The 144,179-nt window shown below is 43.0% G+C and overlaps 6 protein-coding genes across 7 annotated transcripts in view; 4 read left to right on the top strand and 2 right to left on the bottom strand.

Moving 5' to 3' along the window:
* The window catches only part of dnase1l4.1 (deoxyribonuclease 1 like 4, tandem duplicate 1), a gene marked incomplete at both ends in the record, with an annotated part of 4,565 nt that extends 692 nt beyond the window's left edge, over positions 1 to 3,873 (top strand). Inside the window, 7 exons of the mRNA XM_079265912.1 lie at positions 498 to 584; positions 910 to 1,022; positions 1,279 to 1,391; positions 1,994 to 2,151; positions 2,674 to 2,770; positions 2,969 to 3,037; positions 3,760 to 3,873. Coding sequence (XP_079122038.1) covers positions 498 to 584; positions 910 to 1,022; positions 1,279 to 1,391; positions 1,994 to 2,151; positions 2,674 to 2,770; positions 2,969 to 3,037; positions 3,760 to 3,873 — 751 coding nt within the window. The remainder of the gene's footprint in view (positions 1 to 497; positions 585 to 909; positions 1,023 to 1,278; positions 1,392 to 1,993; positions 2,152 to 2,673; positions 2,771 to 2,968; positions 3,038 to 3,759) is intronic.
* A 926-nt stretch (positions 3,874 to 4,799) lies between these two features.
* On the bottom strand, positions 4,800 to 7,371 carry tma7 (translation machinery associated 7 homolog). The gene is made up of 4 exons (XM_079297241.1): positions 7,241 to 7,371; positions 6,743 to 6,798; positions 5,721 to 5,808; positions 4,800 to 5,220 (listed from the first exon to the last, which is right to left on the bottom strand). The coding sequence occupies exons 1-4, from the start codon at positions 7,254 to 7,256 to the stop codon at positions 5,186 to 5,188; spliced, it is 195 nt and encodes a 64-aa protein (XP_079153367.1). The 5' UTR covers positions 7,257 to 7,371; the 3' UTR covers positions 4,800 to 5,185.
* A 42-nt stretch (positions 7,372 to 7,413) lies between these two features.
* ccdc51 (coiled-coil domain containing 51) lies at positions 7,414 to 12,650 on the top strand. The gene is made up of 7 exons (XM_079297031.1): positions 7,414 to 7,497; positions 8,489 to 8,579; positions 9,574 to 9,784; positions 9,907 to 10,044; positions 10,206 to 10,370; positions 10,650 to 10,856; positions 11,458 to 12,650. Exons 2-7 carry the CDS (start codon positions 8,575 to 8,577, stop codon positions 12,076 to 12,078), a joined length of 1,347 nt encoding a protein of 448 aa, XP_079153157.1. The 5' UTR covers positions 7,414 to 7,497; positions 8,489 to 8,574; the 3' UTR covers positions 12,079 to 12,650.
* Positions 12,651 to 26,161: 13,511 nt separating this feature from the next.
* Positions 26,162 to 35,192, top strand: osgn1 (oxidative stress induced growth inhibitor 1). Its single transcript, XM_079297285.1, has 8 exons — positions 26,162 to 26,313; positions 28,957 to 29,020; positions 29,925 to 30,061; positions 30,546 to 30,737; positions 31,279 to 31,370; positions 32,072 to 32,277; positions 32,373 to 32,716; positions 33,489 to 35,192. The coding sequence occupies exons 2-8, from the start codon at positions 28,963 to 28,965 to the stop codon at positions 34,050 to 34,052; spliced, it is 1,593 nt and encodes a 530-aa protein (XP_079153411.1). The 5' UTR covers positions 26,162 to 26,313; positions 28,957 to 28,962; the 3' UTR covers positions 34,053 to 35,192.
* A 4,368-nt stretch (positions 35,193 to 39,560) lies between these two features.
* mtss1 (MTSS I-BAR domain containing 1) lies at positions 39,561 to 79,612 on the top strand. The gene is given in 15 exon segments (XM_079266375.1): positions 39,561 to 39,647; positions 53,268 to 53,329; positions 54,588 to 54,661; positions 62,321 to 62,405; positions 63,480 to 63,571; positions 63,645 to 63,719; positions 70,131 to 70,288; positions 70,384 to 70,491; positions 70,813 to 70,910; positions 71,188 to 71,266; positions 73,113 to 73,229; positions 73,917 to 74,067; positions 75,154 to 75,180; positions 75,470 to 76,486; positions 76,489 to 79,612. Coding segments are annotated over 15 exon segments (2,286 nt in total). The 5' UTR covers positions 39,561 to 39,575; the 3' UTR covers positions 76,560 to 79,612.
* A 13,136-nt stretch (positions 79,613 to 92,748) lies between these two features.
* Positions 92,749 to 97,507, bottom strand: LOC306775944 (V-set and immunoglobulin domain-containing protein 1-like). 2 transcript variants are annotated; one of them, XM_079266516.1, is made up of 5 exons: positions 97,200 to 97,507; positions 95,179 to 95,529; positions 94,364 to 94,399; positions 93,081 to 93,359; positions 92,749 to 92,965 (listed from the first exon to the last, which is right to left on the bottom strand). In XM_079266516.1, the coding sequence occupies exons 1-5, from the start codon at positions 97,282 to 97,284 to the stop codon at positions 92,853 to 92,855; spliced, it is 864 nt and encodes a 287-aa protein (XP_079122642.1). In that variant the 5' UTR covers positions 97,285 to 97,507; the 3' UTR covers positions 92,749 to 92,852. The 2 variants fall into 2 exon arrangements, with proteins under 2 accessions (XP_079122642.1, XP_079122643.1); XM_079266517.1 differs by lacking the exon at positions 94,364 to 94,399.
* Positions 97,508 to 144,179: the final 46,672 nt, after the last annotated feature.

The raw sequence follows: 144,179 nt of genomic DNA on the forward strand, positions 1-144,179 counted from the left end.
GGAATGTCTATGTACTATGTGTCCATGTGTATGTACTATGTGTCCACTTCTTACAGTAGTAAGAAGTGGACACATAGTACAACACATAGTAAGCTATGTGTTAGATCAGAGATCAGGAAGTCATTTCCTCAGCCTTGCATTTTCCTGCGACTGCAAACATAAAAACATGAATAAGAGTCAAGATCAACAGAGTCAAGTGGCTCAATGAGGCGGATGATTGGCAAAATGGCCAAAAATCTGATTTTAGGATGCTAACATTTTCACAATGACGATGCAAAACCAGTTGAGTGTGAAGCATTAAACATATGGCGCACAGAGGCTGATGGGAATCTCATTCATTTTGGTCAAAACCCAAAGTATTGGTCAAATTAAAAATGTTGACGAACAATAAAGTGTGAGAAATTTGAATTGGATGTGGAATGGGGCCAAGCAGATGCAGAAAGGTAAAGCTGTTTGATGTAAGGGGAGATTATATTAACATCTGTGTGTCTGTCTAGAGCCAACAGGAAGCATCACTACACCCTGAAGATCAGCAGTCGCCTGGGCCGAACACGCTACAAGGAGCAGTTCATGTTCCTGTACAGGTGAGTGCTCGCCTGCAGCGGATTCCTGAGATGAGTGATGAACAGAGTTAGGAACCTCTACAGCAGTTCAGTCAAAGGCATTCCTGATCTTCATACATGGTTAACGCTCGATAAGCGTTACGTTAAGCCTCTGAACAGTAGCGATGAATATTGATCACTTGAGCCGCCGCACTTTTCATTATCCTGGTCTTTTTAATTCATTCCCAACAGAGCAGCATATCCCTCGTCTATTCATACCTCTGATTGCAGGGACAGAAACCTACTCGGCTGCATCATCAAAATACAATGTATTGATCAACGCGTGTGTGTGTGTGTGTGTGTGTAGGGATGACTTGGTTGACTTGGTGGGCTCCTATCAGTTTGATGACCAGGTGGCCGAGGGAGGAGACGTTTTCGCTAGAGATCCTTACATCCTGCGATTCAGATGCCACAATACAGGTAGCAAAGAGCAGTTCTACGTCCTTAAGTGTAGCTGGTGGTTCAGGGGCACAGCTACAATCATATAAAAGTCCTCTAAATTCAAAATAACTGAAAGCAAGATATGAAAAGGATGCTGGCCTCTCATCAGTGTGTTACTCGTGTGAGACAGACTTAACCCTGTTTAGGATTTGGACTTGGGTTTAGGTTTGGTGTAACTCTAATCGATGTGTAATGTGTGTGTGTGTGTGTGTGTGTGTGTGCGTGCCCACTACAGTGCTGAAGGACCTGGTAATGATCCCAGTTCACACCAAACCACATGACTCGGAGAAGGAGTTGGACGAGCTCTACGATGTCTTCCAGCACGTCAAGAAGAAGTGGAGGACCGACGTGAGGACACGACGGGATTAATGCGCTGACTGCTGCGATGCGCTGACGGATTTACCAATACCATACAAACAATATGCTCATTCAGTGATTCACAAACAGGGCTTCCAGTATCACAGGGGGTGGAGTAGCTGGACTTATTTGACAAAAATACATAAAATAAAAAGGTTTAAATCAGTCGCTAAAAGTGGTGGATAAACAATTAGTCGTTGGATTAAAATTAGATTTAGTTCGCTACATGTTGGATAAAAGTAATGAATAAAGAGTTGAAATAGTTAGTTGTTGAAATAGGTTAGTGTATAAGTCATTGAAATAGTTAAAATAATGGAAATATGGCAGCAGTGGGTGATTGGTTGAAATATTTTAAAGTAACGGATAAATGTCTGAAACAGTCAACTTCTGCAGCTGAACGCAAACTCGACCAAACTGACCTAAAAATTGACAGTATAATACAGTTTTCTATAAATAATGGCGTCTGTCGTCAAATTTCTGACGGCAAAGACGTGAAAATAATGTTAAAATGCTTTACCTGAAAATGTACAACTCTTTAACAATTCATCCAAAGAACAACGTACACAACTTGACATCGGGCCTCTGTTCTCCAGAACGTGATGATCCTGGGCGACTTCAACGCGGACGGCTTGTACGTCTCCAGGAGTGAGATGAAGGGCATCCGTATCCGTACGGACAAGAACTTCCACTGGCTGATTGGAGACGACGTCGACACCACGGCGAGCAACCGAAACGACCACACGTACGACAGGTACGCACACAAACGCACAGGTCAGAAGCGGTGGTCGTTTGAATGTTACTGTCTAAAGTGCTTCGTTATTATGAGCAGTTAACTTTAACAGTTTAACACAGCCAGGCTAGCTATTTCCTCCTGTTACCGGCCTTTATGCTAAGCTAACTGGCTGCTGGGTGTAGCTTCAAATAAAATTGACATTTGTATCTTTTCATTTAAGTTTCAGCAAAAGAGTGTTTCCCAAAACTGTCAAACTATTTCTTTAAATTGGCTGAAATAAAAAGTAACGGTTACTAAATTTTTTACTTTTCAATGTTGTGTTTTTAAATGTTTTCTTCTAAGTTTTGTTTGTTTAAATGTCAGTTTTGTGGGTCGAGATTAATTTGTTCATAGTTTTTGTATTTATGTATCTATATCGAACGGTTTTTGTTTTTTTAATGGCTGCTCCGCGACGAGTTTCCATTTAAGGGAGAATAAAGTATAACCTAAAGTATAACTTGGGTAATATGAGTAAAATACTCACTGTATGTCTCTCTGCAGGATAGTGGTTTACGGAGATGACATGGTCCAGGCTGTCGTACCGAACTCTGCCAAATCCTTCAACTTCCAGAAGGCATATCGACTCAGCGAAGAACAGGCAGGCCTGAAATGAGTTATTGTGTTGTTGTGAAGAGCCTGAAGGTTTTTATCACACCTGCAGTTTGTACTTCTTATTATTTTAATTGTGTTTATGTGGTTAATATACCAGTGCTGATAAAAACCATTTCTCTTCACATGGTGGAATGATCTTCTGGGGAGCATGAAAATGTTTGCGCTGAACAGAAATGTTTTTCAGACTCTGAAGGTGAGCGACCATTACCCTGTGGAGGTGGAGCTGAAGTCCACGACGAGCGGAGCACAGGAAGACGATGGTAACCAGCACAATTATACTCATACTTATTATGTACTACTACTCCTATTAACAATAAGTACACAGGCAATATTTAGTTCATGTAAAAGGATGCTAAACCAACACAAACGGACTCCCATCACAAAAATAAGGGGAGAATGTTTTTGTTTTTTTTACTACAAAACTATTATTTCTGTTTGTTTTTATTTTAGAGACAACTGACAAATTCATTGGACATCACATGGTTCAGTTTGGCCATGTTGAGAACCATGTTTCATATTTATTAGATAAATACCTTGTAGAGATGCTAAATAAAAAAATATAAGAGATCAAGCCTTTATTCAAATGTTGAGTTTCTGGTGCAGCACTATCTTATGGAATCCTCTTTTTCAGTTACTGATATCTGTGTTGAGATATAAAAATGTCAATTTGCCGTCTAACTGGGTTTTTTGTGTTCGGATTAATCAAAAAAAAATGTAATAAATTAGCTTTAGAGGTGCCAGAGCCAGGCTTCCCTGTGTCTTTATGCTATGCTAAGCTAAATGGCTGCAGCATTGTGTTTTACAAATTGAAAGAGTGGAATTGATCTCTGCCAGAAAGTAAATCATTTCCCCAGAATATATTCCTAACCTGTGCTTGCATGGCTGCAGGACTCAGTGGATTATGCGTTTTTTTTCCATGCAGATCTTGAACTGCCGAATGAATCGCCGCCGCGGCGGCTCGTGGACGTGGACGAGGATCTGCTGGAGCTGAAGAGAGGAAACCTGCTGCTGGAGAGGGAGAAGCTCGGCCTGGAGATCCAGATGCTCCGGCTGAAGATGGCCAGCATGAAACGCAGAGATGAACTTTAAAACTCAGGGAGCCAAAAACACCAACAGAACAATGAACTCCTACTTTAACCCCTTCACTACCTACAGAACCACTACAGAGCACTGTACCGCCTTACCTCACCGACAAGAACTCTTCTCAGTTCCTGTTTTGACTGAATCAAGCTATCAGGTTGTCTTGTTTGTTGAAATAAATTAAAACTGGCTCATTTGTTACGCATTCTTTGAGTGATTCTTCTACAGATTTGATTCTCAGCACCAACTGAGTGTGACCAGACAGGTTTGGGCGTTGAAAGATTTAGCATGTCCTAATAGTACGTTAGAAATACCAGGATGTTCTACAGCATCAGGACGCAGGATGTAAACCAGCATTCTGTTCTGGCTTGTTGGGTCTGGCTGGTGATGGTGAAAGGGATCCGGGTAGAAGGCCTGGCAGAGGATTAGAACTCTCACACCTGAAACTACTCTGCGTGCATCAGTGGGCTGGGTTCACTTCCATCTCATTCACGGTTCTTTCTGCTCATAAAACAATAGTCTGTCCTTGTGACCGAAGATAACATTGTGAAACGAAAAAGCGTTTCAGCTTTCTGCTCTTACGTTTGTTCATATCAGTGCTCAATGTGCCAGCTGGATGATATGAACACGAGTCAAGGGAAGTCTCACAATGTCATCAGGAACGAGTTCGTTTGGCCTCAAGGATACACGTTGAATGTACGACTACCTTTGAAGCCAAACTGTTTCATGACTGGACAGTAGTTCACAAAAATACATTTTTCTAAATTAAGATCTAAAATCCCTGATTTATATCTTTAGTCACTGAAAAAACTAAAAATACATTGTACCAAAGCAAACGATTGAATGTCTGAAACAGTTAACTTGATCACTTGTTATTTTAAACTGTTTTACATTCTTCAGATTTTTTTCCAATTACAGAAATAAAACAATAAGCAGTAAATACAAAACTTTATTAGTATCTCTCTCCCCTTACAATACAACAACAATTGTGGGAAAAAGAATTCGGGGTGATTTGTGTTTGTTAAAGTTCTACATCAACACACAACTAAACACGGTGAAATGTTAAACTGCAGACCTTCATTTCTAAAGTGGGTTTGAAGATGTTTGTTCAGTGTGAAACCTCTAATTATTGACGCTTGAACGAACAGATATATTCTCTGGCCAGAGGAGGTCAACGACAGGGCGGGTTTGATGGTTTGACGGGGTTCAGGTGTAACAGAGAGAAACGCACACCGGAGTCTTCTAAGCCAGAAACAAACATCTCAGACTCGGGGAGAGAAGCCGGGCAGCAGAGAAACATCGTCGGCACATTCTGCTCTTCTTACTTCTTGCCCGATTTCTTGATGCCGCTGCTCCCTGGAGAGAGAAAAACACAAACAGTTGTATTATTGTGTGCGTAAGAAAACCTCCAATACGAATATTAATAAATGTCGCAGGTTCGGTTCTTAGTTTGTATATTTCAGAGAGTCGTTTATAACTGAAACGCAGACTATGAATTAATATGAATAATCACATATTAGAGGTTTAATTGGTCAGCCCGGTAGCAACACCACGTAAAGGTACAAAGTAAAAGTTATGCATTGAAAGTTTTACTTTAGTAAAAGTACTAGTATTCAAATATATGTTAGAGTACCAACAGTAAAAGTACTCATTATGCAGAAGAATATGTATTTTAGGATTATAAATATTGACGCTTAATGTTGCAGCTGGAGGAGTTAATTTTAACAAAAAACATATATACATTTATACACTGCTGTGTTGCTTAATCTATAATAACGCATCATGATTAATATTATATTTAATGCTTGTGAGTATCGAGTCAGTCTGATACACCGCGACGTGTTCTCTGGTCTCACCTAGAGGTCCTTTCCCTGAAGCTTTGGTCTTCAGTGCGTCCAGCGCCTTCTGGTCGTCCTTTTGCTTCTGCTTGAAGGCGACCTCATCCTGCAGACACACAGTCGGTCACAATCCTTTGACTGAACTCCCGCCACGATAACACTTCCTGGTCATGTTGCTCTTTAGTTTGGGATGCAACTAACATTTCGTTATGAAAGGATTCAAAATCACAAAAAGCGCCAAAGAAGAATCCCACGTTTACAGAGTCGAAACAACAAAAAGCAGCGTTGCTTCATTTTTAAATTCTTCGTTTTCAAACAGATACTCTGCTAACATTGTAAGACCTGTCTGTCCGTGTGTCTCTTTCCTTTCTCACTGCATCTGTCTGTCTCTCTCTCTGCATCTGTCTGTGTCTCTCTCTCTCTCTCCCTCTCACTGCATCAGTCTGTGTCTCTCTCTCTCTCTCCCTCTCACTGCATCAGTCTGTGTCTCTCTGCCCCTCTCAATGCATCCGTCTGTCTCTCTCGCCCTCACTGAATCTGTCTGTGTCTCTCTCTCTGCATCCATCTCTCCTGTCTGCATGTCTCTCCCTCACTGAATCTGTCTGTGTCTCTCTCTATGCATCAATCTCTCCTCTCTGCATGTCTGTCTCTCTCTCCTGTCTGCATGTCTGTCTCTCCCTCACTGCATCTGTCTCTGTGTGTCTGCGTCTCCTCTGAAATCACCGTCACTAAATAGTGATTTCTCATTTTGTCGTGGAATAAACAATTAGAAATCATTAACGGATTTATCTTCTACAAGAAATTTGCCTTGACGTTGTGGTGCATAATGGTCAATATACAAAGTAAAATAGAGATAGATAGAAACACTGAAAACAGCTGTGCAGACTTTAAAATGAAGATTAAGGAATACAAACACTGACTCTGGGACATGCAGATGGTCATTGTTGAAAGACTACATTCAATGTGTAACGTAAACCGAATAAATTGTGTTTTAATTAGCTGATAATTAAAATAATGGTAGAGTCTGAGAGGACACTTACTTCATCCATTTCCTTGGACTGTTTCTTGGGCGCCTTCAGCGGTTTCTTTTTGCCTCCTTTGGACAAAAAGAGAATAAATTGTACATCAGCTCAAATAGAAATATAGACATGAACGCGTCTTTGTTTGCTCCTTTGATAAATCTGACAACAGCGTACTTATACGTAGAGAAGATCTACTTTAAGCCAAATGAAACCGCTCACACAGAAGCCTATTACCGCATTAGAATAAACGTCAGCTAAATAAATAGTATTAAGCAGAATGTCGCAGACGATCGCAATGATTCGTGTGATCTACAAACAGTGTCTTCTTTATGCGTGTATTTCACAAAAACAACAAAATGTGTCATATTTTGAGTGGTTTGGTGAAAGATCGTCACGTCTCAGCACGTTTTAGCTCGCGATAGCTAATCCCCCCCGTTAACACACGCTGCGGTGCGTTTAGTGACGTTTAGTCATAAATATTTAAAGATGATAACTGAGATACAAACGACGTCTCACCTTCTCTGCCCGACATCTTTCTAACTCGTCTCACTGGTTTGAAGGAAAGAAATAAACTGGTTGGTTTTTTTTTGCTGTATTTCTAATCCGCGCTGTCAGGACCCCAATGAACTCTCAACCGGAAGCAGTATGACCGTTATGTGCCTGAACGAAAAGTTAGCTGTATCTGTTTCGTTTGACATCAGGATGCTAACTAGTTAGCCGAGAAAAACTGCGTCCATGTAACATGTATGCGCCGACAACATTGAGGAAATCAGGTATATTTATTTCTCTAACTTATGTGAATTAAACTGTCACAGAGTTATCTTTTTATAACTAAAAACATCTGTTTACCGGTAAATGTTAGCACCGTGTTAGTGATGAAGCAGGGAAGTGAACAGAACAGTCAGATAACCTTGAAGTAAAATGTATTAGTAACGTTAAATTATACTTATTATTATTATGTTGATATTAAGCCCTTTAAACTTCATCCTCCTCCAGTCTGTCTGAGTATTACTTTGTTGTGTATTAGAAGTGTTGTTTGTTAACTGCAGAGGAGGAAGTAGTCAGACCCACATTGTGAATATATTCTGTCAGTGAAAGTATTTAAAATGTTACATAAGTAAAAGTATAATCAGCAGTATTTTACTTTTATAATTGGTTGACGTGGAGCTCATTTGGAACTCTTAAGTAATGATTATTTTTCATTTGGGATTCATCTGCTGATTGATTTCCATCACAATTACCCAGAATCCTCCACAATGTTTGTTTTGTCCAAACCAACAGTCCAAAAAATACATTAAAATGATTTCAGTTAAAGGAAAAACAAGGAATTCTTCACATTTGAGAAGCTGGAAACATGAAAAAATGAAATATTTTTCTCATAAAATGACTACACGATTGCTAAAATAGATAGCTGTACTTGTATACTTTAAGATGAAGAAAGTACAATATTTGCCTCTGACATCTAGTGGAGTAGCTGTAGAAAGTGTACTTAAGTACAGTACTTGAGTAAATCGAATTAGTCACTTTCCACGAAAGATTGATTGTAATGGATCGGTAGGTGTCATTGCATTAGCCTTAATATCTAAATAATAGTCAAACCAGCTGGACTTCTGAGATTGTATCTGAAATAAGAGAAGCTGGATCCGGATCAGGACTCGGACCCCTTCGTCACACAGACACCACGTCTCTGGCTGATGTGAACATTCGCACATGAAGGTTCATCAATCGTCTCATTTAAATGTTTGAACTGTGCTTTCCTCACAGACGTCCGTTCCAGCGTTGAATGTGCTGCTGCAGTGAAAGTGAAGCTTTGACAGTTCAAGCTGCTCTTCTGACTGCTTCCCTCCTCAATGAGGTATTTATGCTCAATGCTGCTCGAGAGAAAGCCCCACCCCACCAACCCTTATGTGTCTCATTAAATCAGTCACACGTGCAGTAACTCCCCTCTGTGGACATGTTGTTACGGTGTTTGTATGACCAAAACACGGCCGTAACGTGTTGTCATCAGCTGCTATTACTTAATAACAGCTGACCCGACTGGAGCAAACCCCCATTTAGTTTTCCAACTTGTTGTCCTGGAACGTTAATTCAGAAGGTAATGGAAGCGGCATTTGATCGACTGGTTTTAAATTGAAGAACAGAAGCTGATGATTGACAGTCGGAAGAAGTTCGACTTAAACTTTGTTTATACTGGTTGATGCTCTACTCGCTGCTCGTTGCATTATAACGCTAGAGGGCGTACAAACAAAATGAACTGTGAAGAATGAAAAAGACGACGAGTGTAACTCATAGATATGAACATAGACTGAAGGTGTAGCCGGCAAAACAGCATAAACCTCCACAATAACGAAGAGGGATTGTAATTATCTGTAAATCCATATCTCATATTCATAAACTACTTTTTTGCCTTTATACAAGTCCTGTAAATAAATAAGTCAAGTATTAAATGCATTATAAGCAAACAAAGGTTGAATATTCTGTAAACTATTTGATTTTGCAGCAAAATATTTACTCAAGACCTCCTGTTCTAAAGCTTCTAAAAGAGAATAGTCCTTCTTTGTATGATAGTGTTTTTATCAGTGAAGTATTTGTGTCACGTGATCGCGCTCCTCGTGCCGGCTTCACCACGCTGGGAATAAACTGAACTTAAACACTCATACGATTGTCTGGACTAATCGATGAGTTTATTTAATCGACAGATCTGTAAAACTGAGTTTCTCCACAAAGAATCTCACAAAAGAACCACTTTAAGTCTTGTGTTTACCAGAAATGTGTTCACAGGTTTGTTGGAAGTAAGAAAGAGACGAGTCGACTGAGAGGAGGCGGACCTAACCACCGTATCTTTACAGGTGCAGAGGAGCTCAGATTGTCGTCCGGGCTCGTGACTCCTGCCGTCTGTCCCGCCTCCCTCTTCATGGATCTCAGCCCGGCAGAGTCGCTCTGGTCCGGACCTACAGCGCTCAACCTCCGCCCGGGCCCCCCCCGCCCACTGACCCCACCCCTCCTGATGGGAAGGGCGGAGCCGAGGTGGTGAAGGAGCGCGCCCTGGCTGCCTTACAGGTGCAGGAAACAACAACCGCCGACTCATTGGAGCCGCAAACGATTTAGTAATAAACACATTCATCATCTGATGCTGTGAAGCTGGAATTAAAAACACGGCCCCGTTTCTCTCCCTCCTCCAGCATGCGGGTGAGTTTGGGCAGCAGTGGGGTCAGAGGTCGGCTCAGGCGGCCACCAACTCGGCCAACTACTGGTGGGGGAGGTACGAGGAGTTTGTCGGCCTCAACGAGGTCCGCGTGGCCCAGACCAAAGTCACAGAGGTCAGTGAGAAGCAGGAAACCTTGTGTGTGTGTGAGTGCGTGTATGTGAGTGTGTGTGTGTGTGCATGTGTGTTTATAGTCCGTGAAAATGATCTGCAGACTCTTGAGTTCTCCGTAGAGTCTCAGACGTGTGTGTTTATGCGTTTGTGTGTTTGTTCCAGGCCGAGGCGGCGTTCATGGTGGCCAGAGGGATGGTGCGCGAGGCTCACGGCAGCCTGGAGGTCCTGCAAGTCCGGCTGAAGGAGGTCAGAGACCGGCTGGACCGGGTGTCCAGGGAGGAGGCCCACTACCTGGAGCTGGCCACGCAGGAGCACAAACTGCTGCAGGTAAGCTGAGTTAAAAATGGAAATAATAAAAGTAAACCACTGAGGGCGATCGCACACCTGCAGTCTGATTCATTCGGGTGAAAATGAGACAAAAATACCTGAGCTTGTTCGAACCAAACCAGAAATGTTCGGTGTGAAAGCAGCTGAAGTACATTACAGTGATATTATTGGTGATTACTCCAGTCAGAGAGATCTGTTCAACAACGTACCTGTTCATGAAATAAAGGATCAGTTGAACTCATAATGAACCTCCCCCTCGTCCTTCCCTTCTATCTACAGGAGGAGCGTCGTCTCCGGACAGCGTACGAGAACTCCGAGGGTTCGGAGAGGGAGAAGTTCAACCTGTTCTCGGCGGGCGTCCGGGAGAGCCACGAGAAGGAGAGGACGAGAGCCGAGCGCACCAAGAACTGGTCCGTCATCGGCTCGGTGCTCGGGGCCCTGATCGGGGTCATGGGGTCCACGTACATCAACCGCGTCCGCCTGCAGGTGAGGGACACCACTGACTGTAACGTCTTCAACTACAACACTGAGACAAAATGTCTTGTTTGATACACGGATACATTTTTACGAGTTATTGACCTTTTGACAGGATTTTCTTTCTTTTTTCGCATACATTTTTACACTTTTTATAATGTTTTTGGGACGTCTGTCCGTCCGTATTTACGCCCTATCCTCGTGAATGCGATATCTCGGCAACATCTGGAGGGAATTTCTTCAAATTTGGCACAAACATCCACTTGGACTCGGGGATAAACGTATGATGAACAAAACACTATTTTGGGTCATAACTAGGCGGCAACCTCCGGTTCTGCCGAGTGAAAGTGTCTTAAAACCTGCATTCTCTCTGCTGACCAGCAGGGGGCAACGTCTGCTGGTTGTATAGAAGTCTCATTGTATGGAAGTCTATGAGAAAATGACTCTACTTCTTCTTTTGGGTGTAAACTGCAACTTGACTGGTTTGTGGAGGTACACAACCGCTTTCTCGTCGTCGTTTATAGATCGTTTGTCTGTATCAGCGCGTCACCAGGACACCACTGAGCACCGATCTTTGTTTCAGCTGATACACCCTCGTCTCTCTCATCTGTAGGAGCTGAAGAGTCTCCTGTTGGAGGCCCAGAAGGGTCCAGAGAGCCTGCAGGAAGCCCTGAGGGTCCAGGCCGGAAACCATCGCTCCCAGCATGACGCGCTCCGGACGCTCATCGACAGCCTCAGGGTCGCTCTGAACGACGTCTTCGCGCAGAGGGACGTCGTCGTCCTTCAGGACAAGCGGGCTCCCGCGCCGGACTCGCCCACGGTGCCTCTCTCGGCCCTGAAAGACCTCCCGATCGGCAGCCAAAAGACGGAGTCCATTCTGGAGTCCCTCCGGCCGCAACTGGGACAGCTGGAGCAAGGACTCGGTAGAGTCGAGGGGGAGTTAACGGCGGTGAGGAGGCTGCTGGAGACCAGAGAGCAGGCCCACTCGCAGGCTGCTCAGCTGCAGTTAGCGGCACCAGTGAGTCCAGAACCACCAGTGAGTCCAGAACCACCAGTTAGACCAGAGAGAGAGGACCAGTGGGAGTCGGAGGCGGCGGTGAGGCGTCTGGAGGAGACTCAGAGCACTCTGGAAGAACGAATCAGGACAAACACTCTTTATAACGCCGTGTTCACCTACACCGCCACCGCCATCACCATCTCTGCCGTCTACCTGCTGACCAAAGGAACCGGTTAGACTCTACAATACCTTCTCATGCACTGGGGAGAGATCATCTGAATGAATTACGTCAGAATACAACATTCACTTGTTAGGAAGTAACTCATCTTCTGTAATAAACTTCTACCGCTGCTGTTCACTGCATGACTGATATTTCTAATTCTGTGATCTCGAGATGAAACATGAACTAGAATGCGTCCTGTTGCTATCACGTAGCAAGTCTCAGTATCATTCGTTGTGCATCATTTGAACATGATTTTTATTCCCAATTTAAACACTGAAGTGCAGAATAGAAACACCGTGTTATGGAACTGTAGGCGGCACCTATTAAATACTTTACTTCATAAAACATCACGGTTTCCCGGAGACCAACGTCACCTCTTTAAACTTCTTGTTTTAATCGTCGGGTTAACCACCACAAACGAGCCCTGGACCCCTGTTGACTCCCATGTTTGTGGTGATTTGGTAAGAGAAAACCAGCAAATCATCACAGTTGACCAGCTGGAACCAGACGTGTTTTAGCCTTTTATTTTCTGGATAAATGACAAGAATTAATATACACTTTGTTTGTTTTTTGTTGACTTTTCTTTCATCGCTGAAAATATATTTTTATTTCTCACACTGCTGATTCTGGAGAGCATTAAGTCTCGTCACTGAATAAGAATATCAGATAAATACCTAAAAGGTTTAGTGCTCATTTAGAAGAATGAATAAATGTCACAGTTATCATGGTGACATGATGGTGAAGTTTGTTCCTGTGAGTTTTTAACCTGATTCAGCCTCTTCATCAGTAGTTGACCAGCTGATGATGACGAGGGACCACATCTGGAGTTCTGCCTCGAGGTTGAAACAGGTGTTCATACTGTTTGAACACGTTTGGGAGCAATAATGAGAGTAAATGAACTGTGACTGAAAGAAAATATTGTCATGTGATAAATGGCCAATTTAAAAAGTCCATTCACAATAAATAAATATGTAAAAGTAACTACACGTGAAAATGTGAATGACAGTTTGTAACCTGCAGTACTTGAATGTGTGTTTGTTTGTCATGTTGTTGACTGAGTTGGATGATGATCACGATTCAACTGTTTGTTCTGCTCAGCTTTATTGTTTACTGAAGGATTTTAAGAGCAAAATATGTAATTCTGAGAGTTCATACTGTTAAAGTATACTCGTAAAGATGTAGTGGAGTAATGTCCACATGAGCAGAGAATGAAGCCACTCTCCCTCTCTCTGTGTTGTAATCAGACGGCAACCTCTGGCAACCTCCGGTCCTGAAGTGTCTTAAAACCTGCATTCTCTCTAGTGTCCACCAGGGGGCGACTCCTCTGGTTGTATAGAAGTCTATGAGAAAATGACTCTACTTCTCTCTTGATTTATTACCTCAGTAAACATTGTAAACATGAGTTTATGTCTCAATCTCTAGTTTCAAGTCTTCTTCAATACAGCATGATGTTCATTTAGTACATTATGGTCCATTTAGAGTCACACAGACCATAAAGCAGGGGATGCTTTAGGGCGGGGCTTACTGTGATTGACAGGTCGCTGCAGCTACCAGAGACGTATACGCCGTAACTACGTCACTCCTCCAATGATCCAAATATGGTTGCTTCCTGGCCTATAGAAATGCATCTAAACTTGTATGTTGCACCTCTAATAACTTGTATGATAACTGACCAACATCTTCATGTTCATTATTGTACAAGAGAGCAAAATGTAGGGCTGCAAGTAACAATTATTTTCATGATCCATTCATCTGCTGAATATTTATTTTGCCCTTTAAGTGTTTGTTTTGTCTGAACGATTTTCAAACCCAAAGATTTTCATTTTACGATAATATAAGACAAAAAAACCCAGTAAATCTTCACATTTGAGAAGGATTGTGTGTTACACCAGCAGCCAGCAGAGAGCAGCAGCACAACATGTGACAAAAGTACAACTCTGTGTATCTCCTCGAAAAGTATTTGGACACAACATACGTGTACTTACGTGTACTTTTTCAGTGAAGGGAGATTTTAATGATTCAACATTAAACAATATAGAATAAGAAAAGCCTTTCTTGATCCTTAAAGGAGAAATTAAAATGTTGCAGCAGCACAACGATAAAAATAAGTACAGATAAATGTAAATAAACTATCAGGAATATATAGAATACGAATAGACATTGAAACAAGAGAAATTAAAGGAACAATTACAAGGCAAGCAATATATATGAACTTATTAACAATAGTGCAGGTGAAGTGAGTTATTAGTAGTGTTTAGTAGTAAAGTACTACTGTACTGTACACCAGAATAGTATATATTATGATGAAGTAATGATACTTTGTATTACTGTAGAAATATAATGTAGTGTATCATTTAAATGCAACAGTTAAAGACAGTATTTGAATGATTTTAAGTCTGTTTTAATTAAATCATGAAAATAACTTGTCGGTTTCATCAACAATAATAAAGTGTGTTGATGGATTGATGACTTTGAACGGCTCTGGAGTTGTTGGAAACCTGTGATGTCTAATTCTAAACATGTTAATACAAATACGGGTCTTTATCTGACATGCAGCACAAATGCCTTGTTTAAACAGAACGTGGACGAATAAAATATATCTTAAATATACATCTAAATATATCTTTATCTTCATACTTTTGTATAAATCGTCCAGTAAGTGTGTTATTATTAGTTGGACAATAATTATAATTCAATTTGACGACTTCAGAGCGGACAAATCGCAGCGAACCCTCTGTGATCCTAAGAGGACCCCTAAGAGGACCCGGACCCCAGGTTGGGAACCACTGACCTGATTCTCTTTGGTGTTTCTCTCTGAGTGTAAATCCACTACAACAGGTGGTGGGTCTTTACTTAGCACTATGACGAAGTGATGGCCGGGAAACCACACACTCACACACACACACACACACACACACACACACACACACACACACACACACACACACAATGTGCAGGAGAAGAAACAAAGAAAGTTTTGGATGGTGAATAGACTTGTATTAATGGAGACCTTTAGTCTCAAAGCGACACGGCTTCAGGAAGTCATGAGGGGATCAAACTGTTGATCTTCTGATGAGAGGACAACCAAGTCTACCTGTGAGGCTGAAAGAAGGACAGACAGACAGGAAGGAAGAAAGAAGGACAGACAGACAGACAGGAAGTGAACAGACAGACAGACAGGAAGGAAGGAAGAAAGAAGGACAGACAGACAGACAGACAGACAGACAGGAAGTGAACAGACAGACAGACAGACAGACAGACAGGAAGGAAGGAAGAAAGAAGGACAGACAGACAGACAGACAAACAAACAGACAGGAAGTGAACAGACAGACAGACAGACAGACAGGAAGGAAGGAAGAAAGAAGGACAGACAGACAGACAGACAAACAAACAGACAGGAAGTGAACAGACAGACAGACAAACAGACAGACAGGAAGTGAACAGACAGACAGACAGACAGACAGGAAGTGAACAGACAGACAGACAGACAGGCAGAAAGTGAAGTAACATTTTTTCGGTGTGATCCGGTACATTAAGGTATAAACACCTGGAGGACGACTGTTCTTAAAACAGAGAAAATCTGATTTCATCTACAACTAAAATGTCTTTAAAAAGTCCTGAATGATGACAATAACTCTCTGTAAGATTCAAAATCGTAAACAGCTCAAAATTTTGACTTTTGACACAGTCGTGTTTTCACGTGTCCAAATTCTCAGACATGAGTCAGCACTTCCTGTTCCCTCGTCCTAAAGTCAATGGGTATTTGAATGTTTGTCTGTTTTTTTATCGGTAAAATAATACATTTAAGCAACCGGTGTTCATTCATTTCACATTTTGACTTTATATGACTTGTGTATGGAATATTTTGATACTTGTATTCTGTTTTATGTTTATTCCAATGAAGCCTGTGTGTGTACGTGTGTATGTGTGTGTGTGCGTGTGTGCGTCTGTGTGTGTGTGTCTGTGTGTGTGTGTGTGGTCCGTTTGTAGTGGAAATGTATAGTTTTGTTTCAGCTGCCCAGGAACTGCAGATGGAAGTTAGCTAGTAGCTAAATCGGGTACAAAGCATCTCTTCTCTTTGAGATGAATGTATTTTTGAAAATGGTTGATGTAAATATATTAAATGAACTAAAGTAAAAGTCATCACTAGAACACTGCCTTTATCTTCGTGGTGGTGACTTGAAGTCATGTGACTGTGGTGTAGTTACTTTATTCAGTGTGGCTTTGTAGCACAAAGGCAGTAAAACTGCCTGTGCCAAAGCACAATGTATGCAATCCTTAATAATGATAATCATGATGTTTATCCAGAAATTTTGGCGCACTTCTCCTCACACAGCGTTGCCAACACCTGCGCAAAAAGGTGTAAGTATTTTTCAGAAAGATTCACCCAGTGGTTTTCCCGGAAATCCCCAAAACTGAGAAAACATTTTCCATTCACTTGAATGGGGTTTCGGCATGAAGAGAGCTAAACAAATGCTTAACTTTGGGCCCATATTGACTAGCCATACATTAACGTAGAAAAATGATTTGAAGTTTAAAATGTTGACAAAACGCTGGACTTTATTGAGCCAAAGGGACATTTTGATAGCGAGCACAGTTTTCATTAAGTCACAGATTAAGTTTCAGGAAAATTTTGGGGCCGTTTCAGAATTTATAATGGGTGTGTATTGCAAGAGCTTGCATGGCAAGAGCTAGAGTGAGCGCATAACTGTCTGAGTGGACCAGAGCATGAAAATATTCTGTGATTTTTCCAAACAAATTGCTCCAGGTCCCACAATTTCTACTCTTTATACACCATTTTTGGGCAAAGAACTTGGAAATGTTGTGCTGTCGCACACAGATGTCTAAGGAATCCGACAGATTTACACATTTGGATCAAAGAGCCGCAGAGCGACATGAACCAACCAACCAACTGCTCCATTAGACTCCATGTTAAATCTCACCACTCATTTCTCAAAGAAAGCAGACGGTACCAGTTTTGTATATTGCTCACATGTTTAACACCACAAACATAAAAACCACATCAACGCGTTCGGCAGAGTCTTATCTTTCTCACGGTATCCATATTTTGCCACTCAGACTCCTGCTTTTTGTTAAAAGGAGGCATTTGTAAATCACTGATCTTTCAGAAGATCATGGTACTGAACTACTGAATTTAGTTTTTATATTGTCTCATATATAGACCACCTCAGCATAATGTCTTCATCAGCATAATGGAGTTTAATCATCTTTTAATAAGATCGTAGATGTCTAAATTTGGTGATTCTGAGCGCTTTTGGGACTTCTTGATGATTTCGGCTTAAAAGCACAAACAGACAAAACACGATGTGTACATGTTAGTGAAAGGTGTGGCAACATAATCCTGTTCATTTTTTCCATATGCTGTTTAGGCGTCAGTGAATTTAGCACATTCAGCAGAAAGGTGAACAAGAGAGCCCTCAAATACTTGCTGATTTCAGGCCTGAGATCACGCGGACTTAGTGAGAGAAAGCATCAAACGTCTGTGAGTGTTTAAGGAAGTACATTGAAACTAGGTCATCGTGATTTATTTTTTCCATTTCATTTTTAGATGATTCAGCAGCTGACTGTCAAATCTAAAGTTTTAGATGCTTTGGCTGCAAATACAAATGTGTTTTTCCGGTCATGTTTTCTTTTATTACGTGTATCTTTTATGACCATTTCTATGATCTTTAAGTGCCCAGTTTTTTATTTCAGGTTGCGACCGTCGTTCAATTCAGTTACTTAAGTGCAAAACACTCACACTATAGATGACGGAGGCTTTATCCCACTTCTGCTTAGTCATGTCATGTGACGTTGTTCCTGTTGGATGAGGATATGAGGCTATAAAGGACCTGACAAACATCCATGTTGTGCAAACACAATATTTACACACACACACACACTCCAGTTTTTTATGAGATGAGGCTCATAAATCCACAGGTAGCAGCTTATTTTATTATCAGCTGGTACATTTCCAACTTGCTTTTCATTCACCGTTTGAAAGCTTCTGAACTCATATCGAACTTTACATTCCAATAACTTCTTGGATAAGCAGCCAAAAATATATGCAATCTGAATTATCAACAACAACTTCAATAAATGGGAGAATGTGAACATGTGTAAGGCTGTGCAGAATGAAATCTAGTGTAAAATGCTGTAAATGTAGGGATCTGGATCAAGAAAATTATGCAAAATAAGGTTTTTCATCCATCAGCCAAGTGTGAAAATACAATTCTTTCCCAAGGCACTAAATTCTTAAAGTCTTATTTAGCTAAAGAAATGTGCTGTTGTGTCTGCTGGTCCAGACTGATCCCTTAATTCCTCCTGAATCACAACAAGAGGTCTAAATCTGCAGGAAGTTTCCTCATTCATCGCTGTAAATATGTTAACGCTACGAAGCAGCTTAAACCGAGAAGAAACACAGACGAAAAACAAAACGAGCGATAAAAACCTGCAGAACAAGTTTCAGCGTTCATGGATAGGAAGTAAAGTCTTGTCCTGCCTTTCACAAAAAAAAGAATCCACTAAAAGGTAGAGGCACATTCAAGGAACATGAATTAAAATAGACTGAGCGGCAAAAATATAAAGACAAGCAAAGTCGATCCGCTGTACTCGATTAAAGTTACGTTGAATACAAACTCTGATCGAGTTCTGGGGTCAGCAACTTCAGCAGACTGAGGGATTAGAGAAGTAGCCTGTGTGTGTGTGTGTGTGTGTGTGTGTGTGTGTGTGTGTGTGTGTGTGTGTGTGTGTGTGTGTGTGTGTGTGTGTGTGTGTGTGTGTGTGTGTGTGTGTGTGTGTGAGTGAGTGAGTGAGTGTGTGTGTGTGTGTTTGACCTCTGCTCCATTTGAGGTCCGTTCATTGACGCAGGGTCACAGGGTCAAACACCACTGGTCCATATGTGCTGGCATGCTCTGTGTGTGTGTGTGTGTGTGTGTGTGTACTTATGTCTTTGTGAGGACCTGTGACGGTTGTGAATAAACGAGGACATCTTTTTTTTTTATGTCCTTACACTTCATCAAAGAGGTTGTTGAGGGTTTAAGCTGGTTTAAGCTGCGTTCAGACCGACTTAAGCTCTGCATGTAGAAAAAAGCAGCTCTCGCTTTAAATGCAAGTTCACATTCCTTGTGGATCAATATCATGAATTCCGCATTTTACGGTTTATCTCTTTAACGTTGAAGGAGGATGGGCAACATGCACGTGCAGCCGGCCCGGCTGTCACAACAAAGCAAGGTGGAGCTCAGATTATAGCACACACACAGACGGATATTACCGCACGTTAGCTTTACATAGCTATTTGTTATTTGCTGCTGTATTAATGTTCTGAATTGTGAAATACAGCTCTGACTGACAGATTTTTACCTGGAGCCCCACCAGCCTTGGCAACAGAGCTGCTTGTAAATATTTCCCTGAGCAACAACATTGGCTTTTCATCTGCATTTGGAGCAAACAAAGGTTCTAACAAGGCGATACAAAAAAGAGGCGGGCAGGTTCACTAGGTGGGGCTGAAACATACATGCAAAACAATGGATTTACACAATGCAAATTCAAGCAGCAATCATTCATCTGTCACCCTTCAAAGGAAAACAGCAAAGTCATTTGGAGTTTCAGTCCACCTGATGACATTTCTCGTCATTCCATAATGTGACCTGTGTGACATTTAGACAACAGCCAGCTGATTAGACAAGAGAGAGAAAATGTAAATAAATATAAAAAAATGTAGAACAACTTTTATGTTCACAGTTTTCGGTTGACTACGTTACATTTCCGTGTGTTTTGTAAATTCCACTTCCAGCAACTGTAAATGAGATTTCGTAATTTTTTTAACCCCTCACTTTTTAAAAATGGTTCTACAAATAATAAGCACAAGGCAAATGTTTGCTTGGGCAAATGTTTGTTTCCTGCACTGAACACACATGCTGCTGGTTTTACCGTCTATTTGAGGACAGCAGTTTGTTGATTGGCCACAGGTCTCTTTGGAAAAGGTGAGATAGCACTTAAGGTTTCTTGACTTTTCAAGCTGGAGTTCTGCAAATATACCTTCAAACCTCAGCGTGAACCAACAAAACTAATTTAAAGTGACGTTGGCAGTGAGCGTTAATCCAAATGTAGGATTTCGCGAAAAGAATGTTGAGCAGGTTGTGACACAAAAGTGTCCTTGAATGGAAGAATACCGGACCAAAGAAATGCCTCTTAATGACTAACTTCACACTGTCAGAGGAAAATAAACGGAGTGAAAAGAGTCCTTTGGACTCCAGCATTTTAATGACAAGAGTGGAGAGATAGACAGTTGAATGAAGAAGGGAATTTACAGCAGAGATAAGCGGGAACTGGGAGAGGGGAAATGTTTGTTAAAGACAAGATGAAACTAACAGAAACAAGAAGAAAATATGAATCGTCAGATGGACAGAAACACATCACGGTTAAAAAAACGAAAAACACAGAAAGTGTCTCTTTTCTACAATTCAGCAGAAATAATTAAATGTGTAAGAGGAGAAAGAAATAGTCGCATTTCTTTTACACCATATCGTTGTTTGTTTGACATTGTTGCCCTACTTAACCTCATCGTTTGGCACTTAACTATGTACACCTGCCTTTGTGACAGTGTGCACAACAACTGACTTTAACTGATGACGGAGGATTAAGTGACACAAACCCACTCTGGTTTGTTTAAGAGCCTGTCAGCCGTAGGCATGCAGGTAAGAGTTGACAACACACGACACTCATCGCTCATATGTGCAACATGATGCTACTGGACACAATGCATGTTTTATAATGTCTATGAATTAGCTTTCAAGTCCTTGTGATAATATAATCTTTATTGTATGAAGGTGGACGACTCAAATTTTCATGAGTAAAGACTTCTGGCATTTGGCCATTTCACGTCCTGAAGAAATTGCTGATTCATTGTGACACAACGCACACAAATGCACTCTGCAAAAAGGCTACAGTCGTTCACCCTTTTACGCAGAGACCCATACACATCTATTTGATCTAAAATATGAATCTAAAAATGACTTTGTGACATCCACAAGTGGGTGATGTCACAGAATATCCTTCGAAAAAATAGAAATAAGACGGAGACACAAAATGTCCAGACAGTCAGTGAAAATGTTTTATTCTCAAACTCTCCTCGTGGCTTACATGGTTTCATTCTGTAACTGCATTGTGGACATTGTTGACGAATGAATGACGTAATAATGAGAAATACTCGCCTGCAAATACTATGTCTAGGGGTTTTATTGTGAAAGGCGAGAGTGGAAGGATTTGATCTGCTTTGTGACAGCTTTTGTCGAGGTTGAAAGGAGTAATAAAGTTTTGCCGTCTTGGCTTGGACTGTTGTTTTAACATGTGTTGTCATGTTGTTTATATTTGAGTTATTGTAAAACACTTTGTAGATGTGTCTTTGAAACGTTTTCTTCAACTAAAGATTTAAATTATTACTATTATATATTTGTCTGCATTCCAAAAATGTTGGGAAAACCGTTATCTATATCATTTAATAACCAGCTTCACATAGAAATATATGAACAGAAATATACCTGCTGTTAGATTTCAAAGGTAGAAACAAATACACCAAATCCTGGATGTCTCTCGTAAGAAATTTGAGCATAGAACTGTGTGTTTAGTAGCTATAATAAAAGTGTTCAATGATTCATATTTAAGAATTCATAATTAGTCATTGTTATGATGTGGGGTGTTTCTTGTTGCAGCGTGTCGACTGTACAAAGCAGCCGGACACGCGCTCTGGCCTCCTCGCTGTGGAACAGACTCAAACTTCCACACTATGTGAAATCAAATTCTGCAGCCAGAGTGCCGGTGAGCAAGGCACTACGACACCGTGTCTGATAATCCCAGCGATCAGCATAATGCCGTTTCAGCCCCGACAGCAAAGTGTTACGCCAGTCAGCCTCTCTGCACAAAGACAAAGTATTACATAATCTTATTCATGTAATATTTTAATCCAATTTGCAACAAACACCCCCGACCACTCGTGTTCACACAGTGTGAGCAGCGAAACAGGATGACTCATATCTTAAAGGAACAGTTATGAAGGTATTATATATTTGTGTGTTAAGTGCACAGTTTACATCAGACGTGGTTAGCCTAGCTTAGCATGAAGACCGTTTGCAAGAGTTGGCGTCACATGCTGGAACTACTTCTTCAAATAACAATGCATCCAGTATTGTAGACCCTTCTGTCTGCTTCTCTGTGAAATCACATTTTAGTTTTTTCCATTAATTTAATATGAATGCAGGGAGTGCAGTTAGTGACAGTGTGGGCTCCATGGTAATGTAGCTCAGACAGCTTGAGGGAGTCGCAGAGGGAGGCGGGGCTTGTTGAAGAGTTAAATCGAGTGCTACAGTGTACATCACAGAATTATTAATAATTCAAACGTTCAATGCTGTCTCTTAAACTGCATGTGGCCTCTGACAGCATGTCCCCCGTCATGAACAGCTATAGAGAGACACATTCAGGTGAGAAATGTCTTACGCGGCACATCTCGCCCGTCGCTGTTTTCTTTGGGCCGTGTGAAGTCCGAAGCCCCCGAGCTCAGCGTCTGACCACCACTGTACCTCACTGTGTCTCTCTGTCTTGTTCAAATGTTCCCTCTGTTCCTGGAAAAACGACAGATGAGGAATGCTTTGTGTACTTTTAACCCCTCGCAGGCCCTTTTGTCTGGCTCTGATCTGTTCATCCTCTGCTTGTGATCTCGGCTGTTGAAAGCAGATCCCTGTGATGTCGCCACACACGGACAAAAGGAAAGCTTCATGGACGGGATTACGCGGTGACTCACATGCCGGTGCTGGGTTTCCCAACGGCATCTTTAGACTCGCGCCGCTCGGCTTTCACACCAAAAGCTATCATGGCCCTTTATTTGACACCCGAAGCATTTTTTCCTTTATGTATATGAGGTCACATTCAGTGCTGTTTCAGATACATTTCTTTACCAAATATTCCCAGAAATAGTGAAAGCATTTCCAATTCATCCACCACAAAGAATCTGCAGGTTTCCTTAGCACAACTTGTTTAACTGTGTTGATGCTACAAACAGAAAGAAAGAAAAAGTAAATGTTGAAAATCAAACATCTTCAAAGTAGTATGGGACATAAAGCAACAATGATGTCCCACCATTGTTCCCCAATCCTTGGCAACATGTTGAGCTTCCTCGGGTCTATTTTGGTCTTCCAGGTTTTCTCTTTGGTATATACAGTAATCGTCCTCCATTTGAAGTACATTTTTGTTTTTTTATGATCTTGTTCGGCCAGAAGACTGAACCAACTTCGAGCATTCATAACGTCCATTACCATGGACTTATAATTGTCTTTTTACAGATGGACTTTTGTTTTTAGCTTACAGATTTCAGAGGTTTTTCTTTCTGCTGTCCTTCCTGATAAGTCCGTCGACATAATCAACATACTTTGACTTTTCATCTTTTAGATATTGAACTAGAAATAAAAATGTTCTCCCACTTTAAAGTGCTTCAGTTGCCAAAACCTAATAACATGTCCTTCACTTTATGGCCTTAAAACCACATTATCAAACAAATACGAAGCCATGAACATAAAAAAGATTCATCCACCATTTCTCTCTACTTGTATTGGATGAGAAGACAACCTGGACTGGTTGGCTTGTCTGTTACATAAGCTTCCAGGTGATTGTTTTATGATCATACATCTCAACACGTTTGCATTCCAGCTCGTCACATGCTATCCCTTTGGAAAATGGTAAATGGACTTGTATTTGTCGAACACCTTTTTAGTTTTCCAACATGGCATCATGCACCCATTTACACCCACTCATACTGATGGCAGAGGCTTTCTTGCAAGGTGCCAGTTATAGACCCTGAACTAACTCACATTTATTAACTGGGAGCCTTTGGCAGCTTTTGGGGTTCGGTGTCTTGCTCAAGGACACTTCGTCATGCGGAATGGAGGAGCTCATGGGAGTTACCAGACGCAGTGTCGATATTCACTGCCATTGCAAAAACAAAATCCCCATTTTGTTTATGCCATCCGGCAATATATAGTGACTTAACAGAGATTTATTTCCCTTCATACACTGTTCTTGTGATGGGCTGCACATCTTTGTTTTGTGGGGAAGGAAGTGTTAAAATAATTTACTTCGGAGAACTACGGTGGCCTTAAGGTAAAACAGAAACACAAAAGGGTCTCGCTAGAGATAGTGTTTGGTTTGTCCATTCTGGGCTACTGTAGAAAAATGGCAGTACAACATGGCTCCATGAAGAGGACCCGCTCCCTCATGAAGGGCTCATTCTAGACGAACGAAAACACAACAATTCTTAGTTTCAGGTGATTTTACACTACTAGCAACATTATGATGACTGCTAATAGATCCAAAAAATACTACACAATTGTAGTAGAAATCAAAGTATCAAAAGTAATCCTAATCCATGAAATAGTCTGTCAAAAATGTAAACCTTCTGCACATTTAATGCTAAAGGGAAGACCGAGTTTACAATAACATCAAATGTCCGTATGAAGTTCAATAAATAAATAAATGATGACTTGACTGATTTCCATATACTGTCAGTTAAAAGGTTGTGCGTTAACAGCCAGATCAACCACACATGTACAAAAGATAATAGAACACAGATTAATAATAATTTCGGAGGTGATAATGGACCCGTAGAAAAGGGTTTGAACATTTTGTCCTCCAACAAAAACAAAAGTCATTTTAAAACTGTGCGTGAGCGATGCCTGTTGCTCTGCCTCACTAAACATACAACATTACAGAGATTTCTCTGTGAGATTTCTGGAACAAGATAAAAGGTGTGACTGCTGGAGACGTACAGTACAACTCTGTACAATTTAACTTCATCAGCTGCCTGTTTTACATGTGAACAGCTTGTCTGCAGGCCACAACACGTCTTATGCCAGTCTTATTTTATTTCATTCTCCCAGAGGCCTCCCTACATCTGCCTCTCTGATATAGACTGCTTGTGTTTCTCATAATGGCTCCCTTGTTTCATGCTGAGTCGACCTTTATATTTTCTGAAATATTTGAACAATTAATTGATTGTACACTGACATTCATGGTTCCCATGCAATGACTCGGACTTTTCCCCCTGCTTCAACATGAGGTTCACTTCTTTCTTTAAACCTCAGCTTCATAGTGACGTCACCCGTTGGTTTGTGGACTGTGGTTTTGAAGCCTTGAGTTCGGCATTTTGGCCGTTACCATCTTTGTTTGCAACCAGTGAACGGAAGTGACCATATGTGGACGGCGGAGGAGTGACGTAGAGACGCTTTATACAGCTCTGATAGGGTAGACACCTGTCAATCACTGTGTAGACCCGCCGTGAAGCATACTCTGCTTTATGGTCTCTTTGACTCTAAATGGACCATAATTTACTCAATGAACATCATGCTGTATTGCAGAAGACTTGAAACTAGAGATTGAGATCATAAACTCATGTTTACAATGTTTACTGAGGTAATAAATCAAGAGAGAAGTAGATTTTGTCATAGACTTCTGTGAATAGAAGCAAGTGCCAATCGACCAACAGTTAAAAAAAAAAATTCCACCCAAGTCTACTTCAGATTCAGCTTCATTTATTCCAAGAAGGGCAATTCACAGACAGAGCGCCCACTCTATTTAGATTTCCGCAAACCACCACCGCTACAAAAACTATATATATAAAATAATAAAATATATAATATTATAATATTATAATTAATACTATATAATAATATAAAACAAGAATATAATAATATATATATTAATTAAAAAATATACATTGAATTTACCGAAAAACAATTTCACATTTTTGTAGTATTTGTACATTTACGTAAGTAAAATATCTGAGAGAATATCTGAGTTCCACGTCTAGATATCTGTTACCGAACAGGAGCCCTTCGGCTACTTCCGTCGGCTATGTCATCCTTGTACTGTCCTCGTGCCTTCTCCTCGCACACATAGACGATCTTTCTTCTTCGTCTGACGACATCGCGCGTGAGGTACCAGAACCAGCAGCGGAAGGTCGCTTCTGATTGGTCGGTTGGGTGTCGGACTCGGCGGTGACCGAATATATATAATCTGTGAATGTGCAGCTCCGAGTCGGCAGCAGGACGTTTTAGTGTCGCACATGTAACGGAGGAAACCGAATAAAGAGCGTGGAAGGAATGAGAGACTGAGAAGAAGAATAAGAAGAAGAAGGCTGCAGTCATTTCTTCTTCTTGAGAGCTGAAGGAGAGCCGGCATCAGCGGGGAGGAAGAAAAGATATGTGAGTTAACGTTAGATTTCATCTTTGATTAAAGCTGCGCGTGGAAGGCGGATGTTATAAATGAGCCGTTAGCCGGTGCAATCAAAGACTCGTTCGTTCAAAGAAAATCGTACTTAATGGAGCTTTATGTCACATTCTGACCATTAATATAGCAGCAAACTAACTATTAGCTGTGAGAGGTTTGTGTGTGTTGTCATGGGAGCTTCTCTTTTCTTTGTTTACATAGCCAGCATAACCTCGCGTGCTTCTTAGTGCGTGTTAGTGCACGTGAGAGCGTGCCTCACTTGCTAGCGTATGTGCCCGCTGCGCTCATACGGAGGTTACAGTTGATGACGTCGCGGAAGACTTGTTGAGAGCCGTCAAGAGTCAATCGAATGCTCTCCGATCTCGATGCTAACACGCATGATGCTAAGCAGGTGTAACGTTCACCCCCTGTCACGATTTTAGGCTAGTTTATAAGAATGCTAGCATTACTGCTAAGCAGATTTGAACACAAAGTCACTGCAAGGTGGAAGAAGTACTCCAAAATTACCAAAATAGTAATATTACAAACATATTTTTCTTGAGTCAAAGTACAAAAGTATTAACTTCAAAATGTACTTCAAGCACAAAACAATAAAAGTATACAATATGCAGAATGGTCCATTTCATAATAATGTTTGTTTATATAATTGTTTGAATGCTGTTAAGCATTCCAACTATTGTTATCCTGTTTCTTTATTGTTGGAATGCTGTTAAGCATCCCAACATTTCTAACCTTTAAACTTTTTGAATTATTAAGCTTTTAGCAACTTTATTTTTGAATGGGATCTCTATGGAGAATATTTACAAATCCTCTTAAACTTCTTCAACTTTCAAATCCTTCAACTTCCTCATACTTTCAGCTACAGACACCATTTCAACTTTTAATGCTACTCATACTTATACTGCGAATAATACTTATACTACTACTACAACAAATATCACTACTGCTGGAATTCTTTTAAGCTACAGAAACCGTTCGAATATCAAAATGTTCAGCTCTTTCAGGAGAGGGGTGATATAACTTCATATTTGTAATCTTTCAACTTTTTGAATTATTCAGCTTTTTGCAATTTTTTTTAAATTGGATATCAATTTTCAGCAATGTTTTTGAGATTAATTTCAGCTTTCAGCATTCCAACGCATTTTCAGCAGGAAATGCATTTTCTAGTTGCAGTATAATGATCTATTTACTGATGCGATCATCACTGCTGGTAGATGTGAGGCTAATTTCATGGATATTTAAATCGATAAAAATGTATTCGTTCATTACATATCACAATAATAATCTCAATCTGCAAAGCACAGTTAAAAGTACAATACTTGGAAGTATAATGTAGCAGAAAAATGAACCTCTTCTGTTACATACGAGACCTTTTTGTTTTTAATAGACTTTTCAAACTCATTCACGACGTCATTATGTAATGACTTGTCAGATGAGTCTGAATCAACACAAACCACTTCAGTACGTTTACAACTGGACTCGTGTGTCTCCTTCGGTGGGCAGATAATTAAAATCTCATTAGAGATTGGCAGATGGTTGACTGCAGGAGGCCGTCAGTGCCGGTGAAAGATGGTGTCCGTGTATTCAAATGACACCACGAGCTGGATACGACTTTGGGCTTTGCTATATTTGCTGTAGAGGAATATGACTCCTGTGACAGCGAGGGGGCCGGATCTTTCTTTATTTAATGTTTTGCAAAAACACCGGTTCATTTAATGGATGAAAAAGTCTTTATCGCACAGGTTCAAACGTGAACCAAAATACTGTTGTGGAGGGCTAAACTGTGTGGTATGCAGGTTCTGCTTCAAGATAAACATTAAGATTAACAAACTCAAAACAGTGACTGTTGTCAGGCATTGGTCAACTCTTTTTCTTGGCAGACATTCTTTTCGTGTTTTTGCTGCCAAACTAATTAAGGAAAACCAATTATTATCCAGTCAAATCAGTTCAACAAGGAAACTGGGCCAGTAGTACAGTGTGTGTGTGTGTGTATGCCCAGTAAACCTGTTTGCTGTTAAACACCCTCTGGTCTGGGCTTGCTTCCAGCCTCTGCACTGCTCTTATCTAACATTCTTTATCTCTTCCTCAACGTGTCTGTCTCTGTCTGTCTCTCTGCCTGTCTGTCTGTACCTCTCCGTCGCACCTCTTCCTCCGCCTCTTATTTATTTATTCCTTCCTTTTTTCATTAGTTTCACTCATGTTATCTGTGTAAGCGTGACTCTGCAGATCCCCCCCCGCTTTATCTCTCCCTGAGGTCACACTGCTTCTCAAGTGTGTTTATCTGAGGTCACACTGCTTCCTTAAACTTATGAGGTCAGTGTGTTTGTTAGTACGGTGTTTGTTAGTACGGTGTTTGTTAGTACGGTGTTTGTTAGTACGGTGTTTGTTAGTACGGTGTGTGTGAGAGTACTGTGTGCGGTCTGTGTGACTGTGCGTGCGAGTACGGTGTGCGTGTGTCAGAGGTCAGTGGAAATGTACTGACTGACCATTGTAACTCATTGTAACTGGCCTTAATGATTAACTACTTCACCCTGCTTTCTCTCAGATAATGGAAGTTATCTTGACGTTGCATTGATAAAGAACTCATATTAATAATGATGTCTCTTTTCTCTCCTCAGATAAATATGGATCGTCACGATACAGAAATTATCCCCGGGGACATTTTACCCGTAGTGATCATCGGTAAGAAAACACACACACGGTTGATTTTATGCAGCAAGAAAAGAACCTTTTTTAAAGGAGAAAGCCGGTAGATGTGTGGAGAACTATGACGCAGCACAACTCCCCTTTTTCCTACCTTCTCCCAAGCACCCGAACGCACCAAAAAAAACAACCGTTCGCTCTCTCAGCAGCATTACAAGGTAACTATGAAGTAAAACCATCTCCAGTGCAACTGGATGGAAACAAAAATATATATATCTTACAAATAAGAGCAAATTTTGCCAAATGTCGTATTGATCTGCCAAAAATATTAAAGTGAAGAAGAAGTGGCAGAGTAGTGAGCGAGGAGTGTTTCAGTGCAAGTTATTTCAACATAAGCAGCAGGTTGCCGAACACACGGGTTGCTAAATACAATATCCTTAGAAAGTGTTGACATCGGCTGCATGCGGCGTTGCGCGAACGTTTCCCAGCAGAGCGATGATGAATGTTCCTCAAATATATCCTCAAATATTCTCAGTTTTTGTGCGATTGAGCTCAGAATTTGTTTAGTTAGTTGTGACTGACTGTGTGAAAACCATTAGTCATCATGAGCAGGCGAGTTACGGCGACTTTGCATTTTGGATTCTGCCGAGTCACCGGCTGCTCGTACGGGTTACTGTGTGGCATTCAAAACTTGCTGAGTCATGCTGCAGTTTTTATGACCGTGCAATAGTATTTTAGCCGTTTTGTCTTTTCTAAAGTAGCTGTTTTATTAAAATAATGCAGAAGACAGATCATAAACAACCCCCCCCCTCCCCCTCCCCCTCCCCCTAATTGCACACACTAACACAGCTAGCAGTTGCCAGTGCAACTGGAAACCAGTCACATTGCTTCCACTGCAGCGACCTGACGGTCTCGGTGACGCTCTCTCTCTGTTTTTCCAAAGGTAACGGCCCGTCGGGGATCTGTCTGTCGTACCTGCTGTCGGGTTACACACCGTACCTGTCTCCCGAGGCGTCTCACCCCAACCCGCTGCTGAACAGCAAGCTGAGGGAGCAGCCGCACCTGTCTCTGCTGGAGCAGGTACGTGCAGAGTAGATTATCATTTTCATTTCAATAATTGAACTGGATTGAATGCATATTAATTGCAAATAGAAGATAGGCCACAATTCCAACAGCTGTACAGTAACAGTGGAAGTTAATATGAAGCCGTACAGTAACGGTTCATTGAAACATTTTCACGACAAAAGGGAAAGCAATATGTGCACGAGCTGGATGCTACTACCTACTAAAGCTCTTCTTGATGTGTCAGTGTTATGAATGCCTGTCAACCAGAGTATATTTATAAATGTTTATTCTTTTAATCAAACTATTGTCTCTCATTCGTTTGTGTCATTTAAGGTATACTGTATGCTTTGGAATTCTCATTGTTAGTGTAAATACTACATTTTCTCACTTTTTCATGTGTACACCGAGATTTCACAAAATGTTTGGTCATGGAAATTTGGCTTAAAGTCATGGAAATCCATTGGCCAAAATGTGTATGAACCCTGCCTCCCTGTCCCAGGACCTGGAGTACCTGTGCGAGGGTCTGGAGGGCCGCTCGTCCAATCCCGTGGCCGTGCTCTTCGACTCGCTGCTGCTCCCCGACAGCGACTTCGGGCTGGACCACACGTCTCCGCTGGCGTGGCGGTACGAGCCGGAGCGGGCCGTACCGCACCTGGTGCTGGGAAAGGGTCCGCCTGGAGGGGCGTGGCATGTACGTATCGCTGCAATACGGGTTATTTAGATAAATAATAATATAGATAATAATAATTTAGATAAAAAATAATATGGATAATCATTTATAATATTGTATTATTTAAAAGAATATATATTATTATAATTATTATTATTTAGATGCATTTTGCACTTACATTTTAAGTGTTGTTTTAAGAATTTCATCAGAATATTTTACATTTAAAATGGGGAAAAATAAATGTGTTCAGAAGAAAGGATATGTTTAATGAGTTTAAAACAGCAGAAATCTTTTTCTTTTTTACTCAATTGTCTGTTTTTAAATGGTGGTTTTGATAATAATGTGTATTTACTCAGAAGTAGTATTAGATTTATCTTTCTGTAAATATGCTGACATGTTAATAAACCCATTAAACTAACGCTGCAGTCTGCTCATGATGCATTTAAATGAACAGAAGAACAGCAACTGAAACTTTTTAAAATGTTACCAGAATACCTTGAAAACAACACAGCAGATCAATCCAGCTGAGTGATTGTGTTGTTGTTGTTGTTGTTGTTCCCAGGCTATGGAGGGCTCCATGCTAACCCTCAGTCTGGCTAACTGGATGGAGCTTCCTGGACTCAAACTGAAGGACTGGATGAGAGAGAAACACAGGTTTGTCCTCAGTAAACATTACAGTTGACTCACATTACTGCTCGTGTGTTTAAATACACAACGGGGTTAATAAAACACTCTGGACTTACAGTCGTCACACGTTTCCTGGTGTTCTTTTAGTCCAGAGAGACTCGTTCACAGTTTTTAAAACGTATGTTTGTTTTCTCAGGTGAACAGAATTTAGTTTCTTTTTTAAATCATGAAAGTTCTCTTTCATTAAACCACCAGGAAGTACAACACAAAAACAAAGAGTGTGTTCATGCGTGACTCTTCCTTGCTTTGTTTGTAAAATGACTCCCGGGTGATTTACATCACATGCTGTCAAAACAAATGATTTGAAGAACCTTTAAACTTCCTGTTCAGCTCTTTCTATCTATCTATCTATCTGTCTGTCTGTCTGTCTGTCTGTCTGTGTGTGTGTGTATGTATGTGTATATATACTGTATATATTCTGTTCTTTTTAACAGCAGTATTTCCTTTACACAGTAGCAGTTAAAATACAGTTATGATGATTCTGATAATAGATATTCAGCCGGTGTTCACAACTTTATTCTCATGTGTGTAATGATGCAATTTGAAATATACACCTTAAAAACTAGTCAACATATGAGAAGAATTAGCATATTGTAATGTTGTATAATATATTTGTGTGTATATATAATATAATACAATATCATTTTTTATATATAATTGTTTTCCAGAAATGTCCGTAATGACCGCGCCACACCAGCAGAGATAGCCTCGTACTACCAACACTACGTTTCCCAGATGTCCCTCGAGCAGAACTTTGCCTGCGGCACCACCGTCACCTCGGTCAGCAGACAGCCCGGCGGTGACCGGGAGGGGGCGCCGCCGCCCTGCTGGAGAGTGACGGGACTGCAGCGCAGAGAGGGGGAGGAGCTAGGAGGTACAGCGAATAAATAAATAATTAAAATCAACACTCCTGATTATAGCGTGTTAACCTTCACTTCCCGTTTCCTCTCCTTCCTTCCTCCTCCCTAGATGGCTCCGCTGTGTCGGAGGAGGTGCCTTTCTCCATGTTGGCCCACAACGTGGTTCTGGCGACGGGCACCCACGACATCCCGGCCCGGCTCGGCGTGGAGGGCGAGTCGTTGCCGTACGTCTGCCACTCCTTCTGGGAGCTGGAGGCGGCCATCTCCCGCGGCGAGCTCGACAAATCGTCGGACCCCGTGCTGGTGGTGGGGGCGGGGCTTACGGCGGCCGACGCGGTGCTGGCCGCCCACCACCTGAACACGCCGGTGTACCACGCCTTCAGACGCTCGGTCAACGACCCCGGACTCATCTTCAACCAGCTGCCCAAGCTGCTCTACCCAGAGTACCACAAGGTGAGGAAGCCGACATTTAATGTCAAGTATTCAACGCGAACCAGTCATTATCCAGATTATTGGAGATTCATTTCAATCTTAAAATTCTTTTTTTCCTGTTTTTAAAAAACAAAAACTCGACTTTTTAAGGTCTTTATTAAAACTTTTCCATCCACTACAGAGTAAAAATTCAAAATATTTTCTTTTTACTTCAAATAACTATTTATTAAAGTGTCTCGCCAAAAATTAACTTTTACAAGATGACATTTGAACACATCATGATAATGTCACACAACGTTACCTTCGCCCAATACTCATTTTTTACGATTTGGAGCTTGAACACACCACAATGTAAGTGAATGGAACCTCCGTTGGCGTTAATTGTCGACTCCCGAGAGACGCCGTAGTCTGCAGAAGAGCATGTGAATGATTTACGATATAATATTTCTACGAGTCTGATTTTTTTTTTTTTTTTTTTTTTTTTTTTTTAATTTATTTATTTTTAATTATTTGTTTCCAAATGTTGCTACGCTGTTAGCTCCGTTATTTAGCGTTCGGCTTGCCGATTTCAACGGATGTTTTGTTCACAATGTGGCTTTATGAAGTAAAGCGGCTTGAGAGCATAAATGACGAATCTCCAAATCACATATTTTTACCCCTTAATAAAGGTCACATTTCATCTTTATTTAATTTAATTAATGAGGCATTCCACTTGCCTGACTACAGTTTACTTACGTTACTGTTGATCCCTGAAGTTGCATCAAACCCACTCTTCTTGATCTTCGGCGTCCAGATTCACCAGATGATGACTCAGCAGCAGTACCAGGCGGACCCTCCACCACAGGACCACGCCCAGAACCTCCACGACCCCTCTAGCTCTTCCTCCCTCCCTCCTCTCTCCTCTTCATCTCCTTCCTCCTACCCGGGTTACCTAAGCTTCCCGCGCTACAGGGTCGCCGCGTTCCGACCCGACCGGAAGTGCGTCCTGGAGTCTGACTCCGGCCAGCGGACCGTGGTCCAGATCTCCAAGGCGCTGGTTCTGATCGGCGCCCACCCGAACCTCTCCTTCCTGGGCGACGACAACGGCCGCACGCTCTGCGTCTACCCCGAGGAGCCGATCACGTGCCGGAGGAACCCGATCGAGGTGGACCCGTTCACCAACAAGGTGGTGGCGGCGGACGGGCCGGGCATGTACGCCATGGGGCCGCTGGTCGGCGAGAACTTCGTCAGGTTCCTGAAAGGCGGAGCGCTGGCGATCGCGAGCGACCTCGCCAAGTCTCTGAGGGAGGGGGGCGGGGGGGATCTGACCGCGGACGGGTTCGTGGACAGAAAGGAGGTCTGCGGTCTGGATTCGTAGCAGGAAGAGAAGCTAAAGACTCTGAGCACAAAGTAGGGAAACGAAAAACGCTGCTACGTTGTGAGACGGTTGTGAGAAAGTGACGGTGCGTTTGGGGTCCTCCCCGTTAAAAGGATACCTGGAAGGCCGTAAACTCAGCAATACTGGATTTTTAGAGGCTTGTACCAAAAGCTGCATTTGAATAATCAAAACTCTGTACAATCTATATCAATCTTTATATAACGTTTTTGGATGATGATGATTCCTTAAATATGGTTATGAAGAATCATATGTGCTTTTTGTTAAAGGGGCAAAACTACTTTCAGTGCCATCTGGTGGTCAAACGCTGTACTGCAGACTCTCTCTCTCTCTTTCATAATGACCTCAGATCTGCTGCAACATTTGGCGTCCATGTGCCAATGTGTCTTTTTAACATTTATTTATATCCATATTGTGTCACACAATAGCTGCTCGACATGGCCGGGCTCATACCACCAAACATACGAGTGTAGAACCTGTAAATGTGTACATTTCTTTTTAAACCTCACGAGGTGATGAGGACCGACAGGAGGAGATGTGGGAAAGAGGAAGACAGTGACTAGAAAAGAGACTGTCGAAGAAGAAGTCCTTTTTCAGTAATTCTGTTCTGTTTGTTTCCTGGTTAACCAATCGGCATCACACTTGACCAAAACAGCCTCTTTTATTTTTATTTAATGAATAATGTACGATGAGGATGATTTCACATGTTTCTGTGGTGAAACCTCAGACTCTCGCGACACTACTGTGATAGTTTTCCACGAAACGAACTCCTGCTCGTTTCTGTTGCATCATTCTCCGTGTGTGTCTTTTGTATATTATGGGTTTTGTGTGTGTGTGTGTGTGTGTGTGTGTATATGTGTGTGTGTGTGTATATTTTTTTGGTGCTTTATGTTTCTATGTTATGAGTTTTAAGCCACTGTACTGACCGGATATCTTTGTGGATCTGACTATCATGAAACTCTTTTATACTTGGTAGAAACTGAAGAGAAGCGTCTATATCTGTCTCTGATTCCTCGTCGTGGAACGATGAACGACTGATTCCAGCGGCGGTTTTTAAACGATGTTCTTTCTCTTGAATCTTCCACACGTGTGACTTTTATTATAACAAGAGGAGATCCTCTTCTGTGCTTCTGGTTTCAATCAAATCATGTTGAGTTCAACGATATAAAAACATTTTCTCAGTTTAGTTTACGTTCTTTTTTTCTTCTGCTACTTTCATGATGTACTTTTTAAAGTATTTTCACCACAAACTTTAAAGTTGTGGTTTTGTTTATCAGACGAGTTGATGCGTTCAGGAACAACAGTTTGACGGTAATTCATTATTTATGAATATTCCATTTCTCCTTCAGTTCAAACCACCACCACTTATTGTTTTTAATACCAGATTTGACAACAGGTTGTTTAAATGATGTGAGAATGGACGCCGGGTTAGCTAACGCTCATACTTCTCATGTGCTGAGTCTGAAAAGTGGATTTGATGCTGAAGTGACTTCATCTTGAGTTCTCTCCACTGACCAGCAGGGGGCGACTCCTCACTGACAGATACTGAGTGAAAAAGGTGAATCCTGGCCCGTTCATAGTGGAAGAAGTACTTTTAGTCAAAGTAGAAATACTACAGCGTAGAAATACTCTGTTACAAGTAAGAGTCCTGCATTTAAAAAAGTAAAGGTGCAAAATAATTTGTATTAGAAATATTTAGAGGCCCCTTTATTACATATAATACTCCATATAATACATGATTAAATAACTATGCTTTTTATTATTGATTTGAATCTGCAGAGTAACTAGTAACTATACGGCTGTCAAATAAATGTAGCGGAGTAAAAAGGAGGCTGGAATAATCACAGAATCACATCAGTGCTTGAGTAAATGTACTTAGTTACTTTCCACCACAGAGGGATGAATGACATTAATTCATTAACATGATTTTTACTGGTTTAACTGGTTTTGAGCGTTTTCTTTGTGATATGAAACACTTTGATCTGCAAGTCTTGCGTGTGTTTTTAAATATGAATTATATAATAATTATATAATATGACTGCAGCATGTCGTCAACCCACTGAGTGAACCAGGCCGCTGTTTAAAAATAGAACAAATAGGATTAATTGTATTTATTACATTTTACTGCTGTTATCATTTGCTGCCTGGAAACCAGCCTGGTGTTTGGTGGGTACGGCTATCGCGTGATTCAGCAAAACACACACACACGCACACATACACACGCACGCACACACACACACACACCACTGTGGCATGCTTGTTGCCATGGTAGTCAGAAAGGAAGGCTGCCGGTGCTGTGACTCAGCTTGTTGCCGGGTGAATCAGCTCGATACACCGTGACTCTGTTTTTATTATCAGCCGGTTGCTACAAAATAGAGTCATAAATATGAGCTGATGTGTTTGATGAAATAGAAGTCAGTTACAATGTATATTTAAATATAATGGCCTTCTTATATATAACATTATTATTGGGTCAATGAACAGTGGTTTCCTGTCACTTCCACTGGATTCTGTTGGTGCTTTTAACAGTTAAAGACAAAAGTTGTAATGCTGTAAAATAAATAAATCTCACAAATTAACTCACATAGAACGTTCGATGTAAAAAGTACAAATAACATAAGGATGTAAGACTGAGAGATGGAACTCGCTTACTCTATGATAGCACCCCCAAACCACAAAATGTTGCTTTAGGTTACGTACAATTTGACAATTGTCATAATTTCCAGGGAGGTTTTTCTTTCAGCCTAAATAATGTGCGAGGACATCTACAACAAATCTCTAGTCTCTTTAAATCGTCAAGAAATACCAACAATTAGCACATTTACAGTTAGGAGCCCATGTTGGCTGAGGGGCCCCAAAAGGAGCCTCTTAGTTCCCTCGTGTGTTCGTCTGACGAAAGTCCGACTACAGTCCGACTGCAGTCCGACTGCAGTCCGACTACAGTCCGACTGCAGTCCGACTGGTCTGGGGTTTGCTTGAAAACAGACTAGTTTACACAACGTATCGTTCAATGTCTGAACTCTGAAGGAACGAATGTTTAAAACTGTTTCGAATGACGGTGAAATACTGTCAAACAGAACGAGAAAAACTGTGCAGACTTTTCACCGTCTCTCCTCCAAAAAGTGACTCACAGTTGTGTGAATAATGAAAACGAGACATTGAGAGGAAGTTTAAACATCACCCACTTCCTCACCTTCACACACGGCTGACTGTCTGTTGAAGAAAGGTATAAAAACTGTCCTGAAAACAAGTCCTCCAGACCTGAACACCAACCAAGGCTGCAAAGTTAAGTAAATATTCTTCTTCTTTTTTTTGTCAGATTACATATATATTATTTTGGGCTTCATAGCAAATGTTCAGTGGGCCTGTAATGGTCCACAGGCCAGATGTTGGGAACCAACATGTATATATATACTGTATATATACATTATATATACATATACACTATACATTATATACATATACATATACAGTATACATACATATACAGTATGTGTGTGTGTCACCTCCAGCTAAAAGTGTAAAGTTTGTTAAACCTTAACTCCGCCCCACCGGACCGCCGCGTCCTCGTTCCACAACGAACCTCCTCCATCCAGAGACACGCAACAGCGTCAAGCGAAGCGAACTCAGCGCCAACCGGAAACTAGTAGGCCTTCAAAATAAAGGCATTGCTTTTTTCAGTTTATGAAAAGTAGGATTTGTTACATTTGTAGTTGAAAACAGCTAGAGAAACACAAAATAAAAATATATTGTCATTAGCTTAGTTATCATTTTCATTAAATGAATCGAACAATTATAAAAATGAGAATAACTGAGCCAGTAATGTAAAGTTAATGATTAACAGGTTTTTAAAATTTCTTAAACAAAACATAAAATAATAAATATCACAAAATATAAACACAACTCCTCCAACCTAAATTCCACAACTTGTCATCACTACATACACAATATAAATGTCAACATCGAAATTTGACTCCGTTGCTCCCGACATACATACACAGAAATAAAACAAAAAACAATGTAACAAAGGTAAGTATAAACATCTAACTTATACATATACATATATATAAATATATATATATATATACAAAAGTATATAAAACACAACAACAATGACAATAAAATGGAGAGAATAGTTTAAAATATATAAAATAAAAATAAACAAACATAACAGAGATAAATAATATTACAGTGCAGGAAGAGGCAAAAAGCCAACTGGGCTATGAAGCCTCCACCTATATAATATTAACATTTTACAATATTACAGAGAACATAACATGAATATGCATGATATATCACTGTATAGATCGATAGATAGTTACTTTATTAATACCGCAAGGCGACATTTTTTCGCTACAGCAGCATGTACAGGTAAAGCAATAAAATATAACAGAGTAAAAATATTGAATATAAAAATGCAAAATATATGCAATAAAAATAGCAGAGTAAAAATATTAAATGTAAAATTTCCCAATATTTAGAACGAAATAGAATCATATTAAAATTAACTAACTAAAAACAATAGTGCCAAGATTTAACCAAACAAAACAAACAAACAACCAACACGACGTAAAATATTATATATATACACTGTTGTATTGCTAACTTCATTTAAGTAAACATCTGAGACGTACTTCTTCCATCTCTGCTCAACCTCTATGAACGGAGCCACACATATTTTTTATCGCATGGAATAAAAGCTTTTATTGTGAAACTCTGGTTCCGGATGTGTGTTAGCGCCACTGTGGCTAACTGTGCTAACAGCGATACGCTCTCATTCACTCCATAGTCAGGACTCCCATTGGAGTAACTGGAGGCAAACGGCGGCTCCTCTCGTCGTTAAAAGAAGAAGAAGAAGAAAACTACGCAAGAAAAACAACGTGAATTCTCCCAGATACGCGTCAGGAAACAACGACTTTTTGGGGTGGATTTAAATCAGACACGAGCCGTATCGATTTTTATTTTTGTGGGCCAACTGATTGATCGCGCGGACCAATACGTGTTTTGGAATCACACACACACACACGCGCGTGCACACACAGGTTGCTAGCGGAGTTGACGCTAACCTAGCTAGCCAAGTTAGCTAGCTGCGGTTAGCTGTGTTTTTCCTTTTTCATTTTTTTTAGACTGGGCTAAAACTTAAAATACAAACAAACGGGCGGACATTTTTCCAGACAGGGTGCTGTATGGTTCGGGCATGATGTGATGTTTCTTCGGACGTTGTTTGTCAAGTTGTCCGGCTGTGGTAGCTGGCTGAAGCCTGACGTTTAAGTTAAGGTTTCTCTCGACCTGGATTTAACTCCTGGAGGTTTTTCCATGTCGTTTTTTTTAAAGGTGGACTTTACCCTCAGGGTGTTATAACCCCCCTCCTCCCTTAATTAAATAAAAGAACGGCTCTATTGATTCCTACTTTTTGGAGTATTTAAAAACTTTGGCTGGAAGTTTTTGTTTTTTTTTGGAGGTAAAAAAAGTTTTTGGGAAGTTTTTTCCGAGCTCGTGGAAAAAATGGATGCGGGTATAGAGAAGGAATGCAGCGCCTTGGGAGGGCTCTTCCAACTCATCATGAACGACATGAAGGTAAAGAAAATATAATTAAATTCACGTTTTACATTTGTAACATCTAGTTCTTTCCTTTGCATTTTATATGTAGGAGTTTGTCTGTTTTCTCTTGATATTTCTCTTTTTATTTTCTTCTGTGCTCTTTCATCATCTTTCTTTCACACAATGTAACTTTTAATTTCTCCCTTTGTTCTCTTGTAAAATACACACACTTACTTTACTTCCACCCATGAAGGCGACACCCAGCAGTTTTTAAATTACAAACATTGTTTACTTGAGTTTAATGAGTAGGTTTATGGCTGCTCAATTCATTCTGAATGGAGAGATTTATTCCTGCATTGCTTCACTTTTACATTTTTACTTCCTTAAAAAATATAAAAGCCATGTTTGCATTTCTTCCTTTTTATGATGGCTGTCACAACCATGTCACGCAGGTTTGAGTCACAAAGTGCTCCGAACACAATGGTATTATAATGATAAAACTGTGTAATTTTAGAATAAAGAGTCCCAGAAATGAATGAGTAAGCTTGAGATACAGGTTATTATTGTCTGTATTTAGAATGAGTGGATGTGACTGCTACTGATGTTGTTTGGGTAATGAATGAGCAGAGGTTAGAGCTGGTAGTGGGCCATCTGAGAGGGATTCTACCAGCTGTGTGCTCTTTGATGTTTGTGAAGCCGACTGCCCTTTGCTGCCTGTCTGCTCTCAGATGTTCATCGTTAGCAGCCTCTTACTTTTCCAGTCGGCCCTGAACACATCTTTTTTTGGTACCAAATATAGGCAGGAAGAGGCTCTGGTGATTGTGGAGTTGTTGGGTTTTCCTCCAACAAAGCAATGCTCACTCATGCAATTATTATTTTTTTGACGACTAAGCGATTAGTGGCTTTAAATCGACAGATTACATTACATTACAGTCATTTAGCAGACGCTTTTATCCAAAGCGACTTACAATTCAGTCTATCACATTTCTACACCGTAGGCACAGCTACGGGAGCAATTTTGGGGTTAAGTGTCTTGCTCAAGGACACATCGACATGCGACTAGCAGAGCCTGAGCCGGGGTTTGAACCGCCAACCCTCTGATGGAAAGACAGCCCTGCCACAGTCGCCTTCACAGATCTGTGAAGTTTCGCGTCAAAGAATTGCACAAAAGCACCACTTTCTTCTTTACCAGAGATGTGTTCATGAGTCATTCAGCATACAAAAAGGCATAAAAAGCGACTACACACGAACAAGTTTAATGTCTTTTCACAAACATGTGGCATCCGTGCATGTATTTGATAAGCAACAACGAACAGTTGACTCATGCCAGAAGAACGCTGGTAAACAAAAGATAATTAAATACATGAAGATGAATTCGTCACTTGTGATGAGCTAATTGTCAGCTCGTAGTATACTTCTGCCCACAAAGTACTTAATTTAAAGTCTGTAACGGTTCCGTGTGTATTTCCGATGTATTTCTAGATGTTTTTGTAGTAGTTTTTAAAACATTTACTGTTGTACTTGCTGTTAGTGTTGCATGTATTTTTCAGCTCGTAGTTCTTGTTCACAGTTCTTCAATAGACACATTTAAAAGGCCCTTATGTTTCTGAGTTGTTGTTAATCAATAAGCTTGTTATGATAAATGTTTTCCAGCTTCTCTCACGTGAACAGTTTCCTCAGTCTGACGTGATAGGAACTGAATATCTTTGGCTGAACACACGCAGCGGTTTAAAGGTTCTGCGAAACTCTGATGTTCATTTTTCAGTCACTCTTTGATGTTTTCAGACCAAACGGTGAGACGTTGTTTGTTGGTTTACTCTGATGTCTCTTATTGGACAGCTTGTAATGCTGGTTGGCTTGTTGTCTGAAGTACTGCACACACTCTCAAAATACCACAAAAACACGAGTCAATACTCGTGAAACTACTTCTGTGGTAGTACTCCTTCCCCACGTGGAGTCAGATTTACTGAGTAAACCATTTTTATAATAAAGTTAAAATCTCCACACCGTCACCAATGTTCCTCAATTATGATCTTTTATTGTTTAACACATTCGGCCTCATCCAATAACGTATTCATATTGTTATCCTAAACTTCTCTTTTCCGTCACACTAACTGGACAAACCCGTGCTCGTTCATAAGCGTTGATCATTAGCATGCTTCAGACTGACGGCCTGCTGTTGGCAGTCAGCAGACAAGAAGATAATCACGTTTAGCAGAGTCAGCAGTTAGCCGCCGCCGTCCCATGTCATGTTGCTTTTTTCATACGTCAGCGGACGACTTTGGTTAATCTCCTCGTGTCTTTAGCCCCTCTGTGGAAACGCAGACAACGGACTGAAGTAACCGTTTAGTCTCGGGACTAAAACTACCAGGAACTACTTTGGTGGAAATGTGGTTAATGTGTCACCAGAGCAGCCCTGTGCTGTTACAGTCTCAGACTACAGCTATAAAACATCTTTATTGAGGGGTCTGGCAAACACAATATTCATTTTGTAAATGTACACAGCAGTGTTTAGCTTTTTCATTTAACCCTTCCCAGTGTTAGGAGCAATTAAGCATTACGCTCTGCTTAGCTGTACATTTGATTTCAGTTAAAGCTACAACAAGGATCTTTCATTGGACTAAAGTGGTAGTGTTTCTGAGCACCAGAGTCCCTTTAGGAAACTTCTCATTTTACTGCAGCGGGGTCTGCCACTCTGCCACTCTCGGTCCTGGTTCTGGTTCTCCCGTGCCTCCCTTCCCTCCAGCGGATCCAGCAAGGAGGAGGAGGAGACGCTACTGCTGCCGGGAGCTGAGCTCTCCTCCCCCCGGAGCTCCGTATCTGGGTCTGTCCACGGTGGACCGGTCTCTGCTGGAGGATCTGGGTCTGTCCACGGTGGACCGGTCTCTGCTGGAGGATCTGGGTCTGTCCACGGTGGACCGGTCTCTGCTGGAGGATCTGGGTCTGTCCACGGTGGACCGGTCTCTGCTGGAGTCTGAGATGAAGAAGTTTCTGGTGAACCTGCATGAGTTCATCTGATTTCACCAGAATCCGACCCGGTGGCATCGATGACGAGCATCAAGAATAACTCTATAGAAATAGACTATCTTCTCTCTGATGGTCTCTTTGCTGATGGTCTTATAGATGATCAGGACTAAACTGAGACTGGTTCATATAGAGGATCAGGACTAAACTGAGACTGGTTCAGGACCAAATAAAAGTTCCTCACAGTAACATAAATTGAGGCAACCTTTCATTCATACCACAAATGCTCGTCAGTGTAACAGCAAATCTGTTTTGTCAGAGAGGTTCCACATTATGTGGAAATAAATATGTCGACTTGTCGAACCACAGTTGATGATTCAGCGATCATACACACGAACATTGTGTAAGAGTGGAGCTCCAGATGAATCATGGAGTTCATAGCAGCCCTGCTGGGTGCACAGGCGCTTATTCTAGATATATATATATATATAGTTCTCCATCCTACCGGAGAACGTTAGATCTCCGTGAGATGAAGAGTTTCGGGGCAACGTGAGGAAGTTCTCCTTTTCTTTGTGTGTTCTTGGACGTAATGTGATGGAACTTGCAGACTTCCTGTGAGGAGAACACATGAGTCACGTCCGTTGTCAGATAACAGGGAAGAGGTGTGTGTGTGTGTGTTAGTGATTCAGAGCTTGTGGCATCACATCCTGGTATTTTACCAACATGGCACAAAACCAACGGGGGCACTCCTTCCATCTGCCACACACCCACATACCACACACACACCAACATACGCACACACAGTCATGTCTAATTAAGCAGAGGGTTGCTTTAGATGAATCTCTCCTCAGGGCCTCGTAACACTCAAGAGCTCTGAATCCGTCCGTAGACGTGATGGTGAGACGATACACAGATCGCGCTCAGTTCAGTGTAGCGAACAAACAGAAAGAAAGCATGAAGATCGATTCTTTTATTGTGGACAGAAAGTAGTCAAGTGCCAAAGATCTCTGCTGTGTTGAGCTGTATGAACACGGAGCAGACCTGAATATATGAAGTACAGTTGCATGTATTTCCTGTCACATTCTCTACAACGGTGGAGCAAACACACACACACACTCGCGCTTGTGAACCCTAATTCTGCATCACGTGTTTCAATCAACGTACCGTGTGGCTGCATGTGTACCGATCTGTAGAATATGATGTGAAGGCCGGGGCATCTCTGCAGCACCACACTATTTTATTTATTTTATTTCATTTTGACACATTTCGCCTTCAACAAATATTGTGTCTCCTTTTGATTTAAAAAATCTCAGCGTTAATAATAACTTTATTTATTTAAGAAGTGCTTCCAATAGATCCGGCTCTACGCATTAACATGAATACCTGAACCACCCTAATAAACAAGCACTAAAGGTTATTTGGTTCGAGGAACACAGACTGTGGGGGTGCGTTGAAGTGAAGCATCATGGGACCTTTAGACAGACGGCTTATTGATTTCTGTCTCAGCGATATCAGGAGTGACATTATGAGCCATCGACCCTCCCTCACCCCTCTGACACTTTCTCTGACTCACGGATGTCTTTCTCTCTCTTCTCTCATTCGTCTCTTTTCTGTTCCTCCATTTCTAACTTTAGCTCCGCCTCCATGTTGGTGAGGATTTGACGAACGTTTGAGTTTTAAATTTATTCTCCTCGTTAACTCAACTTCAAAGGAAAAGTGTCGCTCAAAACAACCGTCGACCCGCCCTCCGTGTGTGTGTGTGTGTGTGTGTGTGTGTTTTATCCGTCCTGTACTGAAGGTGAACTGAGAATGACACGGCTTCAGTGGGTGTGTGTGTGGAATAGCAAATGGCTTTCAACACCGAGCTACAGCCGTGTTCAGTGTCTACACGGGGACACACACGCACACACTTGTATACAAAAACACACCCTGCAAATACAGGCCATCATTTGATGTGACGTCATCAAGGCTTAGTCCCAACAATGATCTACTTAATAGTTCCTGAGAGTTTGTGTGTGTGCGTGGGAGCACTTGATTTCAGGGAAGTCTCACTGCTGACAGGAAAATAGTTAGCCTCAGGTGAATATGGGTGTGGACACACACACACACACACACGGTGAATTCGGTCGCTTTGATGGTAAACTAACCAACAAACACATTATATAAATACACACACGTTAAGGTACGTCGTCGTGTGTGTTCACTGAGGGGGAAGAGGGGGAAGGAAATAAGGAAAAAGGAAAGAAATAACAAGACAGAAGGAAGAACAGGACGAAGGAGGGAGGAAACGATGGGGGAGGAGAAGAGAGAAAGGAGATCAAAATCAGATTTGGGTCAAATAGCTCGTGCTAAACAAGATGCTATTTCTATGTGTCTGATACATATTTAAATCAGTCAACGTTTATGTAAATAAGCATCAGATTGTACTTAATTGACCATGACATTTGTAATAATGTGAATTATTACACATCCATAGCCTTACTCGACAGTCTGTTGTGTAACAGACTCAGTTTGTATTGACAGGGATGGTTAATAATTACATTCAACATTTCGTCTAGCTGGAAAAACTGCACGAGCGTTAAAAGGCAAACAACAAATAGTCCTAAATTGTTTAACTTTGTTGAGATCATGCAGGTTTTTTTTAATGTCTGATAATCTTAGAATATACTGGAATATTCTTTTAACATCAGATAAAGATGGCGTTCTCTTTTTAACTTCATTTAAAGGGTCCTTGAATGGACTTTGAATGCATTAATCATCAGTATTACAATTGTAGAGATGCTTTTTTTTTTTTTATCAGTCTTAAAGTAATTGATGTTGGGTCGTTTTATAAGTTTGTAGTTTGTTTTAAAAACAGATTTTTATCACTCGGGCTTGAGGATTTGCAGCATTTTTCCAATGCTAATTGTATTAATTGACCCTTCTCTAAGTCCCGCCCCTCCACCATCCACAAGCCAATCACAGCGTAGCTTTAGCTCTGCTCCATGGACTCTCATGTAATCTTAACTGATGGCATTAATCGGTCAACATATGTATGTTCGGTTTAACGGTTAATTATTAACATATATGTCAACATATAAATATGTATTTATTTCAGGCTGGTTTAGAGGATTTGGAGCTCGTCATTGTTAAACTTTGCTACTCGTTACTCAGAGAGGTTGGAAGGAGACTAACGTTTCTAAAATGTTATGTTTCTACGTGGAGCTAACATTAGCAGAGTACGTTAGCGTATCGTGAACTTGCGTTAGCACGTCTATGCTACGCTAGCTACTGAAGGTGTATCTTCTATTGTTTTAACCTGTTTTCACTGCTGAATCAGTTTAACATCCTGGATTCATCCTTCAAACACATAATAAACTCTTCTGTCTGCTTCTCTCTCTGAAATCTCTTTTGTTTCGCCATGAATATTATAATGATGCAATAAAATTGGAGACACAGTTGCGTGATCAGTAGGAGACTTGAGCTACACGACTGGAGACAAGAGATACTCAAATGATATGCAAAGAAACAGAAATAGAAAAACAAAGTCACATGGAGATCAGCTGCCGTTCACTTCCTCTTCTCCAGAACAACGTGAACCCTCGGCAGGAAGACAAGCGAGAGGGAAGAAAGAAAAGTGGGTTTTAGAGTAGGATTTGGACATTAAACTACAAAAACAGACAATACTTACAATCAGATTCCTCCCACAGAACGAGAATGTGAGAAGAAACATGTGTTTCATAAACACAAACTTTTGGTGTCACAAAATGAGCAAATTAATAGTTTTACTCATCTGTCAGTGATGAGAATATAAATAGTTCAATAGACACAGACTTCTTTAGACTCTGGGTCTGAAGTGTTTCCTCCTCCACGTCTCTGCGACTCCAACATTTGGAACTTTTAAGAAGAGGGATGAAGGTGCAGAGAAATAAATGAGGACACTTTTAATATCCTCGTATCATGAGCGATGTACGAACAATAAAGAGGAATGGAAAGTCCATTTCCACTCAATATCCACCTCATTGTTTGACAGATAAAGGACCAGGTCCAGACTACACTGAACAAACCATTAACCTGATGTTGACGCACCCTACCTGTCTGTCTACTCCCCCCTCTCTCTCTCCTTTGTCTTCCTGTCTTTGAGTAAACCAGTGAAGCTCAAACACGCCGTCAAACAAACCATCAACCTGCTGTTTGAACATCCTCAGCCTCTCAGCGAAGCTGCTTTAATACGGGGACGCTCGGCAAACTTCACTGAAAAAGGCAGTTGGCAAAATTGCAGTTGCAGAAATGAAACTAAATGTTTGTGGGCCTGTTTTTAAAGAGTTATGTCTTCATTAGGAACCAAAGGGCTTCGGGTTGAGAGCCACAGAGTAGTGAAGTCATGAAGTATTAAGAGACGGTCCTGGGATTTATTGACAATACATAGAACAACCTGAGACAGACTGGAATGAAATGCATGTGCACAAAGCCCCAAACAGTGACTTCGTCTCGTAAAGTAAAACCAAAGTGATGACCGTCCTCTGTGGTGTGTAATCGGCAAGTTTCGCTCTCAAACTGGTTTCAGAGGAATTCACTCCGTCACATTCTTCTGACGAACGCCTCCCACCGCAGTGATTTACGATGAAGGTGGTCATCAATATTCCCAATACATCACAATCCGCCATACTTCTTTCCTCATGCAACCAGTAAGTCTGACTGAAATGGTTGAGTTTCCTTCTAGAAGGCTGTGGATGCAGAGCTGTAGTCGCCATTTGTGTTTCTAATGTGGAAGTGAACATTTAAACGGTCCCGGTATATTTCTTATTATCTGTTTGGCAGGTGACTTGTGAAGGATTTGTGCTCCACGTAATGTTTTACTGCAGTTTTAAAGCACAGCATGGTGTCGATTGTCCACTGAGGGGTCGCAGAAGCCGATTGGTTGATCCGACGTCCTGTCGGGAGGCAGGTCCAAAATTAAATACAAGTATAGATAAAAGTACGAATGTTTCTGAGCGACAGCCGTGCACGTTTCACCAAGACTCTGAAACCATTTTTTTTACTTATTCCACTGAAAAATACTTTCAGTTTATCTCTTCCTCAATAACTTCTCCAACACGGTTATCAGATGATCTGGAATTTAGAAAATAACACACAAACACACGCGGGTAGCAGATACTTGGCAGTCAGCTGGCTGCATGGCTGCAAATGCAAAAGTAAGACCGAAAGCTGCAGTGAACACACCCACTCACACGTTTCGTTCAGCAAGATCATTTTCACAAATGAACACCACTTTCATGATTTCTTTGAGCATGAATGCAATCGGCAGAAGCAAGAAGCTAACGTTAGCATATAAACAAACTATACTATGGTGGTGCGACCTTATACGACGACTGCGTATTCCAAAAAATTCCAAGATGGCCGATGGCCAAAAGACCGAACTCGAGGATTCTCGTCTGCAGCCCACGAACCCAAAGTGTGACATCACGACGGCTGCGTCCACTTCTCATATACAGGCTATGGCTAGCAACACGAAAAGCCACAAAAAGATTCACAAGAGGGGTGTTAACCGACGTATTTAATGTCGTAGAGATAAACCGTCATTAGCTTGTGTTAACCACAGACCTTATATCAGACATCTAACAATGAACCCGTTGACTTTGAGACGAGGGAACCAAATGCTGACTGGTTTCCTTGTTTTAGGACACTGTGTTTCCGACACACAGAGAAGGAAACACAGCTCCTGTTATAATTCACCAGCAGCATCGGGTTTCTTTCATCGTCCATAACTGGATTTTTGAGGCTTTTTAAGCTTCAACCTGTTTTCAGTCCTTTTTTCTCTGGAAACGTTGGTGTTTCTCTCTTAACGTTATCGGTTCTTTGTTTTGGTTCGTCCTGTTGTTCTCTGGCCTTCCAGTTGAACATGGTAAACGCACAGGTGTGTGTGGATCAGGTGACAGGATTTATATTTTGCATGAGCCAAAGTGATTTTAGCTTTTTTAATTACAGACGTTTATACCATTCGTCTTCTTTTGATGGATTCCTACTAGACGACTCACCAGAATCTGGGTGATTGTCACTATTTAAACGTTTTCAATGCCGAGAGGGTTTATTTACTCAACAGTCAGGTGTGTTGTCCAGATCGTGCGAAAATTATAAACATCATATCTCCCATGTTTATATTTAGCTGTGGATTGTGTCGAACAATGCATCCGTTCATTAGAACGTTTTAATTCTGTTTGAGGAAACACTATCTTTTGTTGTTTTTTAGGTTCTTTTAGTCTCAATAGATCAATGCATTTGCAGCTCTGAAGTTAAACAGAGATATGGCATGTTACTACAGCCAATAAAAAGGCGGGCCGAACCAATCACTGTCATTTTTCTTTATTTGATAGCGACAGAGCATATTGATGAACATCAGTATAAAATATAAGATGTAAACAGGCCGGAGTTAGCAAGAATGCTAATTTACATCTGTTGTCCCGAGGCAGGGAACAAAAACAGAGACATTACAGGAACAAATATGTAACACACAAGTAAACGGTTAAATATTGAATATTAAAACAAAATAAATTGTTTTACAAGTTGAGTTAAGTGTTCACAGCTCTGGTTTGCTGTAAGCCGTTGTTTGAGATGATGTCTTGATGCGTTACTGTGGAGATAGGCCTTAAACACATGATAAACTGTGGTAGTTTATAATGACACCATCAGCACACTGTTAGCTACCTTTTTCCTCATTGCTAATGGAATATCTTTTTGGTTTTGGTCGAACAAAACGAGCACATTGAAGAAGAAGAAGCTGGTCCACTCAGTGACTAAACGGTCTTTCTTTAGAAGTCCCGTCAGGTCGACAGCAGTACTCTCACTTTCCCTGGACGTCCCGTCTCTTCCTTTCTGCCGGTCAGTAGAGCGTGTCGGGATTATCAGAGGAGGATTATCCGCTGATAGACTCCGCCCTCAGACCAAAGTAACCGTAGACCTGTAAGCAGACAGAATGACGGCTCTGTAGGTGAACAGAGTTTACTGGGTCATCTTAAAACTACACTTTCATGCTGGTAGCAAAACCGTTCATGAATATATTACGTTTGTCTTCAGTTAATCTTCTTTAAGAAACCTTTCAGCACTACAGATGAAGATAGTATTAGATACAACCTGACTGATATCGGATTCTTTATGCTGATTGCTTTACCTTTAAAAACTATTTTCATATACTCTTTTTATTTTTTTATTTTTTTAAGACTATTAAATACCGTAAACATTCATCTTTCATAACGATCACTTACACTTGGTAACATTTGGTACTAAGATGGACATTTTACTAAAAACTAGTCAATCAATACCCTCTGTGGACAAACATGTAAACGGAGACACTTTCACTAAATTACCCCAAAAATATCTAATTTCTCCTTCGTCCTGTTACTTATCGACCAACATATGTTCTGAATTCTCCTTTTTCTTTTTCTTCTTATTCTATTCTGATGATTGTGTGAAAATTTAGCAACTTTAAGATGTCATTTTGGGCTTTTGTCATTACTTTCAACTGATAGTTCGTAGCTCAAGCCATCAGTTGAGAAGACCCAGAATCCTAATGTTTATATTTAACAATAAATGATGTTTATATGTATGTATTTATGGATATAAATGGATCTCCTTCCGAGCCGACAGCCTCTACTTCTGACATTTTCAACCATGAAACCCAGATTTAAATTCAACACAATCAAAGATCCGACTGGTTCTCATGTATTATGTAGTCCAGTCACCACCTTTGTCACTTCTTCTTCTGAGAGTCTGCAGCTGTTTTGTTTCCAGCTGTCTCAATGAACTCTTCTGGACTCAGTCTTTGACCCTCGTGGGGCCCCCGGGACCTTAATTTAGCCACAACCCGCTCTCAAGCTGCTGAATCTCAAGCGCTGGTACTCTTTGTCCGTCTGAGGCGTTTCTTTCAGCTCTTGCTCTCTGCAGAAAAACAACCTGCTGCTGAGATGTTACGTCTGCGACCGACTGTTACATTCCTGTTCGTCACAACAAACCTCGACAGAATTTAAGGTTCAGGCGAGAAGCGGCGGTGGGAACGAGGAGGCTGAGATACGAGAGGAGACATTTAGTGTTGTAGGTTCTGGATTTAAAGTGATAGCGTAAGTAGAATAGACTTCATTCTTTAGATGTCACATAAAGGTAATATTACAGTGCTGTGAAGCCCTGTAGTGGGCCTGTAGGCTCAGTCACCATTGTGTTACTTCCTTTTTAATGAGAATCTTCAAGATGGCCACTTTAAGGAAGTAGGAAATCATAACGTTCATCACATAGGATCTAAAGGAATCGACAGGTTGTTCCACGTCTGGTTGGTTTTTGCTAACGGACCAAAAACGAATGTCGTGCACATGAAGCTAAGATGTAAGCATAAGTGTATTTGGGCTAATTGTTTGATTACAGGTCTCACTGAACTAAAGGTCTTTGTACACGAATGCTACGCTATCACACCGAGAGAACTAAAATGTACATGAATGTGATGAGAAGCCGGTGGCAGAGCTACGAGCTACAAGAGATTTGATATCCGAACAAGTCCCGTGGGATTTATACACGAGACAATTTTACACACATGGATTTTGTGAAAGATTAAAATGTGGGTTTTGTTAAAAAAAAGAAAAACCCTCGCATGAGATGAGGTTTTGGAAAGATTACAATATGTTATAAATGCTTTCAATTCAAAAGAACATGCCACATTATCATATCTAGAACTTTACCAATCCCATAACACAAATGACTTCTGTACAAATGCTCAATTCTAGATTACCTTTTCATGTGCATCATCTTAAATTTCACTTATGAGTTTATGCTCTTTCCCCCTCTCTCTAAATCCCAGCATGCATTCTGTTCCAGCCACAACCCGTTGTGTCCCCCCCGCTGGCATCAATACAGTGAATTCACTTCCTCTTTTCCGTTCGTCCTGGCTTCACTGGTCACCTGCAGTATTTCACGTCGCAGCGCTAAACCCCCGTAGCTAGTAAAGCTGTCGGCCTCATGCCGTGTGCATGCCCGGCTAGCTGTGGAGCGTTGGAGGGTGGGTGGGTGGGCTGCTAACGGCTTTAGCGGTGTGGAGCTAAGAGGCTAATGCCGCGGTGTTGGGGGTTAAATCGGTATTATCTGAGGCAGAGGAGGACGGTCAGGGTGACCGGGTTCAGAACGGAGAGAGAAAGTGGTGATTCGGGCTCTGCGGTCCAACAGGGCTTCCCTGTATATTTTGTTTTAGTTGAATAACCAGAGCGCAGCTGTCGGCTGCAGATGTAACTCAGGGTCAAAGCTGCCCTCAAATGACGTAATCGATCAGCTGCTGGTACAGTCGGCCGACGTGGGAACAGCTCTTCAACGAAGACGTGTGAAATATTCTGCAGTTCAAAGATGAATATAATAGTCTTTCCTTCTGTAGAGCTTTGGAGCACCTCAGGGATGTTGGGCTGTGTTGGTGATGTAGAGAAGTTAGTTTAGTGAAGATATTCTTTAGTTTGTTTACATTCAAATGCTGCTGAAGTTATGGACAAAATACTGAAAGTTCATCAAAGTGAATCGGTGTGTGTTTCCATCAAATATGTGCACGGGTGTTTAAAGGATTAGTCGACTAATAAGTCAATTTCATGCATTAATCAGTTACTATTTTGATGAAGAATGAACTGTTCAATTCACAAGCGATGCTGCTGAAACTCACTCTTGTGATGATTTTCTTTTTTCTAACCGTCTTGAGTGGAAGAAGTTTAATGAAAACAAGACTCTCATCTCATTGGTGATAAAAGCCGAACGTTGAAATGCCACCGACTGTGTTCCTCACGTGAAACACCGAGGAGCCAAAAATAACACGAGTCGGTCAGCTGTCCATCTTTGAAACAGTTCAGAGCTGCTGCTGTTCACAGTAACTCAGAAGGAAAGCTGCGAAGCTACGACTGTTAGATCAACCCATTAGTTGACAGAAAAGAGTTGACGGCAACTTTAACTGGTATATAACGTGAGACCTTCTGTCTCCATCGTTCATCTTATTCATCGATATTCAGAATTAGTTTTTCCTTTTCTACCGAGCTGTCTCTTTTAATTTTGCAAACTCTCCTCTTCCTTCCAGTCCTGATCTTGATCTAATACCCCAGATTTAGATCCAATCTCTTATTAATTTCCTTTCAGGATAAAACATGTAATTTCTACTCTTAAAATCATATCGTAAATGCTCCTTTCAGGGTTCGTATGCTTGTGGAAAAGTCATGTTACGTGGATATGGCAATGTCCCGGCATGAGACGGGTTTAAAAATCGATGAGCCCAGAAAGTTTTGGAAAAGTCATCAATCTCCATTTTTTAAACAATCCTTTACTTGTTCCTGCAGATCAGTTCGGTCACTTCCTGTTCCGCTGTTCTCTCTGCTCGTGGAAACAGACCTTTTTATATTCTTCTTTATTCGTGTACACACAGACCTTTAGGAGAATGTAAAGTGTTGAAAATGATCCTCAAAGACATGAAAACGTCCTGAAAAAGTAGCGGGATAAATCCTGTGCAGAGAAACAGCTGACGGGTTAAACACTTTAATAACTGCTCTATCTCTCCCTCATTATGGTCATAAACTCTTTAAGGTTATTGGTATAAATAATACAGATTGAAAAGCTTTTGTGTTGAACGTCTCAGTTACACTCAGTGAATCCTGTTGTGGTCGGACTCGTGTGATGTTTAATGTCGTCGGTGTTCTCTGTTCGCTGCAGGCCAGTTATCCAACGTGGGAGGACTTTGTAACCAAAGGAGCCAAGCTACAGTCACAGCTCAGGTAACACACACACACACACACACACACACACACACTGTTACGCTAAATAACACACACTGATGCCGCTAAATAACGGAGCTAACGGCTAACGTTAAAGGAGGTTGCGTTACGATTCGGGGTGTAACGGTACGCGTATTCGTATTGAACCGTTCGGTACGAGGCTCAATACGAATTAAATTAAATAGAATTAAACAATAATGACCTGCAGTAAACTCTGTTATCCTAAAAAGAAGCATGATATCGCAGTTCAATGATTATTACAACCGTGGTCGTGAGCCCGTCAGCGCAGGTCTTCTTTCCCCCCGGGCTGTCAAATGGAAAGGGTATTTAAGGATGAGCCACGCCCCGGCACAGGTGAGACTCATCCTGGTAACAATCCTCCACTCCGCACCTGTAACAGATGGAAAAACCGGCCCAGAGTGTAGGACAGGAGGAGAGTCGTCACAATATATAAATAATAAACCGCAAGACACAAACACAACACTTATCTTATCATCACGGCCTCAAGCTGAAGATATAAAGTAGACTTATCAAACAGTAGAATTATTGTGTTTGAATATATTTAGTGCCTTGTGTCACTTTCAGGATGAGGCAGAACATTTATTTATCAGAAAACATTATTATTGTTTAGGCTGCTAATGATTAGTCAGAGATTTAAACCAACCGCCCTAAACTTTACCCCGTTTATAAAAAGAGTGTACCAGTGGAACAAAGCAGACACATTTAACGTGTGTGTGTGTGTGTGTGTGTGTGTGTGTGTGTGTGTGTGTGTGTGTGTGTGTGTGTGTGTGTGTGTGTGTGTGTGTGTGTGTGTGTGTGTGTGTGTGTGTGTGTGTCAAGTCTTTGGTGTTTTAACATGGAAGAGAGTTTTCCACTGAGATCAGACAGACACAAACTATTGACTGTCGTCTGATCATCTTAGTTAGGTTTGCAGGGCTAATGGGTGTGTGTCTGTGTGCACAGGTATAGCCACATAGACCTTGCTGGTAATGGGACACACAGACAATAGGTCCATTGATGATGATAATGTGCCTTTGAGGGCGACTGGCCTCTCATGTGGCTCCATTCCATCTCTCTTCCAAAATAAAAGTCCTTCATATTGTTTTGGTTCGCACTGCTTAGTTATAAGCAAACAAAAGTCACGTGACTCGCTTGGTAACCTGCCGTCCGTCCACGCGGGGGCTCAAAGGTCACTAAGAGTACTTCCTGTGTGTTTAATGGATTCAGTCGATACGTGTCTGTTTGTGTTTGACTCCAGGACGACCATCTTGGTGACCGGAGCCTTCCTGGATGCTTTTCAGAAGGTGGCAGACATGGCGACCGGGACTAGAGGTACACACACACACACACACACACACACATACATATAAAGTTGGATTTTGCGCTCTGCTGCCAAACACACCAAGAGGAAAATCATCCTGAGATCAGCGTTGTTTGCGTGGGTATTTATATTTATTTATTTATTTATTTATTTATATATATATATATGTGTGTGTGTGTGTGTGTGTGTGTGTTGACGTCTGACTAAACCAAGGGAAATGCTTTCCCTCCTGATCCGTCTGTTCCTTCCTTCTTACAGTGTGGTCGTTCACGGTGTCTTTTTTTAATTATAAATAATGAGCTCATGAGGGACCTAATTAGCTCCATTTACTCTCTGTAGAGCTGTGTGTGTGTGTGTGTGTGTGAGAGAGAGAGAGATAATATAATGTAGAAACCATGAAACATCGTGCTACTGGACGATGAAATGGATAAGGAAAATTGCCCCAGCCAATTTCCGTAACGTCGGTCTTTGGTTTTGTTCCTCTCGCTCTCTCCCCCCCCCCCCCCCCCCCCCCCCCCGCCGCCGCCCTTACCTACCGACGTGGGCCATCTTCAAACATTAAAATAGTTCCTTCTCGCCCATGAATACAGGAGTCGGTATTGAGGACGTGGACTGCCAGAGCTCTCACAGCGTGTTGGGGCTTTGTTAGGACAGTCAGCTGTCGGTGTGATTATGTGACTCAGAAGGCAGTTGGTATTTAAAGGAAATCCAGTTGCGTGTGTGTGTTCGTGTGGGAGTTGAATCACGATCACGACCGCTCCTCTTCATGGAAGCCTTCAGAAGACCTGCTCCGTCATGTCTCAAAGAGAGGCATGTGTGCGTGAGAGAGAGAGACTGCAGGTCACGGTCGCTAAAACCTACAAAAACCCCCGAAGACATCGTACATTTCACAGGATCAAAGTCAGCTAAAATGTCAGCCTCCCAACTGGCGAGCTAAACGCCGCCACACTGCACAGCGCACTGTTGCCATCGTTGGCGCTGTTAGCACCGTTAGCTGTCTGCTACAAATGGATAGATTGCCGGTGTCGTTGATTGGAGACATTTTGACGCAGCGGACAAACATGTAGTTGTGTACACATTTTAAGAGACAGGCAGGCGGTCGAGGTTCCTGCAAATAGATGACAAAATATACATCAAGTGGACCCTCACTGCTACAGTTCAGCCTTAATGAGTCCCAGGATGCAGGTAGGGGGTTACATTAAGGCTTTCCTACGACAAGTTGAGATGTTATTCTGGTAGCTGGTGATGGTGGTGAAACATTTAATTTAGTCAAAACTGCCTGTTTGGCTTTGAAGTCGCTACAAGTTTGATTTAAGATGCTGTTGACTCCATAAGAGTAGGTCGGCCATTTATTTGTTGTATTGGTGGTTCTAAATCTGGCTCCTCATATCAAAGTGTTTTTGGGAAAGACCCTGAATCCCAAATATCTGTATATGTGGGGACTCGCGTCTTCCCACTGGGCATTTCTTGCAACACGACAAACACTATTACATTTAAACCCAAACATTTTTTTATTATTGTCCTTGTGTCTTGTGTACGACGGTTTTGGTTCCCATTTAGCACCTGACGTAGTTCAGGGCTGATGCCATCTGTTAGCAGTTAGCTCAGCATGAAGCTAATGCTGCCTCTACCCACTGCAAGTTGACCGTGTGTGTGTGTGTGCGCGCGCTTGTTTCTGAGCCTCTCACACTTTTCTCCAGCTTGTTCCGGCAGCTTCTGAATTCTTCAGAAGTTCCAATCAATTTTGATTAGCAAGCCTCAACAGGACACACTCGCCATCAGTCTAAATCTGTACATGTAAATAACTTGAATATATGTTGTTCTTGTGTAAAGAGCGATTAGCAACCACATGAAGGAAAAGTGAATTGCTGCCTCCTGCCGGTTAAAAACAACGAATTTGGGATTTGCAAATGGAAAATGATGTTTGTGTTTAAAATACGATCACAAGTGGTCACGTAGAGACACATTCTATATTAATACACACACACTGCATCTGGTGGTTAGACAAAAAACTAGACTGTCCTAGCTTTTATTTTGAAGAACGGGTCAAATCACTTCCAGGTCAAATTAAACTGGTGACTCACACACACACACACCAACGCACACACCAACACACACACACACACACACTGTTAAACTCTTTGCGTCGACAAGTCTTTTCAGCATGCAAACACACGTAATTGTTTTCTCCCTGTCAGCGCCTTATAACACCAGCGGTGTGTGTCTCTCGCTCTCTGAGAACCGGTCTGGTGGGTTCGTGTGTGTGTGTGTGTGTGTGTGTGAATCTTGTGGTTGGTTTCTACGGTACTGTTCTCATCTCTCTGTGATCTGAGGACAGAGGGGACAGCTGGTGATGTAGCATGAAGGCGTCTCTCTCTCCTGATGTGGGAGTTTCTCTCACGTTGAGAACGAGCCGGAACACATTTTGCTTGTCTGATGACTTTAAAATGTATTTTCTGTCAGGGTGGACTTCGCCTCACAGGCAGCGACGTGGTGTCACGGCAGGTAACGTCAGAACTGGACGTACTCAGCCAGAGCCACGAAGACGCGTGAAACGCATCTCAAACTGTGTCTCCTAATGAAGCTTTCTATGCACCAGTACAGATGCAACAACTGAATATCTTTTGAATCACAACAACTGTTGGCAGGTAACTTCCAAATTACACATATTATCCCAGTCTTGATCGAATAACCACAGACTTTATAATCGAAGTAGACGTAGTCATCGTGACGTCACCCATCGGTTTGTGGACTGATGTTTTGAAGCCTCGAGTTCGGCGAATTTTGCCATCACCATCTTGGATTACGGCCGTCGCCATGTTGTTGTTTTTTCGCAACCAATGAACATAAGTTACCATATTTTTAATGCGGAGGAGTGACGTAGAGACGACTTATACGTCTCTGGTAGTGGTAGAGACCTGTCAATCACAGTAAGCCCCGCCCTAAAGCATCCCCTGCTTTATGGTCTGTTTGACTCTAAATGGACCATAATGTACGAAATGAACATCATGCTGTATTGAAGAAGACTTGAAACTAGAGATTGAGACATAAACTCATGTTTACAATGTTTACTGAGGTAATAAATCAAGAGAGAAGTAGAGTCATTCTCTATAGTCTTCTATACAACCAGAGGAGTCGCCCCCTGATGGACACTAGAGAGAATGCAAGTTTAAGACACTTCCTCATCGGCCTCGCTCCCTCTTGCACTCTTCCCCCCCCCCCCCCCGCCCTCTGACTGTGTCGTGTTTCACCAGATTGAGTTTACATCAAATTAAATCCCATGCGCCTCCATTTCAATCATATTCCGGTAAACACAGATGAAGGCTCTGCACTGTCTGGATCGCTCTCATCACATTTTCTTGGAAGGCGGGTTCCTCTCGTCTGGTTCTCCGGTGGTTCCACCTTACTGGTTTGTCGTCGTCTTTGGCATCATGGGTTCTTCTCAACGCACGCACACACACGGATCACAAGACGACCCACTAGAGTGCTGACGAGCTGTAACGGGATCTCAGGTCAATGCTTTAGATCAGACAGGTGATCGACTGGTCAGTTAATCAATACCTGGATCAATACTGCTGACCAGTCAGAGAGCAATACTTTTAAGTGTAGTATCTGCATACAAATGTCCCTTCACGTGCTTTAAAGATTCTGGCCCAGAATGGATTTCTTTTGGGGAGGGAGGGGGTATTTCCGTCACAAATCAATCACTTTTTGACCTTAAACCATTTTAATTTCCTACATGTCAACCGATATGAGAGTGTTAGAACGTGGTTCAGACAGACAGACAGACAGACAGACAGACAGACCTGTCAGGAGACAGCAGCTCTCAAAGTCGACCAGAAAACAAGGTTATCCGCTATTTCAGTATTAAAATGCACGTGCAAATAAAGGTTGTCTGACTGGTTGGCCGGTCTGCTTAATGTTCTAACACTGCCTTACACCGGTTAATATGTAGGCGAAAATAAATCCATTCAAATCTGAAGGTGTGAGGTCAGAAAATGATTGATTTCTGACATAAATACCTGTTTGTCAGAAGCTTGTCTGCCTGACGTCACATTCGGAGCGACACCAGAGGAACACCAGCCTCTGTGGAGTCTTTTTTGAGAAATCGAAAGGAATTAAAAGCCTCACGCGTCAGTGAAAGGGCCACATTATGAGGAGGGTGATGCTGGAAAATCTTAGGTTAGGTGTGGAGGGCGAACAGGTCTCTCTCTGTCTGCTGGAAAAAGGAGGGAAATTATAAACGACTGGAGCAGCTTTTTATTTTCCTCCTTTTTTTACCACCCAGAAGAGTCAATGACAGATTTTTAGTCGAGTCATGAATTCGCATTTCACATCAATAGCACATGTTACACAATAGCGTAAAGAATTTTTTCATTACATACTAATAATATATGGAAACAACACAGAACAAAGCCAATAAGAGAATGGCTTCTGCTTCATATTGATGAAAAAGGTTGAAGCCAGTTTTTATTTTACACGCTATGGTTACATGTTTTAGACAATGAGGTCCTTTCCTGTTTTCTTATACTGGTCCCCTGAGTATAAAGCCGGCTCCGTAAAGAAACCGTTCTCACTTCAGTGTAGAAGAACTTGACTGCCCTGACCTCGACCCCGTCAAACCTTTTGGGATTTGCGAGCCGGGCTGAATTGCCCAACATCCGCTAATGCTTTAGTGGGAGCAAATCCCTGCAGCCGGCTCCCAAAGCTTCCTGGGGAGGCTGTTATGGCAGCAGATTAAAGGTACCCTGCTAGTTTTCGGTTAGTTTTTTCCTGTTTTTTAAAAACATTTTTCCGCACAAGCTCGGGGAAGCCCTCGCGTGATCACGCAGCAATGTGACGCGATGTACTGCCGATGGTTTCACAATATTTCAGCCATCTACAGGCGCTAATGTGCCGAGAAAAAGTAGTGTTGCAGCAGAATGGAGGGTCGAAGAAGACTGGAACGATGCAGGTCTCGCATTCATATCCAGTTTGTGCTTCATGAGGAAGTAAAATGCAAATGTACAACATGTATTAGTTTAATGCCCACCAGAGTCGTGAATCAACAGCACGTCAAAACCAGAACAATAAATGTGCAAATCAAACACAAACTCACTCCCACACTCTGTCTCATCTTGTCAGGCTGCATTTTTCTCTGAAGTCGACCCTGAGCTCCATTAGACGTGTCTGAGCACAACGAAACGCCTATAGTGTGAAGACACCTGGCTACGACACACACACACACACACACGTGTTGTAATCCATGTGTTGCGAAATGAATATTTAGGGAATTAAAACAGGGCAGGGCAGTGTACTGTCATTCTTAAGGGTTTTTGAAAAAGAAAACATTTGAATGCAAGATACAGAACCGTGTTAGTGCAGCTTCAAAAGAAAACACCATCGATTAAAGGAACATTTTAGATTCATTACAAGTTGGATTTTATTGTTTTAATTGTAGTTCCAGTTCGACTGCATTTAAAAAGATAATAAGATAAAAGTAAAATATGATGCCTGTACCAATACTAGAACCTTTTAAAGTAGAGGTCTTCAACAGGGGGTCCGCGAAATGTTTGGTTGATTAGACAATTAAAAAAAATAATAATAATAACATATACATTTTTTCTCTAAACATGAATGTGTCCATTATTTTAATAGTTCAGTATTGTATGAAAGATAACGGGTATCTTTATGCATGGCAGTGGCATCGCTCATTTTCGTTTCCACATTTGTTTAAAATGAAAACATCTATTTGAATAGCTTGTTTGCATGATTATCATGCAATTGACAGACAATGCTGATGTTGGCATTGGTATCAGTTGACAAGGTGTGTTTATGAATGGCAGTGGCACGGCCTCCCTACTCACTGTACCTTCCACATGTTTAAAATAAAAACATGAATATATGAACCTGTGTATTATTGAATAGCTTAGTGTTGAATGCACAATAAAGAGGTATGTTTACACATGGTACTAGGCCCATTTAATATAAAACAATTTTATACAATATATATAGTCGAGGGTCCCTGCTCCACCTCTCTATCGGTTTGGGGGTCCTTGGCCTGAAAGACGTTGAAGACCTCCCTAAACATCACATGGCAGACGTTGTGAAACATCTACTTTAGCTGCATTAGGTTGATGTCGGTGTTCTGCGGTTCTCCGTTCTAGACTTAATGATGTTCTCTGAGCTCAAAGCTGCAACAGGGAGGGAACGGCAAATAAAGCAAGCGCACCTCACCACTCCTGGTGTGTGTGTGTGTGTGTGTGCGCCGCCCTCTGCCACGTTGTGTGGCCGATAATGGATGTTTTGGGAGGAAGGAAGGATGGAGAGGCAGAAGGACAGATAGAGGGAAGGAAGGGTGGCGGTATAGAGCAGAGGTCTTCAACAGGGGGTCCGAGGAAGTACTGCAAGGGGTCTGTGAAATATTTGGTTGATGAGACTATTTGTTTTTAATTGGGGGGGTGGGAGCAGCAGCAGCCAGTTGTCATGATCACCAAAACAACCTGCCTGGTTCAGGTTCAGACATTCTCGCTCTGGAGGACTTCTGGAGGACTTCAGCCTCTTTGTGGATCAGCTTGTCGGTGGTCTCGGTGAGCTTTTGATGGAGACACTCCTTCTCCTTTAAGAGTTCCACGATCTTAACGTCCCTCCGGTAGATCTTGTCCTCCTGCTGCTTCCACTCCCGGGTCACATTCTGCACAATCCTTAATATGAATACTTCCTGTCTGTGTGACATGTGATCATATGTTTAATACTTTGCGTGTCAGGCAGCACGTTGTCTGTGACGTCGGGTGGGTTGCCAGGTTGAGCGCAGTGGCTCCACCGAAAGAACATTAGCTTATATTTCCCACAATTTAAGCTTCTGCATTTTCCAAATGCACCAGTATTATTCAACGGTATTGTTCGGTTCGTAAGCCTCGTACCGAACGGTTTAATAACAATACGTGTTGTTACACCCCAAGAAACAGTTACTAACCGTAGCTGTGGCGTCATAATGAGCTTATTAGGAGGTGGTTCAACGAAGCACTGAAGGCCCATGTATAAAACACACGGCCCGCCACTGATGTGTGTGTATGTGTGTGTATATATGTATATATGTATGTGTATGTGTGTATATATGTATATACATACACATACATACATGACGTTCTCCATAAAGAGAAAAGTGATCAGTGTCTTTCGTGACACCAGAGTCTTTAACCAATAATAAATACTCTTACAGGTTAATCCTTCCCACGGACAGTTCAAATCCAGTATGTCTCAAATGTTCAAAGACTGTGTGTGTACACACAATGTATCACTCCCTCATTAAGTGGCATTATATCGTTATTATGTAAGGACGACTGTTGTAATGTTGTGTGAAACCTGATGTTACAGCCAACTAACGAGGCTGATTGTGAAATAAGTTGCTCTCTTTATTACATAATTCATGAACAAAATGAGACACAGATTATTTCAACACTCATCATACGATCTCAATCAGACTGATTCTCCTTAATACCACTTAATGAAGCAACGAACAATGACATTATGTTTCAACATGTTGAAATCATGAAGAGGAATAAATGTCTGAAATCCTAAAATTGTCACAAAGTGGGCGCTTTATTTTGAGACGTTATTGGTTTAAAAAAACAAATCCTTTTTTATTTTGGAAAAGGAACTGATGTGGTTGTTGTGGTGGTGTTTTCCAGGAGCCACCAAAGAGATCGGCTCAGCGCTGACCAGGATGTGTATGAGACACCGCAGCATCGAGTCCAAACTCAAGCTGTTCACCACGTAAGACACACGCACACACGCACACACGTACACGTTGCTTACTAGGGACAGGTGAAGGTGTGAATGACACCTCTCTGACAGTGTGGGAACTAGACTCTAATTACTCTCAACTGTAGTGTGTGTGTGTGTGTGTGTGTGTGTGTGTGTGTGTGTGTGTGTGTGTGTGTGTGTGTGCGCGCGCGCGCATTACAGCCTGCAGTAATCAGAGAAGCTGTCAGTCAGATGATTCTCACACACACACACACACACACACACACACACACACAATGTACAGCTCTCATGAAAAATGTTTAGGATGAAGAAGTCTTTACTTTTAAAGTCTGGTCTTCATTTTTTAGTTTGTCATAATTTAAATTAAGAAACACATGAGCACCACACAGCTTTATTATAATGATAAATTTATCATTTATTTATGATGAGGATAATGATAATAATACGCTTTATTTATACAGCACCTGTCATAACATAAAATGCAGCTCAAAGTGCTTCACAAGAGAAACAAATTTGACATAAAATCTGCTTAAATTGGGAAAGAATCGAGTACTAGAAACCCTAAAAAGCAAAAAAACTGCTTTTTATGCCTCATTGCCTTTAGAAAGCGTAACAGGAGGCATCAGGTATTCAGGTTATTCGTCTAACTTATGTATAAAGCAGAAATCTCAAATATCTGATCTCGTCTTCTCAAATGTGAGCGTCTGCTGCCTCTCTGTTTTTTTTATATTATTATAAATGTAATAACGGTGGCTGTATTGTACGTTTGGTCTGTTATTCAGACAAAGCAAAATTCGGAAGACGTCATCTTGGACTCTTCTCTTATTTTGAAAGGCATTTTTATGAGATTTATAGAATAAATAAATCAGTTATTGGGGGGAAAATTGTCGATAATTGATAATTCCAGCTCTACATAAATGAATAATACAATAATATTATCTGACCCAATCTACCAGAGAGTCACTGGTTTAAATCCAAGACTCACTGGAAAAGTACTTTTATATATTCTGTTAAAGGAGGAATTAAAAGAAAACGAGGTCAAACACGACGATTAATTCAGACTTTTATCTCTTTTTGTCTCAGAGCTCTCTCAGAAGGCCTCGTCACTCCGCTGGAGCTGAAGATGGAGGAGTGGAAGAAAGTGGCAAGTCAGCTGGACAAGGACCACGCTAAAGGTAAACACACACACACACACACACACACACACACACACACACGTGTCTGACGTCTGTTTTTTTTGTCGTTTAGAGTACAAGAAGGCCCGAGCGGACATCAAGAAGAAATCGTCAGATACCATCAAACTACAGAAAAAGATGAAGAAAGGTAAGAAGAACAACCAGCGCCGCCTTCGTCGCACATCCAGCAGATTTTCAGCCGCATTTAAACTTTCACGTTTTATATCGCTGCACGTTTAAAAGAAGATTACGAGTTTTTAAAAAGCTGCAGAGAGCAGATCTGGTTGTACTTCAGAGGAAGAAGCCACCTTCCTCAGACTGAGATAATCCTCCTCAGTTAACCCTCATTGTGCTGAGATCAGCGTTTTCAGATCTGCCGCCTGTCAGTCGGTACCGAGGGAAGAAAAATTCCCTCCGAAATATGTTCCTTTCAAAATAAATGCCACCCTCCATGTTTTATTTAGTCTGGTGTTGAAAGCCGGAGAGAGTTGGTGATTTAACTTTCAGCACATTAGAGATCATAATCTAAACTTACAACTAATATCATTTAAAAAAGTAATTCGTTGATCTTTACCTGGCTGCTGTTGATCTTCACTTGGGACTTGTTTGGCCTGACTCAGGACTTGAAGGTGACTTGACATCTTCAACAAGAGCCCAAAGATAATGTGAATATATCACATCTAATCTATTCATACTGGGAGCGATGTGAATTTGTAACAGCAGCAGCACTTTCTCAATAAAAGCTTTGAATAGATTCTCTCATGCAGAGGACCAACTAGAGCAGCGTCTGTGCGTCTGTCTTTGTTAAACTGCTGTATATTCTGAGGTACTTTAAGGTGTTTTATTGAGTTTGCTCTGAGTGAACTTGAGTTCCCTCTGGTAAACGGTTATTGTATCTGTCTATGGCTTTTATTGTGAAAGGTAAGAACGGAAGGAGTTGATCTGGATTTTGAGCTGCCTTTGTCAAGGTTGATGGGAGTAATAAAGTTTGTTGTTTAGGTTTGGACCACGGAGCCTTCGTGGTGTTGTCATAGACTATAAGACGTGGACGTAGGCGCCGCGTTGAAGCCTTGAGTTTGGCATTTTGGCCGTCGCCATCTTGTTTTTTGCAACCAGTGAACGTCTTTGGTAGACACCTGTCAATCACAGTAAGCCCCGCCCTAAAGCATCCCCTGCTTTATGGTCTGTGTGACTCTAAATGGACCATAATGTACTAAATGAACATCATGCTGTATTGAAGAAGACTTGAAACTAGAGATTGAGACCATAAACTCATGTTTACAATGTTTACTGAGGTAATAAATCAAGAGAGAAGTAGTCATTTTCTCATAGACTTCTATACAACCAGTGGAGTCGCCCCCTGGTGGACAGGAGAATAGCTTCCAGATGGTCGTAGTGTTCATCTCCCACTCAAACCATCAAAAAGAACATCAAAGAATAAATATCAATTGAAGCTGATTTCTGGTCATTTGTCACCTTTAATGTCATTAAAGTTGTTATAAATCATTACTTAGTTCTGTGAGGCTCGTACTGACTCAGTTTGGCATGTTGCCATAGCAACCCAGAAACTCTGCCAGGCAGTCACCTGGGCTGCTCCCCCCCCCCCCCCCCGCCATTAAAGAGACACACACACACACCCTGTGGTTGCCATGGCTACACCCTGTACTCGACACCACCGTCCCGTAATCAAATAGACGGAAAGATGTGTACACGTGAGTGAACACTCACTCACGCACGCAAACACTCACACACACGCATGCATGCATGCAAACACGCACAAACACACTCTCACTCACACACTCGCATGCAAGCACACTCACTCACCTACACTCATGCATGCTAACACACACAATCACTCTCTCACACACACACACACAAGCATTCATGCAAACACACACACACACACGCCACAATCAAAATGAAACCTCGAGGCCTTTTATACAAATATCTTCTCCGTCCTCACGCTCAACTAATCCAATACGCAAATGGTCAGACACAGAAGTAGCCAGTACACACACACACACACATAGTCTCAGTGCAGACCCGCCCATGGTAAACACAGCGATGTCTGATGTGGGTTTAAGGTCTCAACATGTTTTCTGCCACGTGTCTTGTTTTTTCTCTCCTCTTTCTGTCTCATTAACTTTCTTTTCTCTCTCAGTTCAATCGATCATCGAGAGTTTTTAATCACGACAGATTTAAGCAGCGTGCATGAACGTGAACATTTTGGTGTTAATTGATCTTAAACATCCGCTCTTTGCCTCGGCTGCTGCTGTGTGAAACACCTTTTATTTAATAGTGTGTAGAAAGTAAAAAAGATGTCCGACACGTCAACAAAGACAGTTTATCCAGATGATCTACGTAATGATACACACACACACACACCCACCCATAAGAACACCACTTTTTCATCCAGAGTGTACCCAAACCGTTTCTGTACACTCTCCAATCAGTGGTGTGTGTGTGTGTGTGTGTGTGTGTGTGTGTGTGTGTGTGTGTGTGTGTGTGTGTGTGTGTGTGTGTGTGTGTGTGTGTGTGTGTGTGTGTGTGTGTGTGTGTGTGTGTGTGTGTGTGTGTGTGTGTGTGTGTGTGTGTGTGTGTGTGGTAATGAGGGCTAAACTGCTGTAGCTGTTCTAACTACTCGTAACAACAGTCTCTTTATTTCGAGGGACTTTTTCGTGGATTAACTGTTGAAATGATTGTTTTCTCTGCAGTGAGCAAATTACACTCCACAAGTTTCTCAGTTAACTTTCAGATCCTGAAACGCTCACAAAGCTCCGATTTTACGACGAGACTTCAATGATTTTGTATTTCTCCTGTAGTCTCTTCTCAGTTCACTTCAGTTCATCTGTCGGACAAAAACATAGCATAATATAGATAATGTTTGAATGAAAGGAAACACTTAACCAGTAAACATCTGGTGTGTGTGTGTGTGTGTGTGTGTGTGTGTGTGTGTGTGTGTGTGTGTGTGTGTGTGTGTGTGTGTGTGTGTGTGTGTGTGTGTGTGTGTGTGTGTGTGTGTGTGTGTGTGTGTGTGTGTGCGCGCTCTGTCATTATGTGGTGCGTAACCACTTCAGATAGGGAATCTCCAAATGCTCAGAGAGAGATGATGGGAGGAGAGTCCAGGGAATAAAAAAGACAAACATGCTATTCGTTGTCTTCTCCTTCTTTCTTCATCCTCTTCTTCTTCTTCTACAAATGAACTGAAAGCAACACTTTCCCATTTCTTAAAGTGATTATTTCATTCCTGTTTAAACAGGTATGTTTGTACACAATCACATCTAATTATAAACAAAGTACAAACATATTCAGTATATTTCATTTTCCCCCTAAAATGTTAACATAAATACTTGTGACGGTGAAGAGCAACTGCATGGCATCATTTTAACCATCCTTATCTTTTTACTTTGGTTTTGTCATCGTGGTTATTTGCAGAAAACTTGCAATTCAAATGATTAGTAAATATACCTTCCACCCCTAATTTCAACTTCACGAGTCAGCTGTTTCATTCGATATTTCAGCGTGAGCGACAGGAATGAATAGAAACTGCTCAAAACGACTCCGCGCTGAGAAAGACAGGAGGAGGAAGACTGAGTGAGAGGAAGAGGAGGAGGAAGACTGAGTGAGAGGAAGAGGAGAGCGAATGTGTGTCATGATACAGACATTAACCTTCTTCTACACCAACTTTGTTTCCTCTCTCAAACCTTCTCTCTCTTCCTCCACTGGAGAAGCCACATGACATCATCCCTCTCCTCCATCCTCCCCTCCTTAATGTAACCACTTGAGAAAGAGATAATGACATCATCCATCCATCTTTGTCCTCTTCTTTTTCCTTTGGTTGCAGTTGGGAATTCCCATTTTTATTTAAGAAGAGGAGGAAAAACAAAGGAGTGAACCACCTGGCCCACCGGTCTGTCCCTGATGATGTCATCAGTGTGTGACGCAGACGGTGTAGACTGCTGCATGAGTTGTGAGAACAGAGAGCGAGCTGCTGTTTGGGGGGGGGGGGGGTCTTAGTCATCACGATTAAAAACACACTGTGTATCGCTGAAGCACGTTAAATATCTCTGCAGCAGCAGTTATCTGTGTTGACTGTTCACCGTCATCTGTGACCTCATCGAGACCACCAACAGACATCCAAACACACTCGTCGTGTTTCGCACTGAGAGAATTTGATTGTTTTGATTTTAACGTCATATATTTTCTTTTTGAAGCTGCACAAACACACTTTGTGTGTCTGTATTCATTCACCTTAATATATATGGTCAAAATCAACCAAAGAATTCTACATTTTCTCCCAGATGTGTGAGAACAAAAGACACCTGGAACAACATTTAGATCATCACAGACTAAAACTCTTCTGTTACTTCTGTTTGCAATAACACATTTAGTAATGTGTATATATTTAACAGATATGGGCCTGTTTAAAATCGAATCCTCTTCAAAGTGTTCACAGCTGTATAAGTTATCCAGACGTAGTTCTGCTTTAGTTTGACCGAGTTGTAAGTTACATCTGCTCTTATAAAGAAACATAAGAAAAAATATACAAATAAAGGGCTGTGTGAAATATAGATAAAAGACTTTAAAATAAAAGGAAAATGATGTACATAATGCTACGATATATAACACAAGTATGAATATAAAAGTATAAATGCTGTATTAATGGAAGTATTTCATTCGTATTTTGAATGAATTAATTTATTGTAGCGATTAGTCGTATTAACTGGATTGCTCCTGCAGTCTGGCCATCGTAAAGATAAAAACGCTCCATGAAAAGAACCCTCTCACAATAAACTTTAGGATGAAGTTACTTTAGACTTTGTCTGACGTCACGCATCACTTCTGTAACATTTACTGCCAAGTCAGACTCCTCAGAGCTCTGAAAGTTCTGATCCTGTTTGGAGACAAACGCCAGCTGTTATCCAACGCAGCCGCTCGTCTGAACTGCGGTTCACCTTTTTCTAACGGAGTGGAGCGAGTCGACCCCGAGCAGCTTCTGAGTTCAGAGCCTTTCTGTGTTCCTGTGGGTGGCGAGCAGCCAGAGTCTCGTAGAAAGAGGCCAGACGTCAGGCCGAGGCACAGACACTGAGCTTCTGTTAGCGACGTGGAAATTATCCTCTGTGCTCTCTCTCTCTCTCACACACACACACACACACACACACACACACACACACACACACACACACACACACCTGAGTGAACAGCTTAGGTTGAGCTTTATGACACAAAGTCTGCAGTGTGTGTGTGTTTGGATTTTAAAAACCGCCTCGCGCTGTTTTCCACAGGATTTACTGTCTCTTTTTTTTCTGCTTCTTGAAGTTAAAAAAAGCCATTTTTGTTTCACCGTGTTCGTGGAAAAAGATCTTAAAATATAGAGAAATGTGCCTGAGAAGGTCTGAGAATAAGACGGTTCAATTAAATCTCACAGTGCATTCATGTGTCAGAGAGGTGGAAGAAGTATTCAGATCCTTTTCTAGAAGTACAAGTAGCAATACTACAATGTAAATGTACTACCTTTACAAGTAAAACACATGCAATCAAAATTGTTCTCTTGTAAATTGATAAAATAAGTGAAAGTACACATTATGCAGCAGATCAGCTCCCACCAGTGTGATGTAATCACCATTACTCATGCATTAAGCAGCTGATCAAACAGGAGCACATTTTACATAATCCATATACATATGGGTAGTTTATCCTGAAACACTGCATCTCATTTTATAAACTGGTTGTTGATAAAAAAAAAATACAGTAGAACTAGCTTTCAACTAAATGTATTGTAGTAAAACGTACATTATTTCCCTTTGAGATGCGGTGACGTGAAAGTATAAAGTTGTTCATTAAATGATTAGAAACCCTGGGGGTGAAACCACGGCGGAGGCTGCAGCCCTGCGAGCTTATTTTTACATCCAGTGGGAGTTTCCTCAGCCGGGAGGTCCTCAGGTCCTCATGTCCTCAGGTCTGAGTCTGTCTCCTCCACCCACCGGGGTCAGACCCGATCCAGCAGACCAGACCGCTACAGTTCAGCTACTGTTTGTGTCTCATTTCTGATTATTTAAGGGAAGATAACTCCGGAGAAAATGTTGTTTTTCATGCACTGCTCCCATTTATGCTTCTATAACACGTCTTCTTTCAGACTATTAGAAAGAAAACACGTCCTAAATACACACAAAGGAGTTTATTGTACTACTTTGTGTATTTGTGTCTGTCGATTTCTCTTACATTTGCCATAAGCTACCATTAGATAGTGCCTCATTTGCATATTTAAAGTTAAGAGAGAGACTCAGCCGTGTGACGCTGACCCCTGCTGGTAGGATCTGAGTATTACAGCCGTGAGTGTGTTCCTCACCTCATCCCTTCTCCTCACACTTCTTCTGTGTGCTCTCAGATTCCTCCTCTGCTCTTGGATTGTGTTTGTGCAATAACCAATAGAATGACCAGGTGCAGCGTTCTGCCTCGCTGCAGGTGCGGTCGCTTCACTAGAGCGTCCTTGACGAGTGGTTGCTCTTTACTCTCCCTCTCTCTCTCCCTCTCTCTCCCTCTCTCTCTCTCTCTGTAGGGAAGGACGAGGTGCGCGGCCAGCTGGACAGCGCGCTGCAGGATGTCAACGTGCGCTACGCCGTCCTGGAGGAGACGGAGAAGAGGGCCGTGTGCAGAGCGCTGATAGAGGAAAGAGCGCGCTACTGCAGCTTCGTCAGCATGCTGAAGCCCGTACTGGTCAGTGTGTGTGTGTGTGTGTGTGTGTGTGTGTGTGTGTGGCCTTTAAAGCCTGTTTAACCAGAATAATGATGAATGTGTGTTTGTGTGTGTAGGACCATGAGATCAACATGCTGGGTGAGGTTACTCACCTGCAGACCATTCTGGAAGATCTGACTAACCTGACAGCTGAGCCCAATAAACTCCCACCAGCCAGCGAGCAGGTACCTTCCTCTTCCTCCACCCTCTGGCCAAATATTACAACTTTAGTACCACCACTGGTACATATTTTATCTCGCATACAAATATTTTCTTAGTTTGTCCAAAAACTATTAAAAAAAAAAAAAAATGTGGATTAATCCGCCGCTGAAAATAGTCCCTCAACAAACGCACTACCTCCTCCTGTTTGATTAAAAACTAGATAAATGAAACTGTTCTGAAGAGTAAAGTCTTCAGTGGGAATCTTTGGGTTTTAGGAACAGGAAGTATTGAGGGGCAGAGAAACATTTATTCACGTTATTTGTGTTTTATTTCTTGTTTCTCAGGTGATTTTGGACCTGAAGGGTTCTGATTTCAACTACAGCTATCAGACTCCTCCAGCTTCTCCCAGTAACACTCTGTCTAGGAAGAGCAGCATCAGCAGGTAACGCACACACACACACACACCACAGCTGGCTACTCATGACACTTCATTTCTTCTTTTATTCAACGTTTTGCAGCCAAATGTCTTTGTTTCTTAACACGACTGTCGTGAAAAAGTTGTTGCTCGTAAAACTCAGTGCGTCTCTAAAAGCTGTAAACGTGAAACTTAAAAGTTAAGAATACTTCGTGATCTTTGTGCACAGTTTTAACAGATCACCTGTGTGTATTTTAATTACAACATTTTTAGTGAGCTATTTTTTTTGTCTATGTTTTTCCAGTATGTACCAGTCTGGATCAGTGAGACACGTTCCCTCCTTGGACTCCATCAGCTGTGCTGTCGATGGAGTACACATCCAGGTATCACACTCACCCACACACACACACTCTCACACACACACACACACACACACACACACACACACACACTCACACACACACCTTTTCTGATAATACTATATATATATATATAACAAAACACACTCTGACGCACCACCCCCCCCCCCCTTATAATATGACACTGTCAGCTGTGAGGATCTAAATCAAAATAAAAGCTTTTCACCGTGACACCTCTCCTGTGTGTAGCGCTGCTCCTCCCCCTATCTACTGATTGGCTGTGATGAAGCCGGGCGCTCCCTCAGCGAGGGGAACTCCCCCTCTCGCCTCAGTCGCCAGGGCAGCCGCTACGGTTACGCCGCCGGCCACGGCCTCCACCCCCCCGCGCAGAGCCGCCGCGTTAGCCGCAGGGATCTGACCACCGTGAGGAAACCCCCCCCCCCCCCCCCCCCCCCCAAAATCGATTACATTCCTCCCAAACAGAGTGCCGTCCTGTGTTTTTACCGTTGTGTCCTCCATCGGTTTAAAGTCTCCATCTCACGTTATCTCTCCTCATGTTCCACCGTTTTTATTCCTCGTGTTTCTTCCACTCGTTTCCTTCCTCGTGTTTCTTCCACTCGTTTCCTTCCTCGTGTTTCTTCCACTCGTTCTAAATCCAGCTCTGGTTTCATCCCATTCAAGTTATTTTAATTCTTGGTCCTTTTCCATAAAACTCTGTATGTTTGTGTTTTGTGTGATGATGTTTTGTCTGTTTGCCTGGTTGTTGGTGTGTTTATGGTGAATTTTCTGTTTTATTCGTGTTTTTACATCCGTTTGAATCTTTATGAATCTGTCGCTTTGTGTCTTTGACTCTTCTGATACTTTGTGTTTGTCTCTAAGTGCGGATATGAGTATAAATGTGATGGATTGATTCATGTTTGGTAACACTTATAGCGCCGTCTTTACAGTCATTCAATAGATCGTCACTAATTGATTAATAGTTGATTTCCTTACTTCACGCTGTGATCTGCATCTTTGTTTTCAAAGTCTTTCTACACATAAATAAATATTAAACACCACTGTGTGAAGCTCTTAGAAGTATTATCACTGTATTTATGAGAATAATATTGATATTTAGAAATCTCATGACACGCACAACATTATCATACATGTTTGATGAGAACCCTAAAACATTTTAAAGTGTGAAAATGAACTTGAGGGCAAAAGATGTAACGGTTTCTACACGACAGGATTTAGCCCGTTAACACTCGTCTGTCTGTCTCGTCTTTATCTGATCCCTGATCAGTTCAACCACCGAATGATCTGCAGTCATAAGGGACTTAGATTTTGGGCGTTCACCAACAGTTTCAGATGAATCACCGCCCCCTCGTGGACCGGAGGAGGACTGACCGCCATTAACATATAAAATAAAAGTCTTAAATCTCATCCGGGTACAAAACACTGGAAACGACGAGTTTAAACGAGGCCTAAATGACCTCAAACGCATCTTTATTTATGTTATTTTCAATAGCAAACTACTTCCTCGATTGATCTGTAAAATGTCTAAAGAAGCCCATAAGCATTTCTGTAATTTGCTCGTTTGGTTTAGAATCCAAAGATATTCAGTTTAGAATGATAGAACACTGTCGGTGTCGTCGTGTTGATGAAGCGATGAACTCAACCAGTGGCTCAATTCAATGTGGCTTTATTGGAATGATATAATAATCAGTACACAATCATTTCATTATTATTACCATAAATAATTTGGTCAACTGAGTGGTTTTAATAATATGATTTAATAATAATGTGTAATACAGAAGTCTTATTTATTGTAATCTACTTTATGTTGACGTTTACACTCGAGTGACTCTGATTGGTTCCTTCTTGACAGGAAGTCGTCGGCTCCGGCGCTCAGCTGGCTGCTGGGGGGCGCGGGGGGGCAGAGAACGGCCTGTTGGCCCCCCCCCACCACGGAGAGAGAGCTCGAGCCATGTCTGCGTCTGGGAAGGTAACACACACACACACACACACACACACACACACACACACGGAGAGAATTATTTTAAGTTTCACGAAATAACTGAAGCCGGAGTTCAAATAACTGAGAAAACAAGACCAGAGGAGGAAACATCCTCTCTCCTTGTTTGCCGTCCTGATCTCCTTCTTTCCTTGTCCTGTCTCCTTGTTTCCCCTCATCTCATTCTTTCCTTGTGTTGTCTCCTTTCCTTTCCTTGTCTTGTCTCCTCTCCTTGTTTCCCCTCATCTCCTTCTTTCCTTGTCTTGTCTCCTCTCCTTGCTTTCCCTCATCATCTCCCTATTTCCTAGTCTTGTCTCCTCTCCTTGTTTCCCCTCATCTCCTTCTTTCCTTGTCTTGTCTCCTCTCCTTGTTTCCCTCATCATCTCCTTCTTTCCTTGTCTCGTCTCCTCTCCTTGCTTCCCCTCCTGGTTTTGTTTCCCTTTGTCCTGTTCTTGTTTTCTTTCAATGTTTCCTTTAATCTCTTCTCTTCTCATCCTCTCATCTCCTTGTTGTCACTCCCCTTTTCCTCTCCTCTCCTTCTCTCCTTGTTTCCTCACATCTTCTCTCCTCTCTGTTTTATTCTGTAAAAACGTGTCATGTTATTTCTAAATGAAACTTCACTGTAATAATCTTTATAACCTCACCTCCTCTGTCTCTCCCCCCCCCCCCCCCCCCCAGTCTTGCTCAGCCCGGGATCAGCTGGCGTTGACGTTGGGTGCGTTGAATTCGGACGCCCCGAGGAGCAGCAGGGACTCTCTGCACTGTTCCAGTGGATACAGCACCCAGACCACCACCCCGTCCTGCTCTGAGGACACCATACACACACACAGTGAGCACAAAACACACACACACACACAGTGAGCACAAAACACACACACACACACAGTGAGCACAAAACACACACACAAACACACACACAGTGAGCACAAAACACACACACACACACAGTGAGCACAAAACATACACACACACAGTGAGCACAAAACACATACACACACAGTGAGCACAAAACACACACACACACACAGTGAGCACAAAACACACACACACACACAGTGAGCACAAAACATACACACACACAGTGAGCACAAAACACACACACACACACAGTGAGCACAAAACACACACACACACACAGTGAGCACAAAACACACACACACACAGTGAGCACAAAACACACACACACACACACACAGTGAGCACAAAACACACACACACACACACACACAGTGAGCACAAAACACACACGCACACAGTGAGCACAAAACACACACACACACAGTGAGCACAAAACACACACGCACACACACAGTGAGCACAAAACACACACACACAGTGAGCACAAAACACACACACACACACACACAGTGAGCACAAAACACACACACACAGTGAGCACAAAACACACACACACACACACAGTGAGCACAAAACACACACGCACAGTGAGCACAAAACACACACACAGTGAGCACAAAACACACACACACAGTGAGCACAAAACACACACACACACACACAGTGAGCACAAAACACACACACACACACACAGTGAGCACAAAACACACACACACACACACACAGTGAGCACAAAACACACACACAGTGAGCACAAAACACACACACACACACAGTGAGCACAAAACACACACACACACACACAGTGAGCAGAAAACACACACACACAGTGAGCACAAATGTTGTGAATGTTTATTTTGGAGTAAATCATCTGTATGACTGAACCTCTGGGCTCTCCTCTTGTTTCTGCTGTTTTTGTTTGGATGATAATTGACTCTGTTGACCTCTCCGTCACTCGTTCTGTGTTCTTCAGTGTCTCTGGGTTCTCCTCTCCGGTTCTCCGTTGTGTTCTCTCAGTAGTTTTGTGTTTTTCTAAACTTCCTTCCTTCTCTTCCAGCTGTCAGGAGAGAGCCTCCCCTCTATGGTAGGTCTCTGACCAGCTGTCTGTTTGAGTGTCTGTCTGTCTGTCTGAACTTAACTTCCTTTATTTAAATCATCCTTTTGCTACTGTTGACAGCTAACACAATAAATCAATGTTAAATAATGAAAGAGACTTTGGAATCAAAATAAACTGAAAAGCAAAAACATTAATTGTCTATTTCATCTTCCTCATCGCGTGTGTGTGTGTGTGTGTGTTGCTTCTGAAATCACTTATCAAACGTCATCAGGATCAGAAATAGAAGTCTTAATATTTTCCTGTCGTCTCTCCCCAGTCGACTACGAGTCCATCTCTCTCCACGGAGACGCCGACTCCTTCTCCCTGCACCACGTCTCTCACGGCGGCGGCCAGTCGGACTTCGACAAGTCCTCCACCATCCCGAGGAACTCCGACCTCAGCTTCCAGTACAGGAAGTTCGCCCAGTCCAAGCGGCCCTCCTCCACCGTCAGCCTGCTGGCCGAGCCCGAGTTCTCCGGCAGGTCGGCCTACCAGCCGCCGTCGCACACGGCGACCATCCGTCGCAAGCCGTCGTCCAAGCCGGCGTACCGCAGGGGCACGATCAGCGGGGGGGTTCCCATCCCCATCTGCACGCCGCAGGTTCCCCTCAAAGCGCTCGCAGGAAACGGCGGCAGCGACGAGAACGTGTTCGCGGTGCCGGCCGCCGTAGGAGCCGGAGGTTTAGGTCACAGTAAACTGTGCACCTCCACGCAGAGCCTCAGCGCTCTGCCTCCCTCCTCTTCACCGTACTACCAGCTGGTCCCGGGTCAGATGCCCATCCCGGTGCCTGTGCCCACCGTGCCCACCCTGCCGCCAGAGGGCGGCAACGCCAAGCAGCAACAGCAGAGACAGTACCACCAACAGCAACAGCAGCAACTACAGCAACAGCAGCACATCAACCAACATCTTAATCATCATCAGCAACGCAATCAGCTGCAGCAGCACAATCAGCAACTCCAGATTCAGCAGCAATACCAGCAGCAGCAGCAACTGCACCTGCAGCAACAGTTGCAACATCAACAGTCGCTGCTTCAGCTGCAACACCAACAAGAGCAGCTGAACCAGCAGCAGAAACAGAGGCTGTACCAGCAGCAGCAGCAGCAGGCCCAGCTCCAGGCCTCCGCCCCCCAGGCAGAGCCCTCCGGTCTGGGCCACAGCGCTCAGTACCAGCCCCAGGCTCCTCCGCCCTCCGACCAGGACCAGTACCCCGAGCCGCCGACCCAGGAAGGTGGGGGGGACATGCTGAACCAGATCAGAGCGGTGAGGCTCAAAAGGACCCTCACCAACGATCGCTCCGCCCCTCTCCTGCCGGCTCCAGCCAATCACAAATGAGGCCGCCGTGGTCGTCGGCACAGACTTCCTGTTAAACACGAACTGTGGAGCTCACTCATCGCTGGAACTCCACGTGTCTTATTTTATTTTCTAAAGATCTGCTTCCCTTTTAGCCCGTTTAGTTTGTTTTGAATCAATTCTTTGAGACTTTGTTGTCATTTCATTTTCCTTTTGGGTCATGTTTTCATTTAGACTGTTTGTTTGTGTGACCCAGTCTTACCGATAGAGCCGTCGATCGTTTGGAGGCTTCTTAACGAGCCGGACAGGAAGCTGTTCGTGTCCCGCGTCCTCTTTTTCGGTCCCGGGTGTGTTTGATTTGCCTTTTTGCCTCGACTCCCAGGAGGGTGGCGTTTAGTCATTAGTCCTGTAGCTCCGCTGTGTCACCTGGTTGAGCCACGGTGTGTGTGTGTGTGTGTGGGGGGGGGGGGGGTTTGGTCATCTCTGGAGTAAAACTGTCTTTAGTTTGTAAATATGTTGGAACAGAAACAGCGTTGAAAGCACCTGAGAGGTTGCTCACTTCCTGTGCCCCGTACGGACGTTTGAACTGAAGACGAGTCACAGCGCCCCCCCCCCCCCCCCCGCCCCAGGGATGCCAAATGGTGCCGCCGAGGGCTTCAGTTTGTGGAACGGGATTAGAAATGTCTGGTTTACTGTGTAAGTAATGAGCTGGTTCACAAGAGGAATAATAACGAAGAAGCAGGCGGCGATTTTGTTGGCAACTTTTAGAGGCAACTTTGTTGTTTAAGACATGGTTGCTGAGAGCATAGCGGGCTATGAGAAGCAGCTGGTGACGTCCAGATGTGTGACGGTTATTGTCGGTAACATCGGACACTACGACGTGTTGGAAGACGTAGAGGAACTCTCTGATACCACAGAACTATAGATATTGATATTTGCTTTAAAGCACAAACATTTATTTTAATAAAGAACCGTTCATCTTAGAATTGTGACCGAGAGTTATTGGACAAACTGTACGAGAGCCACTGATGCATCGGTACGAACACGTTAAGATGACAATAAATAACCAGAGCCGTCGGTACAGAATGTTTAAATTAACTTACATCAGAGAGCAACGACACATTTATTTTTGTAACGTTTCCAGTTCAGAACTTTCTTTAATAAACACATTAAAGGGCTTGTTTGTTCTGGCCCGAAAACTGATCAAAATAATCCTCACAAGTCTTTCACAGAAACACGTAATAATAATAATAAACACATTCCCTGACGGATTTAATTTGATATTTAAGAACATCAGGGAGCTGACGTGATTTTAAGGCTTCAACCATCGATCATTTTCTTTATCGATTCATTTTTTAGAAGGTTGTGAAAGTTTCTGAGTGATTGTTTCAGCTGTGATTATTTATTGCAGCAGTTTAAACTGCACAGTTGCACATGTGGCCCAACATCTGCTGGAGGAGCTTTGATTCTGTCGTCTCTGAGTTACTTTGAAAGAGCTGCGATGTCTTTCTGCTTCTACAGAGACGTGTTCAATAAAGACACTGCTGGAAATTGACTTTGTTCGAGTGTTTAAATTCAGCTGAAGAATCACTGAAAATCTGCTTAGTCAGCATTTGAACTGAGAAAAAACAAACTGCTTACAGCCAATCAGAGTCCAGGACGGTGAGTTTATGTTTGACTTTAAATGAAACTATTTATCTACGGGAGGGTTTGGTTCAGGCTCCAGCAGCTGGTTCTATTTTGGGTCCTGTTCCAAGTTGGTCAACTATTTAGATTTGTTTATTTGTTAATTCTCATGAATCTCTTTGATGTTTTAGCTCCTCTCCTCCTTTTCCTCGCTGACGTCACACGTTTACATATTTAGTGCCGTGAAGTCGGATATCATCAGTGATTGATTCGTTCTGTTGCTCATTGCTGACAACGCGCGTTAATTAAGTCAACGCAGCTTTAAAGGTTCTTATAAGTCCACTTAAAGAAGGAAATATTAATTTGAATGTTTCTTAAATCATCCTGATTATAAATAATCAGCGTCTCCCAAACCTTTCACGCTGACTAAGGACGTTTGAGATCCGGAAGAAGACGTGTTGCCTCTCAAAGTTGCCTCCGAGTGTCGACCTCAACGACAGGAGCTCACCACAGCTGCAACTAATCATTATTTTTATTATATATTAACTATTTTATTCTATAAAATATCAGAGAATAGTTAAAAAACCATCCCAGAGCCCAAAAGATGTACGTCTCGTTTTGACCGAACCGGCCAAAATCAAAATATATTTTATATTTGAAAAGCTAAAGAACGTACTTTTTGTTAAATTTAGCTACAATTAATTTAAACTTAAGTTTGAAAACCCCTGAATGTGTAAAGAAGACATTCAAAGAAAGTGTTTTCAGCTAAAACACTAAATATAATTTAGTGTTTTTCTTAAATACTCTCATCGAACATGTGTTCGGTCTCTACTGAAGCTGAGCTCAGGACCTGCTTACGGCCCTGCTGGTTCTGGATGAGTTGCCAGCTGCATTCTGGGAAATGCAGTCCGGTCTCTGGTCAACTCTCCTGGTCTGTTCTCAGAGAAACTTTTCTGTGTATTTAGAGATTTCCTGATTCAAGTGTTAATATTGTTGACGCAGAAAATATGCCTTCTGATATTCGATTGATTGGACCCCACAGTGTGTGTGTGTGTATATATTAGTGCTTCTATTCCTGGGAGAGATCTAAATCTATATAAAAGATGTATACATATCCTGATTGTATTTTTGTTGATTTATTGATCAGATGTGACACGATTGTCGTCACTCGTCATATTTTTGTAGAAAAACTTCAACGGAGGAAACGCAGTGAACTTCCTGTTTGAGGATCTGAACCGTGATTGGATGAGAAGCGTACGAAGGACGTTTGGACGACATGAACCAACAGAATGTACAAATGTCTTGTTCATCTTTTGACGTTCTCTGTGGGATCAATAATAATGATTCATTGATTCTGGTGGTTCTGTGTTTTTGTGTCCTGCATTTACTCTCACTACACATCTGGAATAACTTTTAGTGATTTCTGGGATGAACTTTTCTTTCTTTGAGCTTTAGAGAATTTTAAGCAAATGAACGTTTCCTGCTGAGCAACATGAAGCACAATTAGTCAGTCAAACATTTTCATGAAAAGTCAGTTAAGAATGTTGAGAAGTTTATTGAGAAAAGTAATGCAGGAGTGAAAAAAAGGACAAACATGAATAAAATAAACTCGATTGACAATACTGAAAGAAATGTTTATTTACGAAACGTTATTTACAATATCTTTTATAAAGGAAGGCCGTAACAGCTGCGCAGGTATTTCAAGGTTGTGTCCATGGAATGTGCATAAAGTTCCAGGTCTCACTTCTGCAGTAGCTGCAGTAGCTGCAGTACATCCCCTGCTTGTGAGGTCTTTGGCAATGATTGAGCCCAGGAAGCGAAAGGCAGTCGGGATGGGTTCATGAAAGGGTCAGCTTGAAAACTTCATAGTGTAATGAAGTTTAGTGTGTAAAAAACGGTTATAGTAAAGAATGCTAAAAGGAAGTCATTCACCAGGTGAATGATTTAAAGTGTTCAGAAGTGTTAGTAGCTTAAATATATTTGAATTGAAATTGTTCGCAACACTATGGACAACTTCAGGTTCTCAATAACAACATTGGCACGGTTACCCATCAGCACTAACAGAAGGCCCAACATTCACAAAGCGTAGGCTGCGGGCTTCTTCCCACGGACACGCGTGGGATGTACCCACTGACCAGGTGAACCCGGGATCGTACCGCCGACACTCTGAAGGACGACCCGCTCTCCACTGAGCCACAGTCGCTATGCTGGCTCAGGAGCCGGACCTGGAGGCTCTTTACATGGACTGGGTTCCTTGTTAAGCAGAGCTTGTTCCAGCCGAGGATGCCCTGCAGCACAGAGATGATTGTATATGTTACATGAAGTTTACTTAAACTTGAATTACTTTGGTGATCCACACAAAGATATTTTAATTCTTTGTACCTTTTAAAAGTCTGCTTTCAAACAGGTACCGGTACTAGTGGACATTGATTGAACAGTTCATCATAAAGTCATTTCATCTTAACCCGGTGAAAACGTGTGCAGCTGACTTCTCGGTGAACGTACTTTTATACGTTCGTATTTACGTGTCAAACGTCTCTGCTGTGCTGGTTAACTAGTCCTTTAACTGTAGAACAGCAGAAGCTCTACATCTGTTCATACTGATATTCATATTGTGTGTTGTGGATGAATTCACTTATTGTAGGTCTCTTTAGATGAAAGCTAAATGAATCATGTTCAAACATATGACGATCTCAGCATCTCCAGAATCATGATAAACATCTGATTAAAACCTACTGTTCCATCAAATGAAGCTATTTGACTCTTAAAACGAAGACAAACGTGTGTTCAACTATAAAACATGATTAAATAGTTTGTTAGTTGTTGCCAATATTTTAGCTGCTATATTGAGACCTGAAACATTAGCAGAAGCATTGAGCCGACACACTATCTGAGCATCTGTTGTGCTGATGTCGGCACATTATGGATAGAATATTTTATATAAACTTACTGTTCTTGCGGCGTGTTGTGTTCACAAATACAAGCACAGCAAGAACAATGAAAACTCCTGAAGCAACTCCTAAAGCAACTCCTGAAGCCAACCATCCGATGGGCGACGAGTCTTCACACACTTTCTCTGGAACGCATCACAAAAAGAAAATGTAACTGCATCTCATGTTCAGCACACAGACGACACAAAGCAACAGTTAAACTCCTTTGAAGCTAATAAGACGTGAACAACGACGTCTCACCACTGATGTGCACAAAGACGTCAGAGGAAACCCGGTGCTCGATGTCTTCCTGCTCGACGACGCAGCGATAGCGGCCCGTCTTGGTCACGGTGATGTTCAGAGCGATGTCGTAGCCGCCTCCTCTCTCTGAGGCCTGTGCTTCCTCAGCAGGAAGTTTGTTTCCATCACCGTCCTGCCATTCTACGTCAGGTTTGGGAGAAGCACCTCGAACCTCACACTCCAACAGCGCCCAGTCCTCTGCGGCATCAAGTGTTGTGACGAATGGCTTCGGAGTTGCAACTGTGAACAAAGTATGAACTGAAGATTATTAAAGACAACTGTAGACATTGTGTTTAAGAGAGTGAAAGAACAGAGAAGCGAGAAGTCTTTATCGCCGCGCAGCTTGAAGCTCCGGACCCTCGGAGAACCACATGGACAGGGATAGGTCATCGTGTGTTTACTGGATTGTTGACGTGCTATTGTGTGTGTTCATGGACCGCCGAGTGCCGTTAGCGCTGTGAAGAAACTACTGGTGTGTTCCATGCTGCTGCAATAGTGTTGTGTTAGATCAGTCGCAGCGAGTGAAGTTGGTTATTGTGACTTTATCAGTTAAAAGACCAGAACTGGACGAATCTGAGTTTTTCAGTCGGGTTTGATAAAGTAAAGTTCTTTCAGGTTTTGCTCCCCATCTTAGACACAGCTGGTACCTGATCTTGTAGATGTAAATAATTGTATGAATCCTCCTGACGGATCCCAACACGACGGATCTCCACCGTGACAAACGATCCCGCCGTCAAACGTTGAGGTTTTTAAATCTCCTTCACGTCTTTAAACAAACATTCTGTTGGACGGTTCCAGCCAGAGTCTCACCGTAAAAGACAGATCAGGAGAAAATCATTGTGATAGACGACGTCACTGAGCAGTGTGTGCCACTCCATTAATATTAATATTATGACTCAAAGCTTTAGACGCAACACCTTCCCTCGAACACGACGTCCTTTAAACACTGTAGACGTAGAAATCAGTGACATCACAATCTCACCTCGTCCGTCCTTTAAGACAGATCACTGTTTAAAAGTGATGTATTTAATATATTCACTCTCCGGGGGTTCTGGGTATTCTGTGCAGGCTCCTCTGTTATTATGATTCATAAATGGTGTCAGTGGTGATTCTTGACCAGACTTCTGGAAGAATAGTTGCTTCAAATGTGACCAATGAAACAACAGAGAAGATGGAGGTTCTGAATGAGACGGAGGTCTACAGCACACACTTCATGATGCTCAGTGACATCATCGCTCACCTGAGCTTCCTCCTGACCGGTCCTTGAAGAGGAGCTCTGAAAGACAAACGGGAACATCGGTGATGGTTGGTGATCCATGTTGGCCGATACGCATCGTTTTCTTAGCTTTGCTTTGTTATAGCAGCTGATCTACAAGAGTCCAGACTATTCAACCGCTCTGAAGTCAGGAAACCATCAAATATTCTTCATATTTATCTTTTCACTTTACGTCTTCTATGGTCGCGATTTGTATAAAAACACTATTAGTTTTACTGATGTATTATAATGTGCTTAGAGCTTGTGTTAGGAAGTTAAACAGCTCATAATTCATCTCTAATATCTATTTTATATTCATGTGAAAACATCTTCAAACTACTGGATTTATTGCAAGTTCTCCAATTTGGCCGTCACCATCTTGTCTTTTTACAACCAGTGAACAGGAAGTGACCATATCTGGACTGAGGAGGTGTGACATGGGGTACATCCCAAGTCTCTTAATTGCATCCCCGTTTCCCTCACTTGTGTCCTCACTGGGTCGGCATCTGGTGCCACACCGGCGCCTGCCATGTATAGTAGGGTAGTACACTGGGTTGGGTCCAGACAGCGGGAGAGAAGTGCTCTCAGGTCGCCCACTGCCAGCTGGCGGCCAGCAGTCAAAGATTCCATGAGCTCAATCCATGGATTGGCTCCCGCGTGGAGGGATGGGAGCTGGTGTACCATGCTGGTCATGTCTGCAAACCCAAAAGGCACAAATTGATCACGCAGTGGGTCCGCGAGAGTGGGGGCTGCTCTCAGGGGATATTCACCGGCATCAATCTCTTCTGTTTCTCCTTTGAGGGGCGGGCCATGGGGCCGAAGGTGATACTGGGGGGGAGGAACCGGAGGAAGTGCTGGAGACAGGCCAGTTGAGGGCGGGGGAGGGGCCGAGGCCAGAGATGCCTGGCCCGGTTCCTGTGCAGTCTTTTCCAGACCTACCGGGGCTTGAGTGGTAGGGGTGATGTCGAAGGGGGTGATGTCGAAGGGGGTGATGTCGAGTAACTGATGGGGCCTGGTTTGTTCTTTTTCGGTCAGCATGTCCACCTGTATCCGATCTGTCATGGCCAATTCTAATGCTATCATCGCCACTCGATGTTCCTCTTCTCTGTCTTTGCGGGCTTGCTTCAGGGGGTTAATGAACACACGTCGTTTGGTTTGATTATTCTCTGCTGTCTGTGCGTAGGCCACTCGTTTTGTCGAATCTTTGTCAAAGAATCGGAGGTTGTTGGCTGATGGAGGCAGTGGACTAGCCGCCCTCCACCATCCCTCCTTTGTCCATCGTTTCATGCAGTTATCCCAATGAATCTTGTCTCTCTTCCATGCAGTCTTGCCTCTTGTGTCTGTTACAGCTTCTTTCAGTTTTGCACGCAGTGCTCCTGAGTAGCCACCAGATGGAGCCACAGCTCCAGCCATGTCTTCTTGTGTTGTTCTTTTCTTTTTCAGTTCAAGTTTTTTTTTTTTCTCAATCAATCTTTTTCAATTCCAATCCTCTTTTCCAGTTCCAATCCTCTTTTTCTTTTCAAAATGTTTTTTTTTTTTTTCCCAATTCCAATCCTTTTTTCAATTCAAAATGTTTTAGGTGCTGTACTCCCGAATGTCCAACAGAGGGAGCCAAAGCTCCTGTGAAATGTTCTTGTGCCCTCTGTCCTAGTTGTTATCTCTCCCTGTTTTGGCTGCAGCTGTCTTTCTTATCTAAGATGTTCACTCCCTTGCCTCTGTGCCTTTGCCTGCTGTGTCTTCGCTCCTAACTCTGTTCACGGTCCCTATGGAACACAATTTCCAATAAATCTGTATTCTTTGTAACTCTACCAGTAAAACTCACACATATATTAACCCTCAGCTTTCCTCTTCTATCCTAGTGTTTTGTGGTTCTGTGTTTGAGTGCAAAGTTTGTGTCTTATGCGTGTGCTCTGCTCCACTGACCGTCAATCTCTGAGAAGCACACCAACCTGGTGAAAAACACTACAACTTTACAACTACACATGTACTCTCTAACACCTGTACGCTTCACACAGTCACTCACATCCATACCAGATTGACACCATACACTGCCGTCGCTGAAATACGCACAAATCACATATAGATCTGCTCTTATAGCGTTTTCACGAGCACGGTCCCCTAAGGAAATGGATACCTCCCTGAGGCATTACTCAACACTCAACCGACCATACACTGCCGTGATTCCACAAATAATCGCACACAGACCTCGTCAGGAAAGGTCTATTGACCTTTTTGTTTACAGTGTACGCCTTGTGCGAACACGGTCCCTAAGGAAATGGCGGATTCTTGTGCATTCTCTGAATTCCGACCTGTGTCTCCCTGAGACATTACCCAGCACTCAATCGACCGCACACAGCCGTGATTCCACAAATAATCGCACACAGACCTCGTCAGGAAAGGCGGCAGTGGGCAGTACAGCATTGAGCCTACTCAATGCTGTACTCTTCCAGAAAAAGGGGGGTGAGAGACAGGTACTGATGTATCACACATCAGTGCTTGCATGCTGCTCTGTTTCAGCTGTATCGCCCCGTGGGTGTTCGCGTGATGCTGGTCGGTCTGGATATCTGGTCGTACAAAGATCAGGTGGAGGTCAGCACTAACCCTGAGCTCACCCTCAGTCGCTTCCTCGAGTGGCGTCAGCGGAGCCTGCTGCCGAGGACCAAACACGACAACGCACAGTTCATCACGTAAGACGCAGCTGTTTCCAACTCGCCACTAAAAAGACAATGCCAAGATGGTGTGTTAAATTGTTCCTCTTCCTCACTCAGAGGTGTGGATTTCGAGGGTTCCACTGTCGGCTTAGCCAACACCAATGCAATGTTTTCTGTTTAGGTTGTAATCGTCGCGGAATAACGACGTCATCTAATGTGTTTTTTGGCGGTTGTCAAAAACTAACAAAACGGTGCGTTATCGCCACCAACTGGCCAGATTCAACATCCACACCAGGATGTTAGTTAATGAGCAAATGTAGTTAAATTTCTTTGGTATTTATACACAAGATACAAAATAAACTTGACCACAGAAGGTATTACATGACATTAGCTATGTGTGGAAATTGTACATCCTTAATATAGTTTTAAATTAATTGAATTATATATGTAGGCTGCTGATATGAAATGTGATTTTTCCAATGTGCAACAAACATTTAATTGTCAGTTGTTAACTCTACTGTAGCATACAATTACCTTTCCTCTCACAAGTAGCGGACAGCAAAAACATTTACAACTCAAATTTATTTTGTCTTACGGTGGCAACTCACATTAGTATTGCCTGCAAAAAAGTCACTCAGGAATATGTTTCAATTGAAATGGAGTTCTGTAGGTATTGTGCAGGACAATTAACTGTCCTGCGGGCAGGGGCGGACTGGGGGGAAAAAGTGGCCCGGGAGTTTACTGTCAGACCGGCCCCCTCAATACACGGCGCGTTGCCCACTCAATGCATCGCACGTATCGACCAGTCAGTGGCCTAAAGTGGCCTGGAAAAATACCCATACACTGAACATTATTTTGGATGATTCCAAAGAAATTACATCATATGTTTTTTCTTAATAACATTTGGATCCACCAATTTGCCTGGATGGACACATTGAATGAAATAATAGTCGCTATTGTAACACTCAAAGGTATAGTTTGCTAGATGCAGTAAATAACACATCAGGACATCTTATTATAGTCTCAGTATCATATAATAATATATATATATATATCATATAATAATATATATCATATAATAATATATATCGTATAATAATATTCACTTTAATATACAACACACACACACACATATATATAATGATGTATTTATAACTATATATCATGTCTTAGCAGGTGCTTCATGTCTCTCACTCCCTAACTGTCCGTGCTGGATCCGTCCCCGTTGTTTTAAAAAGCTAAATAAGTTATTAGCATGACGTCATCCAGCTAGCCAAACCTGTCTGGTGTTCAGCTGGAGAAGCTTCGCATGTACTGCTTCCATTTCCTGCTAGTCTGCTGTCTGATTGTGCAGTTTCTCCGCCAAAGTTCTCCTCTCAAGCGGCTGGCGCTCGCATGTGGAGACTAATCCGGACGGAAACGCGCAGCTTGGGGCAGAATCCAGTTTATTTCGATTTGAAGTTGTAAATAACATTATTATTGTGTTTAAATGATAACTGTCATAAAGTCATGATGTTACACACTCCGGTCCAGAAGGTGGCGCCTTAAACATTGGTTTGTAGTCCGCAATTAAAGTGAAAGAAGAAGAAGAAGGAGAAAAAGAAGAAGAAGAAGAAGACTAATCTCCTGGTAGCCTATAACGTTAAAGCTATTGAAGTTAGCTTAGCACGTAGGTTTCGTGAAAATGTCGAGTAGAAAATGTCACGTAGAAATGTTGAGATCTTTAATCAACCAGCGATTAACTGCGGCTGATGAAGAGATATTTGGTCTGTTTGAAAGAACGATAGCAGAGTACGAGGAGGAAGTCTCTCGTTCAAAAGAGGCGAATAAGCGACAACGGGAACTTCTGGACGCTGTTCTCAACCCGGAAATCCGGATACAAAGAGCACGTAGGTTCACTTTATTTAACACTGTTCATGCTCCGGCTGATAACTTTGAATGTAGTTTGGAGTGAGACTCTGTTGCAGTTCGTCGTTTTCTTCTTCTCCTGATTTAATACCTGCAAACGTGTCGCTTTTCGGCGAAATAAGCCGTTTTGAATTAAAATATATCATCCACGTGAGTGTAGATCCGTATAGTTTTTATTTTTTTGGGGGGGGGGGGGTCAACTGGTCAGCCAGCGTTTCTCAGATTGGATTGAGACAGGGAGAAAATGTGATGTCGTGATCTTCGCAATAAAACATATTTGATGCGACGTGTCGAGTCTTGGCCAATCAGCGTTAAGATGTCTACACCGTCTTCATTTCCCTCCGTTAACGTTTAAGTTCCGTTACCGTTCAGACTTGTTGGGTTAAGTTAACGTCCACTGCATGCGGAACTTTGTCAACGGCTAACGCTCATCATTATCAAGATTTAAGAGGATAACGTGATGAAACATGAATCTCCCTCCGTGTTCCGGTTCAGTCCACGTGGTCACTCATTAACGTTAAACCGGAACACCGGCGGTTCTGGGTGCAGTTTTTTTTGTTTAACTCAAAGTAGAATGAGGCGATTTCGTGGTGATAATAACTTGAAACATGAGGCCCAGATACTGATGAGATAAAGAGGATGTTGTGTGTGTAGCGCAGCTTGACGCAGGGCTGAGATGTGAGTGGAGCTGGGCCTGGATAACGGTGGAGGTCTAAACAGACGTGAAGAGAGAGCAGTACAGCTTCCCGCTCTCAGTGTTTTAAATGCATTGATAAGGCAGGGTATGCTAACTGCAGCCTCTGCTCCAATGAGACGAAGTACAGCAACAAGGGCTCACGTGCCCTCTCATCACACTGTTCACTGTAATGACTACAGCCAGTGTACTTCCGGTCCCAACTGTCCCACGTGCAGTTGCTCCCAAAGGCCCTGAAGTAATCATGATTACATGATATGAGTAAGTAAGCCTGAACCTTCATGATTTCAATAATTGAACCGGATTGAATGCATATTAATTGTAAATAGAAGATAGGCCACAATTCTAACGGCTTGACAGTAACAGTGGAAGTTAATATTAAGCCATACAGTAACGGGGTAAAATGAATACGAATCACTTTCTTTTGTATAGGCGATGGTTCTCGCTACTGTAGAAATATGCTTGCGGTATTTACAGGCATTAAACGTATACGTATTGTGAGGAATTTAAGTTTTAAAGCGCTCCTAGCGATGGATAGTATGTGTTTCAATATGTTTACTTATAGAAGGTTTAAACTAAAGGGAGAGTTACTGAATTTGTTGTGCACTGTGAGAGAAACCAGAGAATTTATGACACTGCCATGAAGTCAGAGAGAGGGGGATGTTGCTGAAGAGTTTCTGAGCACAGCCTTCAAGAAGGGGGGTGAATTGGTGAAGGAAGTGGCCGACTGAAGTCCGACGGGTTCAGCCAATCACTGAGCTGATCGATGGGCTAAGGAATGTGTAATATGAGACATTTCAGAGACTTTGGAGGGACAAAGAAACTGTGAATCCCCGGAGATAATCAGACCTCATCTGGACCATGAGGCGGACACACCAGTCTGTCGTGTGGTGTGGATGGGGCCTCTATTTCATGAAATATTACTGCTGATCGTGTAATTCAGTTTGTAACTGCATTTTCTTTTGTTAGTATATTAAATTCCTTTTGATTTAAACTTCAACCAGCTGATTCGGCCCTGCTTAATGATGGAAGAAAGAGAGCAGGGCAGGGGGGAGCTGCCTCTTCTCCTCTGCATGCTTCTTCTCCTCTGGAACAAGGAGGGGGGCTTTTTCCTTTACCTTTTGTTTGAGACATTTTGAACATAACAGCACTATGTGTGTGTGTGTGTGTGTGTGTGTGTGTGTGTGCTCATTTGCAATAGTGTTGCGTGTGTCATAGAGCAAAGGTTTGAATCTCCGGGTGAGGCGCTCCCCGTACAAAGAGGGAGCTCTGACACTCAGGTGGTAGCTTAAAACTTATAACTAGTTGTGTTGTGAATCGGGTTAGTCGGTGGGATATTGTGCAGCAACCTGCAGGAACAGCAGCTTCCCCATCCCTGAGACTCCAGGACTCCCACACACAATGTGGCCCAACCCTGGCTTGTGTGTGGGTGAAGATAATGCGTCCCTGTGCTGGACAAGTTCAAATAAAGTATAAAGATACAGGGCTCACAAAACACTGAGAGGAGAGGTGCGTATACGGGCACCTCCTTCACCTCTTATGAGTTTGCAGGTATGCTGATTTGTTCTCTCAGCTTCTAGATGACAGGAAATATTTCAACTTAAAGTACACGTTTGTTCTCTTTGACAACACCACATGGAGTTGGCAGCTTAAAATGGTTCATGTGTTCATGGTCACATAAGTTGATTACATTATTGTATTATCTGGTTCTGGTGATACTCTGGAAGTGTATGTCCAGGAGACTCTTTGCTCAATTCTAAAATGTCTTTGTAACACCTCTGTGTGTGTTTACTGTTTTCCTGCAGACGTCCAGCAGCTGTTGTTGGTTAAAGAAGAGGTTCCCTCTGAGCAGCAGGAGAGGAGCTCCAGTCTGGACCAGGAGGACCCAGAGCCCCCACACATTAAAGAAGAACAGGAGGAACTCTGCACCAGTCAGGAAGGAGAGCAGCTTCAAGGTCTGGAGGAGGCTGATGTCAAGTTCTCATTCACTCCTGTGAAGAGTGAAGATGAAGAAGAGGAAGCTCAGTCCTCACAGCTTCATCAAAGACAAACTAAACAGATGGGAACAGAAGCTGATGGAGAAGACTGTGGAGGACCAGAACCAGACAGGAACTTGGATCCAGATAGACATACAGAACCAGCTACTGATGAGAAGACTGGAGACTCTTCTGACACTGATGAGGGTGGTGATGGGAAGAAGACCAGAGAACCTCAGTCAGGTTTAAACTATGTGAAACCTGATGAAGTCCGTGTCAGTGATTCAAGATGTAGCGCTGGTGAAAAACATTTTAGATGCTCCGAGTGTGAGAAAACATTTGGCGAGAGTGGAAGTCTGAACAGACACATGAGAACCCACACAGGAGAAAAACCTTTCAGCTGCTCAGTCTGTAAGAAATCTTTTAACAGGCGTGGAACTTTACAGAGACACATGAGAACCCACACAGGAGAAAAACCTTTCAGCTGCTCAGTCTGTAAGAAATCTTTTAACGATCGTTCAACTTTACAGATACACATGAGAACCCACACAGGAGAAAATCCTTTCAGCTGCTCAGTCTGTAAGAAATCTTTTAACAGGCGTGGAACTTTACAGAGACACATGAGAACCCACACAGGAGAAAAACCTTTCAGCTGCTCAGTCTGTAAGAAATCTTTTAACCAGAGTTCAACTTTACAGACACACATGAGAACCCACACAGGAGAAAATCCTTTCAGCTGCTCAGTCTGTGAGAAATCTTTTAACAGGCGTGGAACTTTACAGAGACACATGAGAACCCACACAGGAGAAAAACCTTTCAGCTGCTCAGTCTGTAAGAAATCTTTTAACCAGAGTTCAACTTTACAGACACACATGAGAACCCACACAGGAGAAAATCCTTTCAGCTGCTCAGTCTGTGAGAAATCTTTTAACGATCGTTCAGCTTTACAGAGACACATGAGAACCCACACAGGAGAAAATCCTTTCAGCTGCTCAGTCTGTAAGAAATCTTTTAACAGGCGTGGAACTTTACAGAGACACATGAGAACCCACACAGGAGAAACCCCTTTCAGCTGCTCAGTCTGTAAGAAATATTTTAACCAGAGTTCAACTTTACAGACACACATGAGAACCCACACAGGAGAAAATCCTTTCAGCTGCTCAGTCTGTGAGAAATCTTTTAACGATCGTTCAGCTTTACAGACACACATGAGAACCCACACAGGAGAAAATCCTTTCAGCTGCTCAGTCTGTAAGAAATCTTTTAACAGGCGTGGAACTTTACAGAGACACATGAGAACCCACACAGGAGAAACCCCTTTCAGCTGCTCAGTCTGTAAGAAATATTTTAACCAGAGTTCAACTTTACAGACACACATGAGAACCCACACAGGAGAAACCCCTTTCAGCTGCTCAGTCTGTAAGAAATCTTTTAGCCAGCGTTCACATTTACAGAACCACATGAGAACCCACACAGGAGAAAAACCTTTCAGCTGCTCAGTCTGTAAGAAATCTTTTAACAGGCGTTCAACTTTACAGGACCACATGAGAACCCACACAGGAGAAAATCCTTTCAGCTGCTCAGTCTGTAAGAAATCTTTTAACAGGCGTGGAACTTTACAGAACCACATGAGAACCCACACAGGAGAAAAGCCTTTCAGCTGATCAGTTTGCTGTAATAGATTTGTGCGCAACAGAGATCTGAAGGTACACATGAATACCCACACAGGAAACGATCCCCTTTAGCTGTTCTGGTTGCAGTAAAGTTTCCGTTTGTGATAAAAGCTTTCAGCACGAGTCACCTCTGAAGTTACACATGATTAACCGCGGTTCAACTCCACTGATTTCAATTCAAAAAGTTATTCACTGAATGAGCGCCAACTGTACAGTTTGAAATAGTTTTGATGATTATATTGATTGATTTGATGGTAATGTAAGTTTAAGACGATGGTTTTACCTGCATCTGTGCACAGTATATTGTATTCAAATGATTTCATCAATAAAAAGTAAAAGGTTTGTGTATTTCACTGGTTCATACAGTTGTACATGGCACACTTTATTCATCAGCATTAAATCCATCAGTGACTGGAGTGTGACTCAATAGTTCTTTATCTTACTTGGCAGTTTGCACTCTTTGCTGCTGCCATTGCTGGTATAGAATTGTCATCTTGTCTGACACAAACTCAAATAGGATGAAAAAGGTCCTGAGATAAAGCAATCTACACATTCTTTGGAGTCACAAACCAACAACATCCTCATCTCGATCTATAGTTCCTTCCAGTTGATCAACATTCCTGAATGTGTTCACAACTTGTCGATACTTTTTCAGATTGCCGGTGGCTTTTCTTGATCGTACCATCATCTTATCCTAATCATTGTGCTCTTGTTCATGTGTATGAGCACTTTTACCAGCTCAGCTTTAGGGAACCATGAAACAGGCCCCACCTTTGACTTTATCACACAGCTCCAACACAATATATCAGGATTGGTGCGGCAGCAAAGGGGTTGGACCTGATCACACCCGGCCCTCATACATTGTGTTACATAATGCTGTTTGGAAAATACTAAATGCTAAAAATAGTGCGGAATGAAAGAAATCTATAGAGATTAAAACAACAAATAAAATGTCAGTGAATCAAAAGACATCATGAATACTTGTGTTTTTAGTTGTAATATAACTCTTACTCTGCACTGTGTGTTATGATAGTATTTGTTATATACAATATGTGTACATAATTATTAAATTCCATGCATCAACTGGTGTTTTGCCAGTGATTGACATGAGTGAGGAATAAGTTAAAAAATAAGTTAAAAAATATATATATAAATAAGATAATCCTTTATTAGTCCCTCAGTGGGGAAATTACAGCAGCATTGCTCACAAGTAAAAAAGATAAAAATCAAGTAATATAAACTAAACAGTAATAAAATAAGACAGTAAAGAAGAATATTAAATATACCAGTATATACAGAATATACAGACGGAATAAAAAATAAGATAAATACTTAAACGTATTGGATATTGCACGGATTAGATATTGCACCAGGTGAATGATTTAAAGTCAAGCACAGCTTGAACAGCAAGAACAATGAAAACTCCTAAAGCCAACCATCCGATGGGCGACGAGTCTTCACACACTTTCTCTGGAACGCATCACAAAAAGAAAATGTAACTGCATCTCATGTTCAGCATACAGACGACACAAAGCAACAGTTAAACTCCTTTGAAGCTAATAAGACGTGAAGAACGACGTCTCACCACTGATGTGCACAAAGACGTCAGAGGAAACCCGGTGCTTGATGTCTTCCTGCTCGACGACGCAGCGATAGCGGCCCGTCTTGGTCACGGTGATGTTCAGAGCGATGTCGTAGCCGCCTCCTCTCTCTGAGGCCTGTGCTTCCTCAGCAGGAAGTGTGTTTCCATCACCGTCCTGCCATTCTACGTCAGGTTTGGGAGAAGCACCTCGAACCTCACACTCCAACAGCGCCCAGTCCTCTGCGGCATCAAGTGTTGTGACGAATGGCTTCGGAGTTGCAACTGTGAACAAAGTATGAACTGAAGATTATTAAAGACAACTGTAGACATTGTGTTTAAGAGAGTGAAAGAACAGAGAAGCGAGAAGTCTTTATCGCCGCGCAGCTTGAAGCTCCGGACCCTCGGAGAACCACATGGACAGGGATAGGTCATCGTGTGTTTACTGGATTGTTGACGTGCTATTGTGTGTGTTCATGGACCGCCGAGTGCCGTTAGCGCTGTGAAGAAACTACTGGTGTGTTCCATGCTGCTGCAATAGTGTTGTGTTAGATCAGTCGCAGCGAGTGAAGTTGGTTATTGTGACTTTATCAGTTAAAAGACCAGAACTGGACGAATCTGAGTTTTCCAGTCGGGTTTGATAAAGTAAAGTTCTTTCAGGTTTTGCTCCCCATCTTAGACACAGCTGGTACCTGATCTTGTAGATGTAAATAATTGTATGAATCCTCCTGACGGATCCCAACACGACGGATCTCCACCGTGACAAACGATCCCGCCGTCAAACGTTGAGGTTTTTAAATCTCCTTCACGTCTTTAAACAAACATTCTGTTGGACGGTTCCAGCCAGAGTCTCACCGTAAAAGACAGATCAGGAGAAAATCATTGTGATAGACGACGTCACTGAGCAGTGTGTGCCACTCCATTAATATTAATATTATGACTCAAAGCTTTAGACACAACACCTTCCCTCGAACACGACGTCCTTTAAACACTGTAGACGTAGAAATCAGTGACATCACAATCTCACCTCGTCCGTCCTTTAAGACAGATCACTGTTTAAAAGTGATGTATTTAATATATTCACTCTCCGGGGGTTCTGGGTATTCTGTGCAGGCTCCTCTGTTATTATGATTCATAAATGGTGTCAGTGGTGATTCTTGACCAGACTTCTGGAAGAATAGTTGCTTCAAATGTGACCAATGAAACAACAGAGAAGATGGAGGTTCTGAATGAGACGGAGGTCTACAGCACACACTTCACACATGATGCTCAGTGACATCATCGCTCACCTGAGCTTCCTCCTGACCGGTCCTTGAAGAGGAGCTCTGAAAGACAAACGGGAACATCGGTGATGGTTGGTGATCCATGTTGGCCGATACGCATCGTTTTCTTAGCTTTGCTTTGTTATAGCAGCTGATCTACAAGAGTCCAGACTATTCAACCGCTCTGAAGTCAGGAAACCATCAAATATTCTTCATATTTATCTTTTCACTTTACGTCTTCTATGGTCGCGATTTGTATAAAAACACTATTAGTTTTACTGATGTATTATAATGTGCTTAGAGCTTGTGTTAGGAAGTTAAACAGCTCATAATTCATCTCTAATATCTATTTTATATTCATGTGAAAACATCTTCAAACTACTGGATTTATTGCAAGTTCTCCAATTTGGCCGTCACCATCTTGTCTTTTTACAACCAGTGAACAGGAAGTGACCATATCTGGACTGAGGAGGTGTGACATGGGGTACATCCCAAGTCTCTTAATTGCATCCCCGTTTCCCTCACTTGTGTCCTTTCCTTGCGTCTTAGTCCCTCCCACCAGGGATGCATGGAGAGACGCAAGGAAACCATGCGAGGAGAGGAAACGAGGAAATGTGTTTTAAGAGGCATGAGACGTCCTTTCCTCTGAAGCATCGCGTGAAGCCTACGTCTGTGTCTGATGACGGAGGATCTGATCACAGCTGTATGTAACTCATCAAACCCGACTCTCATAGACTTCTGTAAAACCAGAGGAGTCGTCAATTTGTGGGGCTCAAACCTTGAACGGCAGCTGGAGAAACCAAACGTACATTTAAGATTAACGGTTCGATTAAAGTACTCACCAACAACAAGCTGAATGGAGAAAGTGCGAGGTGGCTGAAGAAGTGGAAAGGCACAGGTGTAGTTTCCGCCGTCAGTCTTCTTGGTATTTGTGATGATTACGGAGGCGTTGCCGTGTTTCAGTTGATCTTGGAAATGTGAGACTCGTCCTTTGAACTGCTCACTCTGACCAGCTTTGCCGTTGTCGTAACGAACACCTGCATTGTAAAAGAAAACCTCCTTCTGATCTTTCGCAGCAGCTTTCGTCCAGTCGAAGAAAGCTGCTGTGATGTTCTGCTTGATGTTCTGCTTGTCGAGGGAACATGGCAGAATGGCATCACTCCCTTCTTTGACCAACACTTTCACACCCGTCCCTGAAAGACAAAGCACATTTGAATCATCACGTTTAAATACGAGAAAGTCAGGTTAAAGAAAAATGAGAACCAGAACCATCTTTAAAATGCTAGAATGAACTGCACTCAATGTCTCAATAGAGTGGTCTCGTGTGACGTCACAGTTTTAGCTGTCGGCCATGTTGGAGTACACACAAAGCCACTGGCATGCACGGCTGAGTCGCATAACCTATCGGTGGTGAACTTTTGTGCTGTCTTTGGTTGTGGCAGCAGAGCTGATAGAGACAAGAAATCATTCTTTCGTTTGCCAGCGGTCATTACACATCAAGGAAATGACACGAAGGAGCTATCCAAGCGACGTCGCGAGAAATGGCTGTCACGCATCTCTCGAGATATAAAGGAATGGAATTTGGCGTACACTAGAGTATGTGCGGATCACTTTATAAGTGGTACGTGATTTTATTTACTAATTCGTTTGTGAACAGTATTTAATAAAGGAAATATAAATTAAACTTGGACATGAGAAGGTTACCGAAGCTTCATCGGCCGTGACAGCAGTCGGTACCAGAGACGTGTCGAGCGTGTACAACAGGCGAAACACATAGCTGCAGCCTCAGCTTTGCTTGATATGAGTTTAACGTCGGATCATGCATATGACAGCCCACCAGCAGCAGAGGATGAGGACGAGGATAAGAATAACCAAGCCAACCAGACAGACCTCGGTGGGGCCACGATTGCAGCAATGCAAGCTGAGATGCAGCGCCGACTCTCGGAAAATCAGAATTTGAAAAAGGAACTTTCCGATGAACGATCCATGTTTGATTCAGAATTTTCGAAAAATAATGATGAAAAAGTGAGATATTATACTGGACTGCCGGACTTCTCAACCCTGCAAATTATATACCATTTTATAGAACCACACATCCCATATTCTACTTGTGTAAGGACTGGGGGTGTTCACGAGATACGTGTAGATGTTGGCGTAGTTTACCGATGGAAGATAAGTAGGATCGGCACTGAAACGATCTGCACTCATCGTATAGGGATCCAAGTTACCAATAACCTTCAATTTGGCCAGGTAACGAACCTTTGATGCACTATCCAGTGATTCAAAGTATGGTATTTTCGCTGCACTTCCTTGTTTACTCGCCGCCATGTAGGATCTGTATGTACTCCAACATGGCGGACAGACCTCGTAACTAAGGAGATCGTGACGTCGGCGAGACCACTCTATAGCACTCAATCAGAAGAAAAACATGACAACAAAGAGTGAAAGCAGCTGTGATGAGAGGGTGTGAAGGGTCAACAGTTGTCCAACATTGATACCCGGTTCTAAACTTAATACGTCAGTGTGTTTTGAGTTGCTTAATACTTAGTTATTATTAATAAGGGGAGCAGCTGTGTGGTTGAACTTTATTTTGCCCTTTGCTGCTAATACTATTGTTTATTTTATACATTTGTCTGATTTAGCCATTTCACAAAGTCAGAATAATAATAGTCTTAAAGTGAGATGTAAAGACATTCAGTTATCTTTATTATATTGACTTTAAAACAGTCTGATGAGCATCAAATGAAGCAGAGAATCTGATGGTCGCTAGCTAAACCGGAAGCTAGCTAGTTAGCTAACGTTAGCGTGTGACTCGATATGTTTTATAGAACTAACGTCACTACTGATACATTAACTTTCTCACCGTGTATTATTCCAGACAACGTCAGCAGACAGCAGCACCAACACAGAAGCTCCAGAGGAGTGGAGGAAAGTTTAAAGCCCGACATGCTGTCAGGAAAAACCGCTAACAAGTAAGTTAACAGGTGAGCTTCCACTCAGCTCAGCTAACGTTCCAATAGAATTCACTTCATTTATCAAAAATGATCGTGTAATGTTTTCAGTTGATTTAATGGTGTTAAACTAAAGTTGAACTTCGTACCTTTCGAACTAAATATTGTTGTAATTATTAAAGTTAGCTTTGCCTTCACCCGAGTCGTTAAAACGATGCTAACCCCGGTGAATTAGCCGTGCGATGATTTACGAGATGTGCCGACGCTTCGAAGCGTGTGTCGAGTAATGGCGGGGGGCGTTTCCTCGAAGCGCGTATCGAGGCTTGCGTCATTTAGGGGAGGAGCCAAAAATGATGACGCCGAAGCCTCGCTGCACGGCTGTACCACGTGACTGCTTCGGGAAGTGGTACAGATTTTGCCTCTGGAGTACTGGGAGAGGCAAAAAGTCCTGTATCAAAATTGATATAGACTTGCTCTTGCGTTTTTGTGCACGCCAGCATCTTCTGTACCCTGTGAAAGGGTGTTTTCAAAGGCCGGAGAGGTTGTGTCAAAAAAAAGGAATCGTTTAAAACCAAAAACTGTTGAGAAACTGTTATTTCTGAATAAAAATGAATACAATGTCCCCTGTCCTGTACATCACTGTCCAAGTTACACAAGCATATTCAGTCCCCTCTTCCTAGTTCCACAAGCACTTTCACTGTCCTCTGCCTGCTTAAGCCCATGCCATTTTCCTAAAGTGACATAATAACATTATTACACAACCTGCCATATCATATGATACTACCATTTTGGGAAAATTTACACACACAGAATACATTCAAAAAATATTTTATTATGCACATGTGTGATAATTTATGTACAGAAATTATTTGGTCACACATTTTTGTAATTCATAGTCATTCCCAACAGCCATAACAGACACAAAATTTCAATGCATCACATTATGTGGTTCCGATACAGCTGCCTGTGATTATACACTTGGCCAGTAGGTGGTGTCGTGTGCACATGAAGCTTCGAGAAATGAACCCTTTCTCGAACCAATTGGCTGAAGTGGTTCGATGCCTCATGAGGCTTCATCTCACCATCACTACCTAATCCGTCTAAACTTCTATCCTCGTTGTAAACTCTGGGTGCTGATGGTTTTTCGGGGATATTCTCTTGTTACAGGATCGCCAAAGTTACAATCAATGCTGTCAACACATCTGGGAACGTAGTTCTGTCCTTCACAATAAGATATCACGCTTCAACAACTCCAAATTGTGCAATAAAAGCTCCCGTTTGAGTGTATACCACCACCTGCTGGATGTTTTGTTAAACTCTTCTCATGTCAATCACTGGCAAAACACCAGTTGATGCATGGAATTTAATAATTATGTACACATATTGTATATAACAAATACTATCATAACACACAGTGCAGAGTAAGAGTTATATTACAACTAAAAACACAAGTATTCATGATGTCTTTTGATTCACTGACATTTTATTTGTTGTTTTAATCTCTATAGATTTCTTTCATTCCGCACTATTTTTAGCATTTAGTATTTTCCAAACAGCATTATGTAACACAATGTATGAGGGCCGGGTGTGATCAGGTCCAACCCCTTTGCTGCCGCACCAATCCTGATATATTGTGTTGGAGCTGTGTGATAAAGTCAAAGGTGGGGCCTGTTTCATGGTTACCTAAAGCTGAGCTGGTAAAAGTGCTCATACACATGAACAAGAGCACAATGATTAGGATAAGATGATGGTACGATCAAGAAAAGCCACCGGCAATCTAAAAAAGTATCGACAAGTTGTGAACACATTCAGGAATGTTGATCAACTGGAAGGAACTATAGATCGAGATGAGGATGTTGTTGGTTTGTGACTCCAAAGAATGTGTAGATTGCTTTATCTCAGGACCTTTTTCATCCTATTTGAGTTTGTGTCAGACAAGATGACAATTCTATACCAGCAATGGCAGCAGCAAAGAGTGCAAACTGCCAAGTAAGATAAAGAAGTATTGAGTCACACTCCAGTCACTGATGGATTTAATGCTGATGAATAAAGTGTGCCATGTACAACTGTATGAACCAGTGAAATACACAAACCTTTTACTTTTTATTGATGAAATCATTTGAATACAATATACTGTGCACAGATGCAGGTAAAACCATCGTCTTAAACTTACATTACCATCAAATCAATCAATATAATCATCAAAACTATTTCAAACTGTACAGTTGGCGCTCATTCAGTGAATAACTTTTTGAATTGAAATCAGTGGAGTTGAACCGCGGTTAATCATGTGTAACTTCAGAGGTGACTCGTGCTGAAAGCTTTTATCACAAACGGAAACTTTACTGCAACCAGAACAGCTAAAGGGGATCGTTTCCTGTGTGGGTATTCATGTGTACCTTCAGATCTCTGTTGCGCACAAATCTATTACAGCAAACTGATCAGCTGAAAGGCTTTTCTCCTGTGTGGGTTCTCATGTGGTTCTGTAAAGTTCCACGCCTGTTAAAAGATTTCTTACAGACTGAGCAGCTGAAAGGATTTTCTCCTGTGTGGGTTCTCATGTGGTCCTGTAAAGTTGAACGCCTGTTAAAAGATTTCTTACAGACTGAGCAGCTGAAAGGTTTTTCTCCTGTGTGGGTTCTCATGTGGTTCTGTAAAGTTCCACGCCTGTTAAAAGATTTCTTACAGACTGAGCAGCTGAAAGGCTTTTCTCCTGTGTGGGTTCTCATGTGGTTCTGTAAATGTGAACGCTGGCTAAAAGATTTCTTACAGACTGAGCAGCTGAAAGGCTTTTCTCCTGTGTGGGTTCTCATGTGTGTCTGTAAAGCTGAACGATCGTTAAAAGATTTCTCACAGACTGAGCAGCTGAAAGGATTTTCTCCTGTGTGGGTTCTCATGTGTGTCTGTAAAGTTGAACTCTGGTTAAAATATTTCTTACAGACTGAGCAGCTGAAAGGGGTTTCTCCTGTGTGGGTTCTCATGTGTCTCTGTAAAGTTCCACGCCTGTTAAAAGATTTCTTACAGACTGAGCAGCTGAAAGGATTTTCTCCTGTGTGGGTTCTCATGTGTCTCTGTAAAGTTGAACGATCGTTAAAAGATTTCTCACAGACTGAGCAGCTGAAAGGATTTTCTCCTGTGTGGGTTCTCATGTGTGTCTGTAAAGTTGAACTCTGGTTAAAAGATTTCTTACAGACTGAGCAGCTGAAAGGTTTTTCTCCTGTGTGGGTTCTCATGTGTCTCTGTAAAGTTCCACGCCTGTTAAAAGATTTCTCACAGACTGAGCAGCTGAAAGGATTTTCTCCTGTGTGGGTTCTCATGTGTGTCTGTAAAGTTGAACTCTGGTTAAAAGATTTCTTACAGACTGAGCAGCTGAAAGGTTTTTCTCCTGTGTGGGTTCTCATGTGTCTCTGTAAAGTTCCACGCCTGTTAAAAGATTTCTTACAGACTGAGCAGCTGAAAGGATTTTCTCCTGTGTGGGTTCTCATGTGTCTCTGTAAAGCTGAACGCTGGTTAAAAGATTTCTTACAGACTGAGCAGCTGAAAGGTTTTTCTCCTGTGTGGGTTCTCATGTGTCTCTGTAAAGTTCCACGCCTGTTAAAAGATTTCTTACAGACTGAGCAGCTGAAAGGTTTTTCTCCTGTGTGGGTTCTCATGTGGTTCTGTAAATGTGAACGCTGGCTAAAAGATTTCTTACAGACTGAGCAGCTGAAAGGTTTTTCTGTGTGGGTTCTCATGTGTCTGTTCAGACTTCCACTCTCGCCAAATGTTTTCTCACACTCGGAGCATCTAAAATGTTTTTCACCAGCGCTACATCTTGAATCACTGACACGGACTTCATCAGGTTTCACATAGTTTAAACCTGACTGAGGTTCTCTGGTCTTCTTCCCATCACCACCCTCATCAGTGTCAGAAGAGTCTCCAGTCTTCTCATCAGTATCTGGTTCTGGATGTCTATCTGGATCCAAGTTCCTGTCTGGTTCTGGTCCTCCACAGTCTTCTCCATCAGCTTCTGTTCTCATCTGTTTCGTTTGTCTTTGATGAAGCTGTGAGGACTGAGCTTCCTCTTCTTCATCTTCACTCTTCACAGGAGTGAATGAGAACTTGACATCAGCCTCCTCCAGACCTTGAAGCTGCTCTCCTTCCTGACTGGTGCAGAGTTCCTCCTGTTCTTCTTTAATGTGTGGGGGCTCTGGGTCCTCCTGGTCCAGACTGGAGCTCCTCTCCTGCTGCTCAGAGGGAACCTCTTCTTTAACCAACAACAGCTGCTGGACGTCTGCAGGAAAACAGTAAACACACACAGAGGTGTTACAAAGACATTTTAGAATTGAGCAAAGAGTCTCCTGGACATACACTTCCAGAGTATCACTAGAACCAGATAATACAATAATGTAATCAACTTATGTGACCATGAACACATGAACCATTTTAAGCTGCCAACTCCATGTGGTGTTGTCAAAGAGAACAAACGTGTACTTTAAGTTGAAATATTTCCTGTCATCTAGAAGCTGAGAGAACAAATCAGCATACCTGCAAACTCATAAGAGGTGAAGGAGGTGCCCGTATACGCACCTCTCCTCTCAGTGTTTTGTGAGCCCTGTATCTTTATACTTTATTTGAACTTGTCCAGCACAGGGACGCATTATCTTCACCCACACACAAGCCAGGGTTGGGCCACATTGTGTGTGGGAGTCCTGGAGTCTCAGGGATGGGGAAGCTGCTGTTCCTGCAGGTTGCTGCACAATATCCCACCGACTAACCCGATTCACAACACAACTAGTTATAAGTTTTAAGCTACCACCTGAGTGTCAGAGCTCCCTCTTTGTACGGGGAGCGCCTCACCCGGAGATTCAAACCTTTGCTCTATGACACACGCAACACTATTGCAAATGAGCACACACACACACACACACACACACACACACACACACACACACACACACACACATAGTGCTGTTATGTTCAAAATGTCTCAAACAAAAGGTAAAGGAAAAAGCCCCCCTCCTTGTTCCAGAGGAGAAGAAGCATGCAGAGGAGAAGAGGCAGCTCCCCCCTGCCCTGCTCTCTTTCTTCCATCATTAAGCAGGGCCGAATCAGCTGGTTGAAGTTTAAATCAAAAGGAATTTAATATACTAACAAAAGAAAATGCAGTTACAAACTGAATTACACGATCAGCAGTAATATTTCATGAAATAGAGGCCCCATCCACACCACACGACAGACTGGTGTGTCCGCCTCATGGTCCAGATGAGGTCTGATTATCTCCGGGGATTCACAGTTTCTTTGTCCCTCCAAAGTCTCTGAAATGTCTCATATTACACATTCCTTAGCCCATCGATCAGCTCAGTGATTGGCTGAACCCGTCGGACTTCAGTCGGCCACTTCCTTCACCAATTCACCCCCCTTCTTGAAGGCTGTGCTCAGAAACTCTTCAGCAACATCCCCCTCTCTCTGACTTCATGGCAGTGTCATAAATTCTCTGGTTTCTCTCACAGTGCACAACAAATTCAGTAACTCTCCCTTTAGTTTAAACCTTCTATAAGTAAACATATTGAAACACATACTATCCATCGCTAGGAGCGCTTTAAAACTTAAATTCCTCACAATACGTATACGTTTAATGCCTGTAAATACCGCAAGCATATTTCTACAGTAGCGAGAACCATCGCCTATACAAAAGAAAGTGATTCGTATTCATTTTACCCCGTTACTGTATGGCTTAATATTAACTTCCACTGTTACTGTCAAGCCGTTAGAATTGTGGCCTATCTTCTATTTACAATTAATATGCATTCAATCCGGTTCAATTATTGAAATCATGAAGGTTCAGGCTTACTTACTCATATCATGTAATCATGATTACTTCAGGGCCTTTGGGAGCAACTGCACGTGGGACAGTTGGGACCGGAAGTACACTGGCTGTAGTCATTACAGTGAACAGTGTGATGAGAGGGCACGTGAGCCCTTGTTGCTGTACTTCGTCTCATTGGAGCAGAGGCTGCAGTTAGCATACCCTGCCTTATCAATGCATTTAAAACACTGAGAGCGGGAAGCTGTACTGCTCTCTCTTCACGTCTGTTTAGACCTCCACCGTTATCCAGGCCCAGCTCCACTCACATCTCAGCCCTGCGTCAAGCTGCGCTACACACACAACATCCTCTTTATCTCATCAGTATCTGGGCCTCATGTTTCAAGTTATTATCACCACGAAATCGCCTCATTCTACTTTGAGTTAAACAAAAAAAACTGCACCCAGAACCGCCGGTGTTCCGGTTTAACGTTAATGAGTGACCACGTGGACTGAACCGGAACACGGAGGGAGATTCATGTTTCATCACGTTATCCTCTTAAATCTTGATAATGATGAGCGTTAGCCGTTGACAAAGTTCCGCATGCAGTGGACGTTAACTTAACCCAACAAGTCTGAACGGTAACGGAACTTAAACGTTAACGGAGGGAAATGAAGACGGTGTAGACATCTTAACGCTGATTGGCCAAGACTCGACACGTCGCATCAAATATGTTTTATTGCGAAGATCACGACATCACATTTTCTCCCTGTCTCAATCCAATCTGAGAAACGCTGGCTGACCAGTTGACCCCCCCCCCCCCAAAAAAAATAAAAACTATACGGATCTACACTCACGTGGATGATATATTTTAATTCAAAACGGCTTATTTCGCCGAAAAGCGACACGTTTGCAGGTATTAAATCAGGAGAAGAAGAAAACGACGAACTGCAACAGAGTCTCACTCCAAACTACATTCAAAGTTATCAGCCGGAGCATGAACAGTGTTAAATAAAGTGAACCTACGTGCTCTTTGTATCCGGATTTCCGGGTTGAGAACAGCGTCCAGAAGTTCCCGTTGTCGCTTATTCGCCTCTTTTGAACGAGAGAGTTCCTCCTCGTACTCTGCTATCGTTCTTTCAAACAGACCAAATATCTCTTCATCAGCCGCAGTTAATCGCTGGTTGATTAAAGATCTCAACATTTCTACGTGACATTTTCTACTCGACATTTTCACGAAACCTACATGCTAAGCTAACTTCAATAGCTTTAACGTTATAGGCTACCAGGAGATTAGTCTTCTTCTTCTTCTTCTCCTTCTCCTTCTTTTTCTCCTTCTTCTTCTTTCACTTTAATTGCGGACTACAAACCAATGTTTAAGGCGCCACCTTCTGGACCGGAGTGTGTAACATCATGACTTTATGACAGTTATCATTTAAACACAATAATAATGTTATTTACAACTTCAAATCGAAATAAACTGGATTCTGCCCCAAGCTGCGCGTTTCCGTCCGGATTAGTCTCCACATGCGAGCGCCAGCCGCTTGAGAGGAGAACTTTGGCGGAGAAACTGCACAATCAGACAGCAGACTAGCAGGAAATGGAAGCAGTACATGCGAAGCTTCTCCAGCTGAACACCAGACAGGTTTGGCTAGCTGGATGACGTCATGCTAATAACTTATTTAGCTTTTTAAAACAACGGGGACGGATCCAGCACGGACAGTTAGGGAGTGAGAGACATGAAGCACCTGCTAAGACATGATATATAGTTATAAATACATCATTATATATATGTGTGTGTGTGTGTTGTATATTAAAGTGAATATTATTATACGATATATATTATTATATGATATATATTATTATATGATATATATATATATATATTATTATATGATACTGAGACTATAATAAGATGTCCTGATGTGTTATTTACTGCATCTAGCAAACTATACCTTTGAGTGTTACAATAGCGACTATTATTTCATTCAATGTGTCCATCCAGGCAAATTGGTGGATCCAAATGTTATTAAGAAAAAACATATGATGTAATTTCTTTGGAATCATCCAAAATAATGTTCAGTGTATGGGTATTTTTCCAGGCCACTTTAGGCCACTGACTGGTCGATACGTGCGATGCATTGAGTGGGCAACGCGCCGTGTATTGAGGGGGCCGGTCTGACAGTAAACTCCCGGGCCACTTTTTCCCCCCAGTCCGCCCCTGCCCGCAGGACAGTTAATTGTCCTGCACAATACCTACAGAACTCCATTTCAATTGAAACATATTCCTGAGTGACTTTTTTGCAGGCAATACTAATGTGAGTTGCCACCGTAAGACAAAATAAATAGACTGAGTTGTAAATGTTTTTGCTGTCCGCTACTTGTGAGAGGAAAGGTAATTGTATGCTACAGTAGAGTTAACAACTGACAATTAAATGTTTGTTGCACATTGGAAAAATCACATTTCATATCAGCAGCCTACATATATAATTCAATTAATTTAAAACTATATTAAGGATGTACAATTTCCACACATAGCTAATGTCATGTAATACCTTCTGTGGTCAAGTTTATTTTGTATCTTGTGTATAAATACCAAAGAAATTTAACTACATTTGCTCATTAACTAACATCCTGGTGTGGATGTTGAATCTGGCCAGTTGGTGGCGATAACGCACCGTTTTGTTAGTTTTTGACAACCGCCAAAAAACACATTATATGACGTCGTTATTCCGCGACGATTACAACCTAAACAGAAAACATTGCATTGGTGTTGGCTAAGCCGACAGTGGAACCCTCGAAATCCACACCTCTGAGTGAGGAAGAGGAACAATTTAACACACCATCTTGGCATTGTCTTTTTAGTGGCGAGTTGGAAACAGCTGCGTCTTACGTGATGAACTGTGCGTTGTCGTGTTTGGTCCTCGGCAGCAGGCTCCGCTGACGCCACTCGAGGAAGCGACTGAGGGTGAGCTCAGGGTTAGTGCTGACCTCCACCTGATCTTTGTACGACCAGATATCCAGACCGACCAGCATCACGCGAACACCCACGGGGCGATACAGCTGAAACAGAGCAGCATGCAAGCACTGATGTGTGATACATCAGTACCTGTCTCTCACCCCCCTTTTTCTGGAAGAGTACAGCATTGAGTAGGCTCAATGCTGTACTGCCCACTGCCGCCTTTCCTGACGAGGTCTGTGTGCGATTATTTGTGGAATCACGGCTGTGTGTGGTCGATTGAGTGCTGGGTAATGTCTCAGGGAGACACAGGTCGGAATTCAGAGAATGCACAAGAATCCGCCATTTCCTTAGGGACCGTGTTCGCACAAGGCGTACACTGTAAACAAAAAGGTCAATAGACCTTTCCTGACGAGGTCTGTGTGTGATTATTTGTGGAATCACGGCAGTGTATGGTCGGTTGAGTGTTGAGTAATGCCTCAGGGAGGTATCCATTTCCTTAGGGGACCGTGCTCGTGAAAACGCTATAAGAGCAGATCTATATGTGATTTGTGCGTATTTCAGCGACGGCAGTGTATGGTGTCAATCTGGTATGGATGTGAGTGACTGTGTGAAGCGTACAGGTGTTAGAGAGTACATGTGTAGTTGTAAAGTTGTAGTGTTTTTCACCAGGTTGGTGTGCTTCTCAGAGATTGACGGTCAGTGGAGCAGAGCACACGCATAAGACACAAACTTTGCACTCAAACACAGAACCACAAAACACTAGGATAGAAGAGGAAAGCTGAGGGTTAATATATGTGTGAGTTTTACTGGTAGAGTTACAAAGAATACAGATTTATTGGAAATTGTGTTCCATAGGGACCGTGAACAGAGTTAGGAGCGAAGACACAGCAGGCAAAGGCACAGAGGCAAGGGAGTGAACATCTTAGATAAGAAAGACAGCTGCAGCCAAAACAGGGAGAGATAACAACTAGGACAGAGGGCACAAGAACATTTCACAGCGAATCGGACCAGCGAATCGAGATGAGGATGTTGTTGGTTTGTGACTCCAAAGAATGTGTAGATTGCTTTATCTCAGGACCTTTTTCATCCTATTTGAGTTTGTGTCAGACAAGATGACAATTCTATACCAGCAATGGCAGCAGCAAAGAGTGCAAACTGCCAAGTAAGATAAAGAACTATTGAGTCACACTCCAGTCACTGATGGATTTAATGCTGATGAATAAAGTGTGCCATGTACAACTGTATGAACCAGTGAAATACACAAACCTTTTACTTTTTATTGATGAAATCATTTGAATACAATATACTGTGCACAGATGCAGGTAAAACCATCGTCTTAAACTTACATTACCATCAAATCAATCAATATAATCATCAAAACTATTTCAAACTGTACAGTTGGCGCTCATTCAGTGAATAACTTTTTGAATTGAAATCAGTGGAGTTGAACCGCGGTTAATCATGTGTAACTTCAGAGGTGACTCGTGCTGAAAGCTTTTATCACAAACGGAAACTTTACTGCAACCAGAACAGCTAAAGGGGATCGTTTCCTGTGTGGGTATTCATGTGTACCTTCAGATCTCTGTTGCGCACAAATCTATTACAGCAAACTGATCAGCTGAAAGGCTTTTCTCCTGTGTGGGTTCTCATGTGGTTCTGTAAAGTTCCACGCCTGTTAAAAGATTTCTTACAGACTGAGCAGCTGAAAGGATTTTCTCCTGTGTGGGTTCTCATGTGGTCCTGTAAAGTTGAACGCCTGTTAAAAGATTTCTTACAGACTGAGCAGCTGAAAGGTTTTTCTCCTGTGTGGGTTCTCATGTGGTTCTGTAAATGTGAACGCTGGCTAAAAGATTTCTTACAGACTGAGCAGCTGAAAGGGGTTTCTCCTGTGTGGGTTCTCATGTGTGTCTGTAAAGCTGAACGATCGTTAAAAGATTTCTCACAGACTGAGCAGCTGAAAGGATTTTCTCCTGTGTGGGTTCTCATGTGTGTCTGTAAAGTTGAACTCTGGTTAAAATATTTCTTACAGACTGAGCAGCTGAAAGGGGTTTCTCCTGTGTGGGTTCTCATGTGTCTCTGTAAAGTTCCACGCCTGTTAAAAGATTTCTTACAGACTGAGCAGCTGAAAGGATTTTCTCCTGTGTGGGTTCTCATGTGTCTCTGTAAAGCTGAACGATCGTTAAAAGATTTCTCACAGACTGAGCAGCTGAAAGGATTTTCTCCTGTGTGGGTTCTCATGTGTGTCTGTAAAGTTGAACTCTGGTTAAAAGATTTCTTACAGACTGAGCAGCTGAAAGGTTTTTCTCCTGTGTGGGTTCTCATGTGTCTCTGTAAAGTTCCACGCCTGTTAAAAGATTTCTCACAGACTGAGCAGCTGAAAGGATTTTCTCCTGTGTGGGTTCTCATGTGTGTCTGTAAAGTTGAACTCTGGTTAAAAGATTTCTTACAGACTGAGCAGCTGAAAGGTTTTTCTCCTGTGTGGGTTCTCATGTGTCTCTGTAAAGTTCCACGCCTGTTAAAAGATTTCTTACAGACTGAGCAGCTGAAAGGATTTTCTCCTGTGTGGGTTCTCATGTGTATCTGTAAAGTTGAACGATCGTTAAAAGATTTCTTACAGACTGAGCAGCTGAAAGGATTTTCTCCTGTGTGGGTTCTCATGTGTCTCTGTAAAGCTGAACGCTGGTTAAAAGATTTCTTACAGACTGAGCAGCTGAAAGGTTTTTCTCCTGTGTGGGTTCTCATGTGTCTCTGTAAAGTTCCACGCCTGTTAAAAGATTTCTTACAGACTGAGCAGCTGAAAGGTTTTTCTCCTGTGTGGGTTCTCATGTGTCTGTTCAGACTTCCACTCTCGCCAAATGTTTTCTCACACTCGGAGCATCTAAAATGTTTTTCACCAGCGCTACATCTTGAATCACTGACACGGACTTCATCAGGTTTCACATAGTTTAAACCTGACTGAGGTTCTCTGGTCTTCTTCCCATCACCACCCTCATCAGTGTCAGAAGAGTCTCCAGTCTTCTCATCAGTAGCTGGTTCTGTATGTCTATCTGGATCCAAGTTCCTGTCTGGTTCTGGTCCTCCACAGTCTTCTCCATCAGCTTCTGTTCCCATCTGTTTAGTTTGTCTTTGATGAAGCTGTGAGGACTGAGCTTCCTCTTCTTCATCTTCACTCTTCACAGGAGTGAATGAGAACTTGACATCAGCCTCCTCCAGACCTTGAAGCTGCTCTCCTTCCTGACTGGTGCAGAGTTCCTCCTGTTCTTCTTTAATGTGTGGGGGCTCTGGGTCCTCCTGGTCCAGACTGGAGCTCCTCTCCTGCTGCTCAGAGGGAACCTCTTCTTTAACCAACAACAGCTGCTGGACGTCTGCAGGAAAACAGTAAACACACACAGAGGTGTTACAAAGACATTTTAGAATTGAGCAAAGAGTCTCCTGGACATACACTTCCAGAGTATCACCAGAACCAGATAATACAATAATGTAATCAACTTATGTGACCATGAACACATGAACCATTTTAAGCTGCCAACTCCATGTGGTGTTGTCAAAGAGAACAAACGTGTACTTTAAGTTGAAATATTTCCTGTCATCTAGAAGCTGAGAGAACAAATCAGCATACCTGCAAACTCATAAGAGGTGAAGGAGGTGCCCGTATACGCACCTCTCCTCTCAGTGTTTTGTGAGCCCTGTATCTTTATACTTTATTTGAACTTGTCCAGCACAGGGACGCATTATCTTCACCCACACACAAGCCAGGGTTGGGCCACATTGTGTGTGGGAGTCCTGGAGTCTCAGGGATGGGGAAGCTGCTGTTCCTGCAGGTTGCTGCACAATATCCCACCGACTAACCCGATTCACAACACAACTAGTTATAAGTTTTAAGCTACCACCTGAGTGTCAGAGCTCCCTCTTTGTACGGGGAGCGCCTCACCCGGAGATTCAAACCTTTGCTCTATGACACACGCAACACTATTGCAAATGAGCACACACACACACACACACACACACACACACACATAGTGCTGTTATGTTCAAAATGTCTCAAACAAAAGGTAAAGGAAAAAGCCCCCCTCCTTGTTCCAGAGGAGAAGAAGCATGCAGAGGAGAAGAGGCAGCTCCCCCCTGCCCTGCTCTCTTTCTTCCATCATTAAGCAGGGCCGAATCAGCTGGTTGAAGTTTAAATCAAAAGGAATTTAATATACTAACAAAAGAAAATGCAGTTACAAACTGAATTACACGATCAGCAGTAATATTTCATGAAATAGAGGCCCCATCCACACCACACGACAGACTGGTGTGTCCGCCTCATGGTCCAGATGAGGTCTGATTATCTCCGGGGATTCACAGTTTCTTTGTCCCTCCAAAGTCTCTGAAATGTCTCATATTACACATTCCTTAGCCCATCGATCAGCTCAGTGATTGGCTGAACCCGTCGGACTTCAGTCGGCCACTTCCTTCACCAATTCACCCCCCTTCTTGAAGGCTGTGCTCAGAAACTCTTCAGCAACATCCCCCTCTCTCTGACTTCATGGCAGTGTCATAAATTCTCTGGTTTCTCTCACAGTGCACAACAAATTCAGTAACTCTCCCTTTAGTTTAAACCTTCTATAAGTAAACATATTGAAACACATACTATCCATCGCTAGGAGCGCTTTAAAACTTAAATTCCTCACAATACGTATACGTTTAATGCCTGTAAATACCGCAAGCATATTTCTACAGTAGCGAGAACCATCGCCTATACAAAAGAAAGTGATTCGTATTCATTTTACCCCGTTACTGTATGGCTTAATATTAACTTCCACTGTTACTGTCAAGCCGTTAGAATTGTGGCCTATCTTCTATTTACAATTAATATGCATTCAATCCGGTTCAATTATTGAAATCATGAAGGTTCAGGCTTACTTACTCATATCATGTAATCATGATTACTTCAGGGCCTTTGGGAGCAACTGCACGTGGGACAGTTGGGACCGGAAGTACACTGGCTGTAGTCATTACAGTGAACAGTGTGATGAGAGGGCACGTGAGCCCTTGTTGCTGTACTTCGTCTCATTGGAGCAGAGGCTGCAGTTAGCATACCCTGCCTTATCAATGCATTTAAAACACTGAGAGCGGGAAGCTGTACTGCTCTCTCTTCACGTCTGTTTAGACCTCCACCGTTATCCAGGCCCAGCTCCACTCACATCTCAGCCCTGCGTCAAGCTGCGCTACACACACAACATCCTCTTTATCTCATCAGTATCTGGGCCTCATGTTTCAAGTTATTATCACCACGAAATCGCCTCATTCTACTTTGAGTTAAACAAAAAAAACTGCACCCAGAACCGCCGGTGTTCCGGTTTAACGTTAATGAGTGACCACGTGGACTGAACCGGAACACGGAGGGAGATTCATGTTTCATCACGTTATCCTCTTAAATCTTGATAATGATGAGCGTTAGCCGTTGACAAAGTTCCGCATGCAGTGGACGTTAACTTAACCCAACAAGTCTGAACGGTAACGGAACTTAAACGTTAACGGAGGGAAATGAAGACGGTGTAGACATCTTAACGCTGATTGGCCAAGACTCGACACGTCGCATCAAATATGTTTTATTGCGAAGATCACGACATCACATTTTCTCCCTGTCTCAATCCAATCTGAGAAACGCTGGCTGACCAGTTGACCCCCCCCCCCCCAAAAAAAATAAAAACTATACGGATCTACACTCACGTGGATGATATATTTTAATTCAAAACGGCTTATTTCGCCGAAAAGCGACACGTTTGCAGGTATTAAATCAGGAGAAGAAGAAAACGACGAACTGCAACAGAGTCTCACTCCAAACTACATTCAAAGTTATCAGCCGGAGCATGAACAGTGTTAAATAAAGTGAACCTACGTGCTCTTTGTATCCGGATTTCCGGGTTGAGAACAGCGTCCAGAAGTTCCCGTTGTCGCTTATTCGCCTCTTTTGAACGAGAGAGTTCCTCCTCGTACTCTGCTATCGTTCTTTCAAACAGACCAAATATCTCTTCATCAGCCGCAGTTAATCGCTGGTTGATTAAAGATCTCAACATTTCTACGTGACATTTTCTACTCGACATTTTCACGAAACCTACATGCTAAGCTAACTTCAATAGCTTTAACGTTATAGGCTACCAGGAGATTAGTCTTCTTCTTCTTCTTCTCCTTCTCCTTCTTTTTCTCCTTCTTCTTCTTTCACTTTAATTGCGGACTACAAACCAATGTTTAAGGCGCCACCTTCTGGACCGGAGTGTGTAACATCATGACTTTATGACAGTTATCATTTAAACACAATAATAATGTTATTTACAACTTCAAATCGAAATAAACTGGATTCTGCCCCAAGCTGCGCGTTTCCGTCCGGATTAGTCTCCACATGCGAGCGCCAGCCGCGCGAGAGGAGAACTTTGGCGGAGAAACTGCACAATCAGACAGCAGACTAGCAGGAAATGGAAGCAGTACATGCGAAGCTTCTCCAGCTGAACACCAGACAGGTTTGGCTAGCTGGATGACGTCATGCTAATAACTTATTTAGCTTTTTAAAACAACGGGGACGGATCCAGCACGGACAGTTAGGGAGTGAGAGACATGAAGCACCTGCTAAGACATGATATATAGTTATAAATACATCATTATATATATGTGTGTGTGTGTGTTGTATATTAAAGTGAATATTATTATACGATATATATTATTATATGATATATATTATTATATGATATATATATATATATATTATTATATGATACTGAGACTATAATAAGATGTCCTGATGTGTTATTTACTGCATCTAGCAAACTATACCTTTGAGTGTTACAATAGCGACTATTATTTCATTCAATGTGTCCATCCAGGCAAATTGGTGGATCCAAATGTTATTAAGAAAAAACATATGATGTAATTTCTTTGGAATCATCCAAAATAATGTTCAGTGTATGGGTATTTTTCCAGGCCACTTTAGGCCACTGACTGGTCGATACGTGCGATGCATTGAGTGGGCAACGCGCCGTGTATTGAGGGGGCCGGTCTGACAGTAAACTCCCGGGCCACTTTTTCCCCCCAGTCCGCCCCTGCCCGCAGGACAGTTAATTGTCCTGCACAATACCTACAGAACTCCATTTCAATTGAAACATATTCCTGAGTGACTTTTTTGCAGGCAATACTAATGTGAGTTGCCACCGTAAGACAAAATAAATAGACTGAGTTGTAAATGTTTTTGCTGTCCGCTACTTGTGAGAGGAAAGGTAATTGTATGCTACAGTAGAGTTAACAACTGACAATTAAATGTTTGTTGCACATTGGAAAAATCACATTTCATATCAGCAGCCTACATATATAATTCAATTAATTTAAAACTATATTAAGGATGTACAATTTCCACACATAGCTAATGTCATGTAATACCTTCTGTGGTCAAGTTTATTTTGTATCTTGTGTATAAATACCAAAGAAATTTAACTACATTTGCTCATTAACTAACATCCTGGTGTGGATGTTGAATCTGGCCAGTTGGTGGCGATAACGCACCGTTTTGTTAGTTTTTGACAACCGCCAAAAAACACATTATATGACGTCGTTATTCCGCGACGATTACAACCTAAACAGAAAACATTGCATTGGTGTTGGCTAAGCCGACAGTGGAACCCTCGAAATCCACACCTCTGAGTGAGGAAGAGGAACAATTTAACACACCATCTTGGCATTGTCTTTTTAGTGGCGAGTTGGAAACAGCTGCGTCTTACGTGATGAACTGTGCGTTGTCGTGTTTGGTCCTCGGCAGCAGGCTCCGCTGACGCCACTCGAGGAAGCGACTGAGGGTGAGCTCAGGGTTAGTGCTGACCTCCACCTGATCTTTGTACGACCAGATATCCAGACCGACCAGCATCACGCGAACACCCACGGGGCGATACAGCTGAAACAGAGCAGCATGCAAGCACTGATGTGTGATACATCAGTACCTGTCTCTCACCCCCCTTTTTCTGGAAGAGTACAGCATTGAGTAGGCTCAATGCTGTACTGCCCACTGCCGCCTTTCCTGACGAGGTCTGTGTGCGATTATTTGTGGAATCACGGCTGTGTGTGGTCGATTGAGTGCTGGGTAATGTCTCAGGGAGACACAGGTCGGAATTCAGAGAATGCACAAGAATCCGCCATTTCCTTAGGGACCGTGTTCGCACAAGGCGTACACTGTAAACAAAAAGGTCAATAGACCTTTCCTGACGAGGTCTGTGTGTGATTATTTGTGGAATCACGGCAGTGTATGGTCGGTTGAGTGTTGAGTAATGCCTCAGGGAGGTATCCATTTCCTTAGGGGACCGTGCTCGTGAAAACGCTATAAGAGCAGATCTATATGTGATTTGTGCGTATTTCAGCGACGGCAGTGTATGGTGTCAATCTGGTATGGATGTGAGTGACTGTGTGAAGCGTACAGGTGTTAGAGAGTACATGTGTAGTTGTAAAGTTGTAGTGTTTTTCACCAGGTTGGTGTGCTTCTCAGAGATTGACGGTCAGTGGAGCAGAGCACACGCATAAGACACAAACTTTGCACTCAAACACAGAACCACAAAACACTAGGATAGAAGAGGAAAGCTGAGGGTTAATATATGTGTGAGTTTTACTGGTAGAGTTACAAAGAATACAGATTTATTGGAAATTGTGTTCCATAGGGACCGTGAACAGAGTTAGGAGCGAAGACACAGCAGGCAAAGGCACAGAGGCAAGGGAGTGAACATCTTAGATAAGAAAGACAGCTGCAGCCAAAACAGGGAGAGATAACAACTAGGACAGAGGGCACAAGAACATTTCACAGGAGCTTTGGCTCCCTCTGTTGGACATTCGGGAGTACAGCACCTAAAACATTTTGAATTGAAAAAAGGATTGGAATTGGGAAAAAAAAAAAAAACATTTTGAAAAGAAAAAGAGGATTGGAACTGGAAAAGAGGATTGGAATTGAAAAAGATTGATTGAGAAAAAAAAAAAACTTGAACTGAAAAAGAAAAGAACAACACAAGAAGACATGGCTGGAGCTGTGGCTCCATCTGGTGGCTACTCAGGAGCACTGCGTGCAAAACTGAAAGAAGCTGTAACAGACACAAGAGGCAAGACTGCATGGAAGAGAGACAAGATTCATTGGGATAACTGCATGAAATGATGGACAAAGGAGGGATGGTGGAGGGCGGCTAGTCCACTGCCTCCATCAGCCAACAACCTCCGATTCTTTGCCAAAGATTCGACAAAACGAGTGGCCTACGCACAGACAGCAGAGAATAATCAAACCAAACGACGTGTGTTCATTAACCCCCTGAAGCAAGCCCGCAAAGACAGAGAAGAGGAACATCGAGTGGCGATGATAGCATTAGAATTGGCCATGACAGATCGGATACAGGTGGACATGCTGACCGAAAAAGAACAAACCAGGCCCCATCAGTTACTCGACATCACCCCCTTCGACATCACCCCCTTCGACATCACCCCTACCACTCAAGCCCCGGTAGGTCTGGAAAAGACTGCACAGGAACCGGGCCAGGCATCTCTGGCCTCGGCCCCTCCCCCGCCCTCAACTGGCCTGTCTCCAGCACTTCCTCCGGTTCCTCCCCCCCCAGTATCACCTTCGGCCCCATGGCCCGCCCCTCAAAGGAGAAACAGAAGAGATTGATGCCGGTGAATATCCCCTGAGAGCAGCCCCCACTCTCGCGGACCCACTGCGTGATCAATTTGTGCCTTTTGGGTTTGCAGACATGACCAGCATGGTACACCAGCTCCCATCCCTCCACGCGGGAGCCAATCCATGGATTGAGCTCATGGAATCTTTGACTGCTGGCCGCCAGCTGGCAGTGGGCGACCTGAGAGCACTTCTCTCCCGCTGTCTGGACCCAACCCAGTGTACTACCCTACTATACATGGCAGGCGCCGGTGTGGCACCAGATGCCGACCCCTTTGATCGATATCGTACAGCGTTGTGGCAGGAGCTCAGAACTAAGTTCCCCACTCCAGTGAACCAAGGCGCAGTGGCAGCATTCATCTGGGCCCCGGCAGAGCCCCCGCCCCTGTACTTGGCCAGAGCAGAACGGGTGTGGCGCAAGGCCTTCAGAGAACCACATGATGCAAGCATTACCACAGTGGCACTATGGCGCACAATGGTAAAACGAGGCCTACCTGATGGACCTCGCCAGAGCATGGACGCAGTGGTTGGCCTAGAAGAAATGACACAAGACATGTGGAACGCCCAGCTCCGACATTACCTCTCCAAGCACATTCAAACTGAGGCGGGTAGTGACACAGAAATTAAGGCCCTGCAGAAGGCCCTACTCAAGAAACAACTCAAAGAACAAGACGCGGCTAAGGCAACCAAGAAATCTAAGGCTAAACAGCAACAACAGCTGGTAGTCCAACCTGCACCGGCTCCACCTCCAACGGCACCTACTCCCTCTGTCCCACTGGAGGTCTTGATAGCTATGATGTCAGCAGGCGGTGAACAGTCACGCCCATGGGTCCCTCAGGGCCAATGGGGTGGAAGAAGAGGAGCCAGAAGAAGAGGAGAGCCTGGAGGCAGAGGAGCATCCTATTTCTGCTACAACTGTGGGAAACCGGGACACTTCGCAAGACACTGCAGGTCAGCACGGCAGAAGTTTTCTGGCTACGCTGTCTTCAAACTGGCCCCCAGACCCCTGCCATCCAATATTGGTTCAACATTCTCAAACCAAAAATCACTCAGCTTTTCCCATACAGAACTCCCCTGGACCACGTCCACTGCACTCATGTCCCCAGACTACTCCCTACCGTTCCACCTTGATGTTTCCGAAAGAGACAGCCTACTCAATGCTGTACTCTTCCAGAAAAAGGGGGGTGAGAGACAGGTACTGATGTATCACACATCAAAACTTGACACTGTGGAAAATCTCATATTGTCATGGGCCATCCACTGGAAGCCAACATCCGCCCTGAGCTCACAATCGAGCACATCAAAGAACATCAAAAGAAAGCAGGACCTTAGGAATGGTCCGAATGGACACGAAAAGGAGCCTCAAAAGACAAAGAAGGTCTGTGGAGAGCCCACGACGGCAGAGTGGTTGCCTCAGCAGAACTGTGTGCAGCACTCCTACCAGGGGCCCACGGACCTACACACGAGGGAAAGAAACGGACATTGGACAATTTAAAACAACTATGGTGGCATCCGCACATGGAAGCGATATCTTTCCTCTTCTGCGATGAATGTCAAATTTGTGGAAATCACAACCCAAGAAAACCTTTCAAGACACCGATGGGATCCTATCCCGTGCCCTCTGCCTGTTTCCAAGACATCAGCATAGATTATACAGATATGGGACTAGAGAACAGAGTGCAGGGAAAGAGGTACATCTTGGTAATGGTAGACAGATTTTCAAGATGGGTGGAAGCAATTCCCACCAAGAGAGAAGACGCGCAGACAGTTGTAAGGTGGCTGCAGACAGAACTGATTCCCCGTTACGGAGTGCCGAGATGCATCCGCTCTGATAACGGATCACACTTTAGCAACACCATGCTCGCACAGGTAGAGCAATTTCTGGGAATCACACACCGATTCGGGTCAGTCTATCACCCGCAATCTCAGGGCCTGGTGGAACGAGCGAATCAGACCCTTAAGGCCAAAATTGCCAAAGTTTGCGCGGGCTCCAAATTAACATGGGTTGAGGCCCTGCCCCTGGCCCTTATGGCCATGAGGTCCGGAAAAGGGGGAGAAACACATCTCTCCCCACACGAGATCATGACTGGCCGGCCGATGCCAGGTCCACCCAGAGATGGAGGTCATATGCCACCTCTGGATGTACAGCAGATTGAAATGTCTGACTATATGAGTGCCCTAACTTCTCTTGCTGAAGCTCTCTCCAAACAGATCGAGAGGACTCGAGCAGTACCTGAAGCAGCGGCAGCTGGAAAGCAGATACAAGTAGGTGATTGGGTCAGGGTCAAGGTTCACAAGCGCAAGTGGACTGACCCCAGGTGGACTGGGCCGTACGAGGTGAAGGAGGTTACTTCACACTCGGTCCAGGTCAAGGGCAAATCAGGCGCCCCTTGGCACCACCTGACACATTGTGTCCCAGCACCGGTACCAACCAGAACACTAGGAGAAATTCGCACTAATTTGGAAAATGCATCAGGAACTTAGATTATGCAATCTTATGCAAACCCCGCCGACCGAGGTCGGCAGCGCTTCACCTGGGAAAGGGTGGGATGTGGGATGTGTGTGTGTGTGTGCGTGTGTGTCAGCTGTGTCGCACTCGTGTTGCACCAGCTGCACCTCCACTCTGCGCCACCAGAGGACGCAGCAGACCACTCTGCGCACATTCTTTGGGGGGTTTCTCTAAATGTGGACTGGAGAGCTTCACATGAGCAGAGTGTAGTGCGTCATGTGGTCTGACTGTCTGACTGCAGATTCTTTGCTTCAGTACCAATATATATGTCAAAATACTCAAATTACAAGTACAACATTTAAAATAACATAAATACATTTAAAATATGCAAGAGTACAGAAGTAGTATCAGCTAAATACACTTAAATTATCAAACATAAAAGTACTCAACAGCAGGATACTGATATGACATTATTCAGATGTTTAATACTGATGTATTAATGTGTAAGCAGCATTTTACTGTTGTAGCTGCTCGGGGTCGGCGCTGGTTTCACATTTTGAATAAACTGTACAGTTCAAATGGAGGGCAGGCAGAGGCTTCCTGTCTCGGGGTCGGGCCCCTCTAAGGGGTCGTTAGATAGTTAATAGGAGCGCCATGAAGAAGAAGAAGAAACAACAGAGTTTTCACTTAAAAAAAACTGATCTAATCTTTGGGGGTTCTCTTCATTCATACTGGTGACTCACAACCATCCCAGGACGTACACACAAAGCGAGATGAAACTTAAATACATCTACCCAAAGTTAAATAACTATCCGAATTGAAGAGTAGAGTGTGTTACCTGATGTGTAGCTGCATCATTGATGAGAGATGGATCTCTCAGCCTCTGAGGGATCACTATTTGGTACTTCATCACGTGAGGTAGAGTCCTCACACTGCCCGCAATTATTCCTGCAAGTATCGGGGATATTGTATGAGATAAAAAGAAAGAAAGAAAAAGAAAGGAAAAGAAAGAACAAAAGATAAGTCGTACCCCATGTGGAGAGTAAAAGCCAAACAAAAGATCCAGAACATGGCATGTTGCTCTACCGGACGGACTCTGTCATTGTGAGCTTGGCAGTCTGAAGGAAAAAGGCTCTTCAGCACTCCGCCCTCTTTGCTGTGCAATATCCTGAAAATTACCATTTGAGGTTGACAAACCACATGAGCCACAACCAGAGCCGGTAAAAAAGTTTCACGGTGTCCCCCCCTCCCCCCTTTTTTTGTTACAAAATTAGCGTGAGTTGCTGAGTCCGCCTATAGATTGAGTCACATGATTTCACGGGGATTAAAACGCTCTGATGAACCTTGTTTAGAAAACGTGCACAATTTTGCAGTTTCTTGAAAAAGAAAGTGGGCTGTCCACTCAATTACCCCTCAATCGTTGTTATGAGACTTTAGGTTTATTTGAACGTGTTTGTCTCTGAGACATTGCTTTTTGTATTTACCACCACACAGACACACATTTCTATGACAAATGGAAACTAGAGTAATACTCACGTACAGCTTTATGTAGACAGATTTTACAGGGCAGATTTCTTGTATTCAATTATGGGACTCTCCTTATTGATATAAAAAAAAACACCCAGTACCCAATATCAGATGACAGAGACCCACTAAAGCCCGTTCGTGGCATTTGTTGCCACCTACTGGTAAAATGGGAGAATGTATCAGACTCGTTTAAAGGATGTACAGTCTCACATCATAAAGAAAGGCCCGCAGCCCAGCATGACAAGGGTAGAGTGATGAACCCCCGCTGGATCATCGTCCTCGGTGTGTGCACCCATCTGGGTTGTGTGCCCATCGCCAACGCCGGAGACTTCGGAGGCTACTACTGTCCGTGCCATGGCTCCCACTACGATGCTTCAGGAAGGATAAGAAAGGGACCTGCTCCTCTAAAGCTGGAGGTTCCCTTCTATGAGTTCACTGAGGAGGACGTAGTCATAGTGGGATAAACACTGGAGCTCTGTCTCAGTTCCTCCCTGTAATATGTATTTTTTAGATGGCTCCGTGTGAGAGTGACATAAAACGTGTATTTACTGTTAAAGACATATTTCCAACTCTATGATTGAGCTATTGTCTTTTCCCTCGTAAAAAAGTGAGTTGTTTTTCTTTGATTGATCTGCATCACTTAGCTTGATGTCTTTTGATTCACTGACATTTTATTTGTTGTTTTAATCTCTATAGATTTCTTTCATTCCGCACGATTTGTAGCATTTAGTATTTTCCAAACAGCATTATGTAACACAATGTATGAGGGCCGGGTGTGATCAGGTCCAACCCCTTTGCTGCCGCACCAATCCTGATATATTGTGTTGGAGCTGTGTGATAAAGTCAAAGGTGGGGCCTGTTTCATGGTTCCCTAAAGCTGAGCTGGTAAAAGTGCTCATACACATGAACAAGAGCACAATGATTAGGATAAGATGATGGTACGATCAAGAAAAGCCACCGGCAATCTAAAAAAGTATCGACAAGTTGTGAATACATTCAGGAATGTTGATCAACTGGAAGGAACTATAGATCGAGATGAGGATGTTGTTGGTTTGTGACTCCAAAGAATGTGTAGATTGCTTTATCTCAGGACCTTTTTCATCCTATTTGAGTTTGTGTCAGACAAGATGACAATTCTATACCAGCAATGGCAGCAGCAAAGAGTGCAAACTGCCAAGTAAGATAAAGAACTATTGAGTCACACTCCAGTCACTGATGGATTTAATGCTGATGAATAAAGTGTGCCATGTACAACTGTATGAACCAGTGAAATACACAACCTTTTACTTTTTATTGATGAAATCATTTGAATACAATATACTGTGCACAGGTGCAGGTAAAACCATTGTCTTAAACTTACATTACCATCAAATCAATCAATATAATCATCAAAACTATTTCAAACTGTACAGTTGGCGCCAATTCAGCGAATAACTTTTTGAATTGAAATCAGTGGAGTTGAACCGCGGTTAATCATGTGTAACTTCAGAGGTGACTCGTGCTGAAAGCTTTTATCACAAACGGAAACTTTACTGCAACCAGAACAGCTAAAGGGGATCGTTTCCTGTGTGGGTATTCATGTGTACCCTCAGATCTCTGTTGCGCACAAATCTATTACAGCAAACTGATCAGCTGAAAGGCTTTTCTCCTGTGTGGGTTCTCATGTGGTCCTGTAAAGTTGAACCATGGTTAAAAGATTTCTTACAGACTGAGCAGCTGAAAGGCTTTTCTCCTGTGTGGGTTCTCATGTGGTTCTGTAAAGTTGAACGATCGTTAAAAGATTTCTCACAGACTGAGCAGCTGAAAGGCTTTTCTCCTGTGTGGGTTCTCATATGGGTCTGTAAATTTGAACTCTGGCGATAAGATTTCTTACAGACTGAGCAGCTGAAAGGTTTTTCTCCTGTGTGGGTTCTCATGTGGGTCTGTAAATTTGAACTCTGGCGATAAGATTTCTTACAGACTGAGCAGCTGAAAGGTTTTTCTCCTGTGTGGGTTCTCATGTGGTTCTGTAAAGTTGAACGATCGTTAAAAGATTTCTTACAGACTGAGCAGCTGAAAGGTTTTTCTCCTGTGTGGGTTCTCATGTGGTTCTGTAAAGTTGAACGATCGTTAAAAGATTTCTTACAGACTGAGCAGCTGAAAGGCTTTTCTCCTGTGTGGGTGCTCATGTGTATCTGTAAACGTGACCGCCGGTTAAAAGATTTCTCACAGACTGAGCAGCTGAAAGGTTTTTCTCCTGTGTGGGTGCTCATGTGGTCCTGTAAAGTTGAACCATGGTTAAAAGATTTCTTACAGACTGAGCAGCTGAAAGGCTTTTCTCCTGTGTGGGTTCTCATGTGTCTGTTCAGATTTCCACTCTGGCCAAATGTTTTCTCACACTCGGAGCATCTAAAATGTTTTTCACCAGCGCTACATCTTGAATCACTGACACGGACTTCATCAGGTTTCACATAGTTTAAACCTGACTGAGGTTCTCTGGTCTTCTTCCCATCACCACCCTCATCAGTGTCAGAAGACTCTCCAGTCTTCTCATCAGTATCTGGTTCTGGATGTCTATCTGGATCCAAGTTCCTGTCTGGTTCTGGTCCTCCACAGTCTTCTCCATCAGCTTCTGTTCTCATCTGTTTAGTTTGTCTTTGATGAAGCTGTGAGGACTGAGCTTCCTCTTCTTCATCTTCACTCTTCACAGGAGTGAATGAGAACTTGACATCAGCCTCCTCCAGACCTTGAAGCTGCTCTCCTTCCTGACTGGTGCAGAGTTCCTCCTGTTCTTCTTTTATGTGTGGGGGCTCTGGGTCCTCCTGGTCCAGACTGGAGCTCCTCTCCTGCTGCTCAGAGGGAACCTCTTCTTTAACCAACAACAGCTGCTGGACGTCTGCAGGAAAACAGTAAACACACACAGAGGTGTTACAAAGACATTTTAGAATTGAGCAAAGAGTCTCCTGGACATACACTTCCAGAGTATCACTAGAACCAGATAATACAATAATGTAATCAACTTATGTGACCATGAACACATGAACCATTTTAAGCTGCCAACTCCATGTGGTGTTATCAAAGAGAACAAACTTGTACTTTAAGTTGAAATATTTCCTGTCATCTAGAAGCTGAGAGAACAAATCAGCATACCTGCAAACTCATAAGAGGTGAAGGAGGTGCCCGTATACGCACCTCTCCTCTCAGTGTTTTGTGAGCCCTGTATCTTTATACTTTATTTGAACTTGTCCAGCACAGGGACGCATTATCTTCACCCACACACAAGCCAGGGTTGGGCCACATTGTGTGTGGGAGTCCTGGAGTCTCAGGGATGGGGAAGCTGCTGTTCCTGCAGGTTGCTGCACAATATCCCACCGACTAACCCGATTCACAACACAACTAGTTATAAGTTTTAAGCTACCACCTGAGTGTCAGAGCTCCCTCTTTGTACGGGGAGCGCCTCACCCGGAGATTCAAACCTTTGCTCTATGACACACGCAACACTATTGCAAATGAGCACACACACACACACACACACACACACACACACACACATAGTGCTGTTATGTTCAAAATGTCTCAAACAAAAGGTAAAGGAAAAAGCCCCCCTCCTTGTTCCAGAGGAGAAGAAGCATGCAGAGGAGAAGAGGCAGCTCCCCCCTGCCCTGCTCTCTTTCTTCCATCATTAAGCAGGGCCGAATCAGCTGGTTGAAGTTTAAATCAAAAGGAATTTAATATACTAACAAAAGAAAATGCAGTTACAAACTGAATTACACGATCAGCAGTAATATTTCATGAAATAGAGGCCCCATCCACACCACACGACAGACTGGTGTGTCCGCCTCATGGTCCAGATGAGGTCTGATTATCTCCGGGGATTCACAGTTTCTTTGTCCCTCCAAAGTCTCTGAAATGTCTCATATTACACATTCCTTAGCCCATCGATCAGCTCAGTGATTGGCTGAACCCGTCGGACTTCAGTCGGCCACTTCCTTCACCAATTCACCGCCCTTCTTGAAGGCTGTGCTCAGAAACTCTTCAGCAACATCCCCCTCTCTCTGACTTCATGGCAGTGTCATAAATTCTCTGGTTTCTCTCACAGTGCACAACAAATTCAGTAACTCTCCCTTTAGTTTAAACCTTCTATAAGTAAACATATTGAAACACATAATATCCATCGCTAGGAGCGCTTTAAAACTTAAATTCCTCACAATACGTATACGTTTAATGCCTGTAAATACCGCAAGCATATTTCTACAGTAGCGAGAACCATCGCCTATACAAAAGAAAGTGATTCGTATTCATTTTACCCCGTTACTGTATGGCTTAATATTAACTTCCACTGTTACTGTCAAGCCGTTAGAATTGTGGCCTATCTTCTATTTACAATTAATATGCATTCAATCCGGTTCAATTATTGAAATCATGAAGGTTCAGGCTTACTTACTCATATCATGTAATCATGATTACTTCAGGGCCTTTGGGAGCAACTGCACGTGGGACAGTTGGGACCGGAAGTACACTGGCTGTAGTCATTACAGTGAACAGTGTGATGAGAGGGCACGTGAGCCCTTGTTGCTGTACTTCGTCTCATTGGAGCAGAGGCTGCAGTTAGCATACCCTGCCTTATCAATGCATTTAAAACACTGAGAGCGGGAAGCTGTACTGCTCTCTCTTCACGTCTGTTTAGACCTCCACCTTTATCCAGGCCCAGCTCCACTCACATCTCAGCCCTGCGTCAAGCTGCGCTACACACACAACATCCTCTTTATCTCATCAGTATCTGGGCCTCATGTTTCAAGTTATTATCACCACGAAATCGCCTCATTCTACTTTGAGTTAAACAAAAAAAACTGCACCCAGAACCGCCGGTGTTCCGGTTTAACGTTAATGAGTGACCACGTGGACTGAACCGGAACACGGAGGGAGATTCATGTTTCATCACGTTATCCTCTTAAATCTTGATAATGATGAGCGTTAGCCGTTGACAAAGTTCCGCATGCAGTGGACGTTAACTTAACCCAACAAGTCTGAACGGTAACGGAACTTAAACGTTAACGGAGGGAAATGAAGACGGTGTAGACATCTTAACGCTGATTGGCCAAGACTCGACACGTCGCATCAAATATGTTTTATTGCGAAGATCACGACATCACATTTTCTCCTTGTCTCAATCCAATCTGAGAAACGCTGGCTGACCAGTTGACCCCCCCCCCCCCCAAAAAAATAAAAACTATACGGATCTACACTCACGTGGATGATATATTTTAATTCAAAACGGCTTATTTCGCCGAAAAGCGACACGTTTGCAGGTATTAAATCAGGAGAAGAAGAAAACGACGAACTGCAACAGAGTCTCACTCCAAACTACATTCAAAGTTATCAGCCGGAGCATGAACAGTGTTAAATAAAGTGAACCTACGTGCTCTTTGTATCCGGATTTCCGGGTTGAGAACAGCGTCCAGAAGTTCCCGTTGTCGCTTATTCGCCTCTTTTGAACGAGAGACTTCCTCCTCGTACTCTGCTATCGTTCTTTCAAACATACCAATTATCTCTTCATCAGCCGCAGTTAATCGCTGGTTGATTAAAGATCTCAACATTTCTACGTGACATTTTCTACTCGACATTTTCACGAAACCTACGTGCTAAGCTAACTTCAATAGCTTTAACGTTATAGGCTACCAGGAGATTAGTCTTCTTCTTCTTCTTCTCCTTCTCCTTCTTTTTCTCCTTCTTCTTCTTTCACTTTAATTGCGGACTACAAACCAATGTTTAAGGCGCCACCTTCTGGACCGGAGTGTGTAACATCATGACTTTATGACAGTTATCATTTAAACACAACAATCATGTTATTTACAACTTCAAATCGAAATAAACTGGATTCTGCCCCAAGCTGCGCGTTTCCGTCCGGATTAGTCTCCACATGCGAGCGCCAGCCGCTTGAGAGGAGAACTTTGGCGGAGAAACTGCACAATCAGACAGCAGACTAGCAGGAAATGGAAGCAGTACATGCGAAGCTTCTCCAGCTGAACACCAGACAGGTTTGGCTAGCTGGATGACGTCATGCTAATAACTTATTTAGCTTTTTAAAACAACGGGGACGGATCCAGCACGGACAGTTAGGGAGTGAGAGACATGAAGCACCTGCTAAGACATGATATATAGTTATAAATACATCATTATATATATGTGTGTGTGTGTGTTGTATATTAAAGTGAATATTATTATACGATATATATTATTATATGATATATATTATTATATGATATATATATATATATTATTATATGATACTGAGACTATAATAAGATGTCCTGATGTGTTATTTACTGCATCTAGCAAACTATACCTTTGAGTGTTACAATAGCGACTATTATTTCATTCAATGTGTCCATCCAGGCAAATTGGTGGATCCAAATGTTATTAAGAAAAAACATATGATGTAATTTCTTTGGAATCATCCAAAATAATGTTCAGTGTATGGGTATTTTTCCAGGCCACTTTAGGCCACTGACTGGTCGATACGTGCGATGCATTGAGTGGGCAACGCGCCGTGTATTGAGGGGGCCGGTCTGACAGTAAACTCCCGGGCCACTTTTTCCCCCCAGTCCGCCCCTGCCCGCAGGACAGTTAATTGTCCTGCACAATACCTACAGAACTCCATTTCAATTGAAACATATTCCTGAGTGACTTTTTTGCAGGCAATACTAATGTGAGTTGCCACCGTAAGACAAAATAAATAGACTGAGTTGTAAATGTTTTTGCTGTCCGCTACTTGTGAGAGGAAAGGTAATTGTATGCTACAGTAGTTCAAAGTTCAAAGTTCAAAGTTCAAAGTTCACTTTATTGTCAAAGTTTCCACATGTGTTATGCATACAGAAAATTCGAAATGCCGTTTCTCGCAGTCCCACAGTGTAATATAGACATGAACATATAACATATAATAGAATAAAATAGAATAAAGTTAAGAACATAAGGGCCTAGATAAAGGATTAACAAGTAGCAGCAGAGAATAAAAAGTGACTGGTGCTGGATGAGGGAAGGGTGTGTGAGGGGGGTATTTGTTCGTAGCAGCAGAGAATAAAAAATTAAAATAAATAAATAGAAAAAGTGACTGGTGCTGGATGAGGGAAGGGGTGTGAGGGGGAGTAGATGTCCTGGTATGTTCCATTTGAGGCAGTGGGGAAAGGTGGGTGAGGGGGAGGGTAGAGAGGTCAGGGGAGAGATGGCAGGGGGGGAGAGAGGGGGAGCGAGAGGAGAGAGGGAGGGAGAGAGTTCAGCATCCTGACCGCCTGGTGGAAGAAGCTGTTCCTCAGCCGGGTAGAGCTCGAACGGAGACTGCGGAACCTTCTCCCTGAAGGCAGGAGGCTGAAGAGGCTGTTGGAGGGGTGGGTGGGGTCACCCGCAATGCCGAGTGCTTTGCGGGTGAGGCGGGTGTTGTAAATGTCCTGTAGTGTAGGGAGTGAGACTCCGATGATCCTCTGGGCAGAGTTCACAATGCGCTGCAGGCTCTTGCGGTTGGAGGCGGTGCAGCTTCCGAACCACAGCGTGATGCAGCTGCTGAGGATGCTCTCAGTGGCGCCTCGGTAGAATGAGAGCATGATGGGGGGGGGGGCTCCTGCTCGCTTGAGCTTCCTGATGAAGTACAGGCGTTGCTGGGCCTTCTTTGCCAGTGCAGTGGTGTTGCTGTTCCAGGTGAGGTCATCTGTGATTGTCACACCCAGGAATTTGGTGCTGCTCACCTGTTCCACAGCAGCACCATTGATGGTCAGAGGGAGGGGGGGTTGGGAGTGGGTTCTCCTGAAGTCAACAACAATCTCCTTTGTTTTCCCCACATTGAGGAAGAGATTGTTATTTTGGCACCAACGGACCAGCTGGTTCACTTCCTTCCTGTAGTTAGTCTCATCGTTGTGGCTGATGAGACCTACCACGGTAGTGTCGTCAGCGAACTTCACGATGTGGTTGGAGCTGTAGTTGGGTTTACAGTCATGGGTCAGCAGGGTGAAGAGAAGGGGGCTGAGCACACAACCTTGGGGGGCCCCCGTACTCAGTGTTAGTGTGTTCGAAGTGTTGTTGTTGACCCGAACAGCTTGTGGTCTCTCTGTGAGGAAGTCCAACAACCAGTTGCAGAGAGAGGGGCTGAGGCCCAGGTCTGTAAGTTTACACACAAGCTGCTGGGGGATGATTGTATTGAATGCTGAGCTGAAATCTATGAACAGCATTCTGACGTAGGAGTTCTTAGTGTCCAGGTGTGTGAGGGCTGGGTGTAGAGCGGAGGAGATTGCATCCTCTGTGGACCGTTTAGTTCGGTAAGCAAACTGAAACGGGTCCAGGGAGGGAGGAAGGGTGGATTTGATCTGCTTCATGACCAGCCTTTCGAAACACTTCATGATGGTAGAAGTCAATGCGACGGGGCGGTAGTCGTTGAAGCAGGCTGGAGATGACTTCTTCGGCACAGGAATGATGGTGGTTTCCTTGAAGCACGTGGGAACAACAGCCTGGCTCAGGGAGGTGTTAAAGATGTCGGTGAGGACATCCGTGAGCTCCTCTGCGCAGTCCCTCAGCACACGACCAGGAATGTTGTCAGGTCCCGCAGCCTTGCGGGTATTAATCCTCAGCAGTGTGCTCCTCACACTGGCTGGGGACAGGCACAGAGCCTGGTCGTCGGTGGGGGGGGTGGTTTTCTGCGCAGGTGTGTTGTTCTGTGCTTCGAAGCGTGCAAAGAAGCCATTGAGGTTGTTAAGCAGGGAGGTGTGACTGTCACAGGTCTGTGGCGGTAGTTTGTAGTCCGTTATGGTCCTAATGCCCTGCCACAGGCTCCGTGAGTCCCTGCTGTCTTTGAAATGTCCTGTGATTTTCCTGGTGTACAGTCGTTTAGCTTTCCTGATGCCACGGCACAGGTCAGCCCTGGCTGCTCCCAGCCCAGCTGGGTCTCCAGCTCTGAAGGCGGTGTCGCGAGCCTTGAGCAGTGTGCGGACCTCCCCTGTCAGCCATGGCTTCTGGTTGGCTCGGATGGTGATGGCTCTGGTGGTAGTTACATCATCAATGCACTTGGTGATGTAACCTGTGACTGTCTCTGTGTATTCTTGAATGTTAATGTGATGGTTGTAGGTGGCTGCCTGCTTGAACATGTCCCAGTCTGTAGTACCAAAGCAGTCCTGAAGTGCAGCAGTACTGTCCTCTGGCCACACCCGTACCTGTTTTGAAACCGGTTTGGTAACCTTTACCCTTGCTCTGTAGGCCGGTTTCAGCAAGACAGTGAGGTGGTCGGAGAGGCCAATGTGGGGGAGGGGGGACGCCTTGTACGCTCCCTTGATCGATGTGTAGACTAGGTCTAATTTGTTGTTTTCCCTGGTTGGAAAATCAACATGCTGGTATATTTTAGGCAGAACAGTTTTTAGGTTAGCATGGTTGAAGTCTCCAGCAACGATGAGAATGCCGTCTGGGTGTGCTGTCTGTTGCTCACTGATGGCTCTGTAAAGTTCACTGAGTGCCTCCTCTCTGTCCTTGTTGTTGGGGCTCGGAGGTATATAAACAGCCACCAGTAGAATGGCTGAAAACTCCCTCGGCAGGTAAAAAGGACGGCACTTTAAAACCATAAACTCCACCAGCGGGGAACAGTGTTGGTTAACAACAATAGCGTCTCGACACCAAGCATCACTGATGTAAACACACACACCGCCGCCGCGGGACTTTCCCACGCTAACTATGTCTCTGTCTGCTCGGTAGCATGTTAGCTTGTCCAGTTGAATAGCGGAGTCCGGGATGTTGTGGTGGAGCCATGTTTCCGTGAACACGTAAACACAGCAGTCCCTCACCTCACGCTTGGTTCTGAGTAGCCGTATATTGTCCATCTTGTTGTCCAGTGAACGGACATTTGCCATGAGTAATGTTGGAATTGCCGGCTTGTGTGGGCTAGCCGTTAGCCTAGCCCGGATACCTCCACGCTTTCCCCGCTTTTGCTTCCTCTCGAGTTAACAACTGACAATTAAATGTTTGTTGCACATTGGAAAAATCACATTTCATATCAGCAGCCTACATATATAATTCAATTAATTTAAAACTATATTAAGGATGTACAATTTCCACACATAGCTAATGTCATGTAATACCTTCTGTGGTCAAGTTTATTTTGTATCTTGTGTATAAATACCAAAGAAATTTAACTACATTTGCTCATTAACTAACATCCTGGTGTGGATGTTGAATCTGGCCAGTTGGTGGCGATAACGCACCGTTTTGTTAGTTTTTGACAACCGCCAAAAAACACATTAGATGACGTCGTTATTCCGTGACGATTACAACCTAAACAGAAAACATTGCATTGGTGTTGGCTAAGCCGACAGTGGAACCCTCGAAATCCACACCTCTGAGTGAGGAAGAGGAACAATTTAACACACCATCTTGGCATTGTCTTTTTAGTGGCGAGTTGGAAACAGCTGCGTCTTACGTGATGAACTGTGCGTTGTCGTGTTTGGTCCTCGGCAGCAGGCTCCGCTGACGCCACTCGAGGAAGCGACTGAGGGTGAGCTCAGGGTTAGTGCTGACCTCCACCTGATCTTTGTACGACCAGATATCCAGACCGACCAGCATCACGCGAACACCCACGGGGCGATACAGCTGAAACAGAGCAGCATGCAAGCACTGATGTGTGATACATCAGTACCTGTCTCTCACCCCCCTTTTTCTGGAAGAGTACAGCATTGAGTAGGCTCAATGCTGTACTGCCCACTGCCGCCTTTCCTGACGAGGTCTGTGTGCGATTATTTGTGGAATCACGGCTGTGTGTGGTCGATTGAGTGCTGGGTAATGTCTCAGGGAGACACAGGTCGGAATTCAGAGAATGCACAAGAATCCGCCATTTCCTTAGGGACCGTGTTCGCACAAGGCGTACACTGTAAACAAAAAGGTCAATAGACCTTTCCTGACGAGGTCTGTGTGCGATTATTTGTGGAATCACGGCAGTGTATGGTCGGTTGAGTGTTGAGTAATGCCTCAGGGAGGTATCCATTTCCTTAGGGGACCGTGCTCGTGAAAACGCTATAAGAGCAGATCTATATGTGATTTGTGCGTATTTCAGCGACGGCAGTGTATGGTGTCAATCTGGTATGGATGTGAGTGACTGTGTGAAGCGTACAGGTGTTAGAGAGTACATGTGTAGTTGTAAAGTTGTAGTGTTTTTCACCAGGTTGGTGTGCTTCTCAGAGATTGACGGTCAGTGGAGCAGAGCACACGCATAAGACACAAACTTTGCACTCAAACACAGAACCACAAAACACTAGGATAGAAGAGGAAAGCTGAGGGTTAATATATGTGTGAGTTTTACTGGTAGAGTTACAAAGAATACAGATTTATTGGAAATTGTGTTCCATAGGGACCGTGAACAGAGTTAGGAGCGAAGACACAGCAGGCAAAGGCACAGAGGCAAGGGAGTGAACATCTTAGATAAGAAAGACAGCTGCAGCCAAAACAGGGAGAGATAACAACTAGGACAGAGGGCACAAGAACATTTCACAGGAGCTTTGGCTCCCTCTGTTGGACATTCGGGAGTACAGCACCTAAAACATTTTGAATTGAAAAAAGGATTGGAATTGGGAAAAAAAAAAAAACATTTTGAAAAGAAAAAGAGGATTGGAACTGGAAAAGAGGATTGGAATTGAAAAAGATTGATTGAGAAAAAAAAAAAACTTGAACTGAAAAAGAAAAGAACAACACAAGAAGACATGGCTGGAGCTGTGGCTCCATCTGGTGGCTACTCAGGAGCACTGCGTGCAAAACTGAAAGAAGCTGTAACAGACACAAGAGGCAAGACTGCATGGAAGAGAGACAAGATTCATTGGGATAACTGCATGAAACGATGGACAAAGGAGGGATGGTGGAGGGCGGCTAGTCCACTGCCTCCATCAGCCAACAACCTCCGATTCTTTGCCAAAGATTCGACAAAACGAGTGGCCTACGCACAGACAGCAGAGAATAATCAAACCAAACGACGTGTGTTCATTAACCCCCTGAAGCAAGCCCGCAAAGACAGAGAAGAGGAACATCGAGTGGCGATGATAGCATTAGAATTGGCCATGACAGATCGGATACAGGTGGACATGCTGACCGAAAAATAACAAACCAGGCCCCATCAGTTACTCGACATCACCCCCTTCGACATCACCCCCTTCGACATCACCCCTACCACTCAAGCCCCGGTAGGTCTGGAAAAGACTGCACAGGAACCGGGCCAGGCATCTCTGGCCTCGGCCCCTCCCCCGCCCTCAACTGGCCTGTCTCCAGCACTTCCTCCGGTTCCTCCCCCCCAGTATCACCTTCGGCCCCATGGCCCGCCCCTCAAAGGAGAAACAGAAGAGATTGATGCCGGTGAATATCCCCTGAGAGCAGCCCCCACTCTCGCGGACCCACTGCGTGATCAATTTGTGCCTTTTGGGTTTGCAGACATGACCAGCATGGTACACCAGCTCCCATCCCTCCACGCGGGAGCCAATCCATGGATTGAGCTCATGGAATCTTTGACTGCTGGCCGCCAGCTGGCAGTGGGCGACCTGAGAGCACTTCTCTCCCGCTGTCTGGACCCAACCCAGTGTACTACCCTACTATACATGGCAGGCGCCGGTGTGGCACCAGATGCCGACCCCTTTGATCGATATCGTACAGCGTTGTGGCAGGAGCTCAGAACTAAGTTCCCCACTCCAGTGAACCAAGGCGCAGTGGCAGCATTCATCTGGGCCCCGGCAGAGCCCCCGCCCCTGTACTTGGCCAGAGCAGAACGGGTGTGGCGCGAGGCCTTCAGAGAACCACATGATGCAAGCATTACCACAGTGGCACTATGGCGCACAATGGTAAAACGAGGCCTACCTGATGGACCTCGCCAGAGCATGGACGCAGTGGTTGGCCTAGAAGAAATGACACAAGACATGTGGAACGCCCAGCTCCGACATTACCTCTCCAAGCACATTCAAACTGAGGCGGGTAGTGACACAGAAATTAAGGCCCTGCAGAAGGCCCTACTCAAGAAACAACTCAAAGAACAAGACGCGGCTAAGGCAACCAAGAAATCTAAGGCTAAACAGCAACAACAGCTGGTAGTCCAACCTGCACCGGCTCCACCTCCAACGGCACCTACTCCCTCTGTCCCACTGGAGGTCTTGATAGCTATGATGTCAGCAGGCGGTGAACAGTCACGCCCATGGGTCCCTCAGGGCCAATGGGGTGGAAGAAGAGGAGCCAGAAGAAGAGGAGAGCCTGGAGGCAGAGGAGCATCCTATTTCTGCTACAACTGTGGGAAACCGGGACACTTCGCAAGACACTGCAGGTCAGCACGGCAGAAGTTTTCTGGCTACGCTGTCTTCAAACTGGCCCCCAGACCCCTGCCATCCAATATTGGTTCAACATTCTCAAACCAAAAATCACTCAGCTTTTCCCATACAGAACTCCCCTGGACCACGTCCACTGCACTCATGTCCCCAGACTACTCCCTACCGTTCCACCTTGATGTTTCCGAAAGAGACAGCCTACTCAATGCTGTACTCTTCCAGAAAAAGGGGGGTGAGAGACAGGTACTGATGTATCACACATCAAAACTTGACACTGTGGAAAATCTCATATTGTCATGGGCCATCCACTGGAAGCCAACATCCGCCCTGAGCTCACAATCGAGCACATCAAAGAACATCAAAAGAAAGCAGGACCTTAGGAATGGTCCGAATGGACACGAAAAGGAGCCTCAAAAGACAAAGAAGGTCTGTGGAGAGCCCACGACGGCAGAGTGGTTGCCTCAGCAGAACTGTGTGCAGCACTCCTACCAGGGGCCCACGGACCTACACACGAGGGAAAGAAACGGACATTGGACAATTTAAAACAACTATGGTGGCATCCGCACATGGAAGCGATATCTTTCCTCTTCTGCGATGAATGTCAAATTTGTGGAAATCACAACCCAAGAAAACCATTCAAGACACCGATGGGATCCTATCCCGTGCCCTCTGCCTGTTTCCAAGACATCAGCATAGATTATACAGATATGGGACTAGAGAACAGAGTGCAGGGAAAGAGGTACATCTTGGTAATGGTAGACAGATTTTCAAGATGGGTGGAAGCAATTCCCACCAAGAGAGAAGACGCGCAGACAGTTGTAAGGTGGCTGCAGACAGAACTGATTCCCCGTTACGGAGTGCCGAGATGCATCCGCTCTGATAACGGATCACACTTTAGCAACACCATGCTCGCACAGGTAGAGCAATTTCTGGGAATCACACACCGATTCGGGTCAGTCTATCACCCGCAATCTCAGGGCCTGGTGGAACGAGCGAATCAGACCCTTAAGGCCAAAATTGCCAAAGTTTGCGCGGGCTCCAAATTAACATGGGTTGAGGCCCTGCCCCTGGCCCTTATGGCCATGAGGTCCGGAAAAGGGGGAGAAACACATCTCTCCCCACACGAGATCATGACTGGCCGGCCGATGCCAGGTCCACCCAGAGATGGAGGTCATATGCCACCTCTGGATGTACAGCAGATTGAAATGTCTGACTATATGAGTGCCCTAACTTCTCTTGCTGAAGCTCTCTCCAAACAGATCGAGAGGACTCGAGCAGTACCTGAAGCAGCGGCAGCTGGAAAGCAGATACAAGTAGGTGATTGGGTCAGGGTCAAGGTTCACAAGCGCAAGTGGACTGACCCCAGGTGGACTGGGCCGTACGAGGTGAAGGAGGTTACTTCACACTCGGTCCAGGTCAAGGGCAAATCAGGCGCCCCTTGGCACCACCTGACACATTGTGTCCCAGCACCGGTACCAACCAGAACACTAGGAGAAATTCGCACTAATTTGGAAAATGCATCAGGAACTTAGATTATGCAATCTTATGCAAACCCCGCCGACCGAGGTCGGCAGCGCTTCACCTGGGAAAGGGTGGGATGTGGGATGTGTGTGTGTGTGTGCGTGTGTGTCAGCTGTGTCGCACTCGTGTTGCACCAGCTGCACCTCCACTCTGCGCCACCAGAGGACGCAGCAGACCACTCTGCGCACATTCTTTGGGGGGTTTCTCTAAATGTGGACTGGAGAGCTTCACATGAGCAGAGTGTAGTGCGTCATGTGGTCTGACTGTCTGACTGCAGATTCTTTGCTTCAGTACCAATATATATGTCAAAATACTCAAATTACAAGTACAACATTTAAAATAACATAAATACATTTAAAATATGCAAGAGTACAGAAGTAGTATCAGCTAAATACACTTAAATTATCAAACATAAAAGTACTCAACAGCAGGATACTGATATGACATTATTCAGATGTTTAATACTTATGTATTAATGTGTAAGCAGCATTTTACTGTTGTAGCTGCTCGGGGTCGGCGCTGGTTTCACATTTTGAATAAACTGTACAGTTCAAATGGAGGGCAGGCAGAGGCTTCCTGTCTCGGGGTCGGGCCCCTCTAAGGGGTCGTTAGATAGTTAATAGGAGCGCCATGAAGAAGAAGAAGAAACAACAGAGTTTTCACTTAAAAAAAACTGATCTAATCTTTGGGGGTTCTCTTCATTCATACTGGTGACTCACAACCATCCCAGGACGTACACACAAAGCGAGATGAAACTTAAATACATCTACCCAAAGTTAAATAACTATCCGAATTGAAGAGTAGAGTGTGTTACCTGATGTGTAGCTGCATCATTGATGAGAGATGGATCTCTCAGCCTCTGAGGGATCACTATTTGGTACTTCATCACGTGAGGTAGAGTCCTCACACTGCCCGCAATTATTCCTGCAAGTATCGGGGATATTGTATGAGATAAAAAGAAAGAAAGAAAAAGAAAGGAAAAGAAAGAACAAAAGATAAGTCGTACCCCATGTGGAGAGTAAAAGCCAAACAAAAGATCCAGAACATGGCATGTTGCTCTACCGGACGGACTCTGTCATTGTGAGCTTGGCAGTCTGAAGGAAAAAGGCTCTTCAGCACTCCGCCCTCTTTGCTGTGCAATATCCTGAAAATTACCATTTGAGGTTGACAAACCACATGAGCCACAACCAGAGCCGGTAAAAAAGTTTCACGGTGTCCCCCCCTCCCCCCTTTTTTTGTTACAAAATTAGCGTGAGTTGCTGAGTCCGCCTATAGATTGAGTCACATGATTTCACGGGGATTAAAACGCTCTGATGAACCTTGTTTAGAAAACGTGCACAATTTTGCAGTTTCTTGAAAAAGAAAGTGGGCTGTCCACTCAATTACCCCTCAATCGTTGTTATGAGACTTTAGGTTTATTTGAACGTGTTTGTCTCTGAGACATTGCTTTTTGTATTTACCACCACACAGACACACATTTCTATGACAAATGGAAACTAGAGTAATACTCACGTACAGCTTTATGTAGACAGATTTTACAGGGCAGATTTCTTGTATTCAATTATGGGACTCTCCTTATTGATATAAAAAAAACACCCAGTACCCAATATCAGATGACAGAGACCCACTAAAGCCCGTTAGTGGCATTTGTTGCCACCTACTGGTAAAATGGGAGAATGTATCAGACTCGTTTAAAGGATGTACAGTCTCACATCATAAAGAAAGGCCCGCAGCCCAGCATGACTAGGGTAGAGTGATGAACCCCCGCTGGATCATCGTCCTCGGTGTGTGCACCCATCTGGGTTGTGTGCCCATCGCCAACGCCGGAGACTTCGGAGGCGACTACTGTCCGTGCCATGGCTCCCACTACGATGCTTCAGGAAGGATAAGAAAGGGACCTGCTCCTCTAAAGCTGGAGGTTCCCTTCTATGAGTTCACTGAGGAGGACGTAGTCATAGTGGGATAAACACTGGAGCTCTGTCTCAGTTCCTCCCTGTAATATGTATTTTTTAGATGGCTCCGTGTGAGAGTGACATAAAACGTGTATTTACTGTTAAAGACATATTTCCAACTCTATGATTGAGCTATTGTCTTTTCCCTCGTAAAAAAGTGAGTTGTTTTTCTTTGATTGATCTGCATCACTTAGCTTGATGTCTTTTGATTCACTGACATTTTATTTGTTGTTTTAATCTCTATAGATTTCTTTCATTCCGCACGATTTGTAGCATTTAGTATTTTCCAAACAGCATTATGTAACACAATGTATGAGGGCCGGGTGTGATCAGGTCCAACCCCTTTGCTGCCGCACCAATCCTGATATATTGTGTTGGAGCTGTGTGATAAAGTCAAAGGTGGGGCCTGTTTCATGGTTACCTAAAGCTGAGCTGGTAAAAGTGCTCATACACATGAACAAGAGCACAATGATTAGGATAAGATGATGGTACGATCAAGAAAAGCCACCGGCAATCTAAAAAAGTATCGACAAGTTGTGAATACATTCAGGAATGTTGATCAACTGGAAGGAACTATAGATCGAGATAAGGATGTTGTTGGTTTGTGACTCCAAAGAATGTGTAGATTACTTTATCTCAGGACCTTTTTCATCCTATTTGAGTTTGTGTCAGACAAGATGACAATTCTATACCAGCAATGGCAGCAGCAAAGAGTGCAAACTGCCAAGTAAGATAAAGAAGTATTGAGTCACACTCCAGTCACTGATGGATTTAATGCTGATGAATAAAGTGTGCCATGTACAACTGTATGAACCAGTGAAATACACAAACCTTTTACTTTTTATTGATGAAATCATTTGAATACAATATACTGTGCACAGGTGCAGGTAAAACCATCGTCTTAAACTTACATTACCATCAAATCAATATAATCATCAAAACTATTTCAAACTGTACAGTTGGCGCTCATTCAGTGAATAACTTTTTGAATTGAAATCAGTGGAGTTGAACCGCGGTTAATCATGTGTAACTTCAGAGGTGACTCGTGCTGAAAGCTTTTATCACAAACGGAAACTTTACTGCAACCAGAACAGCTAAAGGGGATCGTTTCCTGTGTGGGTATTCATGTGTACCTTCAGATCTCTGTTGCGCACAAATCTATTACAGCAAACTGATCAGCTGAAAGGCTTTTCTCCTGTGTGGGTTCTCATGTGGTCCTGTAAAGCTGAACGATCGTTAAAAGATTTCTTACAGACTGAGCAGCTGAAAGGCTTTTCTCCTGTGTGGGTTCTCATGTGTCTCTGTAAAGCTGAACGATCGTTAAAAGATTTCTTACAGACTGAGCAGCTGAAAGGTTTTTCTCCTGTGTGGGTTCTCATGTGGTTCTGTAAAGTTGAACTCTGGTTAAAAGATTTCTTACAGACTGAGCAGCTGAAAGGCTTTTCTCCTGTGTGGGTTCTCATGTGTGTCTGTAAAGTTGAACGCTGGTTAAAAGATTTCTTACAGACTGAGCAGCTGAAAGGGGTTTCTCCTGTGTGGGTTCTCATGTGGTCCTGTAAAGTTGAACGCCTGTTAAAAGATTTCTTACAGACTGAGCAGCTGAAAGGCTTTTCTCCTGTGTGGGTTCTCATGTGGTCCTGTAAAGTTGAACGCCTGTTAAAAGATTTCTTACAGACTGAGCAGCTGAAAGGTTTTTCTCCTGTGTGGGTTCTCATGTGGGTCTGTAAATTTGAACCTTGGCGATAAGATTTCTTACAGACTGAGCAGCTGAAAGGTTTTTCTCCTGTGTGGGTTCTCATGTGGGTCTGTAAATTTGAACTCTGGCGATAAGATTTCTCACAGACTGAGCAGCTGAAAGGTTTTTCTGTGTGGGTTCTCATGTGTCTGTTCAGACTTCCACTCTCGCCAAATGTTTTCTCACACTCGGAGCATCTAAAATGTTTTTCACCAGCGCTACATCTTGAATCACTGACACGGACTTCATCAGGTTTCACATAGTTTAAACCTGACTGAGGTTCTCTGGTCTTCTTCCCATCACCACCCTCATCAGTGTCAGAAGAGTCTCCAGTCTTCTCATCAGTATCTGGTTCTGGATGTCTATCTGGATCCAAGTTCCTGTCTGGTTCTGGTCCTCCACAGTCTTCTCCATCAGCTTCTGTTCTCATCTGTTTAGTTTGTCTTTGATGAAGCTGTGAGGACTGAGCTTCCTCTTCTTCATCTTCACTCTTCACAGGAGTGAATGAGAACTTGACATCAGCCTCCTCCAGACCTTGAAGCTGCTCTCCTTCCTGACTGGTGCAGAGTTCCTCCTGTTCTTCTTTAATGTGTGGGGGCTCTGGGTCCTCCTGGTCCAGACTGGAGCTCCTCTCCTGCTGCTCAGAGGGAACCTCTTCTTTAACCAACAACAGCTGCTGGACGTCTGCAGGAAAACAGTAAACACACACAGAGGTGTTACAAAGACATTTTAGAATTGAGCAAAGAGTCTCCTGGACATACACTTCCAGAGTATCACTAGAACCAGATAATACAATAATGTAATCAACTTATGTGACCATGAACACATGAACCATTTTAAGCTGCCAAATCCATGTGGTGTTATCAAAGAGAACAAACGTGTACTTTAAGTTGAAATATTTCCTGTCATCTAGAAGCTGAGAGAACAAATCAGCATACCTGCAAACTCATAAGAGGTGAAGGAGGTGCCCGTATACGCACCTCTCCTCTCAGTGTTTTGTGAGCCCTGTATCTTTATACTTTATTTGAACTTGTCCAGCACAGGGACGCATTATCTTCACCCACACACAAGCCAGGGTTGGGCCACATTGTGTGTGGGAGTCCTGGAGTCTCAGGGATGGGGAAGCTGCTGTTCCTGCAGGTTGCTGCACAATATCCCACCGACTAACCCGATTCACAACACAACTAGTTATAAGTTTTAAGCTACCACCTGAGTGTCAGAGCTCCCTCTTTGTACGGGGAGCGCCTCACCCGGAGATTCAAACCTTTGCTCTATGACACACGCAACACTATTGCAAATGAGCACACACACACACACACACACACACACACATAGTGCTGTTATGTTCAAAATGTCTCAAACAAAAGGTAAAGGAAAAAGCCCCCCTCCTTGTTCCAGAGGAGAAGAAGCATGCAGAGGAGAAGAGGCAGCTCCCCCCTGCCCTGCTCTCTTTCTTCCATCATTAAGCAGGGCCGAATCAGCTGGTTGAAGTTTAAATCAAAAGGAATTTAATATACTAACAAAAGAAAATGCAGTTACAAACTGAATTACACGATCAGCAGTAATATTTCATGAAATAGAGGCCCCATCCACACCACACGACAGACTGGTGTGTCCGCCTCATGGTCCAGATGAGGTCTGATTATCTCCGGGGATTCACAGTTTCTTTGTCCCTCCAAAGTCTCTGAAATGTCTCATATTACACATTCCTTAGCCCATCGATCAGCTCAGTGATTGGCTGAACCCGTCGGACTTCAGTCGGCCACTTCCTTCACCAATTCACCCCCCTTCTTGAAGGCTGTGCTCAGAAACTCTTCAGCAACATCCCCCTCTCTCTGACTTCATGGCAGTGTCATAAATTCTCTGGTTTCTCTCACAGTGCACAACAAATTCAGTAACTCTCCCTTTAGTTTAAACCTTCTATAAGTAAACATATTGAAACACATACTATCCATCGCTAGGAGCGCTTTAAAACTTAAATTCCTCACAATACGTATACGTTTAATGCCTGTAAATACCGCAAGCATATTTCTACAGTAGCGAGAACCATCGCCTATACAAAAGAAAGTGATTCGTATTCATTTTACCCCGTTACTGTATGGCTTAATATTAACTTCCACTGTTACTGTCAAGCCGTTAGAATTGTGGCCTATCTTCTATTTACAATTAATATGCATTCAATCCGGTTCAATTATTGAAATCATGAAGGTTCAGGCTTACTTACTCATATCATGTAATCATGATTACTTCAGGGCCTTTGGGAGCAACTGCACGTGGGACAGTTGGGACCGGAAGTACACTGGCTGTAGTCATTACAGTGAACAGTGTGATGAGAGGGCACGTGAGCCCTTGTTGCTGTACTTCGTCTCATTGGAGCAGAGGCTGCAGTTAGCATACCCTGCCTTATCAATGCATTTAAAACACTGAGAGCGGGAAGCTGTACTGCTCTCTCTTCACGTCTGTTTAGGCCTCCACCGTTATCCAGGCCCAGCTCCACTCACATCTCAGCCCTGCGTCAAGCTGCGCTACACACACAACATCCTCTTTATCTCATCAGTATCTGGGCCTCATGTTTCAAGTTATTATCACCACGAAATCGCCTCATTCTACTTTGAGTTAAACAAAAAAAACTGCACCCAGAACCGCCGGTGTTCCGGTTTAACGTTAATGAGTGACCACGTGGACTGAACCGGAACACGGAGGGAGATTCATGTTTCATCACGTTATCCTCTTAAATCTTGATAATGATGAGCGTTAGCCGTTGACAAAGTTCCGCATGCAGTGGACGTTAACTTAACCCAACAAGTCTGAACGGTAACGGAACTTAAACGTTAACGGAGGGAAATGAAGACGGTGTAGACATCTTAACGCTGATTGGCCAAGACTCGACACGTCGCATCAAATATGTTTTATTGCGAAGATCACGACATCACATTTTCTCCCTGTCTCAATCCAATCTGAGAAACGCTGGCTGACCAGTTGACCCCCCCCCCCAAAAAATAAAAACTCTACGGATCTACACTCACGTGGATGATATATTTTAATTCAAAACGGCTTATTTCGCCGAAAAGCGACACGTTTGCAGGTATTAAATCAGGAGAAGAAGAAAACGACGAACTGCAACAGAGTCTCACTCCAAACTACATTCAAAGTTATCAGCCGGAGCATGAACAGTGTTAAATAAAGTGAACCTACGTGCTCTTTGTATCCGGATTTCCGGGTTGAAAACAGCGTCCAGAAGTTCCCGTTGTCGCTTATTCGCCTCTTTTGAACGAGAGAGTTCCTCCTCGTACTCTGCTATCGTTCTTTCAAACATACCAATTAACTCTTCATCAGCCGCAGTTAATCGCTGGTTGATTAAAGATCTCAACATTTCTACGTGACATTTTCTACTCGACATTTTCACGAAACCTACATGCTAAGCTAACTTCAATAGCTTTAACGTTATAGGCTACCAGGAGATTAGTCTTCTTCTTCTTCTTCTCCTTCTCCTTCTTTTTCTCCTTCTTCTTCTTTCACTTTAATTGCGGACTACAAACCAATGTTTAAGGCGCCACCTTCTGGACCGGAGTGTGTAACATCATGACTTTATGACAGTTATCATTTAAACACAACAATCATGTTATTTATAACTTCAGATAGAAATAAACTAGATTCTGCCGCAAGCTGCGCGTTTCATGATATATAGTTATAAATACATCATTATAAATATATATATATATATGTATAATATATATGTATGTGTGTGTGTGTGTTGTATATTAAAGTGAATATTATTATACGATATATATTATTATATGATATATATTATTATATGATATATATTATTATATGATATATATATATATATTATTATATGATACTGAGACTATAATAAGATGTCCTGATGTGTTATTTACTGCATCTAGCAAACTATACCTTTGAGTGTTACAATAGCGACTATTATTTCATTCAATGTGTCCATCCAGGCAAATTGGTGGATCCAAATGTTATTAAGAAAAAACATATGATGTAATTTCTTTGGAATCATCCAAAATAATGTTCAGTGTATGGGTATTTTTCCAGGCCACTTTAGGCCACTGACTGGTCGATACGTGCGATGCATTGAGTGGGCAACGCGCCGTGTATTGAGGGGGCCGGTCTGACAGTAAACTCCCGGGCCACTTTTTCCCCCCAGTCCGCCCCTGCCCGCAGGACAGTTAATTGTCCTGCACAATACCTACAGAACTCCATTTCAATTGAAACATATTCCTGAGTGACTTTTTTGCAGGCAATACTAATGTGAGTTGCCACCGTAAGACAAAATAAATAGACTGAGTTGTAAATGTTTTTGCTGTCCGCTACTTGTGAGAGGAAAGGTAATTGTATGCTACAGTAGAGTTAACAACTGACAATTAAATGTTTGTTGCACATTGGAAAAATCACATTTCATATCAGCAGCCTACATATATAATTCAATTAATTTAAAACTATATTAAGGATGTACAATTTCCACACATAGCTAATGTCATGTAATACCTTCTGTGGTCAAGTTTATTTTGTATCTTGTGTATAAATACCAAAGAAATTTAACTACATTTGCTCATTAACTAACATCCTGGTGTGGATGTTGAATCTGGCCAGTTGGTGGCGATAACGCACCGTTTTGTTAGTTTTTGACAACCGCCAAAAAACACATTATATGACGTCGTTATTCCGCGACGATTACAACCTAAACAGAAAACATTGCATTGGTGTTGGCTAAGCCGACAGTGGAACCCTCGAAATCCACACCTCTGAGTGAGGAAGAGGAACAATTTAACACACCATCTTGGCATTGTCTTTTTAGTGGCGAGTTGGAAACAGCTGCGTCTTACGTGATGAACTGTGCGTTGTCGTGTTTGGTCCTCGGCAGCAGGCTCCGCTGACGCCACTCGAGGAAGCGACTGAGGGTGAGCTCAGGGTTAGTGCTGACCTCCACCTGATCTTTGTACGACCAGATATCCAGACCGACCAGCATCACGCGAACACCCACGGGGCGATACAGCTGAAACAGAGCAGCATGCAAGCACTGATGTGTGATACATCAGTACCTGTCTCTCACCCCCCTTTTTCTGGAAGAGTACAGCATTGAGTAGGCTCAATGCTGTACTGCCCACTGCCGCCTTTCCTGACGAGGTCTGTGTGCGATTATTTGTGGAATCACGGCTGTGTGTGGTCGATTGAGTGCTGGGTAATGTCTCAGGGAGACACAGGTCGGAATTCAGAGAATGCACAAGAATCCGCCATTTCCTTAGGGACCGTGTTCGCACAAGGCGTACACTGTAAACAAAAAGGTCAATAGACCTTTCCTGACGAGGTCTGTGTGCGATTATTTGTGGAATCACGGCAGTGTATGGTCGGTTGAGTGTTGAGTAATGCCTCAGGGAGGTATCCATTTCCTTAGGGGACCGTGCTCGTGAAAACGCTATAAGAGCAGATCTATATGTGATTTGTGCGTATTTCAGCGACGGCAGTGTATGGTGTCAATCTGGTATGGATGTGAGTGACTGTGTGAAGCGTACAGGTGTTAGAGAGTACATGTGTAGTTGTAAAGTTGTAGTGTTTTTCACCAGGTTGGTGTGCTTCTCAGAGATTGACGGTCAGTGGAGCAGAGCACACGCATAAGACACAAACTTTGCACTCAAACACAGAACCACAAAACACTAGGATAGAAGAGGAAAGCTGAGGGTTAATATATGTGTGAGTTTTACTGGTAGAGTTACAAAGAATACAGATTTATTGGAAATTGTGTTCCATAGGGACCGTGAACAGAGTTAGGAGCGAAGACACAGCAGGCAAAGGCACAGAGGCAAGGGAGTGAACATCTTAGATAAGAAAGACAGCTGCAGCCAAAACAGGGAGAGATAACAACTAGGACAGAGGGCACAAGAACATTTCACAGGAGCTTTGGCTCCCTCTGTTGGACATTCGGGAGTACAGCACCTAAAACATTTTGAATTGAAAAAAGGATTGG

Source organism: Melanostigma gelatinosum (genome assembly GCF_949748355.1).
Source record: "Melanostigma gelatinosum genome assembly, chromosome: 3".
NCBI classification, from domain to species: domain Eukaryota; kingdom Metazoa; phylum Chordata; class Actinopteri; order Perciformes; family Zoarcidae; genus Melanostigma; species Melanostigma gelatinosum.

Excerpts from the sequence above, each read along its gene's own strand:
- tma7 (XM_079297241.1), bottom strand. Across the intron at positions 5,809-6,742 it reads AGTCCAAGGAAATGGATGAA|GATGAGGTCGCCTTCAAGCA; the intron begins GTAAGTGTCCTC and ends GTGTGTCTGCAG. Across the intron at positions 5,221-5,720 it reads TTCAGGGAAAGGACCTCTAG|GGAGCAGCGGCATCAAGAAA; the intron begins GTGAGACCAGAG and ends TTCTCTCTCCAG.
- ccdc51 (XM_079297031.1), top strand. Across the intron at positions 9,785-9,906 it reads GCGCCCTGGCTGCCTTACAG|CATGCGGGTGAGTTTGGGCA; the intron begins GTGCAGGAAACA and ends TCCCTCCTCCAG. Across the intron at positions 10,045-10,205 it reads CCCAGACCAAAGTCACAGAG|GCCGAGGCGGCGTTCATGGT; the intron begins GTCAGTGAGAAG and ends TGTTTGTTCCAG.
- LOC306775944 (XM_079266516.1), bottom strand. The coding sequence starts at position 97,284 with ATGTCGGGCTTTAAACTTTCCTCCACTCCTCTGGAGCTTCTGTGTTGG. Across the intron at positions 93,360-94,363 it reads CCGGTCAGGAGGAAGCTCAG|TTGCAACTCCGAAGCCATTC; the intron begins GTGAGCGATGAT and ends CTTTGTTCACAG. Across the intron at positions 92,966-93,080 it reads CGTCTTTGTGCACATCAGTG|AGAAAGTGTGTGAAGACTCG; the intron begins GTGAGACGTCGT and ends GATGCGTTCCAG.
- osgn1 (XM_079297285.1), top strand. The coding sequence starts at position 28,963 with ATGGATCGTCACGATACAGAAATTATCCCCGGGGACATTTTACCCGTA. Across the intron at positions 31,371-32,071 it reads TGGATGAGAGAGAAACACAG|AAATGTCCGTAATGACCGCG; the intron begins GTTTGTCCTCAG and ends ATTGTTTTCCAG. Across the intron at positions 32,278-32,372 it reads AGAGGGGGAGGAGCTAGGAG|ATGGCTCCGCTGTGTCGGAG; the intron begins GTACAGCGAATA and ends CCTCCTCCCTAG.